Genomic DNA, 144,179 nt, shown 5'->3' on the forward strand with positions numbered 1-144,179 from the left:
AGTCATCAGTGAAATTGCCTGAGAGTGGGAACAGGATGTGCGTGTCATCAGCATAGTTCGTGTACGCTATGCCAAGGGAGTCAAGGATGTTAAAGAGTGGCTTGGTGAAGATATTGTAAAGGGTAGTGGCAATGCAGGACCCTTGGGGTACACCGCAGGTGATGGGTGAATGGCAGGCATTGGCAGTGTTTGAAAAGACTCTCATGACTATGCCTTCCAGGAAGGATCCATTCAGGCTGTAGTGTGTGGGGAGAAGTTGGCACGGGTAGTAAGATGTTGGTAGAGAATTTGATGGTTGATCAGGTCGAACGCTGCGGACAAATCTAGGAGTAGGAGCAGTGCACAGTTTCCTTCATCCCTGATCTCGTCAAGCTGATTTTTAAGATCGAGAAGTGCAGATTCTGTTCCATGTCCTGGGCAGAAGACAGATTGGTGCATCCCTGTTGTATTTTGTTGTCTTCCAGAAATGGCTGAACTGCAGGTAGGCTGCACGGTCTAAAAGTTATAGTAGAAAGGATGACAGTTGTAATTTGCCTATAGTTGTAAGGAATGGATGGGTCTGGTGAGGTTTTTTTCAGGAGGGGGAGGACTGAGGCTTCTTGAAGGCTGGCTGGCAGGGTGCTTTTGGAGATTGATACATTTATGAAGGCTGTGATAATTGGGTCTAGCACGTCAGCACAGTCTTTGACTAGGGATGCTGGGCAAATATCGCCTTTACGTTTAGAGGGTTTCGGGCTTTGAATTAGCTTTAAGACTTCACTTTCGGTGAGGTCCTTGAAGGTGAATTGTTTGGAGGAGGGAATTGGGTGGGAGGAATAGATTGATGTTTGTGGCTGCTGGGTCATTATTGAAGGTAGCTTGTTGTGAGAGTATTTTGTGTTTTAGGGTGTTGATTTTACATAGGATTGCTGCTTGAATGTCAGCACAACATGTAGGGTCTTTGGTGAGGGTGATGGGCCTTTGGTGAGGGTGATGGGTGGTGAAGTGGAAGATTTGATGCCCTGTATATGGTAAATATTTCTTTAATGTTGGAGGTGGCCATGCTAATTCTAGCATTGAAGGAATTTGATTTTGCTGTGATGGTGGCTGCCTTGTATTGTTTGGATATTTTACTGAACTAATTTTTCTGAGAATCAGAAGGGTCCTTCAGCCAAGTGAGCTGGGCTTGTCGTTTCAGAATGCGGAGTTCCATGAGTTCTGGTGTAAACCAGGAGTTGGAGTGTCTGACTATCTTGGATTGTGGAGGGTTAGGGGATTTAGGGGATTCACAGCTTTATGGAGGATAGTACTATATGTTGCCAGTAATGTGTTAGGGCTGGATGCAAATGGGGACTGGAGATCTGGGGTGTTAAGCAGGCCAAAGAAGTGGTCTCTGGTGAGTTTGAGAGAACTTCAGGTTACCGTGGGAGGTAGAGGGTTGGAAGTCGTTTTGACATTTAGGGCTGAGGTATAGAGAAGAAGATGATTTGATGATCGGACCAAGGACAGGGAGTAATGGCTCCGGTGGTGATCTTGCAATTGTGTCAGCGAGCCAGTCTAGAGTACGTCATTTGCAATGTGGGGGAGAGGTAATGCATTGACAGAATCCTAAGTGTTGCCAGCATCAGATAGGGAGGATGCCTGTGGATCGTTAGGGTCATGGAGGCCGGGTTGAGGTCCCCCAGTAGGATCATTTTATAGAAGGCTTTTAGGTTGTCTTGAAGAATATAGAGTCGGTTTTGCTCGAAGTTTTGTGGGAGGGCCCGGTGGGCGGTAAATGAGGTGGATGGTGATAGTGCATGTAGGAGATGCAGAGAATTTGAGTGATAGGAGGTCAGAAGGACCCTCAAGGGAAGACTTGCATCTCCTGATTGTAAGGGATTCTTTGGCTATAAGGGCGACACCTCCTCCTTTGTTGGAGGATCTGTCATTCTGAATGATGGTGCATCCCGGAGGTATAGCTAGTTAGAGGGCAGGGCCACCGACTTAGTGATTTTGCAATGCGCTGCTACCACAGCAACTTCAAAATTGGGCAGTTCTACAAGACATGTTCTACCTCCATACGTTGGCAAGGCACTCTTCTTTCTATATCCTGAGAAAGGGCAGCCTCTTTGCGTGTCTTGCAGCTACCATAGACTCTGCTTCGGACTTCTAGACTACTTCTTATTTTCCAGATAGTCTTTGGCATGCAGATATAAAACAACTTTGCTGAACAAGCACTCAGCTCCCTTGCCCAGCTTTATATGCACCTCGTCTTCAATATTTACCACCAAAGTGTTTGTGCCACTCTCCCAACTTTGGATATGATATGATATGATATGGCATTTGTAACACGCCTATACACAAGTGTTTCAAGGCGCGACGAGGCATGGAGGGGGGAAACAAGGGGAGGACAGACAACGATCCTACTAGGCCAGGTGTCATTCAGATTGCGCAAGTGCAGGGGTAGGGGGAAGGGAGAAGTGCAAGGGGAAGGGGAGGGGGGAAGTGCAGTACAAGTAAGAAGAAAAAAAAAAGGGTCAAGTGCAGGGTAAGTGCAGACAAGTGCTGGGAAGGGGCGGCTGTAGGGATACAGAGACAGTCCCGCAGTGCAGGGGTTGCCAGGGAGGCAGTGCAAGTGGAGAGTGGCTGGGCCCAGGACCAAGGTCGGTGAGAGTGGCCCAGTTGCAGATTCAGTGCAGTTTCAGTGAAGAATTAGCAGGGGAGTGGGAGAGAGAAAGCAGAAGCAAAGAGGAAGGTTTTGAGGTGCTTCCGAAACCGGAGATGGTTCTCCTCAAATTTCAGGGAGGCAGGAAGGCTGTTCCAGAGAGAGGCCCCTGCCGCGTAGAGAGATCTACCACCAGCTCGTTGCTTCGAGAAGCGGCTGACCCTGGGGGAGTTGGAGACGTATGAGCGAAGGGCTCGGGAAGGAAGATATTTAGGAAGAGAGAGTTGAAGATATTTAGGCCCCAGGCCCCAGAAGGCCTTGTGGACAATGCAGAGGGTTTTGAACTTTATCCTCGCAGCCATTGGGAGCCAGTGTAGAGATTTCAGTCCTGGAGAGATACGGTCCCTGGGCTTGAGGCCAAGGACAAGTCTCGCAGTTCTGTTCTGGATGAGTTGCAGAGGGCGGAGAGTGGAGGCAGGCAGATTAAGATAGAGGCTGTTACAGTAGTCCAGCTTTGAGAGAACCAGGGCTCGGGAGACAGTGAGCTTCTGGGGGAAGGAGAGGAAGGGAAGAATACCTCTGAGGAGGTGCAGCTGGTAGTGTGACTTCTTAGAGACGTCAGATATATGAGGAGAGAAGGAGAGTGTGGAGTCGAAGATGACCCCGAGGTTTTTTGCCTTGCAGGTAGGAGCAGGAAGAGGGCCAAGAGAGGCCGGCCAGAGAGCTGCAGGGAAGGAGGGAGTGGGTGTGCCGATGAGTAGAATCTCAGTCTTACTGGCATCAAGGCAGAGGTCATTGGCGGCACACATTCCTGCATAGCAGACAGACAGTCAGAGATGAGGGAAGGAGAGGAGGAGGCCGAGGGTAACCTGAAAATGAGCTGGGTATCGTCCGCATAGCACTGAAAGTTGGGGCAGAGAGCGGCGATGCGGTGGGCAAGGAGTGCCAGATACTGGTTGAACAGCCAGGGAGAGAGATTGGATCCCTGGGGGACAGCCACACCAGAGCTTGACCAGTGATACCCAGGTTATCACGGAGACGGTTGAGCAGGATGGCATGGTTGACAGTGTCAAAGTCAGAAGAGAGATCGAGCAGAATGAGAACACACAGAGTGTTGGAGTCGAGGTTCAAGAGCAAGTCCTCACGGATGTTCAGGAGAGCAGTTTCCGTGCTTCTGGCAGCTCTGAAGCCAGATTGATGGTCATGAAGACTACCAACAGATTCAGCATGGAGGTTAAGCTGGGAGATGGCCAATTTCTCCAGGAGCTTGCCCAGGATGAAGACTCTTGGGTAACCACACATTCATCAACTTCAAGAAGGCCAGTGTACAGTGCTTATATGCATGGGATTTGGCTTTCATATAGATCCCTCTATGGTCTTGGGTAATGCAGGATTAACGTCAGACTCGTAATGAGGCCCATTGTCTCCTCACACGTGGTGTAAGAGCAGAAACCAAGGCATATTCATTATGCTCAAGACAAAGATGGCAATGTACCTTCACTCCTTTCAAAGTTCTGAGGAAGAGAACAGTCAGCAAGGTCAACTACAAAGACGAGGCCTTGGTTTAGGGCCTAATTGTTTAGAGATGGTAGGCTAATTGCCAAAGTGGGCAGTTGTCTGACATTGTTCCCCGCACCTCGGTTTAGTTTTGCCAAGCTGAATGTCCAAGGTTGGAAGAGAGTGCCAACCAATCAGGATGGCCTATGGGTTCATGGATTATACATTGTTGCGGAAGCCAATCCACTGTTATTATTCTACTATTATCTGTATTATACGGAGTTAGCAGTATTTTACTATTTCCCAGGTAGGATGATATCATAGCTGATGTATATTAAGGTATAAAGCTTTTGTGTAACTGAAATGTATTCGAGAGTGTGTGAGCTACGATTTGTTATGCTTGCCAGATTTCCCTTCTGTATTGAATTGATAATAAAGTAGTGTTTTGCCATATTCTGTGAGTCTGTCCAATTATTTGGGAAATCACTTATTGTGGTAATCCCGTCTAGTACTTGATGCACTCCAGGTGTTACTGCACACTCACAAAACCACAATATTCTTCTTGTAAGGACTGAGAGCACGTTTGCTAATTTAGGTTGCTTCCTGAGCCCTAGGAGTTCACTTAAAGTGTTGATGGTTGTGTTTGACAAGTTCTTATTACTGTAGATAACATTAAAGATTAGCAGCGTCTACCCATGTTGTAGCCTGAGCAAAATATTTCTTTAACCGGTTGCAATTTACCCTGGTGAAATGCTGTAACGGACAATTTATTCCCCCAGAGACACATCGGGTAAAAGAGCTTTGGATGACTAAAGGTGGCTGAGGAAATATAGGCACATATTGATTGTTGAAGTCCTTCTAAAGTATGAGTCTCATAACAGAATTGGTCAAGTAGTATGGACCCTAAAGAGGCATTTTTTAATTCAGTTTAGTAATGACATTTTTGGCATTAAACCAGTAATTGTAGACAAACTGCTTGAAAATGCACACTGGCTTTTAAGTACCTGGGACGTGTTGATTTATGATGACAGGGTGGGATGGGATGAACCAGTTCAGGTACTATGTGAACAAGGTTGACCTTTATGTTGGGAGATAACTTTTTTGTAATACCACCCTCAAATCTTCACATATAATATTTGACAGTACTGAGATGAAGACGATGCAACTAAGAGTGATGAAAATTGCCCCCTTTTCACCACTCTGGTACTGGGATGAAAAAAATGTCTGTAAGGACCTGTGAAGGTCAGGCATGTTCCTGTAAATTCTTTAAGAGGGTTTTTTTTGGGGTGTCATCTTCTTCTGCCTCACGACCTATTTAATATTCGGTATGTGAGTGTCACGTGTGTGTGAAAACGTTCAGAGGAACCACTACCCCACCTCCGAGGTTGTGCATAGATGTGTTGCTTTCACACAAGAACTGTGCCACAAGTTTTTAGTTTGATTTAAATTTTTGATTTGTGATTCAAAAAGTTTTATCCAATCTCCCGAAGGAGAGCCCTTTTAGATGACATGTGTTTCGGCTCCTCAAGAGCCCTTTTCAAATCAGGGCATATATCAAATTCACTTCATATATACAAAAAAGCATGTACACACATTTTGTGTTGTGTAAAGACAGTGAATAGGAAGGGTTGGCGGGTTGGGTAAATAGGGTTCACAAAAAGGAAACAAATCACACAACATATTTGTAATAATATGTAAAGTAATCTCAGTTACCAATCTAAAATCAGTGATTTACCCAGTTAATTGTCGATTATTATCTGTTTATAAAATCTAGTTAGCTTGTTAAGCATCGATGGAACACCTAATACATTCTACCTCATAATGCCACAACCTTAGGATTACATCATCTGTGTAAGTAATTTTATTCAGTTCGGGTCTTGCCCCTTATTAGTAACTACAGCATCGGTTCATAAGTATCCACATTGCTAAAAAAAGTAATGCCATGTAATTGCAATATCCACATTGTCCAACTTCACTACTAGGCAAACAAAATAGTAATCAGTATTATTTGGTTGTATCTTACCATGTGTCAAATTAGTATTCATTCACTGTTAAGTAAAGGCTTGATTCATTACAGGTGCCGGGTTAGAATCCCACCTGTAATGTATTGATCATTGTCATGCATACTAATCTTTCAGATATGGGAATATATTGTTGATGCTTTGATACTGAAATTCCTATGTTTTCATTCTGTAGGTCATAGCATAATCCCACATTGCTCATTTCCACTTAAATCCTCAATCCCAAACACTGTTATAAATCAGGTTTTGTTGCAAATATGTCTCTATCAATGATTAGTAGTGTTTTACTAATGCATTAACTCTTAAATCGACATGCTGTACTGTCATACTTGAAAATCGTCCCAGAACTAATATTGGGCCGTCAGTTGCCTTAATCAACCCGGCGGCGCTGCAGGTAAAAATGTTGCCATTTGCTAACTTATTGCAAATGCTGGTTGTCAAATAATACTGCTGTGGAAAGATCGCATTATTTTATAATTTCTTAAAACGAGCCTTGCCTGAGTGATCGTCTCTCTAATTATTATGTGTCATATCATCTAACAAAGTTAGTCATCCTGCCCTGAAGTAAGGGCTTACCTCAAAAGTCTTAGCTTCAATCTCTGTGCGTCGGCTTCAAGGTTCTGAATGCCGCGGCGCTGCTACGTATTGTGTTTAAGCTGGTTGCTATGGTTCTGGAGGAAGTCCTTCCTCTGTTCCCACTCGTCAATGTTTGGGCGCCATCTTTTGGGCTAAGTAGTTACATAATGTTCTAATACACAGTTCTAATAAGCCATAGTCACGATTTTACAAATACACTTGAGGAATCTGCCTCTATATACGTTGATTATCACATTACTTTTTATAAATTGGCTGATTCCATATTTATACGCATATCGAATCAGAGAAATAGCCACTCATGCATATCCTAATTCCAAAACTTCCACTTTCCATCTTTAATTGATTGTAGCATATGGCTATGGCTTGCATATTATAAATGTTGAACCGTTAAAATACATTTACATGCGATAAATAGTTATACGCCTCAAAATAGCAATGTCTCGTGACCCTTAATAATTGCAGTCACTCACATGTGCGATTCTTTTCCTGCACATATATATATACTTGGTTTTGTTATAGATATCTCTAACATGAAATAGCAATTAATTCCTAAAATGCTTTTCCTATGGTTTCGTCCTTTCTTTCATTCGTTCTGGAATCATCCCCATATTAGTTTTTACCCACAAAGTAAATGTGTCTATATAAGATGCTTACACAGCATATATACAAATACATGCAAATTTGCATTCCTCATAAGTGTACTGTCATGTACTTGTTGCATGTCTGCCTAATTACGTTATTATGTCATTGCTGATCAATGTCAATTTCACAAAAGAACCATACATATTTGGGTATATTGGGTTAACAGCCATCCCATTATAAACATGTTCTCTCCTAATTGGAGATCCATGCCAATGCTTCGTATAATCTTGTATCCAATCTTACAGGAAATGCACCATCTCGTTGTCTTTATTGAGTCCATATTCTATTGTTCCGAAATTTACAAATCAATTGTGCTTCAGCTTGTCTCGATAATATCTCTTGATTCCCTCCTCTTCAACCAAGTTTAACCTTTTGTAGTCCTATGGATCACAGGTCTTGTTTGTTCTCCATTTGGTGGGTTTGCTGCCAATGTTGTACCAGTGGAAGTGACACATCCTGGCTCCCAATTGTTGAGATATGTTCCCGGATTTGTGTTCTTATTTCCCTTATAGTACTTGCAATGTACATGCACTTAAATATACAAATTATTGCATGTACTGTTTACTTTGATCAACAGTTTATGTCCTTCATTTTCATTTTTGTTCCTCTTGTGTCTTGAAATGACGTTGTACTCGCATGCGCATACTTACATAATGTAGATGTTCCACATTTCCGGAATCCTGACGCCTCCGTTTTTAGCCGCTTTTGTTATTTTATTGGGTATCTAAAGGGGTAGCGTTGGGCTCAAATTCATTTTCAGAGTCCTGGCCTTTCTATAGATTACCTTGGGCTGCTCTCAATGAACTTAGATAGGTGAGGATCTAATTTAAGAAGATGCCAATTTTTCCTCAAGATTTTTATCAACTCAAAATTGTTAGAACAGTATGTTGTCATGAATCTTACTTTTTCAATGTCTTTATCGTCTCTGTTATCTTTGGGCATAAGAGTTTGTTTCCTCATAGTTTTCAATGTTTTTTGACAGGCTGCATGAATACATTCAGTCTAGTATCCCCTTTGTTTCAATCTATTGTGTAATAAGTCACACTGCTTAGAAAATACATTTGAATCCTTACAATTCCTTCTTGCTCTGATAAACTCCCCTGTGGGTACATTCCATTTCACCAGTTTATGATGACAGCTTGTAGAGTGTACTGTTGAATTTCCCTCTGTCTCTTTGCAATAGGTTTGCATGGACAACATTCCTTCAGATACATGAATTGTTAAATCTAAGAAATTGATCCTGGACTTGCCAGTTTGTCCTGAAAACTCTATGCCCAATTAATTTTGGTTCATTCTTAATATGACGTTTTCCAGTTCCTCTGTGGTGCCATTCCAAATTAGGAGCACATTGACTATGTACCGGGCCCATAGCACTACTTTTGTCATAAATGCACCATCTTTGGAGACTTGCTCCTCCTCGTACATTCCCATAAAGAGATTCACAAGTGCGGTGGCATATTTGGTGCCCATGGCTACTCCTCTTTTTTGGCGATAGTACTTATTGTCAAAGACGAATATGTTGCATTCCAGTGTTGCCATAAGCATATCTTTCAGCATTTGTACATAATGATAATGGGAAGCAGAGTCTTCTCTCAATGCTGAATCACGTTTGATTATAGCATAAAGTGCATCTTTGTGCCAGGTGGCTTGGAGATATGTAGATTTCCAGTCAATCTTCTCAATGATTCTTATTTTATCCTTTGTATCTTTAATAAATGCTTTCAATTTGGGCACCCTAGGGCATAGAAAGTTGTCGCGGCCCGCTCCGAGACGAACACCATAAAAAGGTAAGTGGTGGTAAATCGAGAAAAGACAGAGGACTTGGCTAAGCAATTATTAGTCTCCCAAGCTGGCCAGGTTCCTCTTCCAGGACCCACGGAAAAGGGTGCGGAGAGGGTGCCCCACATTCAAGTCAATACACCACATTCAGTCCCTCTGGCCCCGTCCAAATTATTCTTAGGAGACCCCCAGCGATATGCTGTGTTTATGCATCAGTGCATACTGCATTTCTTATGTCGGCCCGGGCCTTCCCCTTAGATCAAACAAAGGTAGCCTTCGTCCTGTCCTATTTGGGGGCCACGCGGCCAATTGGTCAGTACCACTGGTTAATAGGGATGATACCATTCTGCACGACTTCAGAGCCTTTCAGCAAGAATTAGATAAGTTCTTAATTAGATAAGCCCATAACAACAAAGGGGCCGCCCTGGATGCCGAACTACTGGCCTTACGGCAGGGGTCACACGACTTGTTGGTTTATGTCAGAGCCTTCAACCGACTCCTGGCGGAAACAAACTGGTCCGAAGAAAAGAGAACCACCTTGTTATTTCGGGGCCTCAGGGGAGAATTGAAAGTTGTCCTGGCGCAGGTAGTCAACCCACCCGCACGTTGCACAGAATACATGGGGCCTCATTACACTGTAGGCAGTGGACCAAGGTGCAAAAATGAAAATTAAGGAGGGCATAAACTGTAGATCAAAGTACACAGCATTTGCGATAATTTGCATATGTAAAGCGCATATGCATTGGAAGTACTATAAGGGAAATAAGAACACGAATCCGGGAACATGTCTCAACAATTGGGAGTCAGGGTTTTTCACTTCCACTGGCACAACATTGGCAGCAAACCCACCAAATGGAGAACAAACCAGACCTGAGATTCATGGGACTACAGAAGGTTAAACTTGGGAGGCGAGGATGGAATCAAGAGACATTATTGAGACAAGCCGAAGCGTTATTGATTTGTAAATTCAGAACAATAGAATATGGGCTCAATAAAGACAATGAGTTGGTGCATTTCCTGTAATATTGCATACAAGAGTATATGAAGCATTGGTGTGGATCTCCAATTAGGGCAGAACATGTTTATAATGGGATGGCTGTTAACCACCATATACCCAAATATGAATGGTTCTTTTGTGAAATTGACATTGATCAGCAATGACATAATAACAGAATTAGGCAGACATGCAACAAGTACATGACAGTACACTTATGAAGAATGCACATTTGCATGTATTTGTATATATACTGTCTAAGCATCTTATATAGACACATTTACTTTGTGGGTAAAAACTAATATGGGGATGATTCCAGAACGAATGAAAGAAAGGACGAAACCATAGGAAAAGCATTTCAGGAATTAATTGCTATTTCATGTGAGAGATATCTAGAACGAAACCAGTGGTATTAATATGTGCAGGATTAGAATCGCACATGTGAGTAACTGCAATTATTAAGGGTCACAAGACATTTCTATTTTGAGGCGTATACCTATTTATTGCATGTAAATGTAGTTTACCGTTTCAACATTTATAATCTGCAAGCCATAGCCATATGCTACAATCAATTAAAGATGGGAAGTGGAAGTTTTGAATTAGGATATGCATTAGTGGCTATTTCTCTGACTCGACATGCGCATAAATATGGAATCAGCCAATTTATAAAAAGTAACGTGAAAATCCACGTATATAGAGGTAGATTCCTCAACTGAATTAGTAAAATCGCTACTATCGGCTTATTAGAACTGTTTATTCGAACATTATGTAACTACGTAGCCCAAAAGATGGCGCCCAAACATTGACGAGTGGGAACAGAGGAAGGACTTCATCCAGAACCATGGCAACCTGCTTAAACACAATACGTGGCAGCCGCCGCAGCATTCAGAATATTGAAGCTAAGACTTTTGAGGTAAGCCCTTACTTCAATGCAGGATGACTAACTTCGTTACATGATATGACAAATACTAATTAGAGAGATGATCGCTCGAGCAACGCTCATTTAAGAAATTATAAAATAACATGATCTGTCCAGAGCAGTATTATTTGGCAACCAGCGTTTGCAATTAGTTAGGAAATGGCAATATTTGTACCTGCAGCGCCGTCGGTTTGATCAAGACATCTGACGGCCCAATATTAGTTATGGGACGATTTTCTAGGATAGCATTACAGCATGTCGATTTAAGAGTTAGCGCATTAGTAAAACACTACTATTCGTAGATAGAGACATATTCGCAATGAAATCTGATTTATAACAGGGTTTGGGATTGAGGATTAAAGTAGAAATGAACAATATGGGATTATGCCATGACCTGCAGAATGAAAACATATGAATATCAGTATCAAAACATCAACAACCTATTCCCATATGTAAAAGGAATTATGAATGACTAATGGTATGTGAAAGTGTGGAGTGGATTCGAATGACTGAAAGATTAGCATGCATGACAATGATCAATACATTACAGGTGGGATTCTAACCCAGCACCTGTAATGAATCAAGACTTTACAAAACTACGAATGAATACTAATTTGACACATGGTAAGATACATCCAAATAATAATGATTATTGTTTTGTGTTTGCCTAGTAATGAAGTTGGACAATATGGATATTGCAATTACACGGCAATACTTTTATTAGCAATGTGGATACTTAGAAACCGACGCTATAGGTACTAATAAGGGGCAAGACCCGAACTGAATAAAATTGCTTACACAGATGATGTAATCCTAAGGTTATGGCATTATGAGGTAGAATGTATTAGGTGTTCCATCGATGCTTACCAAGCTAACTAGATTTTATAAACAGATAACAATCGACATTTAACTGAGTAAATCACTGATTTTAGATCGGTAACTGAGATTACTTTACATATTCTTACGAATATGTTTTGTGATTGGTTTCCTCTTTGTGAACCCTATTTGCCCAACCCGCCACCCCTCCCTATTCTCTGTCTTTACAAAACACAAAATGTCTGTACATGCTTATGTGTATATTTGAAGTGAATGTGATATATGTCCTGATTTGAAAAAGGCTCTTGAGGAGCTGAAACACGTGTCTTCTAAAAGGGCTCTCCTTTGGGAGATTGGATATAACTTTTTGAATCATAAATCAAAAATTGAAATCAAACTAAAAACTTGTGGCTCAGTTCTTGTGTGAAAGAAACAAATCCATGTTCCTGTAATTGTGGTCAGGCAGGACTAATAAGAGTTCCACACCTGCAGTCTGTGAAGGGGCTGCAAATGTATAAAAGGAGACCAGACCAGCAGGGCAGGGCGAACAGGTGAAGTAGCAGGAGACCTGTGAAAGGGGGCAGCCGTGGTGGCCCGATTGGAAGAACCAGGATGCTGGCAGAAGTTCCAGTGAACTTTTGGGACCCGATGTAAGTGGGCTTTGTATCCCCCGCGGGCCTGGGTTTCTCTAGATCAAAGCGCATGCAGCCAGGGCTGAGAAGGAGCCTGGATGCAGAGGATGCCCTCTGCATCTGAAGACCAGCATCAAAGACGCCGGTGTGAAGCAGGGAACACACTGCGAACAAGAGGAGTTTGCAACAGTAGGTTTTCCCGACCTCCGACTTCAGGAGCGGAAAGGAAGTCACGGGAAACCACCAAGTGAGAGCGGAGAAGACAAGCGAGTGTCGGAGAGGCGACCCTTCACCGAACAGACCACGAGTGAGTAACAGTCCAGAAGAATACATCGTTACCTGCTTATTGAATACCGAACTTAATGGAAATTCAGTATTTGAAAAACCAATGCATTTTGCATACTTAACTAAATGGAAACCAAGCATTGTGATAAAACCAACACACATTGAATATCAAATTAAATACCAATTTACCATTTAATGCAAACAACTATACATTCTATATTGAACTTAATTAAGCCACATAAGAGAACCTTGAACTCTGAGCTGCAAAGAGAACTTTAAAACATATGTGGCGCAAAGAATCAATCCAAACCTGGAACACTAATATATTAAAGGCTAACGGAAGCCAAAAAGTGAACATTAATAAATAAGTGAAGTGTGACAAAGGTACAGTTGGGCAAGGGGTGTATCATGCATGGTGGCAGAGCCTCAAGGGGAACAAGGAGAAGCCAGAGGAGTACAAGAATATACCCTAAGCCAAAAGCCCAATAGAGTAACCTGTGGGTGAAAGCTGAGGAGCCCACGGTCCTGGTTGCGCGACCTGTGATGGGTGGACTGTGTAGTCTGACAACTGCACCTAGACCAAGGGACCTTGAAAGGTAAAAGCTAAAGACTCCATGAAACAAGATAAATTAAACCACTGCAGAAGAGCTGGCGAGGCAAGCCAGAAAGAGGGTCAGGCTGACCTGGTGTTTGTTTAAGACTTCAAGAAAACAAAAGCAAGTATAATTCAAGATATTAAAGGCTTGGGAAAGGGAAACCCAAAGATTGGTGCCGAACGCTATCACTTTGAACTATTTTGTAACTTGTTTTGGGATTGGAGTCTCAAGACCCCTCTTATTTTGAACTGCATTACTTGAAACTTGGGGAACGGAAACCTCAAGGACTGGTGTTGAACTATATCACCTTCAAATGGAGAAAGGAAAACTTGGAGCTTTTTACTTGGAAAGGTCTTGTATTTGGAGACGGGGAGCTGAACGGAAGCTGTGAGCTGAAGACACTCCTAACATTGAGTCACTGTTTCTTTTGACTTTGACATCTCTACACATTGGTCAATTGTAGTTGTGAGGGCAAAGATAGGTTTTGGACACAGACAGATTTTTAAGTTGAACTCTTTGACTCAGATTTACCTTAGTTTCGTTCAGGTAGGAAAATTCCACCTTAGCATAGGGCAACCATCCTGACGTTTAAGTTAATACATGTCTTTTTGTTTGAACCTGAAGTCTGTTGTCTGTTTCGTACTTCATGATACGTCACACTTCTTTATTTGGAAGGGAATAATGCCACGTCTCTCCTGATGGGGTCACCACATCTCCCCGACAGCCTTCCCCTCCTATGTGATGCTCCCTCATAATATCACATCTAGGCAGGCTTGTCTCCAGCAGGGGGGCTAGACCCCCCAAGGGCCACCCATGCCCCCCCAGAAAGGAGGCCATGACAGTGGTGTTATACACCACTGAGACCCGAAGGAGCAGGGGTTTGGAGGGGGTGGATTTCACTCTAAACGTGCTGCAGCATCCTCAGAGACATCATTCTGAGAGGCAAAACTGCAGGAGGCCCAGCCAGGATTTGTTTACTAGCCCTAGACAATGACCTAGCACAAATGACCAGGAAGATGGAGGGTCATACACACCTCTAAGTATGGTAGCACACTTTTTCAAACAGGCTGCCTACAACTATTTTCTCAAACCTAAAATCACAATTTTGGTTTCTGTAATTTAAAGTATGTTTATTTTTTGTGGGAATATAGCAGCTTTTTATATAATGCTTAATAAAATGGTTAACTATATCAAACAATAAATGACAGGTAATGTTGCTTGAACACAGATTTCTGCAGAAGGTGCATTAACTGACTGGGGACCTTTAAACATTACATCAAAGTATATATTGTGCTACATTAACTACTTAATTATCAGCGAAAAGATAAGGTTAGTAGAAAGAAAAAGGTAACTCTGGAGGGGAGAGTGTCATAAAATCAAAAGCGGATAGATGCAAGGCTTTGAATTAAACATTACCACTACCGTTGCTCTGCACAACATTCAATGCCATAATTCTGTAGTGTGTGCATTACAGAATGGGGCAAACTATTAGCAAATGACTCTTGGAGCTGCCACCAAAAGTTGCAGTTCGATCTCAAATATTAGGCCTGTTCCCTCTGCACTGGAACACAAGCAACCACACACAGTGTTAGGCCAAGTGGTCTTGCAGGTCAGGAATGGCTTCTCACATTAATGACAGGGCCAAGGCTGATTTGCAAACAATGGTATGGCAGGCTGACCAAAGCAATGCTGGTGGTTATAATTAATTCAGAGGTTTTTGACTATTAGGTACAACCAGAAATCATGCAGGGGGATACAGATGGGATGGAGATAAAATGTGAAGAGGAACCCATCCTATGGTTGTGTTTGGTCATTTAACCACATGCCTAGCCATGGCTATGTTAATGCCTATGGCAATACCATTAACTACCTGCTCCTCGCCATCAAAACGTAACCTTTCTGGAGCTCTTTGTGTAAGCTCTATCACAAAATAACACCAAGCGCGCTGCTGAATAGGGCATGCCAGTATTATATCAAAGTATTCTTTTGAGTATTTAATTATTTAATTGCCTCTGTAAATGGGCTCCTGGTGTAATACAAATCTCTTAATTTGTGTCTTCAGCCAGATTTTTTAAGCAATATCTTTGTCAATGCCTCTGTTCCTTGCACTGAAGTCCGGTCTTAAACAAGCAATCACAAAGTCAACAGCTTTGGCCTACGGTATAGGTATCAGACAGACATTTGGCAGGCAATGCCTTCATATGACCAGATACTCACACCGTTTTCCAGCTGCTCCCATTTTATGGCCAGCTGGTACTTTTGTGGCAGTGCCTGGCAAATGTGTATCCATGCTTAATCAAAAGCCCAAGCTGTTGGTTTTGCCAATGCATGTTGGCTTCAGGTTTGAACTTGTATATGCCCAGATGTGGGTACCTGCTCTCTATGCCTTGGGAATCAAGGATGGCCTGTATGGACCAGTTTCAGATCTTCTCATGCTACTTACCAATGGGGCTCTGACCTAAATAGAATGTTTATTCGTCTGTGTAGAAGCCTAGTCCACTCTGCCAGAACGTTTCATGATTCTGTTATTCAGTACTGACTTGATAACCTCATTTGCATGCAAACAGAATACATCAAGGGCCCGATTCATAGAAAAGTGCACATTGATCCTGCAAAGTGCCGAGAACATTGTGTGTCCCTACGTGCAAAGTCTTCTATGAGCACTCTGCGTATTCACGGAATTTAGACCGCAATGTAACTTGCACATTCCTCAGCCACAAAGTCATGCACATGGGTAATACTACATGGATTTCCCACAACCAAGTCAGCATCATCCTGGTGACACTACGTAGGTTCCCCCAGAAATGTTACCAGCACCCCAAAAACATGCATACCATTTTCTGTAACTTCGGTAATTCTCTGGTCAATCTCCATGCGAACGCCCGTACACCGCTGATGTACCCTGCTACTCTGCATACGCGCACCCCTTACTGCGAACACCACCCCTAACTGCGAAGGGCACCCCAAATGTGTACAAGCACCCGTAACTTCCCGATCGGGCCTTACCTTTGCTCAGTCATTCTGATGCGATTGGGACCTTGCGCGTGCCTTCACGTGGCAGTGTGAAGGGGAGCTTTGCGTGCTGATTTCCAGATGTGAAGTTGCCTGGTCAAATCCATGAATGCGCTTGGTTTCGCGTAATACTGGTGTGCGATTTCCTTGTGTAGCTCGTCCCTAGACAGGCCCAGATTATTCCTCGTTCTTCCGCATTCTGCGTGGAAAATAGGAAATATGCATGTTCCACCCACTATTTAAAACTCTGCGCAGGCCCGAACCACGCTCTGGGTGGAGTCTCGCGCAGGGCGCTCGACTGCTCGCAGAATGGTGCCAGACATGCGAGAGTCCATGCAAAGTCCGGAAAAGACCTGCAATATTGATTTCATGAATCGACTGAGGTTTTTTTGCACGCAGAATGGTCCGCAATGTTAGTATTTTCCCAGCAAAGATTCTGTGTATCGGACCGAATGTGTATTGTGTGTTTTGTTTGGAAAATGATGTATGATGAAATCCTGGGTGCAGGGGTAATAGGCAGTGGTGAAAATGAAACATGACCACCTGCAAAATAACACGAGAGAAGAGCGTTTCCAATAATGTTGTGGGAAAAGTATAAAAGCTGTACATCTTTTAAAACTAAAAAATAATACTTAAATATTTCCTAAAGAATGCAATCAGAGGTGGATTTAACATTTGGACAAGGGGCAAATGCCCATGCCCCCCTGCTCTGTCTTTCTCTTCTAAAATACAAAGAGCCAGGGCTGCACAGACCCTCCCAGTGAGGGCTTAGCTTTTTAATGTGTCTCAGACGCAGATTATTTACAACAGGAATTTATTCGAGATGAGAAAAGGTAAAAGGCAGTTACCATTGCTGTGGCACTTTTTTCTTTAAACTATACAGGGTTTTAAAAAGCTACTTAAGTGTGATTGTTGAGTGATTGGAAATTAAGGGTATACAGAACACGACGTGTGAAACAATGACCTCGTCATGCATTTCAGTTCACTTTGTGCCTGTGTGAGATTATTTGTAAATTCTCATTAATTTCTATGCTGGTGGAGCTTGTAGGCTTTCATACAGGATGGGGAAAATAAAGTTACAATCATAGGGGGTCAAGCAGAGTCAAAGAAGTGTCACTAAATGCATCTATCGCCACTTTATAACAGCTGCAGGGTTTTGTATGATTTGGCAGGCAAAGTTGGAGATCAGAACAGACTTAACAAGGTCCCCCTGCCAAATCCAATTGGTTTTCCACTAGCACGTATTTTTACATTGTTGGGAAACCAATGGATTTCTTCGGGATCCACCTGACATTTACACCTAATAAAAGTGGGCAGAATACTAAGGAATCCATTGTGGATGGCTCCCACAATCATTCATTGTGGAAGTGATTTGCACTTTTCCAGACACACAGTGGAAAAGTGAAGAACAAAGGTGATTTGTGCCTGTGTTTTATACTCTTTACTTTTCCAGTGCTTGGTGGAAACAATTAAAATTAATGAATGGCCCTTTGGCAAAAAAGTGCAAACAGGAGTGGTCTCCCCTGTGCAATTTAGGATTCAAAACAAATCCCCTCTTACTGTTTTCATCAACACATTTCTACAATAATGAATACATTTTCAGGTTAGTTTATCATGTGACTTGTGCATTTTTTAAAGTAATCGTTATAACATTAAGTTATTGTTGGTATTCAAAACCAACCTTCAACACATATTTGTTCTAACTTGAGGCCGGAAGATGTGTGATCAAGTAAATTTCAGGATAGGCTCATATTCCCGCTTTGCCACTTAACCGAGGTGTGTGTTCATGGTCAAACTACTTAATTTCATTATGCCTTACCTGTTAAAATTACGTACCTCTAGAAGTGATTCAGTTTGAAATGTAAGCTATTCAAAAAGCCTCACTCAGAGTTTGATACATGTGCAGCACAGGCATTAGGACCCACCGAGTACACACACACACACAGACACACACACACATCTTTCACGTTATTTCTGACATTTTTTGTGTGTTAATTTCTAAATAACATCTAATTTTGAGTATTTCCTGTAAATTACTACATTTGAATTTCCTAGCATTCACCTATTGAGAATATCTGTGCCACGTTCCCTGCAGTACTGCGTGACTCTTCTTCACAGCCGCGGCAGGCTCCTGATCGTATCAGGCTTTGTGCAAAAATTGTAGTTCCTTCAAACTACACCTCCTAGCTATACCGAGCCTCCTAGGCACGTCTGCGGCGCATTAGCGCTGACACATTTGAGAGGCCGGTTATCATTGATTTGCCCAAGGTGTGAGCTGTGTGCCTCTCACTGGGCCTGAATAACACAGGTAGAGTTTTCATCCCTTTTCTCAATATGAATACCAAATGACAGATGTACAAAATCTCTGTTTAAGAGCTTGTGGTCCCTCCACAACATACAAATTAAAACAGGCAAGCATATTAGAGCGATACCTTGTCCCTCTGGACCAACCCATGCTTCCGGCCCTCCATAGTGAACCTAGTGTTTCCCCCAGTCGTCTCTGCAACCAAGTGGGAATCAGCACAAGTCTTACTTCCCCCACCAACACTTATACTGGCATACTGCCAACTCTTTCTGATTCTCTGCCGGTGTCTCGGGACCACACGGTCCAAGAAACCACTTCCCCTTTTAAACCATTAGGTAGTGCTGTCTCTCCTACAAACTCGTATATGCTCTCAGTCGCTCTTTGTTCAAACTCTCCAGATTTCATTGAAAGTCCTCCAACTCCCACTGACAGAAGGAATCCCACTATCACACTGCGTCCTTCTCCAACATCTAGTATTAGTGCGACAGAATCTACGCTAACCTTCTCAATGCTAAACGCACAATCGTTGCTGAAGCATTGAGTAGAGATAGCAGATTACCTTTCGGAATGTGGCCCAAGTACGATGGCCTTGACCGAAACATGGTTAAAGCCCGCCACCCTGTCCCTCCCTCCTGATTACCTGCTTTTTCGGACTGATTGCCTGGTCCACAAAGGCGTAGGGAGGTGTGGCACTTATGTGTAAAAAGCTTCTGGATTGTCACACCATTGCTCATACCAGCCAGGATGACTGTGAGTCTTTACTGGTCAAAATAAAGATTAACGCAAATATCTCTCTAAGTATCCTGCCCTCTACAGTCCACCTAGGGACATGCCTCTCTTTGAGGAAAAATGTCTTGAGCTACTTATTCATATCACCAAGGCTAAAACTCCGCTCATTATTATGGGTGATTTTAACATTGACACCCTTGACACCATCAGAAACTCTGAATCGGTAAAAAGATTCCGCGCACAATGCGGGGTCACACACTGGATTGGGTTGTTACCCGTCATACTCCCATCTCCATTGTTATAGTCACCCCTTGTGCATTGTCAGACCATTTCTTAGTGCAAGCAGTTGTGCACCTACTTGCCCCTGCTGCGCGGTTGGACTCAATACCAAGAGTCAAAAAATTCTCCTGGAACTTAAAAAATGTCACCCTTCTATATTCTCGGCATACCTATCATCCGGCCGTGACCCGCTCAAGTGTTTTTCTAACTCTTCCAAGTTGGTGGCACACCTTACGTCCACCACCAAAAGTGTTATTGCAGTCCTGGCCCCATGGAAGAAAAGACTAATTAAGCCTGAGACTCACAAAAATACATGGTTTAATGACGACATCATTTCAGTTAGGCGGATGAAGAGGGCTTGCGAAAGAGCCTGGTGTAATAACCCCGGCCACCTCAATCTTGCTCAGTATAAACAACCAGTGAAGGAATTAAAAAATACCATCATCTCTGCTAAATAAACCTACTTTAATAAAAGGATCTCCAATGCTCAGTCCAGTTCACGTGAATTGGTTTAAATCTTGACCGAATTTCAGGATACTGCTTCCCATAACCGGAATTCCATTAAAGACTATGCATGGAATCAGAAAATCCATGATGAAGTTTCAGCCAAGCTCTCAGCCCAGAAACATACCATCAGTCATATGCAAGGGCAATAACGCGGGCCCACGATCGCCCAAACTATCCATCAGGATCCTTCTCATGTGTCGAATGATCTCAATTAGTTTAACCTCACCCACTGTTCTGAGGGTCAAATTCTTAAGATTATCCTCACCATGAAACCTACATCCTGCCTTAGCGATAGCTGCCCCACTGACATCTATAAGGGCTTGCTTGAGTTGTTGGTTCCTTGGATGACAAAGCTGATCAATCTCTGATTCCATCATCCCTTGAGGAGGCGTGGATCACATACCTGCTAAAGAAGAGTAATGCTGAACCTCGAGTGGCCAAAAATTATCGGCCCGTTTCAAATGTCCCTTTTATTCTTAAAATCATGGACAAAGTAGCCTACACTCAGCTACATGGACACATTGAAGAGCAAAACATCTTGGGGACGCATCAATCAGGTTTTAGAACCCAGCGTGGGATGGAAACCGCTATGCCGCACATAAAATCTGCATTGGCCAAAATAGTGGATAGGGTTCATCCGGCCCTGCTGATACTCTTAGATCTCTCTGCGGCCTTCAACCTAGTGGATCACCGCCTCCTAGTTGTAAGGCTTAAGGACCTGGCACATTGCTCTGAATTAGCAAAACAATGGATCTTTTTGATTCTTTGACCCCACACCGCCCATGTGGCAGTGGGCAATGCAAGCTCATCTCCGGTTCTCTAAGTTTGAGGCATTCCACAGGGCTCATGTATCTCACCAACTCTGTTTAATATCTACATCAGGCCCCTGCTCGGCTTATTGGATGACCTGGGTGTACAGTATAATAATTATGCTGATGACACCCAGGTCTTCCTTGAGCTGAGTGGGAACTGCACGCATGATTCGGCAGCCATAAATAAAATCTACAATGCAGTTCAGGCCTGGATGGCTGACAACTCCCTTGTTCTGAACAATGAAAAAAGACTGATCTCCTGATTCTAGCATCCGGTTCTCGTGTTAAGAAGCTGTATCCCACCTTTGACAACTTTTGTATTGCCGGCAACAGCATCAATGTCTCCAAGAAGGTAAAAGTATTGGGGGTAATCCTTGATGAGGAACTGACTATGAAGCCACACGTCTCCAACATTCATTCCTCATGTGGCCTCATTAATCCTATCTGTCCATTCATCTCAGTCAAGAACTGCTCTCTTCTAGCCACAGCTTTAATCAACTCTAGACTGGACTATTGTAACAGCTTGTTGGCTGGCACATCACGTTCCAACATGCACTCATCCAACATGCACTCACTACAAACCGGCGCAGTTTGCACATGGCATGTCTAAACGAACCCATGTATCCATGTATCTGCAGGATGCAGGATGCAGAAATCTGCATTGGTTACTGGTAAAGAACAGGATTACTCACAAGATCCTCACACTGTCATTTAAATGCCAGTCTAATGCTTGCCCCAACTATTTGAAGGATCCCTTGAAGGTTCATACTTCAGGAAGACAGTTCTGATCCTCTGTCTACCCGACATTACATCATCCCAGATACAAACTGGCTCAGTTCAGGGGGGTATCCTTTGATATCCAGGTGCCCCTGCTTTCAAGCACACTACCCGGGCCGATACGGCCGGCTGACACACTTGGCCACTTCAAAAAATGAGTCAAACACCACTTCATCCTCTACCCGGGTTGAACCCGGGCTTTCCTGGTTCTCCTACTGGCTGGTGACATTTATGTTTGTCTTCGTCTTGGCATTCTGATGAATCCTTTAGTATTAGTTTGAGGCAGGGAAACCCCTCTCAGAAGATAGGGATAGTGAGGGTATCTTCCTGTTTGATAAATACACGTTTTTACCAACCAGAATGACACTCTTGTGTCAGCTTCCTTCTTCGACACCTTTACAGTAGTTGCAGAAATGGAAATTGTATTAAAAGCCCCATTGCTCTGTTAGAAGCACGAGCAAATGTCCAAAAGTAGAAGGCTTTCCTAAGTGTGTAAAATATGGGCAGGGAACCTTTTCAAATTAAACCAATTTCTTGAACTTGCTATTGAAAGTGATTCTGTTTCTACGAGCCAAATGAAAATCAAAGTAACTATAATTTCTCTTTCATTTATTCCCCACTTGAAAACTAAAATTTTTTTAAAAAATGCTCTGCTCCTGTGTTGTGAATAAAATCACTTTCTTAGTCCAGCAAATGTCTCTTGCTCAGCCCAGTAAAATAATTCACAAATATTTCTGAACAGTTTGATTGGAATTAGATGCCATTTTAATAATAAATAATAATAATAATAAATAATAATAATAATAATAATAATAAAAAAAATAAAATAAAATAAAAATAAAAAAATAATAAAACAAAATAAAATAAATAAAAAATAGATGCCATTTTAAATGGGAAATTCTGACTCTACACAGTCAATTGGATGAAGCATTGATTACTGTCCCCCATCAATTCAGCCCAAACATAGTTGAAAAAACCCATGACCGCTGCATGTTAATAATGATATGTGTTATTTCACATAATTTGATTTTACATTAGTAAATTGAAATAGCTACTGTAATCGTACAGTAGTCTATATTCTTGCAAAAGTATTGTTTGAGTGATTAAGAACGACAGATAATGTGATTTTCCAGAATTTAACCCGTAATGCAAAAAACGGTTGCTGGTGAGAGGTGATGTTTGCAAAGGTTACAAGTAAGTTAACAAGTAATAAAGGTCATCTGGCGTAAGGAGTGGGAAAAGGAACAGAGCATGTATTGATACCTGCTAGGAAAGCATGTGCAAAGGAGAGTACGTGTCTAGGGTAAAGACAGAAATAAAGTCAAGTGATTGGTAGAGGCATGGTACAAAGTCAGTAGAAAACACCTACTTTACATCTTTTAAGATATCTTAATTTGCAAAGTCCCCTTATGTAGTGAGACTTGGAGTACAGGTAATGCATTTGTCAGAGCAGCAATAACCCAGACTGTTACTGAACTTGGGTGGGGGGTTTTGCTGCAACTAGTCACACTGGAGTTTTGCAAAATAGCGCATGAATAAGAACTTAACCAACCATGGAGAAATTGAGTAGTTGGCTGGTTGTTCCTCCTCCCGCTCTGCCCCCAACAAACAAAGATTGTGTTAAAAGCAATTATTTCTCCAAAGGTTTGGCTGAACTGAAGTCATATACAGATTTTGCCTGATGCGACTGCTTACTGCCAGTGGGGCTTCAAAACCAGCACTAATAACGTATCCGACTAAACAGAGCACACATTACAATCAACATGTTTGAGTTCCATTTAATTTAGTCCTTTTTAGGGCTCAACCTATTCACCTAGCGCAAAATGCCACGCTTGGCTACGCACATCACGTTTTATGTATTTCATATCTAATGCACGTTTCTCTAAAATAGAGTAACAGGCTGATCCAGTTGTTTTAAAGATAACAAAAAAAACAGTAAAGTAGTACATTACTGATGAATAGCCTTATCTTGGAAAACATGTTAGTTTTGTCTTGTCAATTAACTAATCCAGCTTGGTTATGTCATTGTGGTTTAACCTGTCCCTCTGTTTAATGGTGAAATAAGAAAATACATTGAAAAAAGGAGAGCATTGGTGATGAGGCTCGATCCATGCACATTTGGCTTCTCTCTTCCCGTCTTGAGCATTGTGGCCACTGCAAGCAAGTACAGCAGCTTAGACACTTGCTCAATGGCAAGGAGACACATAATGGTGAAATGATAACTGTGTCTGGCACTGATGTATTGTCCTTGAATCAGAGATCATTTGGAGCATGTTTTCTCATGGATAAAATGGCTTTATGTCTAGTACAGTACAGAGCGACAGTACACACTGCTCCACAGACAATTAAACAGCAATGGCCTTTTTTGGGTGATTGCCTTGTTTGGACTCTCCGGCTAGCCATTGAATTCTGTTATAAACGGGATGAGGACTCTGGAGGCCACAGCTAAGTAGTTTTAGCTTCGTTAAAATTACATCCTTATGCTGATCCTAAGATTACATCTTAGGATCAGTTGTTATCAGGTTCATAGGAGATCAGGAAGAACCGACGGGAGCCCAACGACCGACGGGAGCCCAACGGCTCCCACCACCCAGGCTACGTACTTCCAACTGCCGGGGTGGAACCTTCATTCAACCCCAAACATGCCAGACACACTCAGGACATTCCATTCATGACATCACTCACCATGCATTCAGGTATCAGGGGACAACCAGGAAATCCGGACATGACAACTTCAACTGACAATTGTTGCTGTCTGTGTATGTTTTCATTACCCTTGAAATATCTGGTATTTACCTTTATGTGTGGGAACCTTGGGTCCCTATGAGTTACTGCAAATCAGGTCATGTATTCAGATAATAATCACTGCCTTTTCCCACCTGGCATTTTGATGCACAGATAAATCTGAGCTAGATATTGGGCCTCATTACGACCCAGGCGCTAATGGGTTAACGGCGCCGTAAAAGGCTTCGGCGCCGTAACCTATTGGCGCCTAATTATGAGGTCCCTTTGCGGGACCCAACCTTAACGGCTGGTAAAACCAGCCGTTAAAGTAGGGACCCGCAAAAGGACCTTGGTGCTAAGTACGGTGCCACAATTTGCGGCACCGTACTTAGCGCCTTCCCCATTCCCATTGAGCCCTATGGGGCAAAAATGGGAATGGGGAAGGGCCATGTCGGCATGGGGAATTACCGCCCGCCAACCTCGGAATGGGGTGGTAATTCCCCATTCCGCCATGGCAGACACCGGCATGGACCATGGTGCTAATAGCACCACGGTCCTCCGCCTGGGTCGTAATGAGGACCTTTGATTTCAGGAAAACTATTAGGTTGTGATTGTGAAGCTATTTCAGTGATTTTAAAGGTATGACCAATAGGCAAGCAGAGCATGTGATTTTTCCAGAAGTAACTCATGTCATACTGAGCACATGCCGTGACAGCAAGATAAAGCATGCAGATTTTCCATCCGGTATTTGGGAAATATCTTATGTGATAACCAATTTGTGATCGGGTTCTCCATAAAAAAAGCAGTATTTTGAAAACTATTTTTGCCTTGATAGACGAAGCCATAATGTAGTTGTTTGCAGTGCTGGCATTCCTAAGGTGCCAGGCTTTTATGCATCACTTCATGCCAGATAACTCACACACTAAAGCACCAAGATAATGGCTGTGATTACTATCCAATTCAAGAGCACTGATTTGTAATTCATTTTAAGGATAAACGGCTGAGTCAAGCTTTCAGTATTTAAACATCACACTGATATCTTGGAAAGTCCTAAATGTTCTCATCTTTTTTCAAGATGAGCTTTATTTCTTCAGCATAAAAGAACAAAATACTTATCCCAGTAGTGATAAAGTGGAACATTTAGGAGGCATTCAAACCAATATTATTAAACATCCTAAGTCTTGATGCCCCAGGGTTTAGTGTGCTATACAAATGTAATAATAAATAAATACATAAATATATAAATAAGTCAATCTTTAGAGGAAGAAACACGCCTTTGTTTTGTATTTATTTTGTTTCAGTCATTAATGAAGGCGTATGGATGCAATGATATGGTCAAATGGCTGAGCCTGACATGCTCCATGCCTTGGTGCCTGAACAGTGTAAGAAGAAATGCACACAGATGCATACTTACAAATGCATAGGCAGGGAGCTGTGGCGCAGTTATTTTGTAAAAAAGCCCCCAAGCTGTGCATATTGTTCTGATTATAATGAGGCTCGTGCCAGGGTTTGTCAAATTTGCAGTGACAGTCATCATTGTATAGCGCATTAGGGGCGGTATATTGCCCCCACTGCTGTCAGTGGCACATGATATACAGATATACAGAATTGTGGTCATTGAATGTACATTAGCAGAAAACTATATATCTCGGTGGACTTCTATAAGCTGGACTTTATCCGTGCACAGAAGACATTGCTGGTATATCATATCTTGAACATGGAATTGTCAGGATGAGTAACAATACTTTGAATCCGTCAGTATTGCCATGGAATTTAGGAAACATTGTGTATTATTTTGTATTTTATTATCTTGTATTAACTATACCATGGCCTTTTTTCATCATAACGTTGAATAAGACGCCAGCATGTGGAGCCTTATTAAGCAAATGTTGCATCGGAATTAGCATTTGGGAAGAAATGCCCTAGTGTAGTGGAGGATTATGTATATTTTTACACTAGGGCAATTACTTGTAGCAGTGAAAAGTTCCTGTAATGCTGCTTGTGTCAAAGTCTCAGAATGATTCCTAGGGACGTTAGTGGTGTGGATAAAGGGGACTGGGTACCTCCCCAAGATAGAAGATGATGTACCCAGGGACATTATGGAGAGGACCCGCGAGACATCCTCACTGGACCCCATCCCAAGACAAGGATAAGTCGTAAGTCGCCTGAAATATGAATATTACCCTACCCGCTGACACACGCCTCAGAGGTGAATGTCTTTGCGGGAGGGGAGTGACAGTGAGAGATACACATACATGTGGCTCCCGAGTTTGACTGACACCTCTAAAAGTCTGGAGAAAATAGCAGTTATTGTTGGTTGCAGGGTGAGTAGACCACTCAAGTAATGGTAAGTGACACACATGCCCTGGACAAGCAGCAGGGATTCAGGCAGGCACACAATGCACCACTTCCAGTTTCTGTCTCTTGGAGTTAGCATGTCAGACACGTGTCATCCTGTGAGGAGGAGCAGGGAATCCCTTTAGACAGCTTGTGTGAGGGTCATGCTGTCCAAGTGATGTAAGTGACACACATGCCTTGGACAAGGAGCAGGGATTCAGGCAGGCAGACAATGCACCACTTCCAGTTCTGTCTCTTGTAGTGCGCGAGACAAGTGCCATCAAATGGCACCTGTGAGGAGGAGCAGGGAATCCATTTAGGCAGATTGTGTGAGGGTCATGCCTGCATGATTTATTGGCGGGGACTAGTAGTGATACAGGGAGGTGGAAAATACACGGGCCGTGTCCATCTCTTGAAGTGAGTGGGCTGGACACATGCCGTCGAGTGATATCTGGCAGTAGAAGCAAGCGGGGCAGATAATACCCAGAGGCAGCTTGTGTGAGAGTCATGCGCGTGTGATTTCTGTCAGAGGATCTACAAGAGATTGCAGGATTTGTTTGACCCACCACAGTCATTGTGTATCTATTGAAGTGAGCGGAAGAGACGCGTGCCATCGGGTGACACCTCGGAGGAGGAGCAGAGAATGCTAGAGCGCAGCTAGTGCAAGAGTCATGCGCATGTGATTTCTTTTTGAGAAAGAAGTATCAGAGATTCAGAGGGGTCGGTGATACACCCGTCAGTGAGTGACTAAGACATTGGGACAACATATTGGCACCCAAACGAGCAATCGTCAGGGAGAGGCATTCTGTAGTGTTTATTTTCTTTGCTTCTAAAGCAAGTACTTGTGTCAACTGAGAATGGCAGAATTTAACTTGTCCAGTTAAAGGATCTCTTCCAATTTACGTTCCACACTCTCAGTGAAAGGTTGCTCTGCTGTACATGTAAGATTACATGTATATGCATATATGTATATGTAGTGCACTGCAACGTTGATCTTCCACCAAGACTGACCGATGAGGTTTCACTTTCAGTACCTACCACTATCTCAGGGTTGGAAGGTGGAGATCTTGTCCACTGAAGGTCAAAGAAAGAAGAACACAAGGTGCATTCGCACTGTGGTAGAAGACTGGAATTTAGGTCTCCCTTGCCACCACCAAATCCACTACTAGGCTAGACAATGATATTGATCAAAAGACAAAAATTACTATCAATCACAGTCAACACAGAAACGTTTGTTGCAGCTGGAAAGCGATTCATCAGTAATAGTATCTGTGGAGTCAATCTCTTCCTCTTCACTAAGGTAGTATTAGGAGCCCCACACACAACTTTATACAGTGTTTTTAACCCTTTAAGTGCCATGGGTATTTCTCCCCAGTGCCAGAGCCTTTTTTGGTGATTTTGGTATGTGGCCATTCAATGGCTTGTAACTTTTTTGTTACATGAGATATCTTGGCCAAATTTGGCTCCTTTTTTTCCCACATGTAGGCGGTCGTAACGACACCCAGGAATCCCAGGTTGCTGTAGGGGGGTGAGAGAAAATAAGGAAAAAGTGCAAAAATTTTGGGTTTTTTCAAGAAATGCCAATAAAATGATGTACAAAGAAGCCTGTGGTTTTTTCCTTGTAAGAGCTAGGAACAAATGGTTTGCTGTGCTGAGTTCCCCAATGTGGTGGCTTTCAGGAACAGGTTGAGTGGAAATGGAAAAAAATTATTTTTATGTGGTTATCAACCGTTATGTGAGAGGTAGGCGATTTTTGCCATTTTTGCCAATTGGACATGCTTGGACGGAATGGAAGAAAAGGGCAGGAAAGCCAAATTGGAGGACAGAAAGGCATATATTTCTGAAAAGTAGACGAAATTCCAAGTTTAGGAAAGGGTGATTTGCATAGGTCAGGCAACAACTAGGTAGGGGAAACTGCCATCAAATGGGGGAAAATCGGGAAAATGACTAAAAAAAAGGTATGTGTTGGACATGGTTGGCTTGGTACGGCAATGGCTTCTATGAATTTTGAGAAAAGCAATGCTCCGCTACATTCCCCCGACTCTTGCAGTTAGGAGAGCATACCATTTTTGTAGTGTTTTTACAAAACAAGCAATATCACAAGCCAAACACTGAGCCATGGTACACAGGAGTTTTATGCTCACGGCCTGACCAGACGCACTTAGCATGTGTAAATTGGGAAAACCAATGTGGTGAGGAACGGCAGCCATACATTTTTTGAAAGAGCACAGGCAGACCTTTTCAAGGGTAGGTGACTTGTGCAGGTTACAAAAGTGTATGGTGGCTAAAGTAGCGACTAAATGTAGGTCACATTTGGGAAAAGAAAGGGTTGTGAGACAAAGGGCACCAGCAAATGGGTCAAAACGTTATGAAAATCACACAAACACAACACATGGCCTACCGTCCCGCGTTCCCACAGGTGTCCCGATGAAAACAGTACCCCACATGTGTGGGTGCACCTACCTGGCCGCCAAGGGGAAAGCCTAAAACACAAGTAACCCCAAGTCTGTTTTCAGAGGGAAATCTCAGACATTCTGCCGACCGGCACAACGTACAGATATGGGCCTCGGGTGTCCAAGCCACCGAGGAAAACAGGGAACCCCATGCATTTGCGAAAAGAGGACACCCGTGGGAATCCACAGAGGTATGATTTGCGCACATCGTCCCAGATTTTTTTACCCAGACACCCCTGCAAAGTCCAAAATGTGGGGAAAAAAACGCTTTTTCCACACATTTCGCTCGACGCACCCATCGAAACACGCCCCCAACAACACATGGCCTACCGTCACGGGTTCCCACAGGTGTCCCGATGAAAACGGTACCTCACATGTGTGGGTGCACCTACCTGGCCGCCAAGGGGAAAGCCTAAAACACAAGTAACCCCAAGTCTGTTTTCAGAGGGAAATCTCAGACATTCTGCCGACCGGCACAACGTACAGATATGGGCCTCGGGTGTCCAAGCCACCGAGGAAAACAGGGAACCCCATGCATTTGCGAAAAGAGGACACCCGTGGGAATCCACAGAGGTATGATTTGCGCACATCGTCCCAGATTTTTTTACCCAGACACCCCTGCAAAGTCCAAAATGTGGGGAAAAAAACGCTTTTTCCGCACATTTCGCTCGACGCACCCATCGAAACACGCCCCCAACAACACATGGCCTACCGTCACGGGTTCCCACAGGTGTCCCGATGAAAACGGTACCTCACATGTGTGGGTGCACCTACCTGGACGCCAAGGGGAAAGCCTAAAACACAAGTAACCCCAAGTCTGTTTTCAGAGGGAAATCTCAGACATTCTGCCGACCGGCACAACGTACAGATATGGGCCTCGGGTGTCCAAGCCACCGAGGAAAACAGGGAACCCCATGCATTTTCGAAAAGAGGACACCCGTGGGAATCCGCAGAGGTATGATTTGCGCACATCGCCCCAGATTTTTTTACCCAGACACCCCTGCAAAGTCCGAAATGTGGGGAAAAAAACGCTTTTTCCGCACATTTCGCTCGACGCACCCATCGAAACACGCCCCCAACAACACATGGCCTACCGTCACGCGTTCCCACAGGTGTCCCAATGAAAACGGTACCTCACATGTGTGGGTGCACCTACCTGGCCGCCAAGGGGAAAGCCTAAAACACAAGTAACCCCAAGTCTGTTTTCAGAGGGAAATCTCAGACATTCTGCCGACCGGCACAACGTACAGATATGGGCCTCGGGTGTCCAAGCCACCGAGGAAAACAGGGAACCCCATGCATTTTCGAAAAGAGGACACCCGTGGGAATCCGCAGAGGTATGATTTGCGCACATCGCCCCAGATTTTTTTCCCCAGACACCCCTGCAAAGTCCGAAATGTGGGGAAAAAAACGCTTTTTCCGCACATTTCGCTCGACGCACCCATCGAAACACGCCCCCACCAACACATGGCCTACCGTCATGCGTTCCCACAGGTGTCCCGATGAAAACGGTACCTCACATGTGTGGGTGCACCTACCTGGCCACCAAGGGGAAAGCCTAAAACACAAGTAACCCCAATTCTGTTTTCAGAGGGAAATCTCAGACATTCTGCCGACCGGCACTACGTACAGATATGGGCCTCGGGTGTCCAAACCACCGAGGAAAACAGGGAACCCCATGCATTTTCGAAAAGAGGACACCCGTGGGAATCCGCAGAGGTATGATTTGCGCACATCGCCCCAGATTTTTTTACCCAGACACCCCTGCAAAGTCTGAAATGTGGGGAAAAAAACGCTTTTTCCGCACATTTCGCTTGACGCACCCATTGAAACACGCCCCCAACAACACATGGCCTACCGTCACACGTTCCCACAGGTGTCCCGGTGAAAACGGTACCTCACATGTGTGGGTGCACCTACCTGGCCGCCAAGGGGAAAGCCTAAAACACAAGTAACCCCAAGTCTGTTTTCAGAGGGAAATCTCAGACATTCTGCCGACCGGCACAGCTTACAGATATGGGCCTCGGGTGTCCAAGCCACCGAGGAAAACAGGGAACCCCATGCATTTCCGAAAAGAGGACACCCGTGGGAATCCGCAGAGGTATGATTTGCGCACATCGCCCCAGATTTTTTTTTCCCAGACACCCCTGCAAAGTCCGAAATGTGGGGGAAAAAACGCTTTTTCCGCACATTTCGCTCGACGCACCCATCGAAACACGCCCCTAACAACCATGGCCTACCGTCACGGGTTCCCGCAGGTGTCCCGATGAAAACGGTACCTCACATGTGTGGGTGCACCTACCTGGCCGCCAAGGGGAAAGCCTAAAACACAAGTAACCCCAAGTCTGTTTTCAGAGGGAAATCTCAGACATTCTGCCGAATGGCACAACGTGCAGATATGGGCCTCGGGTGTCCAAGCCACCGAGGAAAACAGGGAACCCCATGCATTTTCGAAAAGAGGACACCCGTGGGAATCCGCAGAGGTATGATTTGCGCACATCGCCCCAGATTTTTTCACCCAGACACCACTGCAAAGTCCGAAATGTGGGGAAAAAAACGCTTTTTCCGCACATTTCGCTCGACGCACCCATCGAAACACGCCCCCCACCAACACATGGCCTACCGTCACACGTTCCCACAGGTGTCCCGATGAAAACGGTACCTCACATGTGTGGGTGCACCTACCTGGCCGCCAAGGGGAAAGCCTAAAACACAAGTAACCCCAAGTCTGTTTTCAGAGGGAAATCTCAGACATTCTGCCGACCGGCACAGCTTACAGATATGGGCCTCGGGTGTCCAAGCCACCGAGGAAAACAGGGAACCCCATGCATTTTCGAAAAGAGGACACCCATGGGAATCCGCAGAGGTATGATTTGCGCACATCGCCCCAGATTTTTTTAACCAGACACTCCTGCAAAGTCCGAAATGTGGGGAAAAAAATGCTTTTTCCGCACATTTCGCTCGACGCACCCATCGAAACACGCCCCTAACAACACATGGCTTACTGTCACGGGTTCCCACAGGTGTCCCGATGAAAACGGTACCTCACATGTGTGGGTGCACCTACCTGGCCGCCAAGGGGAAAGCCTAAAACACAAGTAACCCCAAGTCTGTTTTCAGAGGGAAATCTCAGACATTCTGCCGACCGGCACAACGTACAGATATGGGCCTCGGGTGTCCAAGCCACCGAGGAAAACAGGGAACCCCATGCATTTTCGAAAAGAGGACACCCGTGGGAATCCGCAGAGGTATGATTTGCGCACATCGCCCCAGATTTTTTTACCCAGACACCCCTGCAAAGTCCGAAATGTGGGGAAAAAAACGCTTTTTCCGCACATTTCGCTCGACGCACCCATCGAAACACGCCCCCAACAACACATGGCCTACCGTCACGCGTTCCCACAGGTGTCCCCATGAAAACGGTACCTCACATGTGTGGGTGCACCTACCTGGCCGCCAAGGGGAAAGCCTAAAACACAAGTAACCCCAAGTATGTTTTCAGAGGGAAATCTCAGACATTCTGCCGACCGGCACAACGTACAGATATGGGCCTCGGGTGTCCAAGCCACCGAGGAAAACAGGGAACCCCATGCATTTTCGAAAAGAGGACACTCGTGGGAATCCGCAGAGGTATGATTTGCGCACATCGCCCCAGATTTTTTTACCCAGACACCCCTGCAAAGTCTGAAATGTGGGGAAAAAAACGCTTTTTACCCACATTTCGCTCGACGCACCCATCGAAACACGCCCCCAACAACACATGACCTACCGTCACGCGTTCCCACAGGTGTCCCGATGAAAACGGTACCTCACATGTGTGGGTGCACCTACCTGGCCGCCAAGGGGAAAGCCTAAAACACAAGTAACCCCAATTCTGTTTTCAGAGGGAAATCTCAGACATTCTGCCGACCGGCACAAAGTACAGATATGGGCCTCGGGTGTCCAAGCCACCGAGGAAAACAGGGAACCCCATGTATTTTCGAAAAGAGGACACCCGTGGGAATCCGCAGAGGTATGATTTGCGCACATCGCCCCAGATTTTTTTACCCAGACACCCCTGCAAAGTCCAAAATGTGGGGAAAAAAACGCTTTTTCCGCACATTTCGCTCGACGCATCCATCGAAACACGCCCCCAACAACACATGGCCTACCGTCACGCGTTCCCACAGGTGTCCCAATGAAAACGGTACCTCACATGTGTGGGTGCACCTACCTGGCCGCCAAGGGGAAAGCCTAAAACACAAGTAACCCCAAGTCTGTTTTCAGAGGGAAATCTCAGACATTCTGCCGACCGGCACAACGTACAGATATGGGCCTCGGGTGTCCAAGCCACCGACTAAAACAGGGAACCCCATGCATTTTCGAAAAGAGGACACCCGTGGGAATCCGCAGAGGTATGATTTGCGCACATCGCCCCAGATTTTTTTACCCAGACACCCCTGCAAAGTCCGAAATGTGGGGAAAAAAACGCTTTTTCCGCACATTTCGCTCGACGCACCCATCGAAACACGCCCCCCACCAACACATGGCCTACCGTCATGCGTTCCCACAGGTGTCCCGATGAAAACGGTACCTCTCATGTGTGGGTGCACCTACCTGGCCGCCAAGGGGAAAGCCTAAAACACAAGTAACCCCAATTCTGTTTTCAGAGGGAAATCTCAGACATTCTGCCGACCGGCACAACGTACAGATATGGGCCTCGGGTGTCCAAGCCACCGAGGAAAACAGGGAACCCCATGCATTTTCGAAAAGAGGACACCTGTGGGAATCCGCAGAGGTATGGTTTGCTCACATCGCCCCAGATTTTTTTACCTAGACACCCCTGCAAAGTCCAAAATGTAGGGAAAAAAACGCTTTTTCCGCACATTTCGCTCGACGCACCCATCGAAACACGCCCCCAACAACACATGGCCTACCATCACCCGTTCCCACACGTGTCCCGATGAAAACGGTACCTCACATGTGTGGGTGCACCTACCTGGCCGCCAAGGGGAAAGCCTAAAACACAAGTAACCCCAAGTCTGTTTTCAGAGCGAAATCTCAGACATTCTGCCGACCGGCACAACGTACAGATATGGGCCTCGGGTGTCCAAGCCACCGAGGAAAACAGGAAACCCCATGCATTTTCGAAAAGAGGACACCCGTGGGAATCCGCAGAGGTATGATTTGCGCACATCACCCCAGATATTTTTACCCAGACACCCCTGCAAAGTCCGAAATGTGGGGAAAAAAATGCATTTTCCGCACATTTCGCTCGACGCACCCATCGAAACATGCCCCAACAACACATGGCCTACCGTCACGTGTTTCCACAGGTGTCCCGATAAAAACGGTACCTCACATGTGTGGGTGCACCTACCTGGCCGCCAAGGGGAAAGCCTAAAACACAAGTAACCCCAAGTCTGTTTTCAGAGGGAAATCTCAGACATTCTGCCGAATGGCACAACGTGCAGATATGGGCCTCGGGTGTCCAAGCCACCGAGGAAAACAGGGAACCCCATGCATTTTCGAAAAGAGGACACCCGTGGGAATCCGCAGAGGTATGATTTGCGCACATCGCCCCAGATTTTTTCACCCAGACACCACTGCAAAGTCCGAAATGTGGGGAAAAAAACGCTTTTTCCGCACATTTCGCTCGACGCACCCATCGAAACACGCCCCCCACCAACACATGGCCTACCGTCACACGTTCCCACAGGTGTCCCGATGAAAACGGTACCTCACATGTGTGGGTGCACCTACCTGGCCGCCAAGGGGAAAGCCTAAAACACAAGTAACCCCAAGTCTGTTTTCAGAGGGAAATCTCAGACATTCTGCCGACCGGCACAGCTTACAGATATGGGCCTCGGGTGTCCAAGCCACCGAGGAAAACAGGGAACCCCATGCATTTTCGAAAAGAGGACACCCATGGGAATCCGCAGAGGTATGATTTGCGCACATCGCCCCAGATTTTTTTAACCAGACACTCCTGCAAAGTCCGAAATGTGGGGAAAAAAATGCTTTTTCCGCACATTTCGCTCGACGCACCCATCGAAACACGCCCCTAACAACACATGGCTTACTGTCACGGGTTCCCACAGGTGTCCCGATGAAAACGGTACCTAACATGTGTGGGTGCACCTACCTGGCCGCCAAGGGGAAAGCCTAAAACACAAGTAACCCCAAGTCTGTTTTCAGAGGGAAATCTCAGACATTCTGCCGACCGGCACAACGTACAGATATGGGCCTCGGGTGTCCAAGCCACCGAGGAAAACAGGGAACCCCATGCATTTTCGAAAAGAGGACACCCGTGGGAATCCGCAGAGGTATGATTTGCGCACATCGCCCCAGATTTTTTTACCCAGACACCCCTGCAAAGTCCGAAATGTGGGGAAAAAAACGCTTTTTCCGCACATTTCGCTCGACGCACCCATCGAAACACGCCCCCAACAACACATGGCCTACCGTCACGCGTTCCCACAGGTGTCCCCATGAAAACGGTACCTCACATGTGTGGGTGCACCTACCTGGCCGCCAAGGGGAAAGCCTAAAACACAAGTAACCCCAAGTATGTTTTCAGAGGGAAATCTCAGACATTCTGCCGACCGGCACAACGTACAGATATGGGCCTCGGGTGTCCAAGCCACCGAGGAAAACAGGGAACCCCATGCATTTTCGAAAAGAGGACACTCGTGGGAATCCGCAGAGGTATGATTTGCGCACATCGCCCCAGATTTTTTTACCCAGACACCCCTGCAAAGTCTGAAATGTGGGGAAAAAAACGCCTTTTCCCCACATTTCGCTCGACGCACCCATCGAAACACGCCCCCAACAACACATGACCTACCGTCACGCGTTCCCACAGGTGTCCCGATGAAAACGGTACCTCACATGTGTGGGTGCACCTACCTGGCCGCCAAGGGGAAAGCCTAAAACACAAGTAACCCCAATTCTGTTTTCAGAGGGAAATCTCAGACATTCTGCCGACCGGCACAAAGTACAGATATGGGCCTCGGGTGTCCAAGCCACCGAGGAATACAGGGAACCCCATGTATTTTCGAAAAGAGGACACCCGTGGGAATCCGCAGAGGTATGATTTGCGCACATCGCCCCAGATTTTTTTACCCAGACACCCCTGCAAAGTCCAAAATGTGGGGAAAAAAATGCTTTTTCCGCACATTTCGCTCGACGCATCCATCGAAACACGCCCCCAACAACACATGGCCTACCGTCACGCGTTCCCACAGGTGTCCCAATGAAAACGGTACCTCACATGTGTGGGTGCACCTACCTGGCCGCCAAGGGGAAAGCCTAAAACACAAGTAACCCCAAGTCTGTTTTCAGAGGGAAATCTCAGACATTCTGCCGACCGGCACAACGTACAGATATGGGCCTCGGGTGTCCAAGCCACCGACTAAAACAGGGAACCCCATGCATTTTCGAAAAGAGGACACCCGTGGGAATCCGCAGAGGTATGATTTGCGCACATCGCCCCAGATTTTTTTACCCAGACACCCCTGCAAAGTCCGAAATGTGGGGAAAAAAACGCTTTTTCCGCACATTTCGCTCGACGCACCCATCGAAACACGCCCCCCACCAACACATGGCCTACCGTCATGCGTTCCCACAGGTGTCCCGATGAAAACGGTACCTCTCATGTGTGGGTGCACCTACCTGGCCGCCAAGGGGAAAGCCTAAAACACAAGTAACCCCAATTCTGTTTTCAGAGGGAAATCTCAGACATTCTGCCGACCGGCACAACGTACAGATATGGGCCTCGGGTGTCCAAGCCACCGAGGAAAACAGGGAACCCCATGCATTTTCGAAAAGAGGACACCCGTGGGAATCCGCAGAGGTATGGTTTGCTCACATCGCCCCAGATTTTTTTACCTAGACACCCCTGCAAAGTCCAAAATGTAGGGAAAAAAACGCTTTTTCCGCACATTTCGCTCGACGCACCCATCGAAACACGCCCCCAACAACACATGGCCTACCATCACCCGTTCCCACACGTGTCCCGATGAAAACGGTACCTCACATGTGTGGGTGCACCTACCTGGCCGCCAAGGGGAAAGCCTAAAACACAAGTAACCCCAAGTCTGTTTTCAGAGCGAAATCTCAGACATTCTGCCGACCGGCACAACGTACAGATATGGGCCTCGGGTGTCCAAGCCACCGAGGAAAACAGGAAACCCCATGCATTTTCGAAAAGAGGACACCCGTGGGAATCCGCAGAGGTATGATTTGCGCACATCACCCCAGATATTTTTACCCAGACACCCCTGCAAAGTCCGAAATGTGGGGAAAAAAATGCATTTTCCGCACATTTCGCTCGACGCACCCATCGAAACACGCCCCAACAACACATGGCCTACCGTCACGTGTTTCCACAGGTGTCCCGATAAAAACGGTACCTCACATGTGTGGGTGCACTTACCTGGCCGCCAAGGGGAAAGCCTAAAACACAAGTAACCCCAAGTCTGCTTTTAGAGGGAAATCTCAGACATTCTGCCGACCGGCACAACATACAGATATGGGCCTCGGGTGTCCAAGCCACCGAGGAAAACAGGGAACCCCATGCATTTTCGAAAAGAGGACACCCGTGGGAATCCGCAGAGGTATGATTTGCGCGCATCGCCCCAGATTTTTTTACCCAGACCCCCCTGCAAAGTCCGAAATGTGGGGAAAAAAACGCTTTTTCCGCACATTTCGCTCGACGCACCCATCGAAACACGCCCCCAACAAAACATGGTCTACCGTCTCGCATTCCCACAGGTGTCCCGATGAAAACGGTACCTTACATGTGTGGGTGCACCTACCTTGCCGCCAAGGGGAAAGCCTAAAACACAAGTAACCCCAAGTCTGTTTTCAGAGGGAAATCTCAGACATTCTGCCGACCGGCACAACGTACAGATATGGGCCTCGGGTGTCCAAGCCACCGAGGAAAACAGGGAACCCCATGCATTTTCGAAAAGAGGACACCCGTGGGAATCCGCAGAGGTATGATTTGCGCACATCGCCCCAGATTTTTTTACCCAGACACCCCTGCAAAGTCCGAAATGTGGGGAAAAAAACGCTTTTTCTGCACATTTCGCTCGACACACCCATCGAAACACGCCCCCACAACGCATGGCCTACTGTCACGTGTTCCCACAGGTGTCCCGATGAAAACGGTACCTCACATGTGTGGGTGCACCTACCTGGCCGCCAAGGGGAAAGCCTAAAACACAAGTAACCACAAGTCTGTTTTCAGAGGGAAATCTCAGACATTCTGCTGACCGGCACAACGTACAGATATGGGCCTCGGGTGTCCAAGCCACCGAGGAAAACAGGGAACCCCATGCATTTTCGAAAAGAGGACACCCGTGGGAATCCGCAGAGGTATGATTTGCGCACATCGCCCCAGATTTTTTTACCCAGACACCCCTGCAAAGTCCGAAATGTGGGGAAATAAACGCTTTTTCCGCATATTTCGCTCGACGCACCCATCGAAACACGCCCCCAACAACACATGGCCTACCGTCACGGGTTCCCACAGGTGTCCCAATGAAAACGGTACCTCACATGTGTGGGTGCACGTACCTGGCCGCCAAGGGGAAAGCCTAAAACACAAGTAACCCCAAGTCTGTTTTCAGAGGGAAATCTCAGACATTCTGCCGACCGGCACAACGTACAGATATGGGCCTCGGGTGTCCAAGCCACCGAGGAAAACAGGGAACCCCATGCATTTTCGAAAAGAGGACACCCGTGGGAATCCGCAGAGGTATGATTTGCGCACATCGCCCCAGATTTTTTTATCCAGACACCCCTGCAAAGTCCGAAATGTGGGGAAAAAAAGGCTTTTTCCGCACATTTCGCTCGACGCACCCATCGAAACACGCCCCCAACAACACATGGCCTACCGTCTCGCGTTCCCACAGGTGTCCCGATGAAAACGGTACCTCACATGTGTGGGTGCACCTACCTGGCCGCCAAGGGGAAAGCCTAAAACACAAGTAACCACAAGTCTGTTTTCAGAGGGAAATCTCAGACATTCTGCTGACCGGCACAACGTACAGATATGGGCCTCGGGTGTCCAAGCCACCGAGGAAAACAGGGAACCCCATGCATTTTCGAAAAGAGGACACCCGTGGGAATCCGCAGAGGTATGATTTGCGCACATCGCCCCAGATTTTTTTACCCAGACACCCCTGCAAAGTCCGAAATGTGGGGAAATAAACGCTTTTTCCGCATATTTCGCTCGACGCACCCATCGAAACACGCCCCCAACAACACATGGCCTACCGTCACGGGTTCCCACAGGTGTCCCAATGAAAACGGTACCTCACATGTGTGGGTGCACGTACCTGGCCGCCAAGGGGAAAGCCTAAAACACAAGTAACCCCAAGTCTGTTTTCAGAGGGAAATCTCAGACATTCTGCCGACCGGCACAACGTACAGATATGGGCCTCGGGTGTCCAAGCCACCGAGGAAAACAGGGAACCCCATGCATTTTCGAAAAGAGGACACCCGTGGGAATCCGCAGAGGTATGATTTGCGCACATCGCCCCAGATTTTTTTATCCAGACACCCCTGCAAAGTCCGAAATGTGGGGAAAAAAAGGCTTTTTCCGCACATTTCGCTCGACGCACCCATCGAAACACGCCCCCAACAACACATGGCCTACCGTCTCGCGTTCCCACAGGTGTCCCGATGAAAACGGTACCTCACATGTGTGGGTGCACCTACCTGGCCGCCAAGGGGAAAGCCTAAAACACAAGTAACCCCAAGTCTGTTTTCAGAGGGAAATCTCAGACATTCTGCCGACCGGCACAACATACAGATATGGGCCTCGGGTGTCCAAGCCACCGAGGAAAACAGGGAACCCCATGCATTTTCGAAAAGAGGACACCTGTGGGAATCCGCAGAGGTATGATTTGCGCACATCGCCCCAGATTTTTTTACCCAGACACCCCTGCAAAGTCCGAAATGTGGGGAAAAAAACGCTTTTTCCGCACATTTCGCTCGACGCACCCATCGAAACACGCCCCCAACAACACATGGCCTACGTCACGCGTTCCCACAGGTGTCCCGATGAAAACGGTACCTCACATGTGTGGGTGCACCTACCTGGCCGCCAAGGGGAAAGCCTAAAACACAAGTAACCCCACGTCTGTTTTCAGAGGGAAATCTCAGACATTCTGCCGACCGGCACAACGTACAGATATGGGCCTCGGGTGTCCAAGCCACCGAGGAAAACAGGGAACCCCATGCATTTTCGAAAAGAGGACACCCGTGGGAATCCGCAGAGGTATGATTTGCGCACATCGCCCCAGATTTTTTTCCCCAGACACCCCTGCAAAGTCCGAAATGTGGGGAAAAAAACGCTTTTTCCGCACATTTCGCTCGACGCACCCATCGAAACACGCCCCCAACAAAACATGGTCTACCGTCTCGCATTCCCACAGGTGTCCCGATGAAAACGGTACCTTACATGTGTGGGTGCACCTACCTTGCCGCCAAGGGGAAAGCCTAAAACACAAGTAACCCCAAGTCTGTTTTCAGAGGGAAATCTCAGACATTCTGCCGACCGGCACAACGTACAGATATGGGCCTCGGGTGTCCAAGCCACCGAGGAAAACAGGGAACCCCATGCATTTTCGAAAAGAGGACACCCGTGGGAATCCGCAGAGGTATGATTTGCGCACATCGCCCTAGATTTTTTTACCCAGACACCCCTGCAAAGTCCGAAATGTGGGGAAAAAAACGCTTTTTCTGCACATTTCGCTCGACGCACCCATCGAAACACGCCCCCACAACGCATGGCCTACTGTCACGTGTTCCCACAGGTGTCCCGATGAAAACGGTACCTCACATGTGTGGGTGCACCTACCTGGCCGCCAAGGGGAAAGCCTAAAACACAAGTAACCACAAGTCTGTTTTCAGAGGGAAATCTCAGACATTCTGCTGACCGGCACAACGTACAGATATGGGCCTCGGGTGTCCAAGCCACCGAGGAAAACAGGGAACCCCATGCATTTTCGAAAAGAGGACACCCGTGGGAATCCGCAGAGGTATGATTTGCGCACATCGCCCCAGATTTTTTTACCCAGACACCCCTGCAAAGTCCGAAATGTGGGGAAATAAACGCTTTTTCCGCATATTTCGCTCGACGCACCCATCGAAACACGCCCCCAACAACACATGGCCTACCTTCACGGGTTCCCACAGGTGTCCCAATGAAAACGGTACCTCACATGTGTGGGTGCACGTACCTGGCCGCCAAGGGGAAAGCCTAAAACACAAGTAACCCCAAGTCTGTTTTCAGAGGGAAATCTCAGACATTCTGCCGACCGGCACAACGTACAGATATGGGCCTCGGGTGTCCAAGCCACCGAGGAAAACAGGGAACCCCATGCATTTTCGAAAAGAGGACACCCGTGGGAATCCGCAGAGGTATGATTTGCGCACATCGCCCCAGATTTTTTTATCCAGACACCCCTGCAAAGTCCGAAATGTGGGGAAAAAAAGGCTTTTTCCGCACATTTCGCTCGACGCACCCATCGAAACACGCCCCCAACAACACATGGCCTACCGTCTCGCGTTCCCACAGGTGTCCCGATGAAAACGGTACCTCACATGTGTGGGTGCACCTACCTGGCCGCCAAGGGGAAAGCCTAAAACACAAGTAACCCCAAGTCTGTTTTCAGAGGGAAATCTCAGACATTCTGCCGACCGGCACAACATACAGATATGGGCCTCGGGTGTCCAAGCCACCGAGGAAAACAGGGAACCCCATGCATTTTCGAAAAGAGGACACCTGTGGGAATCCGCAGAGGTATGATTTGCGCACATCGCCCCAGATTTTTTTACCCAGACACCCCTGCAAAGTCCGAAATGTGGGGAAAAAAATGCTTTTTCCGCACATTTCGCTCGACGCACCCATCGAAACACGCCCCCAACAACACATGGCCTACGTCACGCGTTCCCACAGGTGTCCCGATGAAAACGGTACCTCACATGTGTGGGTGCACCTACCTGGCCGCCAAGGGGAAAGCCTAAAACACAAGTAACCCCAAGTCTGTTTTCAGAGGGAAATCTCAGACATTCTGCCGACCGGCACAACGTACAGATATGGGCCTCGGGTGTCCAAGCCACCGAGGAAAACAGGGAACCCCATGCATTTTCGAAAAGAGGACACCCGTGGGAATCCGCAGAGGTATGATTTGCGCACATCGCCCCAGATTGTTTTACCCAGACACCCCTGCAAAGTCCAAAATGTGGGGAAAAAAACGCTTTTTCCGCACATTTCGCTCGACGCACCCATCGAAACACGCCCCCAACAACACATGGCCTACCGTCACGCGTTCCCACAGGTGTCCCGATGAAAACGGTACCTCACATGTGTGGGTGCACCTACCTGGCCGCCAAGGGGAAAGCCTAAAACACAAGTAACCCCAAGTCTGTTTTCAGAGGGAAATCTCAGACATTCTGCCGACCGGCACAACGTACAGATATGGGCCTCGGGTGTCCAAGCCACCGAGGAAAACAGGGAACCCCATGCATTTTCGAAAAGAGGACACCCGTGGGAATCCGCAGAGGTATGATTTGCGCACATCGCCCCAGATTTTTTTATCCAGACACCCCTGCAAAGTCCGAAATGTGGGGAAAAAAAGGCTTTTTCCGCACATTTCGCTCGACGCACCCATCGAAACACGCCCCCAACAACACATGGCCTACCGTCACGCGTTCCCACAGGTGTCCCGATGAAAACGGTACCTCACATGTGTGGGTGCACCTACCTGGCCGCCAAGGGGAAAGCCTAAAACACAAGTAACCCCAAGTCTGTTTTCAGAGGGAAATCTCAGACATTCTGCCGACCGGCACAACATACAGATATGGGCCTCGGGTGTCCAAGCCACCGAGGAAAACAGGGAACCCCATGCATTTTCGAAAAGAGGACACCTGTGGGAATCCGCAGAGGTATGATTTGCGCACATCGCCCCAGATTTTTTTACCCAGACACCCCTGCAAAGTCCGAAATGTGGGGAAAAAAACGCTTTTTCCGCACATTTCGCTCGACGGACCCATCGAAACACGCCCCCAACAACACATGGCCTACCGTCACGCGTTCCCACAGGTGTCCCGATGAAAACGGTACCTCACATGTGTGGGTGCACCTACCTGGCCGCCAAGGGGAAAGCCTAAAACACAAGTAACCCCAAGTCTGTTTTCAGAGGGAAATCTCAGACATTCTGCCGACCGGCACAGCTTACAGATATGGGCCTCGGGTGTCCAAGCCACCGAGGAAAACAGGGAACCCCATGCATTTTCGAAAAGAGGACACCCATGGGAATCCGCAGAGGTATGATTTGCGCACATCGCCCCAGATTTTTTTAACCAGACACTCCTGCAAAGTCCGAAATGTGGGGAAAAAAATGCTTTTTCCGCACATTTCGCTCGACGCACCCATCGAAACACGCCCCTAACAACACATGGCCTACTGTCACGGGTTCCCACAGGTGTCCCGATGAAAACGGTACCTCACATGTGTGGGTGCACCTACCTGGCCGCCAAGGGGAAAGCCTAAAACACAAGTAACCCCAAGTCTGTTTTCAGAGGGAAATCTCAGACATTCTGCCGACCGGCACAACGTACAGATATGGGCCTCGGGTGTCCAAGCCACCGAGGAAAACAGGGAACCCCATGCATTTTCGAAAAGAGGACACCCGTGGGAATCCGCAGAGGTATGATTTGCGCACATCGCCCCAGATTGTTTTACCCAGACACCCCTGCAAAGTCCGAAATGTGGGGAAAAAAACGCTTTTTCCGCACATTTCGCTCGACGCACCCATCGAAACACGCCCCCAACAACACATGGCCTACCGTCACGCGTTCCCACAGGTGTCCCCATGAAAACGGTACCTCACATGTGTGGGTGCACCTACCTGGCCGCCAAGGGGAAAGCCTAAAACACAAGTAACCCCAAGTATGTTTTCAGAGGGAAATCTCAGACATTCTGCCGACCGGCACAACGTACAGATATGGGCCTCGGGTGTCCAAGCCACCGAGGAAAACAGGGAACCCCATGCATTTTCGAAAAGAGGACACTCGTGGGAATCCGCAGAGGTATGATTTGCGCACATCGCCCCAGATTTTTTTACCCAGACACCCCTGCAAAGTCTGAAATGTGGGGAAAAAAACGCTTTTTCCCCACATTTTGCTCGACGCACCCATCGAAACACGCCCCCAACAACACATGGCCTACCGTCACGCGTTCCCACAGGTGTCCCGATGAAAACGGTACCTCACATGTGTGTGTGCACCTACCTGGCCGCCAAGGGGAAAGCCTAAAACACAAGTAACCCCAAGTCTGTTTTCAGAGGGAAATCTCAGACATTCTGCCGACCGGCACAAAGTACAGATATGGGCCTCGGGTGTCCAAGCCACCGAGGAAAACAGGGAACCCCATGTATTTTCGAAAAGAGGACACCCGTGGTTATCCGCAGAGGTATGATTTGCGCACATCGCCCCAGATTTTTTTACCCAGACACCCCTGCAAAGTCCAAAATGTGGGGAAAAAACGCTTTTTCCGCACATTTCGCTCGACGCACCCATCGAAACACGCCCCCAACAACACATGGCCTACCGTCACGCGTTCCCACAGGTGTCCCAATGAAAACGGTACCTCACATGTGTGGGTGCACCTACCTGGCCGCCAAGGGGAAAGCCTAAAACACAAGTAACCCCAAGTCTGTTTTCAGAGGGAAATCTCAGACATTCTGCCGACCGGCACAACGTACAGATATGGGCCTCGGGTGTCCAAGCAACCGACTAAAACAGGGAACCCCATGCATTTTGGAAAAGAGGACACCCGTGGGAATCCGCAGAGGTATGATTTGCGCACATCGCCCCAGATTTTTTTACCCAGACACCCCTGCAAAGTCCGAAATGTGGGGAAAAAAACGCTTTTTCCGCACATTTCGCTCGACGCACCCATCGAAACACGCCCCCAACAACACATGGCCTACCGTCACGCGTTCCCACAGGTGTCCCAATGAAAACGGTACCTCACATGTGTGGGTGCACCTACCTGGCCGCCAAGGGGAAAGCCTAAAACACAAGTAACCCCAAGTCTGTTTTCAGAGGGAAATCTCAGACATTCTGCCGACCGGCACAACGTACAGATATGGGCCTCGGGTGTCCAAGCCACCGAGGAAAACAGGGAACCCCATGCATTTTCGAAAAGAGGACACCCGTGGGAATCCGCAGAGGTATGATTTGCGCACATCGCCCCAGATTTTTTTCCCCAGACACCCCTGCAAAGTCCGAAATGTGGGGAAAAAAACGCTTTTTCCGCACATTTCGCTCGACGCACCCATCGAAACACGCCCCCACCAACACATGGCCTACCGTCATGCGTTCCCACAGGTGTCCCGATGAAAACGGTACCTCACATGTGTGGGTGCACCTACCTGGCCACCAAGGGGAAAGCCTAAAACACAAGTAACCCCAATTCTGTTTTCAGAGGGAAATCTCAGACATTCTGCCGACCGGCACTACGTACAGATATGGGCCTCGGGTGTCCAAACCACCGAGGAAAACAGGGAACCCCATGCATTTTCGAAAAGAGGACACCCGTGGGAATCCGCAGAGGTATGATTTGCGCACATCGCCCCAGATTTTTTTACCCAGACACCCCTGCAAAGTCTGAAATGTGGGGAAAAAAACGCTTTTTCCGCACATTTCGCTTGACGCACCCATTGAAACACGCCCCCAACAACACATGGCCTACCGTCACACGTTCCCACAGGTGTCCCGGTGAAAACGGTACCTCACATGTGTGGGTGCACCTACCTGGCCGCCAAGGGGAAAGCCTAAAACACAAGTAACCCCAAGTCTGTTTTCAGAGGGAAATCTCAGACATTCTGCCGACCGGCACAGCTTACAGATATGGGCCTCGGGTGTCCAAGCCACCGAGGAAAACAGGGAACCCCATGCATTTCCGAAAAGAGGACACCCGTGGGAATCCGCAGAGGTATGATTTGCGCACATCGCCCCAGATTTTTTTTTCCCAGACACCCCTGCAAAGTCCGAAATGTGGGGGAAAAAACGCTTTTTCCGCACATTTCGCTCGACGCACCCATCGAAACACGCCCCTAACAACCATGGCCTACCGTCACGGGTTCCCGCAGGTGTCCCGATGAAAACGGTACCTCACATGTGTGGGTGCACCTACCTGGCCGCCAAGGGGAAAGCCTAAAACACAAGTAACCCCAAGTCTGTTTTCAGAGGGAAATCTCAGACATTCTGCCGAATGGCACAACGTGCAGATATGGGCCTCGGGTGTCCAAGCCACCGAGGAAAACAGGGAACCCCATGCATTTTCGAAAAGAGGACACCCGTGGGAATCCGCAGAGGTATGATTTGCGCACATCGCCCCAGATTTTTTCACCCAGACACCACTGCAAAGTCCGAAATGTGGGGAAAAAAACGCTTTTTCCGCACATTTCGCTCGACGCACCCATCGAAACACGCCCCCCACCAACACATGGCCTACCGTCACACGTTCCCACAGGTGTCCCGATGAAAACGGTACCTCACATGTGTGGGTGCACCTACCTGGCCGCCAAGGGGAAAGCCTAAAACACAAGTAACCCCAAGTCTGTTTTCAGAGGGAAATCTCAGACATTCTGCCGACCGGCACAGCTTACAGATATGGGCCTCGGGTGTCCAAGCCACCGAGGAAAACAGGGAACCCCATGCATTTTCGAAAAGAGGACACCCATGGGAATCCGCAGAGGTATGATTTGCGCACATCGCCCCAGATTTTTTTAACCAGACACTCCTGCAAAGTCCGAAATGTGGGGAAAAAAATGCTTTTTCCGCACATTTCGCTCGACGCACCCATCGAAACACGCCCCTAACAACACATGGCTTACTGTCACGGGTTCCCACAGGTGTCCCGATGAAAACGGTACCTCACATGTGTGGGTGCACCTACCTGGCCGCCAAGGGGAAAGCCTAAAACACAAGTAACCCCAAGTCTGTTTTCAGAGGGAAATCTCAGACATTCTGCCGACCGGCACAACGTACAGATATGGGCCTCGGGTGTCCAAGCCACCGAGGAAAACAGGGAACCCCATGCATTTTCGAAAAGAGGACACCCGTGGGAATCCGCAGAGGTATGATTTGCGCACATCGCCCCAGATTTTTTTACCCAGACACCCCTGCAAAGTCCGAAATGTGGGGAAAAAAACGCTTTTTCCGCACATTTCGCTCGACGCACCCATCGAAACACGCCCCCAACAACACATGGCCTACCGTCACGCGTTCCCACAGGTGTCCCCATGAAAACGGTACCTCACATGTGTGGGTGCACCTACCTGGCCGCCAAGGGGAAAGCCTAAAACACAAGTAACCCCAAGTATGTTTTCAGAGGGAAATCTCAGACATTCTGCCGACCGGCACAACGTACAGATATGGGCCTCGGGTGTCCAAGCCACCGAGGAAAACAGGGAACCCCATGCATTTTCGAAAAGAGGACACTCGTGGGAATCCGCAGAGGTATGATTTGCGCACATCGCCCCAGATTTTTTTACCCAGACACCCCTGCAAAGTCTGAAATGTGGGGAAAAAAACGCTTTTTCCCCACATTTCGCTCGACGCACCCATCGAAACACGCCCCCAACAACACATGACCTACCGTCACGCGTTCCCACAGGTGTCCCGATGAAAACGGTACCTCACATGTGTGGGTGCACCTACCTGGCCGCCAAGGGGAAAGCCTAAAACACAAGTAACCCCAATTCTGTTTTCAGAGGGAAATCTCAGACATTCTGCCGACCGGCACAAAGTACAGATATGGGCCTCGGGTGTCCAAGCCACCGAGGAAAACAGGGAACCCCATGTATTTTCGAAAAGAGGACACCCGTGGGAATCCGCAGAGGTATGATTTGCGCACATCGCCCCAGATTTTTTTACCCAGACACCCCTGCAAAGTCCAAAATGTGGGGAAAAAAACGCTTTTTCCGCACATTTCGCTCGACGCATCCATCGAAACACGCCCCCAACAACACATGGCCTACCGTCACGCGTTCCCACAGGTGTCCCAATGAAAACGGTACCTCACATGTGTGGGTGCACCTACCTGGCCGCCAAGGGGAAAGCCTAAAACACAAGTAACCCCAAGTCTGTTTTCAGAGGGAAATCTCAGACATTCTGCCGACCGGCACAACGTACAGATATGGGCCTCGGGTGTCCAAGCCACCGACTAAAACAGGGAACCCCATGCATTTTCGAAAAGAGGACACCCGTGGGAATCCGCAGAGGTATGATTTGCGCACATCGCCCCAGATTTTTTTACCCAGACACCCCTGCAAAGTCCGAAATGTGGGGAAAAAAACGCTTTTTCCGCACATTTCGCTCGACGCACCCATCGAAACACGCCCCCCACCAACACATGGCCTACCGTCATGCGTTCCCACAGGTGTCCCGATGAAAACGGTACCTCTCATGTGTGGGTGCACCTACCTGGCCGCCAAGGGGAAAGCCTAAAACACAAGTAACCCCAATTCTGTTTTCAGAGGGAAATCTCAGACATTCTGCCGACCGGCACAACGTACAGATATGGGCCTCGGGTGTCCAAGCCACCGAGGAAAACAGGGAACCCCATGCATTTTCGAAAAGAGGACACCTGTGGGAATCCGCAGAGGTATGGTTTGCTCACATCGCCCCAGATTTTTTTACCTAGACACCCCTGCAAAGTCCAAAATGTAGGGAAAAAAACGCTTTTTCCGCACATTTCGCTCGACGCACCCATCGAAACACGCCCCCAACAACACATGGCCTACCATCACCCGTTCCCACACGTGTCCCGATGAAAACGGTACCTCACATGTGTGGGTGCACCTACCTGGCCGCCAAGGGGAAAGCCTAAAACACAAGTAACCCCAAGTCTGTTTTCAGAGCGAAATCTCAGACATTCTGCCGACCGGCACAACGTACAGATATGGGCCTCGGGTGTCCAAGCCACCGAGGAAAACAGGAAACCCCATGCATTTTCGAAAAGAGGACACCCGTGGGAATCCGCAGAGGTATGATTTGCGCACATCACCCCAGATATTTTTACCCAGACACCCCTGCAAAGTCCGAAATGTGGGGAAAAAAATGCATTTTCCGCACATTTCGCTCGACGCACCCATCGAAACATGCCCCAACAACACATGGCCTACCGTCACGTGTTTCCACAGGTGTCCCGATAAAAACGGTACCTCACATGTGTGGGTGCACCTACCTGGCCGCCAAGGGGAAAGCCTAAAACACAAGTAACCCCAAGTCTGTTTTCAGAGGGAAATCTCAGACATTCTGCCAAATGGCACAACGTGCAGATATGGGCCTCGGGTGTCCAAGCCACCGAGGAAAACAGGGAACCCCATGCATTTTCGAAAAGAGGACACCCGTGGGAATCCGCAGAGGTATGATTTGCGCACATCGCCCCAGATTTTTTCACCCAGACACCACTGCAAAGTCCGAAATGTGGGGAAAAAAACGCTTTTTCCGCACATTTCGCTCGACGCACCCATCGAAACACGCCCCCCACCAACACATGGCCTACCGTCACACGTTCCCACAGGTGTCCCGATGAAAACGGTACCTCACATGTGTGGGTGCACCTACCTGGCCGCCAAGGGGAAAGCCTAAAACACAAGTAACCCCAAGTCTGTTTTCAGAGGGAAATCTCAGACATTCTGCCGACCGGCACAGCTTACAGATATGGGCCTCGGGTGTCCAAGCCACCGAGGAAAACAGGGAACCCCATGCATTTTCGAAAAGAGGACACCCATGGGAATCCGCAGAGGTATGATTTGCGCACATCGCCCCAGATTTTTTTAACCAGACACTCCTGCAAAGTCCGAAATGTGGGGAAAAAAATGCTTTTTCCGCACATTTCGCTCGACGCACCCATCGAAACACGCCCCTAACAACACATGGCTTACTGTCACGGGTTCCCACAGGTGTCCCGATGAAAACGGTACCTAACATGTGTGGGTGCACCTACCTGGCCGCCAAGGGGAAAGCCTAAAACACAAGTAACCCCAAGTCTGTTTTCAGAGGGAAATCTCAGACATTCTGCCGACCGGCACAACGTACAGATATGGGCCTCGGGTGTCCAAGCCACCGAGGAAAACAGGGAACCCCATGCATTTTCGAAAAGAGGACACCCGTGGGAATCCGCAGAGGTATGATTTGCGCACATCGCCCCAGATTTTTTTACCCAGACACCCCTGCAAAGTCCGAAATGTGGGGAAAAAAACGCTTTTTCCGCACATTTCGCTCGACGCACCCATCGAAACACGCCCCCAACAACACATGGCCTACCGTCACGCGTTCCCACAGGTGTCCCCATGAAAACGGTACCTCACATGTGTGGGTGCACCTACCTGGCCGCCAAGGGGAAAGCCTAAAACACAAGTAACCCCAAGTATGTTTTCAGAGGGAAATCTCAGACATTCTGCCGACCGGCACAACGTACAGATATGGGCCTCGGGTGTCCAAGCCACCGAGGAAAACAGGGAACCCCATGCATTTTCGAAAAGAGGACACTCGTGGGAATCCGCAGAGGTATGATTTGCGCACATCGCCCCAGATTTTTTTACCCAGACACCCCTGCAAAGTCTGAAATGTGGGGAAAAAAACGCCTTTTCCCCACATTTCGCTCGACGCACCCATCGAAACACGCCCCCAACAACACATGACCTACCGTCACGCGTTCCCACAGGTGTCCCGATGAAAACGGTACCTCACATGTGTGGGTGCACCTACCTGGCCGCCAAGGGGAAAGCCTAAAACACAAGTAACCCCAATTCTGTTTTCAGAGGGAAATCTCAGACATTCTGCCGACCGGCACAAAGTACAGATATGGGCCTCGGGTGTCCAAGCCACCGAGGAATACAGGGAACCCCATGTATTTTCGAAAAGAGGACACCCGTGGGAATCCGCAGAGGTATGATTTGCGCACATCGCCCCAGATTTTTTTACCCAGACACCCCTGCAAAGTCCAAAATGTGGGGAAAAAAATGCTTTTTCCGCACATTTCGCTCGACGCATCCATCGAAACACGCCCCCAACAACACATGGCCTACCGTCACGCGTTCCCACAGGTGTCCCAATGAAAACGGTACCTCACATGTGTGGGTGCACCTACCTGGCCGCCAAGGGGAAAGCCTAAAACACAAGTAACCCCAAGTCTGTTTTCAGAGGGAAATCTCAGACATTCTGCCGACCGGCACAACGTACAGATATGGGCCTCGGGTGTCCAAGCCACCGACTAAAACAGGGAACCCCATGCATTTTCGAAAAGAGGACACCCGTGGGAATCCGCAGAGGTATGATTTGCGCACATCGCCCCAGATTTTTTTACCCAGACACCCCTGCAAAGTCCGAAATGTGGGGAAAAAAACGCTTTTTCCGCACATTTCGCTCGACGCACCCATCGAAACACGCCCCCCACCAACACATGGCCTACCGTCATGCGTTCCCACAGGTGTCCCGATGAAAACGGTACCTCTCATGTGTGGGTGCACCTACCTGGCCGCCAAGGGGAAAGCCTAAAACACAAGTAACCCCAATTCTGTTTTCAGAGGGAAATCTCAGACATTCTGCCGACCGGCACAACGTACAGATATGGGCCTCGGGTGTCCAAGCCACCGAGGAAAACAGGGAACCCCATGCATTTTCGAAAAGAGGACACCCGTGGGAATCCGCAGAGGTATGGTTTGCTCACATCGCCCCAGATTTTTTTACCTAGACACCCCTGCAAAGTCCAAAATGTAGGGAAAAAAACGCTTTTTCCGCACATTTCGCTCGACGCACCCATCGAAACACGCCCCCAACAACACATGGCCTACCATCACCCGTTCCCACACGTGTCCCGATGAAAACGGTACCTCACATGTGTGGGTGCACCTACCTGGCCGCCAAGGGGAAAGCCTAAAACACAAGTAACCCCAAGTCTGTTTTCAGAGCGAAATCTCAGACATTCTGCCGACCGGCACAACGTACAGATATGGGCCTCGGGTGTCCAAGCCACCGAGGAAAACAGGAAACCCCATGCATTTTCGAAAAGAGGACACCCGTGGGAATCCGCAGAGGTATGATTTGCGCACATCACCCCAGATATTTTTACCCAGACACCCCTGCAAAGTCCGAAATGTGGGGAAAAAAATGCATTTTCCGCACATTTCGCTCGACGCACCCATCGAAACACGCCCCAACAACACATGGCCTACCGTCACGTGTTTCCACAGGTGTCCCGATAAAAACGGTACCTCACATGTGTGGGTGCACTTACCTGGCCGCCAAGGGGAAAGCCTAAAACACAAGTAACCCCAAGTCTGCTTTTAGAGGGAAATCTCAGACATTCTGCCGACCGGCACAACATACAGATATGGGCCTCGGGTGTCCAAGCCACCGAGGAAAACAGGGAACCCCATGCATTTTCGAAAAGAGGACACCCGTGGGAATCCGCAGAGGTATGATTTGCGCGCATCGCCCCAGATTTTTTTACCCAGACCCCCCTGCAAAGTCCGAAATGTGGGGAAAAAAACGCTTTTTCCGCACATTTCGCTCGACGCACCCATCGAAACACGCCCCCAACAAAACATGGTCTACCGTCTCGCATTCCCACAGGTGTCCCGATGAAAACGGTACCTTACATGTGTGGGTGCACCTACCTTGCCGCCAAGGGGAAAGCCTAAAACACAAGTAACCCCAAGTCTGTTTTCAGAGGGAAATCTCAGACATTCTGCCGACCGGCACAACGTACAGATATGGGCCTCGGGTGTCCAAGCCACCGAGGAAAACAGGGAACCCCATGCATTTTCGAAAAGAGGACACCCGTGGGAATCCGCAGAGGTATGATTTGCGCACATCGCCCCAGATTTTTTTACCCAGACACCCCTGCAAAGTCCGAAATGTGGGGAAAAAAACGCTTTTTCTGCACATTTCGCTCGACACACCCATCGAAACACGCCCCCACAACGCATGGCCTACTGTCACGTGTTCCCACAGGTGTCCCGATGAAAACGGTACCTCACATGTGTGGGTGCACCTACCTGGCCGCCAAGGGGAAAGCCTAAAACACAAGTAACCACAAGTCTGTTTTCAGAGGGAAATCTCAGACATTCTGCTGACCGGCACAACGTACAGATATGGGCCTCGGGTGTCCAAGCCACCGAGGAAAACAGGGAACCCCATGCATTTTCGAAAAGAGGACACCCGTGGGAATCCGCAGAGGTATGATTTGCGCACATCGCCCCAGATTTTTTTACCCAGACACCCCTGCAAAGTCCGAAATGTGGGGAAATAAACGCTTTTTCCGCATATTTCGCTCGACGCACCCATCGAAACACGCCCCCAACAACACATGGCCTACCGTCACGGGTTCCCACAGGTGTCCCAATGAAAACGGTACCTCACATGTGTGGGTGCACGTACCTGGCCGCCAAGGGGAAAGCCTAAAACACAAGTAACCCCAAGTCTGTTTTCAGAGGGAAATCTCAGACATTCTGCCGACCGGCACAACGTACAGATATGGGCCTCGGGTGTCCAAGCCACCGAGGAAAACAGGGAACCCCATGCATTTTCGAAAAGAGGACACCCGTGGGAATCCGCAGAGGTATGATTTGCGCACATCGCCCCAGATTTTTTTATCCAGACACCCCTGCAAAGTCCGAAATGTGGGGAAAAAAAGGCTTTTTCCGCACATTTCGCTCGACGCACCCATCGAAACACGCCCCCAACAACACATGGCCTACCGTCTCGCGTTCCCACAGGTGTCCCGATGAAAACGGTACCTCACATGTGTGGGTGCACCTACCTGGCCGCCAAGGGGAAAGCCTAAAACACAAGTAACCACAAGTCTGTTTTCAGAGGGAAATCTCAGACATTCTGCTGACCGGCACAACGTACAGATATGGGCCTCGGGTGTCCAAGCCACCGAGGAAAACAGGGAACCCCATGCATTTTCGAAAAGAGGACACCCGTGGGAATCCGCAGAGGTATGATTTGCGCACATCGCCCCAGATTTTTTTACCCAGACACCCCTGCAAAGTCCGAAATGTGGGGAAATAAACGCTTTTTCCGCATATTTCGCTCGACGCACCCATCGAAACACGCCCCCAACAACACATGGCCTACCGTCACGGGTTCCCACAGGTGTCCCAATGAAAACGGTACCTCACATGTGTGGGTGCACGTACCTGGCCGCCAAGGGGAAAGCCTAAAACACAAGTAACCCCAAGTCTGTTTTCAGAGGGAAATCTCAGACATTCTGCCGACCGGCACAACGTACAGATATGGGCCTCGGGTGTCCAAGCCACCGAGGAAAACAGGGAACCCCATGCATTTTCGAAAAGAGGACACCCGTGGGAATCCGCAGAGGTATGATTTGCGCACATCGCCCCAGATTTTTTTATCCAGACACCCCTGCAAAGTCCGAAATGTGGGGAAAAAAAGGCTTTTTCCGCACATTTCGCTCGACGCACCCATCGAAACACGCCCCCAACAACACATGGCCTACCGTCTCGCGTTCCCACAGGTGTCCCGATGAAAACGGTACCTCACATGTGTGGGTGCACCTACCTGGCCGCCAAGGGGAAAGCCTAAAACACAAGTAACCCCAAGTCTGTTTTCAGAGGGAAATCTCAGACATTCTGCCGACCGGCACAACATACAGATATGGGCCTCGGGTGTCCAAGCCACCGAGGAAAACAGGGAACCCCATGCATTTTCGAAAAGAGGACACCTGTGGGAATCCGCAGAGGTATGATTTGCGCACATCGCCCCAGATTTTTTTACCCAGACACCCCTGCAAAGTCCGAAATGTGGGGAAAAAAACGCTTTTTCCGCACATTTCGCTCGACGCACCCATCGAAACACGCCCCCAACAACACATGGCCTACGTCACGCGTTCCCACAGGTGTCCCGATGAAAACGGTACCTCACATGTGTGGGTGCACCTACCTGGCCGCCAAGGGGAAAGCCTAAAACACAAGTAACCCCACGTCTGTTTTCAGAGGGAAATCTCAGACATTCTGCCGACCGGCACAACGTACAGATATGGGCCTCGGGTGTCCAAGCCACCGAGGAAAACAGGGAACCCCATGCATTTTCGAAAAGAGGACACCCGTGGGAATCCGCAGAGGTATGATTTGCGCACATCGCCCCAGATTTTTTTCCCCAGACACCCCTGCAAAGTCCGAAATGTGGGGAAAAAAACGCTTTTTCCGCACATTTCGCTCGACGCACCCATCGAAACACGCCCCCAACAAAACATGGTCTACCGTCTCGCATTCCCACAGGTGTCCCGATGAAAACGGTACCTTACATGTGTGGGTGCACCTACCTTGCCGCCAAGGGGAAAGCCTAAAACACAAGTAACCCCAAGTCTGTTTTCAGAGGGAAATCTCAGACATTCTGCCGACCGGCACAACGTACAGATATGGGCCTCGGGTGTCCAAGCCACCGAGGAAAACAGGGAACCCCATGCATTTTCGAAAAGAGGACACCCGTGGGAATCCGCAGAGGTATGATTTGCGCACATCGCCCTAGATTTTTTTACCCAGACACCCCTGCAAAGTCCGAAATGTGGGGAAAAAAACGCTTTTTCTGCACATTTCGCTCGACGCACCCATCGAAACACGCCCCCACAACGCATGGCCTACTGTCACGTGTTCCCACAGGTGTCCCGATGAAAACGGTACCTCACATGTGTGGGTGCACCTACCTGGCCGCCAAGGGGAAAGCCTAAAACACAAGTAACCACAAGTCTGTTTTCAGAGGGAAATCTCAGACATTCTGCTGACCGGCACAACGTACAGATATGGGCCTCGGGTGTCCAAGCCACCGAGGAAAACAGGGAACCCCATGCATTTTCGAAAAGAGGACACCCGTGGGAATCCGCAGAGGTATGATTTGCGCACATCGCCCCAGATTTTTTTACCCAGACACCCCTGCAAAGTCCGAAATGTGGGGAAATAAACGCTTTTTCCGCATATTTCGCTCGACGCACCCATCGAAACACGCCCCCAACAACACATGGCCTACCTTCACGGGTTCCCACAGGTGTCCCAATGAAAACGGTACCTCACATGTGTGGGTGCACGTACCTGGCCGCCAAGGGGAAAGCCTAAAACACAAGTAACCCCAAGTCTGTTTTCAGAGGGAAATCTCAGACATTCTGCCGACCGGCACAACGTACAGATATGGGCCTCGGGTGTCCAAGCCACCGAGGAAAACAGGGAACCCCATGCATTTTCGAAAAGAGGACACCCGTGGGAATCCGCAGAGGTATGATTTGCGCACATCGCCCCAGATTTTTTTATCCAGACACCCCTGCAAAGTCCGAAATGTGGGGAAAAAAAGGCTTTTTCCGCACATTTCGCTCGACGCACCCATCGAAACACGCCCCCAACAACACATGGCCTACCGTCTCGCGTTCCCACAGGTGTCCCGATGAAAACGGTACCTCACATGTGTGGGTGCACCTACCTGGCCGCCAAGGGGAAAGCCTAAAACACAAGTAACCCCAAGTCTGTTTTCAGAGGGAAATCTCAGACATTCTGCCGACCGGCACAACATACAGATATGGGCCTCGGGTGTCCAAGCCACCGAGGAAAACAGGGAACCCCATGCATTTTCGAAAAGAGGACACCTGTGGGAATCCGCAGAGGTATGATTTGCGCACATCGCCCCAGATTTTTTTACCCAGACACCCCTGCAAAGTCCGAAATGTGGGGAAAAAAATGCTTTTTCCGCACATTTCGCTCGACGCACCCATCGAAACACGCCCCCAACAACACATGGCCTACGTCACGCGTTCCCACAGGTGTCCCGATGAAAACGGTACCTCACATGTGTGGGTGCACCTACCTGGCCGCCAAGGGGAAAGCCTAAAACACAAGTAACCCCAAGTCTGTTTTCAGAGGGAAATCTCAGACATTCTGCCGACCGGCACAACGTACAGATATGGGCCTCGGGTGTCCAAGCCACCGAGGAAAACAGGGAACCCCATGCATTTTCGAAAAGAGGACACCCGTGGGAATCCGCAGAGGTATGATTTGCGCACATCGCCCCAGATTGTTTTACCCAGACACCCCTGCAAAGTCCAAAATGTGGGGAAAAAAACGCTTTTTCCGCACATTTCGCTCGACGCACCCATCGAAACACGCCCCCAACAACACATGGCCTACCGTCACGCGTTCCCACAGGTGTCCCGATGAAAACGGTACCTCACATGTGTGGGTGCACCTACCTGGCCGCCAAGGGGAAAGCCTAAAACACAAGTAACCCCAAGTCTGTTTTCAGAGGGAAATCTCAGACATTCTGCCGACCGGCACAACGTACAGATATGGGCCTCGGGTGTCCAAGCCACCGAGGAAAACAGGGAACCCCATGCATTTTCGAAAAGAGGACACCCGTGGGAATCCGCAGAGGTATGATTTGCGCACATCGCCCCAGATTTTTTTATCCAGACACCCCTGCAAAGTCCGAAATGTGGGGAAAAAAAGGCTTTTTCCGCACATTTCGCTCGACGCACCCATCGAAACACGCCCCCAACAACACATGGCCTACCGTCACGCGTTCCCACAGGTGTCCCGATGAAAACGGTACCTCACATGTGTGGGTGCACCTACCTGGCCGCCAAGGGGAAAGCCTAAAACACAAGTAACCCCAAGTCTGTTTTCAGAGGGAAATCTCAGACATTCTGCCGACCGGCACAACATACAGATATGGGCCTCGGGTGTCCAAGCCACCGAGGAAAACAGGGAACCCCATGCATTTTCGAAAAGAGGACACCTGTGGGAATCCGCAGAGGTATGATTTGCGCACATCGCCCCAGATTTTTTTACCCAGACACCCCTGCAAAGTCCGAAATGTGGGGAAAAAAACGCTTTTTCCGCACATTTCGCTCGACGGACCCATCGAAACACGCCCCCAACAACACATGGCCTACCGTCACGCGTTCCCACAGGTGTCCCGATGAAAACGGTACCTCACATGTGTGGGTGCACCTACCTGGCCGCCAAGGGGAAAGCCTAAAACACAAGTAACCCCAAGTCTGTTTTCAGAGGGAAATCTCAGACATTCTGCCGACCGGCACAGCTTACAGATATGGGCCTCGGGTGTCCAAGCCACCGAGGAAAACAGGGAACCCCATGCATTTTCGAAAAGAGGACACCCATGGGAATCCGCAGAGGTATGATTTGCGCACATCGCCCCAGATTTTTTTAACCAGACACTCCTGCAAAGTCCGAAATGTGGGGAAAAAAATGCTTTTTCCGCACATTTCGCTCGACGCACCCATCGAAACACGCCCCTAACAACACATGGCCTACTGTCACGGGTTCCCACAGGTGTCCCGATGAAAACGGTACCTCACATGTGTGGGTGCACCTACCTGGCCGCCAAGGGGAAAGCCTAAAACACAAGTAACCCCAAGTCTGTTTTCAGAGGGAAATCTCAGACATTCTGCCGACCGGCACAACGTACAGATATGGGCCTCGGGTGTCCAAGCCACCGAGGAAAACAGGGAACCCCATGCATTTTCGAAAAGAGGACACCCGTGGGAATCCGCAGAGGTATGATTTGCGCACATCGCCCCAGATTGTTTTACCCAGACACCCCTGCAAAGTCCGAAATGTGGGGAAAAAAACGCTTTTTCCGCACATTTCGCTCGACGCACCCATCGAAACACGCCCCCAACAACACATGGCCTACCGTCACGCGTTCCCACAGGTGTCCCCATGAAAACGGTACCTCACATGTGTGGGTGCACCTACCTGGCCGCCAAGGGGAAAGCCTAAAACACAAGTAACCCCAAGTATGTTTTCAGAGGGAAATCTCAGACATTCTGCCGACCGGCACAACGTACAGATATGGGCCTCGGGTGTCCAAGCCACCGAGGAAAACAGGGAACCCCATGCATTTTCGAAAAGAGGACACTCGTGGGAATCCGCAGAGGTATGATTTGCGCACATCGCCCCAGATTTTTTTACCCAGACACCCCTGCAAAGTCTGAAATGTGGGGAAAAAAACGCTTTTTCCCCACATTTTGCTCGACGCACCCATCGAAACACGCCCCCAACAACACATGGCCTACCGTCACGCGTTCCCACAGGTGTCCCGATGAAAACGGTACCTCACATGTGTGTGTGCACCTACCTGGCCGCCAAGGGGAAAGCCTAAAACACAAGTAACCCCAAGTCTGTTTTCAGAGGGAAATCTCAGACATTCTGCCGACCGGCACAAAGTACAGATATGGGCCTCGGGTGTCCAAGCCACCGAGGAAAACAGGGAACCCCATGTATTTTCGAAAAGAGGACACCCGTGGTTATCCGCAGAGGTATGATTTGCGCACATCGCCCCAGATTTTTTTACCCAGACACCCCTGCAAAGTCCAAAATGTGGGGAAAAAACGCTTTTTCCGCACATTTCGCTCGACGCACCCATCGAAACACGCCCCCAACAACACATGGCCTACCGTCACGCGTTCCCACAGGTGTCCCAATGAAAACGGTACCTCACATGTGTGGGTGCACCTACCTGGCCGCCAAGGGGAAAGCCTAAAACACAAGTAACCCCAAGTCTGTTTTCAGAGGGAAATCTCAGACATTCTGCCGACCGGCACAACGTACAGATATGGGCCTCGGGTGTCCAAGCAACCGACTAAAACAGGGAACCCCATGCATTTTGGAAAAGAGGACACCCGTGGGAATCCGCAGAGGTATGATTTGCGCACATCGCCCCAGATTTTTTTACCCAGACACCCCTGCAAAGTCCGAAATGTGGGGGAAAAAACGCTTTTTCCGCACATTTCGCTCGACGCACCCATCGAAACACGCCTCCCACCAACACATGGCCTACCGTCATGCGTTCCCACAGGTGTCCCGATGAAAACGGTACCTCTCATGTGTGGGTGCACCTACCTGGCCGCCAAGGGGAAAGCCTAAAACACAAGTAACCCCAATTCTGTTTTCAGAGGGAAATCTCAGACATTCTGCCGACCGGCACAACGTACAGATATGGGCCTCGGGTGTCCAAGCCACCGAGGAAAACAGGGAACCCCATGCATTTTCGAAAAGAGGACACCCGTGGGAATCCGCAGAGGTATGGTTTGCTCACATCGCCCCAGATTTTTTTACCTAGACACCCCTGCAAAGTCCAAAATGTAGGGAAAATAACGCTTTTTCCGCACATTTCGCTCGACGCACCCATCGAAACACGCCCCCAACAACACATGGCCTACCATCACCCGTTCCTAGACGTGTCCCGATGAAAACGGTACCTCACATGTGTGGGTGCACCTACCTGGCCGCCAAGGGGAAAGCCTAAAACACAAGTAACCCCAAGTCTGTTTTCAGAGCGAAATCTCAGACATTCTGCCGACCGGCACAACGTACAGATATGGGCCTCGGGTGTCCAAGCCACCGAGGAAAACAGGAAACCCCATGCATTTTCGAAAAGAGGACACCCGTGGGAATCCGCAGAGGTATGATTTGCGCACATCACCCCAGATATTTTTACCCAGACACCCCTGCAAAGTCCGAAATGTGGGGAAAAAAATGCATTTTCCGCACATTTCGCTCGACGCACCCATCGAAACACGCCCCAACAACACATGGCCTACCGTCACGTGTTTCCACAGGTGTCCCGATAAAAACAGTACCTCACATGTGTGGGTGCACTTACCTGGCCGCCAAGGGGAAAGCCTAAAACACAAGTAACCCCAAGTCTGCTTTTAGAGGGAAATCTCAGACATTCTGCCGACCGGCACAACATACAGATATGGGCCTCGGGTGTCCAAGCCACCGAGGAAAACAGGGAACCCCATGCATTTTCGAAAAGAGGACACCCGTGGGAATCCGCAGAGGTATGATTTGCGCACATCGCCCCAGATTTTTTTATCCAGACACCCCTGCAAAGTCCGAAATGTGGGGAAAAAAAGGCTTTTTCCGCACATTTCGCTCGACGCACCCATCGAAACACGCCCCCAACAACACATGGCCTACCGTCTCGCGTTCCCACAGGTGTCCCGATGAAAACGGTACCTCACATGTGTGGGTGCACCTACCTGGCCGCCAAGGGGAAAGCCTAAAACACAAGTAACCCCAAGTCTGTTTTCAGAGGGAAATCTCAGACATTCTGCCGACCGGCACAACATACAGATATGGGCCTCGGGTGTCCAAGCCACCGAGGAAAACAGGGAACCCCATGCATTTTCGAAAAGAGGACACCTGTGGGAATCCGCAGAGGTATGATTTGCGCACATCGCCCCAGATTTTTTTACCCAGACACCCCTGCAAAGTCCGAAATGTGGGGAAAAAAACGCTTTTTCCGCACATTTCGCTCGACGCACCCATCGAAACACGCCCCCAACAACACATGGCCTACGTCACGCGTTCCCACAGGTGTCCCGATGAAAACGGTACCTCACATGTGTGGGTGCACCTACCTGGCCGCCAAGGGGAAAGCCTAAAACACAAGTAACCCCACGTCTGTTTTCAGAGGGAAATCTCAGACATTCTGCCGACCGGCACAACGTACAGATATGGGCCTCGGGTGTCCAAGCCACCGAGGAAAACAGGGAACCCCATGCATTTTCGAAAAGAGGACACCCGTGGGAATCCGCAGAGGTATGATTTGCGCACATCGCCCCAGATTTTTTTCCCCAGATACCCCTGCAAAGTCCGAAATGTGGGGAAAAAAACGCTTTTTCCGCACATTTCGCTGACGCACCCATCGAAACACGCCCCCAACAAAACATGGTCTACCGTCTCGCATTCCCACAGGTGTCCCGATGAAAACGGTACCTTACATGTGTGGGTGCACCTACCTTGCCGCCAAGGGGAAAGCCTAAAACACAAGTAACCCCAAGTCTGTTTTCAGAGGGAAATCTCAGACATTCTGCCGACCGGCACAACGTACAGATATGGGCCTCGGGTGTCCAAGCCACCGAGGAAAACAGGGAACCCCATGCATTTTCGAAAAGAGGACACCCGTGGGAATCCGCAGAGGTATGATTTGCGCACATCGCCCCAGATTTTTTTACCCAGACACCCCTGCAAAGTCCGAAATGTGGGGAAAAAAACGCTTTTTCTGCACATTTCGCTCGACGCACCCATCGAAACACGCCCCCACAATGCATGGCCTACTGTCACGTGTTCCCACAGGTGTCCCGATGAAAACGGTACCTCACATGTGTGGGTGCACCTACCTGGCCGCCAAGGGGAAAGCCTAAAACACAAGTAACCACAAGTCTGTTTTCAGAGGGAAATCTCAGACATTCTGCTGACCGGCACAACGTACAGATATGGGCCTCGGGTGTCCAAGCCACCGAGGAAAACAGGGAACCCCATGCATTTTCGAAAAGAGGACACCCGTGGGAATCCGCAGAGGTATGATTTGCGCACATCGCCCCAGATTTTTTTACCCAGACACCCCTGCAAAGTCCGAAATGTGGGGAAATAAACGCTTTTTCCGCATATTTCGCTCGACGCACCCATCGAAACACGCCCCCAACAACACATGGCCTACCGTCACGGGTTCCCACAGGTGTCCCAATGAAAACGGTACCTCACATGTGTGGGTGCACGTACCTGGCCGCCAAGGGGAAAGCCTAAAACACAAGTAACCCCAAGTCTGTTTTCAGAGGGAAATCTCAGACATTCTGCCGACCGGCACAACGTACAGATATGGGCCTCGGGTGTCCAAGCCACCGAGGAAAACAGGGAACCCCATGCATTTTCGAAAAGAGGACACCCGTGGGAATCCGCAGAGGTATGATTTGCGCACATCGCCCCAGATTTTTTTATCCAGACACCCCTGCAAAGTCCGAAATGTGGGGAAAAAAAGGCTTTTTCCGCACATTTCGCTCGACGCACCCATCGAAACACGCCCCCAACAACACATGGCCTACCGTCTCGCGTTCCCACAGGTGTCCCGATGAAAACGGTACCTCACATGTGTGGGTGCACCTACCTGGCCGCCAAGGGGAAAGCCTAAAACACAAGTAACCCCAAGTCTGTTTTCAGAGGGAAATCTCAGACATTCTGCCGACCGGCACAACATACAGATATGGGCCTCGGGTGTCCAAGCCACCGAGGAAAACAGGGAACCCCATGCATTTTCGAAAAGAGGACACCTGTGGGAATCCGCAGAGGTATGATTTGCGCACATCGCCCCAGATTTTTTTACCCAGACACCCCTGCAAAGTCCGAAATGTGGGGAAAAAAACGCTTTTTCCGCACATTTCGCTCGACGCACCCATCGAAACACGCCCCCAACAACACATGGCCTACGTCACGCGTTCCCACAGGTGTCCCGATGAAAACGGTACCTCACATGTGTGGGTGCACCTACCTGGCCGCCAAGGGGAAAGCCTAAAACACAAGTAACCCCACGTCTGTTTTCAGAGGGAAATCTCAGACATTCTGCCGACCGGCACAACGTACAGATATGGGCCTCGGGTGTCCAAGCCACCGAGGAAAACAGGGAACCCCATGCATTTTCGAAAAGAGGACACCCGTGGGAATCCGCAGAGGTATGATTTGCGCACATCGCCCCAGATTTTTTTCCCCAGACACCCCTGCAAAGTCCGAAATGTGGGGAAAAAAACGCTTTTTCCGCACATTTCGCTCGACGCACCCATCGAAACACGCCCCCAACAAAACATGGTCTACCGTCTCGCATTCCCACAGGTGTCCCGATGAAAACGGTACCTTACATGTGTGGGTGCACCTACCTTGCCGCCAAGGGGAAAGCCTAAAACACAAGTAACCCCAAGTCTGTTTTCAGAGGGAAATCTCAGACATTCTGCCGACCGGCACAACGTACAGATATGGGCCTCGGGTGTCCAAGCCACCGAGGAAAACAGGGAACCCCATGCATTTTCGAAAAGAGGACACCCGTGGGAATCCGCAGAGGTATGATTTGCGCACATCGCCCCAGATTTTTTTACCCAGACACCCCTGCAAAGTCCGAAATGTGGGGAAAAAAACGCTTTTTCTGCACATTTCGCTCGACGCACCCATCGAAACACGCCCCCACAACGCATGGCCTACTGTCACGTGTTCCCACAGGTGTCCCGATGAAAACGGTACCTCACATGTGTGGGTGCACCTACCTGGCCGCCAAGGGGAAAGCCTAAAACACAAGTAACCACAAGTCTGTTTTCAGAGGGAAATCTCAGACATTCTGCTGACCGGCACAACGTACAGATATGGGCCTCGGGTGTCCAAGCCACCGAGGAAAACAGGGAACCCCATGCATTTTCGAAAAGAGGACACCCGTGGGAATCCGCAGAGGTATGATTTGCGCACATCGCCCCAGATTTTTTTACCCAGACACCCCTGCAAAGTCCGAAATGTGGGGAAATAAACGCTTTTTCCGCATATTTCGCTCGACGCACCCATCGAAACACGCCCCCAACAACACATGGCCTACCGTCACGGGTTCCCACAGGTGTCCCAATGAAAACGGTACCTCACATGTGTGGGTGCACGTACCTGGCCGCCAAGGGGAAAGCCTAAAACACAAGTAACCCCAAGTCTGTTTTCAGAGGGAAATCTCAGACATTCTGCCGACCGGCACAACGTACAGATATGGGCCTCGGGTGTCCAAGCCACCGAGGAAAACAGGGAACCCCATGCATTTTCGAAAAGAGGACACCCGTGGGAATCCGCAGAGGTATGATTTGCGCACATCGCCCCAGATTTTTTTATCCAGACACCCCTGCAAAGTCCGAAATGTGGGGAAAAAAAGGCTTTTTCCGCACATTTCGCTCGACGCACCCATCGAAACACGCCCCCAACAACACATGGCCTACCGTCTCGCGTTCCCACAGGTGTCCCGATGAAAACGGTACCTCACATGTGTGGGTGCACCTACCTGGCCGCCAAGGGGAAAGCCTAAAACACAAGTAACCCCAAGTCTGTTTTCAGAGGGAAATCTCAGACATTCTGCCGACCGGCACAACATACAGATATGGGCCTCGGGTGTCCAAGCCACCGAGGAAAACAGGGAACCCCATGCATTTTCGAAAAGAGGACACCTGTGGGAATCCGCAGAGGTATGATTTGCGCACATCGCCCCAGATTTTTTTACCCAGACACCCCTGCAAAGTCCGAAATGTGGGGAAAAAAATGCTTTTTCCGCACATTTCGCTCGACGCACCCATCGAAACACGCCCCCAACAACACATGGCCTACGTCACGCGTTCCCACAGGTGTCCCGATGAAAACGGTACCTCACATGTGTGGGTGCACCTACCTGGCCGCCAAGGGGAAAGCCTAAAACACAAGTAACCCCAAGTCTGTTTTCAGAGGGAAATCTCAGACATTCTGCCGACCGGCACAACGTACAGATATGGGCCTCGGGTGTCCAAGCCACCGAGGAAAACAGGGAACCCCATGCATTTTCGAAAAGAGGACACCCGTGGGAATCCGCAGAGGTATGATTTGCGCACATCGCCCCAGATTTTTTTCCCCAGACACCCCTGCAAAGTCCGAAATGTGGGGAAAAAAACGCTTTTTCCGCACATTTCGCTCGACGCACCCATCGAAACACGCCCCCAACAACACATGGCCTACCGTCACGCGTTCCCACAGGTGTCCCGATGAAAACAGTACCTCACATGTGTGGGTGCACCTACCTGGCCGCCAAGGGGAAAGCCTAAAACACAAGTAACCACAAGTCTGTTTTCAGAGGGAAATCTCAGACATTCTGCCGACCGGCACAACGTACAGATATGGGCCTCGGGTGTCCAAGCCACCGAGGAAAACAGGGAACCCCATGCATTTTCGAAAAGAGGACACCCGTGGGAATCCGCAGAGGTATGATTTGCGCACATCGCCCCAGATTTTTATACCCAGACACCCCTGCAAAGTCCGAAATGTGGGGAAAAAAACGCTTTTTCCGCATATTTCGCTCGACGCACCCATCGAAACACGCCCCCAACAACACATGGCCTACCGTCATGGGTTCCCACAGGTGTCCCAATGAAAACGGTACCTCACATGTGTGGGTGCACATACCTGGCCGCCAAGGGGAAAGCCTAAAACACAAGTAACCCCAAGTCTGTTTTCAGAGGGAAATCTCAGACATTCTGCCGACCGGCACAACGTACAGATATGGGCCTCGGGTGTCCAAGCCACCGAGGAAAACAGGGAACCCCATGCATTTTCGAAAAGAGGACACCCGTGGGAATCCGCAGAGGTATGATTTGCGCACATCGCCCCAGATTGTTTTACCCAGACACCCCTGCAAAGTCCAAAATGTGGGGAAAAAAACGCTTTTTCCGCACATTTCGCTCGACGCACCTATCGAAACACGCCCCCAACAACACATGGCCTACCGTCACGCGTTCCCACAGGTGTCCCGATGAAAACGGTACCTCACATGTGTGGGTGCACCTACCTGGCCGCCAAGGGGAAAGCCTAAAACACAAGTAACCCCAAGTCTGTTTTCAGAGGGAAATCTCAGACATTCTGCCGACCGGCACAACGTACAGATATGGGCCTCGGGTGTCCAAGCCACCGAGGAAAACAGGGAACCCCATGCATTTTCGAAAAGAGGACACCCGTGGGAATCCGCAGAGGTATGATTTGCGCACATCGCCCCAGATTTTTTTATCCAGACACCCCTGCAAAGTCCGAAATGTGGGGAAAAAAAGGCTTTTTCCGCACATTTCGCTCGACGCACCCATCGAAACACGCCCCCAACAACACATGGCCTACCGTCACGTGTTCCCACAGGTGTCCCGATGAAAACGGTACCTCACATGTGTGGGTGCACCTACCTGGCCGCCAAGGGGAAAGCCTAAAACACAAGTAACCCCAAGTCTGTTTTCAGAGGGAAATCTCAGACATTCTGCCGACCGGCACAACATACAGATATGGGCCTCGGGTGTCCAAGCCACCGAGGAAAACAGGGAACCCCATGCATTTTCGAAAAGAGGACACCTGTGGGAATCCGCAGAGGTATGATTTGCGCACATCGCCCCAGATTTTTTTACCCAGACACCCCTGCAAAGTCCGAAATGTGGGGAAAAAAACGCTTTTTCCGCACATTTCGCTCGACGGACCCATCGAAACACGCCCCCAACAACACATGGCCTACCGTCACGCGTTCCCACAGGTGTCCCGATGAAAACGGTACCTCACATGTGTGGGTGCACCTACCTGGCCGCCAAGGGGAAAGCCTAAAACACAAGTAACCCCAAGTCTGTTTTCAGAGGGAAATCTCAGACATTCTGCCGACCGGCACAGCATACAGATATGGGCCTCGGGTGTCCAAGCCACCGAGGAAAACAGGGAACCCCATGCATTTTCGAAAAGAGGACACCCATGGGAATCCGCAGAGGTATGATTTGCGCACATCGCCCCAGATTTTTTTAACCAGACACTCCTGCAAAGTCCGAAATGTGGGGAAAAAAATGCTTTTTCCGCACATTTCGCTCGACGCACCCATCGAAACACGCCCCTAACAACACATGGCCTACTGTCACGGGTTCCCACAGGTGTCCCGATGAAAACGGTACCTCACATGTGTGGGTGCACCTACCTGGCCGCCAAGGGGAAAGCCTAAAACACAAGTAACCCCAAGTCTGTTTTCAGAGGGAAATCTCAGACATTCTGCCGACCGGCACAACGTACAGATATGGGCCTCGGGTGTCCAAGCCACCGAGGAAAACAGGGAACCCCATGCATTTTCGAAAAGAGGACACCCGTGGGAATCCGCAGAGGTATGATTTGCGCACATCGCCCCAGATTGTTTTACCCAGACACCCCTGCAAAGTCCGAAATGTGGGGAAAAAAACGCTTTTTCCGCACATTTCGCTCGACGCACCCATCGAAACACGCCCCCAACAACACATGGCCTACCGTCACGCGTTCCCACAGGTGTCCCCATGAAAACGGTACCTCACATGTGTGGGTGCACCTACCTGGCCGCCAAGGGGAAAGCCTAAAACACAAGTAACCCCAAGTATGTTTTCAGAGGGAAATCTCAGACATTCTGCCGACCGGCACAACGTACAGATATGGGCCTCGGGTGTCCAAGCCACCGAGGAAAACAGGGAACCCCATGCATTTTCGAAAAGAGGACACTCGTGGGAATCCGCAGAGGTATGATTTGCGCACATCGCCCCAGATTTTTTTACCCAGACACCCCTGCAAAGTCTGAAATGTGGGGAAAAAAACGCTTTTTCCCCACATTTTGCTCGACGCACCCATCGAAACACGCCCCCAACAACACATGGCCTACCGTCACGCGTTCCCACAGGTGTCCCGATGAAAACGGTACCTCACATGTGTGTGTGCACCTACCTGGCCGCCAAGGGGAAAGCCTAAAACACAAGTAACCCCAAGTCTGTTTTCAGAGGGAAATCTCAGACATTCTGCCGACCGGCACAAAGTACAGATATGGGCCTCGGGTGTCCAAGCCACCGAGGAAAACAGGGAACCCCATGTATTTTCGAAAAGAGGACACCCGTGGGAATCCGCAGAGGTATGATTTGCGCACATCGCCCCAGATTTTTTTACCCAGACACCCCTGCAAAGTCCAAAATGTGGGGAAAAAAACGCTTTTTCCGCACATTTCGCTCGACGCACCCATCGAAACACGCCCCCAACAACACATGGCCTAGCGTCACGCGTTCCCACAGGTGTCCCAATGAAAACGGTACCTCACATGTGTGGGTGCACCTACCTGGCCGCCAAGGGGAAAGCCTAAAACACAAGTAACCCCAAGTCTGTTTTCAGAGGGAAATCTCAGACATTCTGCCGACCGGCACAACGTACAGATATGGGCCTCGGGTGTCCAAGCCACCGAGGAAAACAGGGAACCCCATGCATTTTCGAAAAGAGGACACCCGTGGGAATCCGCAGAGGTATGGTTTGCTCACATCGCCCCAGATTTTTTTACCTAGACACCCCTGCAAAGTCCAAAATGTAGGGAAAATAACGCTTTTTCCGCACATTTCGCTCGACGCACCCATCGAAACACGCCCCCAACAACACATGGCCTACCATCACCCGTTCCTACACGTGTCCCGATGAAAACGGTACCTCACATGTGTGGGTGCACCTACCTGGCCGCCAAGGGGAAAGCCTAAAACACAAGTAACCCCAAGTTTGTTTTCAGAGCGAAATCTCAGACATTCTGCCGACCGGCACAACGTACAGATATGGGCCTCGGGTGTCCAAGCCACCGAGGAAAACAGGAAACCCCATGCATTTTCGAAAAGAGGACACCCGTGGGAATCCGCAGAGGTATGATTTGCGCACATCACCCCAGATATTTTTACCCAGACACCCCTGCAAAGTCCGAAATGTGGGGAAAAAAATGCATTTTCCGCACATTTCGCTCGACGCACCCATCGAAACACGCCCCAACAACACATGGCCTACCGTCACGTGTTTCCACAGGTGTCCCGATAAAAACGGTACCTCACATGTGTGGGTGCACTTACCTGGCCGCCAAGGGGAAAGCCTAAAACACAAGTAACCCCAAGTCTGCTTTTAGAGGGAAATCTCAGACATTCTGCCGACCGGCACAACATACAGATATGGGCCTCGGGTGTCCAAGCCACCGAGGAAAACAGGGAACCCCATGCATTTTCGAAAAGAGGACACCCGTGGGAATCCGCAGAGGTATGATTTGCGCGCATCGCCCCAGATTTTTTTACCCAGACACCCCTGCAAAGTCCGAAATGTGGGGAAAAAAACGCTTTTTCCGCACATTTCGCTCGACGCACCCATCGAAACACGCCCCCAACAAAACATGGTCTACCGTCTCGCATTCCCACAGGTGTCCCGATGAAAACGGTACCTTACATGTGTGGGTGCACCTACCTTGCCGCCAAGGGGAAAGCCTAAAACACAAGTAACCCCAAGTCTGTTTTCAGAGGGAAATCTCAGACATTCTGCCGACCGGCACAACGTACAGATATGGGCCTCGGGTGTCCAAGCCACCGAGGAAAACAGGGAACCCCATGCATTTTCGAAAAGAGGACACCCGTGGGAATCCGCAGAGGTATGATTTGCGCACATCGCCCCAGATTTTTTTACCCAGACACCCCTGCAAAGTCCGAAATGTGGGGAAAAAAACGATTTTTCTGCACATTTCGCTCGACGCACCCATCGAAACACGCCCCCACAACACATGGCCTACTGTCACGTGTTCCCACAGGTGTCCCGATGAAAACGGTACCTCACATGTGTGGGTGCACCTACCTGGCCGCCAAGGGGAAAGCCTAAAACACAAGTAACCACAAGTCTGTTTTCAGAGGGAAATCTCAGACATTCTGCTGACCGGCACAACGTACAGATATGGGCCTCGGGTGTCCAAGCCACCGAGGAAAACAGGGAACCCCATGCATTTTCGAAAAGAGGACACCCGTGGGAATCCGCAGAGGTATGATTTGCGCACATCGCCCCAGATTTTTTTACCCAGACACCCCTGCAAAGTCCGAAATGTGGGGAAATAAACGCTTTTTCCGCATATTTCGCTCGACGCACCCATCGAAACACGCCCCCAACAACACATGGCCTACCGTCACGGGTTCCCACAGGTGTCCCAATGAAAACGGTACCTCACATGTGTGGGTGCACGTACCTGGCCGCCAAGGGGAAAGCCTAAAACACAAGTAACCCCAAGTCTGTTTTCAGAGGGAAATCTCAGACATTCTGCCGACCGGCACAACGTACAGATATGGGCCTCGGGTGTCCAAGCCACCGAGAAAAACAGGGAACCCCATGCATTTTCGAAAAGAGGACACCCGTGGGAATCCGCAGAGTTATGATTTGCGCACATCGCCCCAGATTGTTTTACCCAGACACCCCTGCAAAGTCCGAAATGTGGGGAAAAAAACGCTTTTTCCTCACATTTCGCTCGACGCACCCATCGAAACACGCCCCCAACAACACATGGCCTACCGTCACGCGTTCCCACAGGTGTCCCGATGAAAACGGTACCTCACATGTGTGGGTGCACCTACCTGGCCGCCAAGGGGAAAGCCTAAAACACAAGTAACCCCAAGTCTGTTTTCAGAGGGAAATCTCAGACATTCTGCCGACCGGCACAAAGTACAGATATGGGCCTCGGGTGTCCAAGCCACCGAGGAAAACAGGGAACCCCATGCATTTTCGAAAAGAGGACACCCGTGGGAATCCGCAGAGGTATGATATGCGCACATCGCCCCAGATTTTTTTATCCAGACACCCCTGCAAAGTCCGAAATGTGGGGAAAAAAAGGCTTTTTCCGCACATTTCGCTCGACGCACCCATCGAAACACGCCCCCAACAACACATGGCCTACCGTCTCGCGTTCCCACAGGTGTCCCGATGAAAACGGTACCTCACATGTGTGGGTGCACCTACCTGGCCGCCAAGGGGAAAGCCTAAAACACAAGTAACCCCAAGTCTGTTTTCAGAGGGAAATCTCAGACATTCTGCCGACATACAGATATGGGCCTCGGGTGTCCAAGCCACCGAGGAAAACAGAGAACCCCATGCATTTTCGAAAAGAGGACACCTGTGGGAATCCGCAGAGGTATGATTTGCGCACATCGCCCCAGATTTTTTTACCCAGACACCCCTGCAAAGTCCGAAATGTGGGGAAAAAAACGCTTTTTCCGCACATTTCGCTCGAGGCACCCATCGAAACACGCCCCCAACAACACATGGCCTACGTCACGCGTTCCCACAGGTGTCCCGATGAAAACGGTACCTCACATGTGTGGGTGCACCTACCTGGCCGCCAAGGGGAAAGCCTAAAACACAAGTAACCCCAAGTCTGTTTTCAGAGGGAAATCTCAGACATTCTGCCGACCGGCACAACGTACAGATATGGGCCTCGGGTGTCCAAGCCACCGAGGAAAACAGGGAACCCCATGCATTTTCGAAAAGAGGACACCCGTGGGAATCCGCAGAGGTATGATTTGCGCACCTCGCCCCAGATTTTTTTCCCCAGACACCCCTGCAAAGTCCGAAATGTGGGGAAAAAAACGCTTTTTCCGCACATTTCGCTCGACGCACCCATCGAAACACGCCCCCAACAACACATGGCCTACCGTCACGCGTTCCCACAGGTGTCCCGATGAAAACAGTACCTCACATGTGTGGGTGCACCTACCTGGCCGCCAAGGGGAAAGCCTAAAACACAAGTAACCACAAGTCTGTTTTCAGAGGGAAATCTCAGACATTCTGCCGACCGGCACAACGTACAGATATGGGCCTCGGGTGTCCAAGCCACCGAGGAAAACAGGGAACCCCATGCATTTTCGAAAAGAGGACACCCGTGGGAATCCGCAGAGGTATGATTTGCGCACATCGCCCCAGATTTTTTTACCCAGACACCCCTGCAAAGTCCGAAATGTGGGGAAAAAAACGCTTTTTCCGCATATTTCGCTCGACGCACCCATCGAAACACGCCCCCAACAACACATGGCCTACCGTCACGGGTTCCCACAGGTGTCCCAATGAAAACGGTACCTCACATGTGTGGGTGCACGTACCTGGCCGCCAAGGGGAAAGCCTAAAACACAAGTAACCCCAAGTCTGTTTTCAGAGGGAAATCTCAGACATTCTGCCGACCGGCACAACGTACAGATATGGGCCTCGGGTGTCCAAGCCACCGAGGAAAACAGGGAACCCCATGCATTTTCGAAAAGAGGACACCCGTGGGAATCCGCAGAGGTAGGATTTGCGCACATCGCCCCAGATTGTTTTACCCAGACACCCCTGCAAAGTCCAAAATGTGGGGAAAAAAACGCTTTTTCCGCACATTTCGCTCGACGCACCCATCGAAACACGCCCCCAACAACACATGGCCTACCGTCACGCGTTCCCACAGGTGTCCCGATGAAAACCGTACCTCACATGTGTGGGTGCACCTACCTGGCCGCCAAGGGGAAAGCCTAAAACACAAGTAACCCCAAGTCTGTTTTCAGAGGGAAATCTCAGACATTCTGCCGACCGGCACAACGTACAGATATGGGCCTCGGGTGTCCAAGCCACCGAGGAAAACAGGGAACCCCATGCATTTTCGAAAAGAGGACACCCGTGGGAATCCGCAGAGGTATGATTTGCGCACATCGCCCCAGATTTTTTTATCCAGACACCCCTGCAAAGTCCGAAATGTGGGGAAAAAAAGGCTTTTTCCGCACATTTCGCTCGACGCACCCATCGAAACACGCCCCCAACAACACATGGCCTACCGTCACGCGTTCCCACAGGTGTCCCGATGAAAACGGTACCTCACATGTGTGGGTGCACCTACCTGGCCGCCAAGGGGAAAGCCTAAAACACAAGTAACCCCAAGTCTGTTTTCAGAGGGAAATCTCAGACATTCTGCCGACCGGCACAACATACAGATATGGGCCTCGGGTGTCCAAGCCACCGAGGAAAACAGGGAACCCCATGCATTTTCGAAAAGAGGACACCTGTGGGAATCCGCAGAGGTATGATTTGCGCACATCGCCCCAGATTTTTTTACCCAGACACCCCTGCAAAGTCCGAAATGTGGGGAAAAAAACGCTTTTTCCGCACATTTCGCTCGACGCACCCATCGAAACACGCCCCCAACAACACATGGCCTACCGTCACGCGTTCCCACAGGTGTCCCGATGAAAACGGTACCTCACATGTGTGGGTGCACCTACCTGGCCGCCAAGGGGAAAGCCTAAAACACAAGTAACCCCAAGTCTGTTTTCAGAGGGAAATCTCAGACATTCTGCCGACCGGCACAACATACAGATATGGGCCTCGGGTGTCCAAGCCACCGAGGAAAACAGGGAACCCCATGCATTTTCGAAAAGATGACACCTGTGGGAATCTGCAGAGGTATGATTTGCGCACATCGCCCCAGATTTTTTTACCCAGACACCCCTGCAAAGTCCGAAATGTGGGGGAAAAAATGCTTTTTCCGCACATTTCGCTCGACGCACCCATCGAAACACGCCCCCAACAACACATGGCCTACCGTCACGTGTTCCCACAGTTGTCCCGATGAAAACGGTACCTCACATGTGTGGGTGCACCTACCTGGCCACCAAGGGGAAAGCCTAAAACACAAGTAACCCCAAGTCTGTTTTCAGAGGGAAATCTCAGACATTCTGCCGACCGGCACAACGTACAGATATGGGCCTCGGGTGTCCAAGCCACCGAGGAAAACAGGGAACCCCATGCATTTTCGAAAAGAGGTCACCCGTGGGAATCCGCAGAGGTATGATTTGCGCACATCGCCCCAGATTTCTTTACCCAGACACCCCTGCAAAGTCCGAAATGTGGGGAAAAAAACGCTTTTTCCGCACATTTCGCTAGACGCACCCAACGAAACACGACCCCAACAACACATGGCCTACCGTCACGCGTTCCCACAGGTGTCCCGATGAAAACGGTACCTCACATGTGTGGGTGCACCTACCTGGCCGCCAAGGGGAAAGCCTAAAACACAAGTAACCCCAAGTCTGTTTTCAGAGGGAAATCTCAGACATTCTGCCGACCGGCACAACGTACAGATATGGGCCTCGGGTGTCCAAGCCACCGAGGAAAACAGGGAACCCCATGCATTTTCGAAAAGAGGACACCCGTGGGAATCCGCAGAGGTATGATTTGCGCACATCGCCCCAGATTTTTTTACCCAGACACCCCTGCAAATTCCGAAATGTGGGGAAAAAAACGCTTTTTCCGCACATTTCGCTCGACGCACCCATCGAAACACGCCCCCAACAACACATGGCTTACCGGCACGCGTTCCCACAGGTGTCCCGATGAAAACGGTACCTCACATGTGTGGGTGCACCTACCTGGCCGCCAAGGGGAAAGCCTAAAACACAAGTAACCCCAAGTCTGTTTTCAGAGGGAAATCTCAGACATTCTGCCGACCGGCACAACGTACAGATATGGGCCTCGGGTGTCCAAGCCACCGAGGAAAACAGGGAACCCCATGCATTTTCGAAAAGAGGACACCCGTGGGAATCCGCAGAGGTATGATTTGCGCACATCGCCCCAGATTTTTTTACCCAGACACCCCTGCAAAGTCCGAAATGTGGGGAAAAAAACGCTTTTTCCGCACATTTCGCTCGACGCACCCATCGAAACACGCCCCCAACAACACATGGCTTACCGTCACGCGTTCCCACAGGTGTCCCGATGAAAACGGTACCTCACATGTGTGGGTGCACCTACCTGGCCACCAAGGGGAAAGCCTAAAACACAAGTAACCCCAAGTCTGTTTTCAGAGAGAAATCTCAGACATTCTGCCGACCGGCACAACGTACAGATATGGGCCTCGGGTGTCCAAGCCACCGAGGAAAACAGGGAACCCCATGCATTTTCGAAAAGAGGACACCCGTGGGAATCCGCAGAGGTATGATTTTCGCACATCGCCCCAGATTTTTTTACCCAGACACCCCTGCAAAATCCGAAATGTGGGGAAAAAAACGCTTTTTCCGCACATTTCGCTCGACGCGCCCATTGAAACACGCCCCCAACAACACATGGCCTACTGTCACGCATTCCCACAGGTGTCCCGATGAAAACGGTACCTCACATGTGTGGGTGCACCTACCTGGCCGCCAAGGGGAAAGCCTAAAACACAAGTAACCCCAAGTCTGTTTTCAGAGGGAAATCTCAGACATTCTGCCGACCGGCACAACGTACAGATATGGGCCTCGGGTGTCCACATATGAAAAGAAAGGTTCAGTATAAAGCTGTCCCTCCCTCTTGTGCGCAGGCCTTGTGTCACTTCTAACACTGGTGCAGATGTGGAATAAATGCTGCACTGAGCCTCACTTATCCCTTTGTATTAAACAGTCTTATACAAAGTTCAATTTCACATATATATCACATTTAGCACTACATATTGTTCATTATAAGGGGTGCACTGTTCCTAATCCTTTAGAGTGCACACGTGCAGTGTGGGGTTAGTGAAAGGAGTGTGCGTGGTATGCAAAGGATGCATTCTAACACATTTCACATAGTAATTCTGTGTGGGTATGCCGGTACAACCACTTTCAGTACACCCAAGGGGTAGCTTTATCCTCAAACATTGTTTTCTATTTGATTATTCCCCGCTTATGAGTATAAGAGCCCCCAGTAACAAAAATTAGGGGTCAACCCTTGTTTTTTCAATCTTTTGAGTGTGGCCAAAAATAACACACGTCACATGACGGACAGCCCCGGCTCAGTGCTAACCTGATTCTAATGTTTGCAATGGACCTCTTGCCCTACTCCTTTCTAGAAAACCCTGTATTCCGATGCCTTGTGAGAATAGCCAATCACCCCAAAAAAAGTTTTGACTGCTGTTTTCTTCCTCCCCTGAGGTGGTGCTGGAATTGATACGAGTATGGTTAAAGTGGGGTGAGACTACAGCAAGTTTGTGTGTGACAAAATGCCCTTTTCCCCTAGACATGGAGACCAGTCGTTAAAGCATTGACTCATGGGCATTACAGCGCCCTGGTAGGCATTTCCTTCCTTTATCTTCCAAGAAGGGTCTCAGAGTAATCCAAGGGTAAGCAGGTTTATGCGGCTCAGAAGTAGGCAAAATAGTGCATATCCATAGGGGAGTTGCCATCCCAGAGAAACTGAAGGCGGTGCATGCAAGAGATTCCGGGCAGAAGCCATAGAGGAGTCGCCATCCAGGAGAAACTGAAGGTGGTGCATGCAAGAGATTTCGGGTGTAAGCCATAGGGGTGTTGCCATCCGGGAGAAACTGAAGGCGGTGCATGCAAGAGATTTTGGGTGTAAGGCATAGGGGTGTTGCCATCCGGGAGAAACTGAAGGTGGTGCATGCAAGAGATTTCGGGCAGAAGCTATAGGGGAGTTGCCATCCGGGAGAAGGTGGTGCATGCAAGAGATTTCAGGCAGAAGCCATAGGGGAGTTGCCATCCGGGAGAAGGTGGTGCATGCAAAAGATTTCAGGCAGAAGCCATATGGGAGTTGCCATTCAGGAGAAACTGAAGTCGGTGCATGCAAGAGATTTCAGGTAAGAGCCATAAGGGAGTTGCCATCCGGGAGAAACTATAGGCGGTGCATGCAAGAGATTTCAGGTAGAAGCCATAGGAGCGTTGCCATCCGGGTGAAACTGAAGTCGGTGCATGCAAGAGATTTGGGGCAGAAGCCATAGGGGAGTTGCCATCCAGGAGAAGGTGAAGGTGGTGCATGCACAGTCGGTAAGATTCTGAAGTTAACATTTATGTTTTTGTACAATGGATAACATTTTCCTGCTGCCATATGAATTGGCAAGGCAGTGCATGCCCGCCCCCTTGCATTGAACTTTTCCTCCCCCTCTGGGCACACGCTTAATTAGCAATGGTTACTCTCTGAAAGAAACGGAGGCCATAGTCCAGACGATCATTTCACAATTCATCCAAGATTACAACACCAGAAATGCAGAGCGGCAACCTCAGGTGTGCCACAAGCTACCACTGCACAACCTATGTTCTCTCTGGCCATCCATTTGAACTGTTCTCGGCTCACGTTGGACGGGCTACGTGCACGGTGCAATGCTGTCACAGATTGCTCTAGATTAGGCATTATGACGCACCGACAGTGGCAGCTGCTGTGTTATGTCTGCTCTGATCTACAACCTGTGGAGAAAGGGAAGACATACATCTTCTGAACCTAATTACCTTGAAATTGTCCAACGTGGCAAGGGTCCATGACTTGGCAGGTGATGCAGATGTGGCACAGCTGGTGAAGGGCCTGTCTTCAACCTTTCATGATGATCCAAAGTAGTTACATTTTAAGGTTCCAGTGACTACCTGCTGGCTTCCTTTATGGACTCATGTTTCAAGATATAAAGTGGCCGCTTTTCATCCAGGTGCGTTGGTGGAGAAGTACTCTCAGGAATCATCAGATGGATGAGACACTGTTCAAATATGCAAGGAGGCTCTCACACAGCAGTTGAAACTTCAGTTGGAGAAAGAGTGCCGGCAGCTGAAAGAACATCAACCAGCCCAAATGTTTCCATCTACTTTGGGAATATAATATTCAAGATGGATGCCATTAGTGGCATAGCTGACACCTGCTGAAAGCTTTTGTGAGCAATGTGGGCACAGCCTATTGGGAGGAGATGCTCTGGGACAACCTCCTCAGCGAATCAGTCATCTTGGATGTAGATGGCTCATAAACAGGTGCAGGCAGCGGTCATCAGCTGCACAGATGCTTGATGCCTATCTAATGGATAGTTCACCTGTGGGATAACCCATGGTACAGCAAGGGTGTGTCTGGGCAGTGGTACTTGTGTGAGTTGCTATTGAATTGTCCAGCTTCCCCTTAAAAATTGTGCAGTTCCTGGGCCATTGTCTCTAACTAGAAGAGAAGCCTTCTAGTGCAACATGTTGAATATTTGACCCAATAAAAATGAATAGTCACTTGATTGCAGAAGACTATGGAATGACATCTCCCCTTGACTAACATACCAGCTCAGCTGATGGCTATGGTTTGTTACCTGGAACATGACAGAGAATGGAAAATGGAGCAAAGTTATTTCTTGGTGCCTGTATTTAGGCAAACTGATAACTGCAGTATACCAGATGCTGATTAGCACATAATATTGCTGATTGTTCCAGTACTGTTGTTGAATCCTATTAGCAAGCACCACTTGTCAAACCTTCATGGCCCCCTCCCACAGAGCAGTGCCACCCCTACTTCTTCTCGGGTGCTCCTGCAGAGTGCTGCAACATGCTAAAGTTCAAGAGGTCTCTTCCCAAGATCAGCCACCCCCTAATGATGTCAGGCTCTCCTAAATCCCAAAGAGTGCTGCCACCCCTTTAAGTTCTCTCACTTTCCTACACACTGATGCCACTCCTTGAGGTACAGTCTTTCTCGGAGGGCTCACGCACCCCTTACAGTTCGTGGGCTCTTCCGCAGAACAGAGCCACCCGCTAAAGCCTCTCCCACTGACCTCTGCTGCTCTTTTTTGTAAGGAGTCTTCCTTTGAGACCAGTCCCTCTCCCATGACTGTCACATTCTCATGACTCCCCCTGCACAGCGACCTACAGAATGGAAGGATGGCACAACTGCTTATGCAGCTCCATTTTAGCCAACATTGCAAGCACTGTGCAATGCAAGAAATGGCTGTCTGGATAACTCATCACCCGGTCTTGGGAAATTTTGACCAAATGCCTCATCTAATTTGCATCTGTGTTTGTCACTCCCAAAACTCCTCAATTATGATTCTTCTTGATATCTCAGATGCTTTCGACATCATTGACCATCCTATACACATTTCCACCCTCTCATCATTGTTTTTTTTATGGGTTCTTTCTTTCAATACTTTTAGTCTCCTCTATCTGATCCTTCTTTTCGATATCATTGGCTGATAAACTGTGTGGCGGATCAGAAGAAGGACACAGACTCTGATAAGACATTTCACTATCTTCTTTATTAACAAAAGGAAAATCATGCCTATCACTCCATACACTATAAGGCGTCCCTACCTAACAAAACGAAGGTGCTTGTCAGTCATCAGTGAAGGTTTTTAACCACTGTCCAAACTAAACTCAACTAGCCCTCGCACTAAGACAACAACTAAAGACAAGAGAATGACTCCCTTCTCCTGGATGGTTGCTTTCCACAAACTTTATTCAATTCTCTTGGGTTTTGCTGATATGAGTATGATTGTTCCCTCCTCTGGTCTTTAGGGTCTCTTGGACTTGACTGGGATGAGTAATATTGTTCCGACAATGATTATCATGTACTCGTCTGTATTTTACTTCACTGGGTTGATTCCCATTCACTAATGAATATTGTATTTCACTGGGACAAGCAGGATTGGTCCCATAATGATTATCATTCATTCACTGCTCGAGTATGATTGTTCAAGTAATGATATTCGGCCCCCCTCCTGGGTCAGCCGTTTTCCATTTTAACGTGTGTATAGGGATAACGTCATCCGGCTTGTATTCCCTCAGGTTTGGTGCTCCCTTCTTGTTATTGTTGAGGATGGTTGTGTGCATCCCTACAGTTAAGGGGTGTACCAGTCACTTTTATTCGCTAAAACTAGGCAAATACTCCCAAAAAATAAAAAGAGGGAGCATAAATACTCCCAACAAAAAATAGGAAACAGCCACGTAGGACCTAATGCTCCTGCTTTCACCCACCCAGCTCCATGGATAGGTTTGGAACAGAAGTTCAGATAGTACCACAGGTAGAAACTACAATTCTTCCTGCCTTACTGGAAAAAGTAAACATGTATCTTTAAATGTGTATGAATTACCAGGGGCAAAGGAATTATTATTACAAAAACATTTATGTTTTCCAGTTAAAACATGTTTGCTCGCTTATAAAATACTCTTATTGGTATTTGGAGTAAAATCTTTAGTCCCGAAAAAATCATTTTACTCCCAAATTTAAAAAAATAAGGAGTAGAATACTCCCAATACAATATTTTATCTGGAGCACTGATCTTGCGGTATCTTTTATATCATTTGGTTCCACATCTTCTGCGGTGAAGGGGTGTCAGCATTGTTTAGAGGACCTAGGGTCCACCACAAGCTCATTGTCATATCATATCATTGTGGTCATGTATTCCATTTCTGAATCCCTCTCTCTCAGCATTTCAGGATGTCTCGCGTTTGATCTTTCTCCTTTCTCCTGTTTACTTTCAAGACGCAGCACATCTAACCCGATTTCTCATTCCTTTCTGAATGCAGGACGGTGCGCACTGTGACAAATTGAGGGATTCTGTCACTTCCCCAGTGGGAGACTTTCCTTGGGAGGCTAGGGTGGTGAGCCCCATAGGTAATACCCTCCCTAGGCGTGGGAACAGGCAATGTGAATAATCCTATGTAGCCCTCATTAAACCCCTGCCTGAAGTCTCCTCCCAGAGGGTCAAGGAAAGGCAGACACTCCCTGGTGGTACTGTGTGGCCGGATCACCTGAGAGGAGAAAAGTCTCAGGGAGTTGAGAGAAATCAGTGGGGTAAGACACAGTATTTATCTTCATCTAAGGAAGAGATATTACAACTACCAAAGTATGTAATCACTTGTTGCCACAATAATCTAACTGTGCCACACGTTGAATGCCTTAATGTGGGTACAATCAGCCGAGACTCCTCCGGTAGAAAAATGAATAAAACCCAGTCTCAAGCCCATATATCTAAATGCTTCCCTAACTTAAATTGGGGAAATAGAAGGAAATCTATGAATAATAATCACCAAAACCCTCTTTTCAAAACGAACTGATGACTGATTTGTATCATATTCCTTCAATGAATGTTGTAGAAAATGACGAGGAAGAGTGATGCAGAGGAACACTACTGCGCGAGCAGCCTCCTAATTAGTGTAAATGTCCTGCACCTGAGGGGGACTGAGTAGCTTAAAAGTCCCCTCAGGTGCAGGTATCAGGAGGAAAAGAAGGAGAAGTAATAAAGCAGCAGAAGAGGAAGAAGCAATGAGCGGCTGCATCTGAGAGGAATTCAGAGGAGAGAGAAGACCCCGGGACCACGGAATCACCTGAAGCCATGACAGATCCTGAGAGAGTCTTTGCCTTGGACTCTCCTTGTTGCAAAGGTTGCGCAGTGGGAAGCGTAGCGAGGGACGCTGGCCCAAAAGAAATGTGTTGTGCAGAGTTTGCACAGCGGGAAGCAGCTGAAGTGACTGAAGTGTGTCCTCTTTGGTGATACCAGGTGGCACGGTTGCACCTGGATCTCTACAGAGCAGAAGAGGCTCCTTTCCTCTCTGGCATGAGCGGAGGAGGACCAAAGGGGGCTGTCCACCTGACCCTGAGTAGCTACGAGTACCGAAGACCTGTGAACACAGAGCGGAGTGTAATCGAGTGACTTATCCAGTGAATTCACAGCTTGCAAGTGACTTTGGTGAGCTCCAACACTGTCTGCGTGTTCACGGAAGGCCGCTTCAAAGCAGCAGTAACAGTAATTTTCAATACAGAAATATACAAAACCAACAAAAGTCATAACTATTGAAACAAAGTGACTGTGTAAATAAGCACGAAGATTGTGGAAAGGCCAAAGAACCCCTAAGGAAGCTGGAAAAGCTCAAAAAAGAACCACATGCGAAGCGTGAGGACAGCGTGGACCATGCTTGGTAGCGATGCACACCCACCATGCTTGTTAGGGGAAAGGGGCCCAGAAGGGCAAGTGCAGATTGTGGGGGGAGGGGCGCAGGAAGACAGGGTGCTGGGATATACCGGGTGAGGAGGGCCTGGTGCCCTGTGGAGCTCAGAAGGGACCAGGCAGCCAGTCAATGAGACACTCTCTGCATGGAATAGCATCTGATTGGCAGAGAATTGGAGATAGATGGCCGAAGGACTCTAAGAGGGAGGTATTTAGGGAAAGAGTTGGATGTAGTGGGGTCCCTGGCCCCAGCAAGCCTTGTGGATGATACTGAGGGCCTTGAACTTGATCCTCACAGGCACCAGGAGCCAGTGGAGATATTTTGAGCTTGAGAGATGTGGTCCCTGGGCTTGAGGCCAAGGATACGTCTCACAGTCCTATTCTTAATTAGTTGAAGGGGGCGAATGGATCGAAGGGAGGATTTAGGCAGATTTAGGAATAGGTTGCAGTAGTCCATCATGGAGAGGACCATAGCTCTGGAGACAGTGACCTTCTGCATGTCTGCTGCTCCAATTTTCGGCTTAAATTCTTCAACTATTGTGTGTTCATTACAAACAGGGCTCACAATTAGGATTGGATAAGCAGGAATTACAAGCAGTGTCTGACTATCCATCAGTAAACATTCACCAGGAGCTACCACTAGGGAACAAGGAGCTAGTTTATAGTGTTACATTAGTTGGCCTGCAGAGCCAAAAGTAGCTCTTGGTAACTCTTGGTTTTAGGCTCACCAGTGTCTTCTACATTTGATTTGATTTGGGTCACATACTTGAAATAATCAGACTGACATTTAAGGTTTTAATATAAATCACGTATATTGATGGTAAGAAATACAAAAATCAAAGCAAAATAGAAATGTTAAAGCTTATCTAGTGACATTACTTCACAAACAGTAATTAATTAGAAATAGATTATTTAACAATTACATCTCAAGTGACATACTATTCCATTTATTGTACAATGAAAACAGTTTCTAAAGAATGTGCAAAAGCTTGTAACAGGTGCTGTTAAACATTGTGAAGAGAGCCACGCATCATTTGAATCTTGAAGACAACCTTTCAACAATTTCAAGTTTGGGAGGGCAAACCTCTTTTGCAATGTTCTGTGACATAGACTGAGCCCTAAAAACACAATCTGGATCAATTCCATGTGTTTGCATGGCCAGCACATTCAATGTCAGATCTTTCACAAATTCAAAATCCATCTGCTGGAAGATTGGCTTTGCCACCTATTCTTTGCTTCTTTTGGTAAACTCCTTGTTGTAAGGAGGCATCACAAAAATTCCTGCAATTTTTGCTTGTTCCCTTCCAATGTTCTCGTTGTGTGCAAGTACAACCAGTCTTGTTATGGCCTCCATACTGTATATGGGCACATATTATAGAACACCTCCAAATCTCCAGTGAGGCAAAACCCAGAGAGTCCCCTAATGTCTCTTTAAAGGGTTTTGTTGTACACAATCTTCTTAACTGCTGTGTGAGAATGGGAGCCTGGAACCAACCACCTTTTCTGATGCTTCTGCTCCTTGCTCTATAGTCCATGTGTACATATGTGGAAATGTTTGTTTTCTTTCCAAGAGTGTATGTTAGACCAATGGTGCATCAATGAACGGCATTTTTCAAGCAGTATATCTACAGATCCATCACAAATTTTTGAGCTCCACCAAAGATTGTTGCCGAAAGACTGTGACCAATGTAAAAGGTTTTCTGTAGCCTATCTTTCAAGCTGCTTTAATTTCTGTAGCATGCCTGTCAGTGGCTATCAGGTCTATTTGCATTTGTCTGGATTGCAGAAGTTGAATGTATTTATTGAAACCATATTTTTCCATGGCAATAGAAGATGTACATTCAGATACTTGCACGATGACTGAACTCACCATTTTTTTGGTTTCCATGGGCCTCATTACACGGTAGGCAGTAAGGGTTGACCGGTACCGGTATTTTACCGGTACCGGTAAATCCTTACCGCCTTACTACGAGGTCCCTTTGCGGGTTGGGGAATTTAACGCCTGCTTTTTGCAGGTGTTAAAAACCAACCCGCAAAGGGACCAGTGGAGCTAATTACGGTACCGCAATTTGCGGTACCGTAATTAGCGCCTTCCCCATTCCCATAGAGCCCTATGGGGCAAAAATGGGAATGGGGAAGGGCAATGGTGGAAGGGGGAATTACTGCCCCGCCAACCTTGGAATGGGGCGGTAATTCCCCTTTCCACCAAGGCGGTGCCGGTATTTTACCAGCATGAACCATGGCGCTAATAGCGCCATGCTTCACCGCCTTCCGTGTAATGAGGCCCCATGTCTTGGAACTGGTAAGTGCAGTATTTAGCAGAAAAACCTGCACTGTCACACTGTCCATCACCAGCAAACCAGAGCCTTTTGCCACAGAGAGCATTGTCCATTGAGATCTGTTTGAGTGTCCATACCTGGCTAATAGCGGGGAACAAGAAATCCTTCTGATGTTTGCAGTACTGAGTTTTTAAAAGGAACTTGAGTCCCACAAATTTATAAAAACTAGAAATTGTACTGTACGTTGATCCGCTAAACAACAAAGCAGAGGAACAAAGTACATTTCCAACAGGCACTTTTCCAACTATAGGTTGATCAGACCATGAAAATGAGTTATTGTGGTGTACAAGGTACCCTTCATCTTCAGGTTGGTGACTTTGACTACACGAGTAAACTTCACCAATGGCTCCCTACAAATTCCCCTATTGAATTTATGATCACATTTAATCATTTTCATAATCTCAATCAGGCAGCAGTCCAATACAATGGCCCTCATTACGACCCTGGCGGAATCCGCGGTGCTAAATGCACCGCGGAGCATGGCGGAAAGCCGCCGATAGCGCCATGGGGGTTGGCGGATTTACCACCCCATGCCGACCTTGGCGGAGCGGTAAATCCCCAATCCCCATTTTACCCTTCCCCATTCCCATTCTTGCCCCATAGGGTATAATGGGAGTGGGGAAGGAGTTAATTACGCCGCCGTAAAGTACGGCGGCGTAATTAACAACGAGGTCCCTTAGCGCCATGGTTTTCTCCGCCCGGTAAAACCAGGCGGAGAAAACCTCCATGGCGCTAAGGGAACTCGTAGTACGGCGGACGGGTCCGCCGCGATTAGCGCTGGCGGAAACCCACTCCGCCAGGGTCCTAATGAGGGCCAATGTATTTTGGTTCCTTTATTAGCCAATCGTCCAAATGTATAGTGGTTTGCGAACCCATGGTGGTGGATAGGTCCTCAACACTATGAAGAGTGAAGTGCACATCACAACCACAATCCTCAATCAGTAGCAAAGATGCTTCAGTTATTTCTGTGTGTGATATTTCCGATTTGTCCACATGCATTGGGGAAACAGGGAAAATTGTCTGTTCCATAGAAAGCATTTTTAGAGGGTGTAGATTGTGGGAGCAGTTCTTTAAGCATTTCTGAAACATCTCCTGTGTGGTCTGTTTCTTCTGGGTGACATTATGTGCTGTAACAATGATCCAAGGTTACTTTCCATGGGTCACTGCTGTCATACAATTCAAATTCCGTCCACTGAACATCTGCATCACAACACTGAATCTTGCGAGGACCATGCTGAACCTCAAAATGTAGCGGCTCACAAGTGACAACGTTACGGGAAGCAACATCATTAATATGCATAGTGGTCTGAGTCTTTATACTCCTCTTCTTCCGAGGCCTCTAATAGAAGAGAGAAAAAACATGTTTACTTTATAGCACACATACAGAATATATGAATTACGACATGAACAAATTAATAACAGATAAACAACTTATTTTTTTAAAACCTTTCTGTGTATGTACCCATGTTTTCCGAATTTTCCTTGAAACAGTCAAATTGGATTTGCTGACCACTAGACCAAGCAGAAAAACAGCATTTTGAAATTGTATAGACCTTGAAATGTGCTCTTCGACTTAAAGAATCATATATACATATATGCATATATAACACAATGTCACTATGGAAACCATTAAAACATATTAAATATTACATTACAGTTAAAATGGATAAGTGATATTTAACAATATCTTATGTATATCTCTTGTCCACGTGTCTCTTCAATTTTCGTCCGCTCCAGTAGTGTATTTGATGTACATAACAAATTCAAAGAACAATGATTAAATTGTTAAACAATTTAATGTTAAAATATTTGGTCTCACATTTTAAGAAAGTTGATTTAATGATTGTCTACCTTATAATATCAGTTAAACTATGTAAGATGATACAGTTAATCGTTTCATTAAAATGTTTAAATTATTAGTGCCATAAAGTGAAACACTGTGTACATGTTACATTTTAAAAAGACATATTTGAAAACCGTACCTGGTAACCTTCAGAGATGTTGCAGGGAGTTGGTGTGAGATCATCCTGCAAAATGTATTGATTAAATTGTGGTCCCTTTAATGCGTTCTAATGTTATTTTGTTTCACTGATTCAATTTTTCGCTAAGCAGCTAAAGTTTATGAAAAAAAAACATACACCATTGTGATAGAGCAGATAGAGATAGGCTAGACACTATACAATTTATTTGAACAGTTTTATTAATGAACTCCTTTTACTTTCATAACAGTAGTGTTTAACAGTCTTTGCAACGTCTGGGTCTTAACTTCGGCTGCCCGGCTTCCTTTGCCTTGATATCTTAACCATCAGTTCTGTAGATCAGAGGGAAGAGTCTCTATGCTTTGGTTGGACAATCCTTGGCCTTTTACATTTTTTGCCAAGAACATATGACTTGTCTTCTCGTAATCTCCCCAGTTGCCTTTAACTAGGCTTGTCAAACAATGTTTCGTGCAAGGACTTCACATCCTAAAATATCCGATTGTTCCTTTAAGGGCCTCTCTTTCACCCAATATAGATTATAAGAAATTCAGTATAAACGTTCTTTCCTTTTGCTGGGCTCCATCAATCACTCTCTCCGTTTTCCATATGGACGCTTTGTCTCTGTAATTCCAGGCACTCTGACATTCGATACATAAGCCTCTCACCTTGTTAGATGGCTTCCGGGCTCCTTGTCAGGTTATCAGTTTACAGCATTCCTTTGCGGACTTCTACGTCTTCACAGGCTCTGTGCCCCTTTCGTACGAGGATCGCCGCGGCTCCAGTGAGCCTCTTGGAGGCTCGGCTCCTCGTTCCCAGGCAAGCTCCGCCCCCGCAAAGGTGGGGGCTCCAATCAGCGCGTCACTCCACAGCCGCTCCCTTCCAGCTGATCTGAATGCTCGATGCTGGCTCGAATTTGGCAGGAGCTGAAGCGAAGCGGGCGCCGTATTCCCCTTCCTCACAGCTGACCTGTCAACTCCAACAGCTGTGCATTACCAGTCTCTGCTTCGGAGCTTGGCCCAGAGCTTCTTCAGGCCTTCAGACATTATGCTGCCCTTATTTTAGATCAGTTGTCAGCTGATTGACGTTAACTGTCATTAGACCCTTGAAAGTTAGCAGCTTCCTGGTTTCTCCACACTGACACTGCACTTCCCCGTATCACTTCTCCCCTTCTCTTAAACTTTATACAATATTCTTCACGAGGCGTTCAACCGGAACGTATCTCGTCTTAACACGGAACAGGATTACTTAGTAGGCCCATTCATAAACTGGCTCTTCTTCCGACAGGGCCTTTTCTTCCTCGCCCTTCTCCATCGCCTACCAAAAACAAAACAAAACAATCACATCCAAAAGTCCAGTATTAAAGCAAAGCACCTTTACTCCCAGCTCATTCTTTCTCCCATTGGGGCACTTGCTTGTCTGTCAAAGCGGAAGGCCCTCCCTCCAAGACCCTTTTATGACATCAGACCTGCAGCTCACTCTTCCTGGCATCATACAGATTTTACGGTGTTTCACTATTCAATTGACTCTGAGGTGCCTCAGCTTCCTCTGGCTCATCAGCCTCAGATTACTCTGGCCCATCACATATCCTCCCCCTTAAGCCCTTACGTTTGGGAAGGGCATGTATTCTAGATAGAAAGTCCACTTGTGCCATTTTCCTGCCTGGTTGATGAACAGTCTGGACTGAATATGGTTGCAATGACAAGAACCATCTTAACACTCAGGGATTTATTTCCTTATTTCGTGACAACCACACCAACGGAGCATGATCCGTAACCAATGTAAATTTCCTACCTAAGAGGTAGTATTTAAGGGAGTCGATTGCCCACTTCACTGCCAAACACTCCTTTTCTATCGTTGCATAACCCATTTCATGCGGCAACAGCTTCCTGCTAATAAATAGAATGGGTCTCTCCTCCTCTCCCTTGTTTTGAAAGAGAATATCTCCTAGCCCGGACCCGGAAGCATCCGTGTGCAGATAGAAGGGCATTGAAAAATCAGGGCAATGAAGGATAGCCCGGTCCGACAGTGCGGCCTTGAGGGCGATAAACGCTCCTTCTGTTTGAGCATTTCTCCACTTGGACTTCTGTGGAGCACTTGACTTCAACAGGTTTGTTAGTGGAGTTGCAATAGTCGAAAAGTGTGGAATAAATTGACGGTAATAGCCCACAAAACCAAGGAAAGCCCTAATTTGTCTGGTAGTTGCTGGGAACTGTAACTGACGTATGGCCTCTAGCTTTTCCTGTTGTGGTCTGATAGTCCCTTGGCCAACATAATACCCCAGATATCTTGTATATGGGTTTGCCAAGTTAGTCTTTTTGGGGTATATGTGTAAACCGGCCTTTTCCAAGGTTTGAAATATTGCGGCTAAATGCTTCATGTGGTCCAACCAGCTTTGGCTAAACACCACAATATCGTCCAAGTATGCCCCAACATAGCCCTCATGGCCTTTTATTAGATAATTCATTATTCTCTGGAAAGTGGCCAGAGGACCATGAAGACCAAAGGGTAGGACCGTAAATTGGTACAATCCACCTGGAGACGCGAAAGCAGTTTTCTCTTTATCTGGAGGAAACAAGGGCAGTTGCCAATACCCTTTCGTTAGGTCAATTGTTGTTAGGAATTTAGCCTTACCCAGTCTTTCCAAAACTTCATCAATCCTAGGCATAGGGTATGCATGAAATTTTGACACCTCGTTCAGCTTTCTGAAGTCCATGCAAAAGCGAATGCCTCCGTCGGGCTTTGGTACCATCACCAGAGGCGAACACCAGTCACTATGCAATTGTTCAATTACGCCCAAACAAAGCAACTCTTGTATCTCCTCCTCCACAGCTTGTAGCCTGGACTCTGGAATTCTGAACGGCCGCACCCTCACTTTCACTCCAGGGTTGGTTTGTATGTGATTCCAGGTCAACAAAGTCTTCCCCGGTATTGAAGAAAATATGCTTGCATACTGCTCCAGCAGTCTAGAGAGCTCCAGCTTCTGTGACAGACTTAAACCTGGATTAATGTTTGGGCTTCTTTCCCTATTGGTGTCTCTGCTGTTCGGTAGGTATTCAGCCGATCCTTCTTCCAGATTAATCATGGCCGCCACTGTCACATCAGGTTCCATCCACTTCTTCAACAAATTTACATGATATGTCTGAAGAGGAATCTTATTCTCAGGTTGGCGAACTCTATAGGTTACTGGTCCCAATACTTCCTCAATTGTATAAGGCCCTTTCCATGATGCCAACATTGTATTCTCTGTCATGGGAAGAAGTACAAGGACCCACTCTCCTACTTGAAAAATTTGCATTCGTGAATTTTGGTTGTAGTATTGTTCTTGTTTACTGAGAGCTTGTTGGAGGTGCAACTGCGCGATTGATTGAAGCTTCTCCACTCTTGACTTTAGCTGAGAAGCGTACTCGGTCAATGTAATTTCAGGATTTGGCTGTTCCTCCCAGCTTTCTTTTAGAATGTCCAAGAGGGTTCTTACTGGTCTTCCGAATAACAGTTCGAATGGGACAAACCCTGTAGAGGATTGGGGAGTATTCCTCGATGTCATCAGGATCCACGGCAATACCCTATCCCAATTTCGCTCTTCATTATCATTTGCTTAATAGTCTGGTTGTATCTCTCAACCAGCCCATCCGTTTGAGGATGATAAATGGCAGTCCTGAGATGAAAGATATGTAGGGTTTCACATACCTGTTTTAGCACAGCAGACATGAAGTTGGTCCCTCTGTCTGTGACTATCTCCTTAGGTATACCCATTCTTGAGATAAAAGGAACTAAGGCGTCACACATTTGCTGGGCAATCGTCGATCGCAAGGGAAAAGCTTCGGGATAGCTTGTTGCATAGTCTACAATCACTAGCAGGTACTTATGTCCTCTACTTGAGGGATCCAAAGGTCCTACTATATCCATTCCGATTAGTTGGAAAGGTTCTAATATCAAGGGCATTGAATAGAGAGGAGCCTTGGTGATCATCGCTCTATTCTATTTTTGGCATTCAGCACAGCGTTGACAAAAACAGGCCACTTGTCCGTACACACCTGGCCAATAGAACCTTGCAAGGATCTTTTGCGTGGTCTTTTCAACGCCAAGGTGTCCCTCCCCTACTTGCAAATGGACCACCTCAAGGACAGGATGGCAATACGTGCTAGGTACCAATAGTTGTCGGACTGTTTCTTTGTCCGGACCAACAGTCATTTGATAATATAACCCGTTGTCTTTGATAAAGTAGGGGGTCTTCCCCGTGGGGTTATTGGTCACCGATGCTCTTGCATATTTCAACAGGGGGTCAAGTTCCTGGGCCATGCGGAAACTATCTCCTCCTTCATCTATTCTCCAGTCCACAGCCATGGGACACATATTCTGCTCGAGCCATGCGTGTTTCTCCAATCTCTTTGCATTCTTACTTTTTCTCTCCTTATTGGTCTGTGAACGGAGCTCTTTACCCCAGAAGGGAGCTTCTTTTAGACATTGGTCTTCCACCTTCTGAATAAATCGAGGAAGATTAGGAACATCAGAGCCAATCAATAGTGGTTCAGGCAGTGTTGGCATTACAGCCGCTCTTACTTTCATTTGCTCTCCTGCTACCTTTATCTTGATATTTCAGAGGGGGTACACTTTAACGTCACCATGTACACATCCGATGGGAATTCTTTCTCTCCATTCCTTCATACCACCTACCAGCTCTGGATTCACAGCCGTTTGCAAGCTCCCTGTATCCAGCATCGCTCTGGTCGGGCGACCCTCCACCTCAGCTTCACAGATGTACGGGTATGTGACCTTGGAGGTTGGGGAGGCACCAGTCTGGTTGACTTCCTTTGCCGCTTCAAAAGCTCCTACATCCATTAGCTCTGACTTGACTTTTCATGGACACAATCTTGCCACGTCACCACAGTCTCCACACTCAAAACACTGTGGGCCTCGGGCACTGAGGCTAGGGGGACGGGTCACCTGTGAGGTCCCTGCTCCTTCACTGTTAGGGCGAAACCTTGCTCTTTCCCATTCTGGTCTCCTTATCATCGAGTTAGGCCAACGTGGAGGAACTGTTCGGCTCCCTACAGCCGCAGGGCTTCCTCCGGCTTTGGGAATGACGGGGTATGACATCAACTTTGCCTGGCCGGCCTTTTGATTTGCCGAGGTGATATTAACAGCTTCGACCAAGGTGGGTCTATGGTGTTGTCTGACCCACCTTTGCATGGGCAAGGGTAAAGTGTCCACAAACTTTCCCAAAATTACATTCTCAGCCATCTCGTGGGTTGTTGCGGAGCTCTTTGCAGCCACTTTTCCGCTAACTCCTTTATTCTGTAGATGAGTTGCCTGGGGGTTTCCTCTGACATAAGTTTAGTGTCTCTAAACTTGATCCTGTAGGCTTCTTCGTCGTGGCGCAACCGTTCCAGCACTACCCGCTTCATATCCTGATAGCTGGTGTCTCCCGCCGGGTTAGCTGCCTGATAGGCGCTTTGCATCTCACCGGTCATGAGTGGTGCGATGTAGTGGCACCACCTCTCCGCTGGCCATTGTGCATTCCTGGCGACCCTTTCAAGGTTGACGAAGAAGTGGGCAGGATCCTCTCCGGTGGTAAACTTCTGAAAGACTGAGGTTGGTACTGGGGTGTGGCTCCTCATGTTTGTGACTTTTAATAGTTGTGCCTGCTGGTGCTGCAGGGCCTGCTGGAAGGCTTGCCTGTCAGCTTGGGCCTGCTTGCTTTGAAGCTGTAAGGCTTATTGGAGTAGCTGTTGGCTCTCACTTAGGGTTTTTATCAATTCCTCCATCGTGTTCCGCTCTCTCCCACCGCTGCCACCAAATGTGATAGAGCAGATAGAGATAGGCTAGACACTATACGATTTATTTTAACTGTTTCATTAATTAACTCCTTTTACTTTCATAACAGTAGTGTTTAACAGTCTTTGCAACTTCTGGGTCTTAAGTTCGGCTGCCCAGCTTCCTTTGCCTTGATATCTTAACTATCAGTTCTGTAGATCAGAGGCAAGAGTCTCTATGCTTCCGTTGGACAATCCTTGGCCTTTTACGTGTTTTGCCAAGAACATATGACTTGTCGTCTGGTAATCTCCCCTGTTGCCTTTAACTAGGCTTGTCAAACAATGTTTCGTGCGAGGACTTCACGTCCTAAAGTATCCGACTGTTCCCTTAAGGGCCTCTCTTTCACCCAATATAGATTATGAGAAATTCAGTATAAACGTTCTTTCCTTTTGCTGGGCTCCATCAATCACTCTCTCCGTTTTCCATATGGACGCTTTGTCTCTTTAATTCCAGGCACTCTGACATGCGATACATAAGCCTCTCACCTCGTTAGATGGCTTCCGGGCTCCTTGTCAGGTTATCAGTTTACAGCATTCCTTCACGGACTTCTACGTCTTCACAGGCTCTGTGCCCCTTTCGTACGAGGATCGCCGCGGCTCCGGTGATCCTCTTGGAGGCTTGGCTCCTCGTTCCAGGGCAAGACCCCCCCCCCGCAAAGGTGGGGGATCCGATCAGCGCGTCACTCCTCAGCCTCTCCCTTCCAGCTGATCTGAGCTCTCGATGCTGGCTCATCTTCGGCAGGAGCTGAAGCGAAGCGGGCGCCATATTCCCCCTCCTCACAGCTGACCTGTCAACTCCAACAGCTGTGCATTACCAGTCTCTGCATCGGGGCTTGGGCCAGAGCTGCTTCAGGCCTCCAGACGTTATGCTGCCCTTATTTTCTATCGGGTTGTCAGCTGATCGATGCTAGCTGTCATTAGACCCTTGACAGTTAGCAGCTTCCTGGTTTCTCCACACTGACACTGTACTTCCCCGTATCACTTCTCCCCTTCTCTTTACCTTTATACAATATTCTTCACGAGGCATTCAACCGGAATGTACCTCGACGTAACACGGAACAGGATTACTTAGTAGGCCCATTCATAAACTGGCTCTTCTTCCGACATGGCCTTTTCTTCCTCGCCCTTCTCCATCGCCTACCAAAAACAATACAAAACAATCACATCCAAATGTCCAGTATTAAAGCAAAGCACCTTTACTCCCAGCTCATTCTTTCTCCCATTGGGCACTTGCTTGTCTGTCAAAACGGAAGGCCCTCCGTTTAAGACCCCTTCATGACATCAGACCTGCAGCTCACTCTTCCTGGCATCATACGGATTTTACGGTGTTTCACTATTCAATTGACTCTGATGTGCCTCAGCTTCCTCTGGCTCATCAGCCTCAGCTTCCTCTGGCCCATCACAACCATTCGTATAGTGAAAGGGTCTATGTTATTCAGTGACAAAGTAACTTTTTCTGAAGGTTTACCTCCATTGTTGCATGTGTTTCTGCAATAAATACACCAGGGCTGTTGATCTAATGCTTTACAATTTGCTAACAGTATTGCAAATTCAAAAAATATCTTATCTTAAATGTAAAAAAGATATTGTTAATTAATAACTATTCGTATAGTTCAATAAATGATCACTTCTCATTCCTCATCCTCCAGACCAGTTGTAGTAGAATAATAGTACGTTGTTGAAGTTTCAGGCTTCATCTATGTAACAGTAATTATAATAAGGAAGATGCAACATCAGCAAACAAAAAAATGACATGGTCGATATTGACAATGAAGCCTACAATGCAGTTTGTATCGGAAGCTAATATTATTCATAATAATAATCAATACGTTTTAAGTTGAACTTGAACAAATACATATTTTGCATAGCCGCATCTGAAGGAATATTCTAAAACAATTACTTGAAAGGTGAGTGAGGTTGCTGTTGACTCCGGAATAGTGGTCGATGTAGCATTACGGTCATTTAATTGATGTATATATTCACACCCTTGTTCAATAGAAAATGGACATTAGTTTTACAATTTAGACCACATCACAAAAGATAAAAGAAAGATTTGTGTGCAAGTTCATTGACATCAACATTAGGATGTTGGACGTGTCTGTGGTTTCCTCCATGGTAACGGTCTGTAATTCCATCAGTGTGGTCTACTTAAAGACAGACATGGCAGTTTAAAAAGAATTACCTATTTTTAAAGGACACGATGTGAGTGTGTGTTTGGCAAGGTTCCCATTGCACTGAACTATTTGTGTATCACTAAAGTAGAGATACACAAAGTAATATAAAGTTCAAATTGTACAAACCACAGTACATTGTGTAATGAAGGAAACTTGTGTAGTAAAATATCAATGGAAATATACCCCGAAAACCATGCATTACGTTACATGTTCACAGACTATTTCAATATATTGAGTGGTCATTTATAAGGCCTACTAAACAGGAACATTTAGAAAATGGTAAAATACATTTAAAAGTTCAGTGTCCACTACTTGCAACTGCATTGGGAAGTAATTTCTGGGCAAGTCTGGGGTAACGCTTTTTAGTGTACTGTGATTGTTGTACATATCTTTTGAGAAGTGCATGCTGCAGACACAGAATTTTTGGCCCCTCACATCATCCAAGACATCTTTGGCTCTCCTTTCAATTTCGGAAACTGGAAATCTGCAGCTCAAAAGCCATGTTCTTATTACATTTAAATAGTTTGGAAATCCATGCAGGATTGTACTCTGACTTTTAGCATGGCTGTTATTAGTGCAACCCAAAATGATACAAGAAAGCATTGTTGAATTATCCCTTTGATCTGTTAAATATGAATAAATATTACTTTTAAAAAAGTATCACAGTGAGTAAATCAAACATCACATTCCTTTGATAACTAAAAAAAAATACTGTATATATAAATAATGGCACCAGAAGCAAACATGCATTGAAAACATGTAATACGAAAGATTACATTTGAAAAAAATCAATACTCTGTAATGTTATGTGCTAATTACAGAGCTAATGCGTAGTGCGGTTGATGATGGTGTAGACGTTTTGAATAAAATAAAATGAGAATCGGGTGCACATTGAGTATAAAGCAATAGAAAGTGGCCTAGCAGAGAACGTTCACACTACAGAAACAATCGTAAAAGTTGACTAACCGTTACATTACAGAAGTGGCTGTGAATGTGAATGTCTGAGATGTTCGTTCACAACCACCAGGCCTCTATCAAAATGTTTGACCTTCTCAATCCCGTCAATGCAGCCCCCTTTTGAGCACATGCTCACAGGTGCAAACCTGCCATTGATAGTGGAGGGAGATGGATGTGGATGAGGCAATCGCAATGGCCCTGGAACACAGTCAAAGGACACAGACATATGTTGATTGCAGGGACAGGGTCTTCAAAGGGGAGTCTAGAGACACCGGGTCTGGGGTGGCCATGTGGAAAAGGGTGCCCATGAGAAAGAACCCTTTGTGGTGTACATGGTATTCTGCACCTTGAGCATTCCCATCCTCCCAGCCCCATTGTGAGCGCACTCCCACAGGTGCGAACAGTCATTGATAGTGGAGGGGGGTGGATGTGGCGAGGCAAACACAATAAGCCCGGAACACAGTCAAAGAACACACACATATGTTGATTGCAGGTATGAGGTCTTCAAAGAGATGGTTCGAGACACCGGGTGTGGGGTGGAAATGTGGATAAGGGTGTCCATTCAAAAGAACCCTTTGTGGTGTACATGGTATTCAGCACTTTGAGCGTTCCGATCCTCCCAGCCCCCTTGAGAGCACACAACTACAGGTGTGAACTGTCATTGATAGTGGTGGGGGATGGATGTGGATGAGGTGAGCGCAATAGGCCCGGACCACAGTCAAATGTTGATTGCAGGGCAGGGTCTTCAAAGGGGAGTCTGGAGACACCAGGTCTGGGGTGACCATGTGGATAAGGGTGCCCATGCGAAAGAACCATTTGTGCTGTGCATGGTATTCAGCATCTTGAGCATTCCCATCCTCCCAGCCCCCTTGTGAGTGCACGCATACAAGAGCGAACAGTCATTGATAGTGGAGGGGGGATGGTAGTGGATGAGGGAAGCACGATAGGCCAGTAAACCTGTTAACGCACACCAATCATTTATGATACTCTTGGATGTTTGGACATATTACGGGCTTACAAATAATTTCTAACACCTCTTCAGATTAACCATTTTTTTCTTTTTTTTGTTTAGTTTGTTAAAGTGAATATAAATGACACTACAAATTATACAGCTGTGGTTGAGGTACTGTCTGTATAAATCCACAGTATTGTCTGGGGTCACTGAGGAATGCATCACGAATGGCTCTAACCACACAGGCATGAATTACTCGTTGAATGCAAAATCCCAGTCTTCTATGAATCCACCATGTAAAAATATGACACAAGTCTGTACTACCTGTGTAAGAGATACAGAACTACCTTACTGGAATGAATCCAATAATTGTCTGTTTTGTTTGTTTGCAATACCTTGCAAAATGTAAGGCATTCTCATGCTTTAAAAAGTACATTTCCGTGCAAAGTACTGACAGTACTTGTGATTTCAAGTAGGGATCAATTAGAAATGTGAATGCACAATGCAGCAAAAACAGTTTAGGAAATAATTATTCGGATGATAAATCTAAAGATGAACACTTTGGTTTGAGATTAGAATGGATCATTTATAAAATTTGCAGAAAAAATTCTTTCGTCAGTGATCCATCAAAGTTATATTGATGAACTGGAACAACATATTATGTTAGCCATCTCGGTTGTCAAACACGCAACATATATAGAGTGAACTTAATTGTTACTCAGATTACGAGGGTGAACTGTAGCTCGAAGTTCCGACATAAGGACCATCATCATTCGCAACAAGGATCTTGTAAGGCAGATGGCCTTGAATTCACGAAGCTCGATAATGCATAGCAGTGGTGTGTCTTCTTCGGCAATGTAAGGCGAGCAGCCTGATTTTTTCTACAACAGCAGTTCTCCACCAGAGTAGGCATAAGCTTGCAACGACTGCAGGTACACCGGGTGGAAATGTGTTCCATGTGACTGGGTTCAGGCTCCGTTGATTGAACTTCATGACTTTCATCTGATTCCACATCGTTTCAACTTTTCTCTCTTTCAAGGATATCCCACTTCTAAATATTCAGGCTGATACAGGTAGGGCTGAATTGTTGCCACAGTTCCCGAATAGTGAAGAAGCATAGAATAAACAGTGAGGTAAATAAAAACGTGTTAGTTTGTATACAGTAAAAAAAAGAGGTTTCCCATTAACACTGTATGTTAAAGAAAGACAAGCAAAGAAACAGCCATGTAACAAAAACACACTGTGAAAAGAAGCGATAAATAGGCTCAAACTTTAAAAGTTTGCAAGGACACATGTTTAAATAATGGCTTTGTAAAGACATTTGTCCATAATATAAGAAATGAAAAGTGACTACTCAGTTAATTCATTTTAGGCTGTATAAGTACCGGTTCTCAGTGTGTCAAACTTGGCAGACAGCTGAATGTCAGGGAATCTCAAAATTAAATACACTGACACGAAGGAAAAAGAAACTCCAACACTGTGATCAGAAAGGGTTTGTTTACGCTTGTCGAGGAACGAGGCGTCTTGGCATTTCCATGGAGACACGTCAATAGATTGTGCACAAAAGACGTTGACATGAGACGTGCATTGGCATTCTGAAATGGGGCGTGAGTATCTAGTGATGCCATCGTTAGGGGAGGGTGATCTGAATTAGTGCCGCAAGGGCACATGAACTTAGGGTGATGGACAACAGATAAAATTAGCACAAGATGGCGGTACCCGACCTGTCATTTTCGCATGTGTTAATGTGAGAAAAACGTGGGTAAATTGCCTTGGAATTCTTTTTAAGAACGATCAATGTATGCTCTAAATCACATGCCTGATCAATTGGGCCAATAACATTTCTGACCGAACTACCCCTTTAAAGCAAACAAAAAACCCCAGAGTTAATAGCCACCGACTATCACTAGACGGCCAGTCAGCAGGGAGCTGAAACACTAACTGGCCACTGAAAAGCTATACATTCTTCTTGGTCAGCAAGGGGTTGATGTGGAGGAACTGGTGTTAAAAGAAAATTAGGTGATGGTCAGTGGGCATTTAGTGTTTCAGCTCCCTGCTGGTTGACCATCTTGTGTTAAGTGGCAGTTATTAAACCCAAGCTGTATTTGTCTCCATTAGTGCTGGAGTGGTCATTGAGCAGACCGGCTTTAGCCCTCCTCCCCCAGAAATGTTGGGTTATGTTGACTGACCTACAGAGCCGGGACAGGAGCAGACATAGATCGTAAAGAGCTTGGGGCTGCACTGTTAACAAAGGCCTAGCAAGTATTATTGTAAAGCGTTTCATTGTTGGCACCTGAATTCATATGCATAGATTTTTAGGAAATTGAACTTTGTGATGTGGGGTTACTACTTGCATGTCAGGGGAGTGATTGGGGAAGGGTAGGGGGACAGAGAGATAGCTCATTCTCGCAGCAGTGAGTGTTTCAGACACAGGGAGAGTTAACTGCTTGTAATATTCAAGCTCTAATAGAATAGTCTCAGAATATGTAAGAAGTGGGATGCATCCACATAAGTCAGATAGCCCCTCTCCCGCAGTCTCTAAAGTTAACGCCCTTTCAAAATGTACGGGTACCCCAGTCTGTTTTCCGATCTGAGCATGGGGGGGGGAGCGACAACCATCATTTTGAAATGGGCCCTACACTTCTTCAGCCGGGCCTGCACCATGCATACATTACATACATGAAACATTACATACATACACACCTATACATGCCTTACAAATCTTACAAACACACAGAAGCATACACTGTCGAATGCATTCACAAACGATACAAACACGTTTTAAACTTAACCATCCCTCTATTGTGCTTTAACTTCACACTACTCTGCTTCTGGTCTTCGGTCTGTGCCCAGGGTGGAAGAATGTCAGAGGTGCTATTTTCCCGTTGGTCAGTGCATGGGAGGGCTCTAGGTTGCATAACAACCAACAGAGCAAGCTTCCCGAAAGTGAAAGCAAGGCGCAAGCTCTGTGTGGAAAGAAAAATAAAAGAAGAATATGACTTTTTCAAATAATTCTTTTTTTTAAAGATAGCCCAGACTTCGGCTCGCACTTTAGGTTTCCTTGGGGGGTCGTGTATGGGCAACATGGGGCCCCCCACACTGTGGGGGCTACAGACACCCCTGTTACACCAGTGTTTGAAGAAGATAAATGTGAGACCGTTTTTACTCCACGAGGAGTTACAACTTACTACTACTTTTGATATCTTACTGAAGCGAGAGACATTTATATCATCAGGTACACGTCTTTAAGAACCTTATTGGAACTTTGTGTCAAACAGTATTTCCTTGTTTCTTTTGAACTGTGGAGAAAAGCCTTGTTCAGATCTCTGCAAGAGAAACTCGCTCATGTTATAAAGATGAGACATTGATCATATTGTGAATCAGCTCATATGTTAGATATTATTGTTAAATTGAATTGCCATATATTTCCTTTTTGCTTTATTGGCTGTACAAGTGTGAGGGACAGATATCCTTTAGTTACAGTGTTTCCTTTTTTTTAATTTTAGGCAGGGAAATCCTCGTTAGGGTAGGGATAGTGAGGCGTTTATCCAACCTTTCTATTTAATAAAATTGCTAAAGATTAAATCTTTTTAACAGGTTGTCTGCCTCACATTTGTGACCCCTCACAGCAAGCATGACCTCACTGGGAGTGATCCTCCCACCCCTTTGGGATAAGGACTCTTGTTCCAATAAGGAGCTCCCTTTTCAAATCACTGCACCATCCAATAAAGTTAAACTTGGTGCGAGGGAACAGGAAGAATCTATATACATGTGTTATTGTGTTGCTTCAGACAGAAACCAATGCTTATCAGAGAGTGTGACAAAGAAGACCCATGATATAGAACAAGTAGGTACTTCTGCAAAGAGACCCAAAGTAGTCAAAATAAGTATAACTCAGACACTGAGAAAGGACTCCTGTTTTGCAGAGGAACTCCCTAAATTACTCACTCTTGGACCATCAAAAACACCAAGGTTTCAGAAGGGCCAAAATGAGTAAGCCACTAAATGTTACTGTGGCATAAGACCCAAGATTCAATCTGAAGAAATGCATTGTAATAATATAGTGAAGAAGAAAAGTGAACAAGTGATTCAGATCACTCAACTGTAAGATGCCGGCTCAACACAGACTATAATCCTCTGCTGGGGAGGGCACTGCCATGTGACATAAAAAGAGAAAAAGGAACATTCACAGAGTTTAGAGAAGCCCGGGAGTTTCAAACCAGCAGTGTTGTGGAAGCAGAACGAAACCAGGAGGTCCTGGGTGCTGCAGAGGCAACCAGCTTTTGTGCGAGGAAAGCACACAGAGAGCTGGAAGAAGGAGAGACCAGGGGGAAGAAACCCCAAAGAAGTGAGCCAGTCATGAGTGGTGGTGTGAACAAGGAGTTGTGGACTGTGCAGTCTGGTAACAACAGAGCGGATGCCGAGAAGCTGAGTCGGAGAGAAGGTAGGAGCTGTCCTGGCAGCAAGAGAAGGAATCCCTGTCCTACAATCAGGCCTGGTGATGCCAACCCCAGCAGAGAAGGTAACAGGGATGGCGAGAGAACCGGGAGGGAGCATGAATATAGCGACTACCTGAATCATACTCATCCCAGTAATATTGTTGTAAGAAAGTCAAGTACCAATTATTACTGGCACATCACACTCGTCCCAGTAACAATGAGAAATGGATTTCAGAAGTGAGTCGCTAGTGGCACGATTATACTCTTCTCAGTGATATTGATATGAGAAGGTCAAGTGGGGGTCATCACTGACAGAATCCTGTTTGTATCAGGAAGAGAACCAACTAAGGTTGAATGGTGTGACAAAACTCAAGAGAGTTCTAGAAACTAATATATCGATTCACCCTCACATCCTACTCGTCCCAGTGAGAGAGTGAAAAGTCAAAAGACTGTGAATCATTACTGGGGTTATCCTACTTGTCCCAGTAAGAGAACAAGGGACCGTAAGAGTGCGAATTAGCCTTGATTTGATAGCACATATCCCAGCCAGAAAGCAAAAACAAAAGACTAACCAAGAGCATCATATTCATCCCTGTGAGGGGCCAAATAGCAAGAGGAACACTGAGAATGGGAACAAGAAGTTTGGTTCTATTTCTCAGAAGAGAAAGCTGATACTAGAGATGGAGATGGAGAGACTTTCAAAGACCTTGGAGAAGGGTGTGAACTCCAGAAAAGAAGACATCACACAACTAAGGAAAATGGGAGCCAGGGAGTTGGACAAGTATCCTAAGTGCACTGAATGACTTAATACAATGGATTGCCAAGAACTATCTTAAGATTCTGTATACAGGCCGAGGAAACCATTGCAGGGCAAGGTAGTCACTCTGCTGGGCTTTAGTTGTTTTGTCTTATTGGAAGGGTCAGCATAGTTTATTGTTGTACTGAGGTCAGACTTTGCTTTTGGATATCACACATTGACGATGAGCACCCTAGTTCTTTTTGTTAGGCAGTGAAATCCAAAGATTAGGGACAGTGAGGCTTTTTACTTATCATTTAAATAAGAGATCAGTAATTATAATAAATAATAATAATAATATTATAGATTTGTAGAAATGACAAGATCTGGTCTGTCTCCGCATTCTGACATTTCACAGCACTCACTTCCCTTCTGCATTGGTCTCCCTGCCCATTTGAAATTAACAGGTTTTCTCTGTCTTCCAATCTTTCCCCACTTCGCTTGTGACATAGTTGTTTGACTTATCAAGCCTACTCCTCTCTCCATTTCTGTATCAGGCAGCTTCTCTTCTTTCCTCCATATGCTCTTCTTCATCCCAGTTAACTGGGCTTTATTCTATTAAAGAACCATTTAGACTTCCTAGGTGACAGTAAAACATAGTGATCTTTTCTTCATACCAATCTTTATAAGGTATGCTCAAAGAGGTATTATTTGGATTCATTTTAGGGAGTTCCTCTCAGGAACGGGAGTCCTCGTCCCCAAAGAGGATGTCTCTCCCAGTGAGATCCCACTTGCCTCGACCTCTAGAGAGGGTGTTGTGGAGCGGGCCCACCTCCCTATCCTCACAGAGGGGGGCTTGGGGAGAAAGGGACAATTCCTGCCATTCGTCACAACTGTCTGCTCTCTTTCCTTTGCGTTACGGTTTTCCTCAATGGACCGTTCTTGGTCCCCTTCGTTTTTCACTGCGCACCTCATCTTTTGCTTCTAGTGTCAGTTCTTTGTGTTTCCTACTACGTCTACACTGTTGATATCTGGATTGTTTTCTCTTTTGTCTTCTTTCTCTGATTCTCTTCTTACTACTCTCAAGGCCTGTTTGCTGGCTGTCCAGTCATGGTTGTATTCTCATTTCATTTTCTCACTGCAATGCCTCCAAAACCAAGATTTCGTCTTCTCTGCCTCCCCATCCCATCTCTTGTCCCCGCTCTTACATTCCTTTTGTCCTGTCTGCTGAAACCTGGGAGTCATTTTTGACTCCGCCCTTTTCTTTTTCACCTCATAGTTCTAATCATTCTCGTTCCTGCTGTCTTCAACTCTATATTATTCATGAAGCCTGCCCATATCTTTCCTTCAATGATACAGCACGTCGTATATCGGCTCTGATACTATCACATTCGCAATTCTTGTTCTGCTCGGCTAACTGGCCCTTCGGTCTATCAACTTACTCCCTTGCCCTCCATGTTTAGCTGCAGTTTTATGGTCAGGTCTACTATAGGCATGAAAACCAGGGACTGCCGGGTTTTACTTGCCTAAAGTACGTCCCATCCCTAAAACCATCAAAATTGCACGGGGAGGACTGCCTGTCCTCACGTGTAAAGCTAATCCCTGCTCTCCATGCAATTTCCCTTATCTTTAAAATGGCCGCCAGTACACATTAAGGTGGTTGGCTAAACATTGTTGCTGTATTGTGCATGGAAAAAGCTATTTGTTTATACTCATTTTCATTTTGAAAAGGAATCAGAAAATGCTAGTTGAGCAGAAGTAATGACTGACAGGCGCTCAACTAAAATCATATTTAGCGGCTTTCACAAATAACAGAGTACAAATATTTGATTTGAATAGGTTTGAGGACCTATAAACCTGCTATCAGCTTGCCTGTATAATCTTTAAGTTTACGACCTGTATTTTTGTTGTTCATTTTTTCTTTGCTACATGAATTCATCATTAATAATATCATGTGCTCTGTCGCAAGAGCGCGTGTATTGATTGTGCAATGGACGCTTTTTATCCCAGAAGGGTTACTCTCATGCCCAAAGAGAGGAAGAACCACCAAACATATTGATTTATCTGTATAAATAATCCCCTGACGCCATAGTAATTAGCATGAGCCATTCAGCTCAACCTACCTAGCGCGCCTCTCTCTCTCTCTCTCTCTCTCTCTCTCTCTCTCTCTCTCTCTCTCTCTCTCTCTCTCTCTCTCTCTCTCTCTCTCTCTCTCTCTCTCTCTCTCTCTCTCTCTCTCTCTCTCTCTCTCTCTCTCTCTCTCTCTCTCTCTCTCTCTCTCTCTCTCTCTCTCTCTCTCTCTCTCTCTCTCTCTCTCTCTCTCTCTCTCTCTCTCTCTCTCTCTCTCTCTCTCTCTCTCTCTCTCTCTCTCTCTCTCTCTCTCTCTCTCTCTCTCTCTCTCTCTCTCTCTCTCTCTCTCGAAACCTAAAATGTTGCCTTCTAAATTAATGGGATGTGTAGCAATAAGGGGGTGTATCAATGAAATATATTTTGCCCATGTGCGATTTGTTTTTTACTGTTAGTGAATACGATGTAGTGTGAGTTTGGCCGGATTGTCTGCCCATAAAGCTGGCATCGGGTGATCTTGTTTGTGGGTCGGCCGACACTTACACTTTCTTTCCACCTAACCTAAGTTATGCCTAGGTCTGCACGTGGCATGTGTGAATTCTGTTTTCTGGCCAATGTCGCTACCAGATGTTGCACTAGTGTACTCACGAATGCCTGATTGATTACCAATGTGCCCCTCTGATGGCTTGAAGGGAAGAGGGAACACGTCCTATCAGAGCCATCTCTGTCCTTCCTCCTCCTGAAGGTGATTTAAATATTGGTGATAATAACACTGATTATTACAATGCTGAGAAGCTGAAGGAATCTGGCGCCAAGCACTATATAATAAAATGTTATTGGTATTATTCTCGTATTCCAGTCTGAATGGAGTGCAAGAACTCTCCTTCAGGCATCTTAGATATAAGAGCATTGCAGCTCTACTGAGGTCTGTCACTACTTCCACTGCTTTTCAATAAGTTGGCCATGGACTTAATTGCATTGGCACGTCCAGCGGTAGAGACCAGTGTTGGTGTTGGAGGAGGTTAAGGGCTCTTAAGTCCATTGTACTACTTTTTGACCAGCAGATGGAGTCTCACGGGAGGAGGGGAGGGAGGGGGGCATTGTCCTTCTCAGTCCTATCCTACCTCTTCCGCTGGGCACTTTGCTAGCTTGAAAGCCAAAATACAGCCTTTAATAACACCAGGCTATAAAAACCATTTCATATACCCAAGAAGAACTCAATGTTCAGCTTTTTAATTGGATTTGCAAGATGAACACGTGCATTAGTGGCCATGGCAGTCAGGTTCGTATCCCTGCGCCGCGCATTAGCGTGGTCCCGATCGCCAATGACCTCATCCGGATGCGCCATAGGCCGCTCTAATGGCAGCGAGATAATGCAGTTTGCCCAGAAAGGTTCCTGGAAGCAGTCACATGAATGCCAATATTTGGACTAAACCTTTTAGTGGAATTCTCAATAGGTCGATGACTGATGTGGTGTGCAGTGCATGTTGCAAAATGCACTTCTGCTTTACAGCTCTTGTCTCGGGTTTATTACTCCCCAAATACACATTGGCAGAGCATAATCATCCCTCAACGTTCCAAAGGAGGATTTCTTGCTTACATGAACCCTCTGCCTCGCTTGTCTCTGAATGTACCATCTAATATCGCCTTGGTCTTCCTATTAATTCCCCCATCAGTTTATTGGATGCTTTGTTACTTCCCCGGCAAGACTCCCTTAGGATCCCCCACTGGGCGTGGCTCAGTGCAGCTTCCAGTGGTACCCAGTGTTAATAATCATGGGAGAAATTTGCATACAATGATTCTGAATATATGCACATTTGTTCTCATGAATATTAATAAGGGAGATCCTGAAAACCTGTCACGGTTCCGGCCCTCAAGGACCAGAGTAGGACACCCGTGACTTAATAACATGGGACGTTGCCACTTTGCCCTTTCCAGCATTGGACGTGGCTCTGGATGTGTTGTTCCAGAGCTTTTGTGCCATTCATACATGGCAACACTATGCATTCCATTTGAGAGATACTAATCCGTGCCTGGTTTTAACTTTGCATGGATGGGCCTATTGTCCAGGGTTCGTCATTAGGCAAACCAGGACTACAAGTCCCAAACTGCGTGAAAGTGAAAACCAGAACTTGTATAGACATCTGTCAGTATTGTGGGTTGAGGTTTGGAATAACCCAGGCACATTAATCAGGAAAGTCAGTACACAATGAAGAGGGTACTAGAAGGAAATGTCAAATGCAAGAAATACCTTTGCACTTTCTCAGAGTCCTTTATGTTCCTTCTATACATCATTTTAAACATTATTTGTGTAGATTATTTGCGCTTATAACAAAATCATATATTTTTTTATATAGCACCGATGATATATTTTTCCTGCTTCCAAGCACTGTACCACTACCCACAATAAATAAGCAACATTTTTCGACCTCGTAAATATGAAGGTGGTGTCTGTCTGCCCAGGTAAGATTTGAACCCGTGAATGCAGACAAGGTAACCACATGGAACATTTTAACTCGCTTATCAGTCCTACTATCAGTTTGCCCATTCTATATCCAAATTGAATGCAGTGAAATTATTATGGCTTTGTAACTTTATTTGAAACCTCAGAAAGGGTAGAGACTAAAGTTTTTTAAAACCTGCATGTGTGTCATGCATTTACAAATAAAATAATTGGGATCATTTTAGAAAAAGTGAAAATTGCGCGCTGTAGAGCAGCACGGTTAGCACGTACGCACATTTGGGCTCCCAGCAGGAAATGTTAGTCTTTGAAAAAACGGGGTGCAAAAGTGAAGAGTAAAAGCAAGCATTAGTCACCTTTGCTATTTACTTTGTACATCCTTTCTTTAAAAAGCTATATGCCACCTACAAATAGCACTTAAAAAGCATTCTTTAAAAAAAAAAAATATATATATATATATTTTGATTTTGTAACGCGCACAGAACAGACTCAACCATATAAAGGTGCAGTTGTTATATATAGAGGAGCCACCAAGTGCATTGAATTGAGAAAAGCCTATTTTATGCATGATAAGAATTTCTAAGAGCCCTAAAAGAAATATAGAAACGCCTCTCCCTTATTTAAAAAGGAAGGTCGATTGGGCTCAGCGGAAGAGGTACAGTGATTCAAGCGCTCTGATCTCTCGGTGAAGACTGTTCCAAAATCTTGGGCCAAAGACAGCAAATCTTCTATCTCCCTTTGAAACAATTGAATACTTTGGGGGGGTGAGGGAGCTAGGGGGAGGGTGGCGGTTTACAACAACTGATCCCCTGACCGTTGCCTCCTTGTAGGGTGATAACGGCTGATTTTATCCCTCAAAGAGGCCGGGGCCAGTCCGTTCCGACATTTAAAAATCAGACAGTCCACCTTAAATATAATTCTATCCTCCATGGCCAACTAGTGGAGTGTTCAACGAGTGGCCAAAACATGAGCACACCGGCCAAAACGACAGACCAATCTTACAGCGGTGTTATGGGCTTTTTGAAACCTATACATCTGTTTTGCCGGAATACCCACCAGGAGGCTGTTGCAGTAGTCTAAATGTGCATACACCAAGGTACCAACCACAATCGCAAGGTCCTCACCTGGGGTGAACGGTTGCACCTGCCTCAGAAGCCACAGCAAGTAAAAGATTGCCTGCACCGTGGCGCTGACCTGGCCCTCGCTTCCCAGGATATCCTGCCAAATGCAGCTCAGGATTTTTGATCTTAGTAGCGAACATCAGCTCTTCTCCAAGAAAGCTGGGGACAGATCAACACTTTACTGCAGTGAGTAGCACCAGCTCAGTCTTAGTTGGATTGAGCTAGATCTGATTATCCAACCTCCACTTGCTCATATCGTCAAGGCATATTTTAACCCTGAGGAACGTTTCTTCAACTTTTCCAGTTTTAATGAACACATGAATTTCATCAACATAGAAACGGACATTCACCACATGACTCCTATCCATTAAGGGCCGCAAATATAAATTAAAAAGCAAATGCGACAGCGACGAGCCTTGTGGAACACCACACTCAAGGTATAGAATCTCAAATAAATCCACCAAGCTTTACCTGCTGTTGACGGTTGCTTGGAGACATTACCTATACTTCTCAAGCACCTGAGCAGGATGTGATGGCCAACTGTGCCAATGGCCACGCAATGGTCAAGTATCACCAACAGTGACAGCTCACCACCATCCACAACGCTTAACAGATCATATTGTATGGCCAACAGGGACGTCTAAGTCTCAAACTTGGGCCGAAAGCTGGATTGAAAGGGGCCCAACAATGCCTTATTTTCTACATAGTTCTACAGTTGGTGGGTAACCACCTTCTCAAGAAAGTTCTCAGGCGACAGAAGACCTGCTTCTGGTAGATAGTGCTGCAAGCTAGAAGGGTCCAAGTTTGGTTTCTTTAGGAGCGGTGTAACAATAGCTTTCCTAAGTTTCAAGAGCACTCCACCCTGTTCAAGTGATTTATTTATAAAAATAAGTCATAAATGGAGAAATATCCAATGCCATCCACCTCGCTGCATATCCTGCTCATGTGTAGGTTTAAGGGTTGCAATTAATGAGGAAACTCAGTCCTCAGACACTGGACTAAATTTAAATGCGACGGCACACTCAGAGTTCTCCACTGACATGGAACTAGGCAACATCGTCTGTCCAAGGATACTCTACCGTTCTGGAGATTTAGTAAGATTTTATTCTGAATAGTTTTAATTTTCTCCTTGAGAAACATGCTGAATATATTGGCTTGTGATAAAGAAGGGACAATCGATGAGACAGTACAACTCGGGTGACACAAATACTGAGGACAGCTCTCTCGAGTGTTTTTTCACTGCACCAATCTTCTTCTGGAGAATCTCAGTCTTGATGTTAACAATAGCTTGTTTATAGTCTCCCAAGGCTGATTTAGCCCTAAGGGCTTCACCTACTGTTCTAAACTCCCTCCATTTCCAATCTGTTGTTCTTAACTGTTTAGATAAGGGAACTAGCTTTTGCATTAACCATGGTTTTGATAATCTCTTCTGCTTAACTTTCAAAGGTGTGATTCTCGAACAGATCTCATGCATAATCGTGGCACCGGAAGTGAATAAATCATCACATGCTAATGATGGATCAATAGTGGCCCATGCACGCCCCACCTCAAAACCTGAGATAGTATCCATGTCCTTGAATTTGCAAGCTACCGACAAAGGCCTAACTTTAGTGGGAGATTTTCCGCCATGAGGTAAATTTAATGCAATATGTCGGGCAAAATGATCTGACCATTAGGTGGATACTGTGTCAGTCAGGGTTACACTGTTTCCTCTCGCCAACAAGAGATCTAAACAGTGACTATTAATATGCGATGGAAAAGTGGCTAGAGATGTCAACCCATGGTTGTCTCTAATCTCCCAGAATTCCTTGGAACCTGACTTCGAGTAATTTTCTAGCCAAAAGTCACCCAGGTAAACTTCTCTGCATTTGCTCCCTGTCAGGGTTAGAAATAAGTCCAACTGTTCCAGCGTGCTAATGGCGATATGCCCCTCGGTGGCTGGGCCCTTAACTTGGGCCTTTAACTTGGGTGACAGGCCGTTACCCACACGGTGGCCCTGCCACCTCGGGGCATATAGCCTCAGTATAACTTTTACTAAGAACATGGGTGACAACCCAACAGTCGGCAGACCTACCTGTGACCTATCATCCCAGTTAAGTGTCACCAAATGAGAGAGTTGCAATGAGGATCTGTAAATTACCGCCACCAGAGCCGGTCTTAGGGCAGGGCATGGCAGGCCGGGCGACCGCCCAGGGGTGCCATATTCCCCCAGGGCGCCATTAGCCCCCAGGGCACCAGCTCGGGGAAGCCTTTCAAGCGCTACCCCGAGCTGGCATGGTTGGGGAAGTGTCATTTTGAAATTAAATTTGCTTGCGGGAGCGGGAGCATTTAACAACAATAGGGTGCTGGTACCCTATTGAGATAATGACCACCCTGCTCCTGCGCAGGAGTGGGGCGATAATCATCTTAATTGTGTGCTGCAGCACCCTACTGTTGTTAAATGCTCTGGCTCCCGTGAGCGCATTTAACTTTAAAATTACATTTCTCCCACCACAAAAATAAACTTTTGGTGCCTGCACCCCCCACCCCCAATTGACCTGGGGTGCAACGGGAAAAGGGAGGTTGGGGGGGTGCCAATTTGTTCTTTTTCTGCCAGGTGTGCTGCTGCCACTAAGGCTGGCACTGACCGCCACTATACCACCCCCCAGGGGCGTTGCTAGGGGGGGGCTAAGGGGGCTATAGCCCCTGATCTTTTGGTTGTAGCCCCGGATAGAATCTCAGGAGCTACAGCCAAAAGACTAGCTAGCCCCCAGTCCCAACAGTTCCGACATCAGCATAGCCCCGGGTCTTTTCCAGACCTAGCAACTCCCCTGCCACCCCCTCTCCGACCCACCTGATCTACTGACTGTAACAGACTGTGAACATGTAAATGCGACCTGCAAATAACGCTTTGCAGACAGCCTTTACAATGAATTACAATGGAATACGCCTACCTTTACAATTAAATTAAGAATCTTGGTGCACTACTGTTGTAAATTGTATTCGTTATTTTCCTAAATGTGTAGTAATGACAAATTAAAGCTTATTCTGGTGCTCCAGGTTCAGCTCTTGCTACTCAAAAAAAGAGCTAATAACATGTCAATTATATAACCTCAGAAACCACTGAGGAAAAGACCTGGTCACTCTCTGCGAGGAACTAACCTCTTCAATAGTATTCACAAAAAGAACATTCTTTTGTTTACATCAAGTCAAAAAATAATGATTTTACTGTTCAAGAAGAAATACAGTATATGTTTTATACATCAAACAAATCATGTATTGAGTTCATTCACATAACAATGTTGAACTTAGATCATAACACATCAAATAAAGTGAATTGTGTCATCCACGATAGATGGTGTTCACATTTTTGTAAAGTGGGTTTATACAGAGGAATTATCTCCAAGATTTTAAGGGAATACATATAATACAGTAACATCTTTGTATTGATCATTCTTAATGCCACTTCATCTGTCTAGCTAGATGAGATGGATGCAATCAATACTTCACACAATGTTTTTGGGGGTTCAAGGACCGCTTCTTCAGGTGCAGCTGTTACTGCTAATTTAAACTGTTGAGAAAACGACAGACAGAAAGTATGTCACTACTAAGTACTATTCAGAATGAAACCTCATGAATAACTCTATGGTAACACATCGTTTCACCAACCTTGCCGGACAATTTAACTCAATTCCAAAGTAGGGATGTTGGGTGTAAGTGTAACTTAGATGCTCTGTAATCTGTAAAAGGATTAAACAAATAATAATAATAATAATAATAATTCATAATGATGTCCTTTATGTCTAATCCTTAAAGAAGTACTCATGATAGTGTTTAAGATTATATCAAATTTGTAATGGAGATGAAAGAAAGAGAGAACAAATTAATGCCTACTTATACTGTATCCAAAAACTCCAAATGATCACACTTGTGTCAACTTAATATATCCAGCAGGCGAATCTGAAATTAGTGTGAAAACTACTTCAGAAAAAATGTCATGTCGGCCAATATTTATAGCTTACTGTCAAACAATTTGACAATAGCTTGCAGCACTCAGTGTCCATAAATCGATTACTCAGAGCTATTGCTAACTTCAAACTTCATTCAAACGTCACGCTGTGCGGAACCAGGAAATGGCTGATAATTCAGCCTGCCGTCCCGCATTGCGCTGTGAGATTAGTGATCAATTCAGTCACGTAATGTAACTGTAGGAAAGTTATATCGATTACTTGCCACCGTGAGAATGAAAGCTATTGCTTACCTTCACTGAATAGTTTGCTCTATGCGGAAACTGGAACACGGCTAATGATTCAGGCTCCCGTCCCGGATAGGCCGTTAAATATGAAAATGCTTCTGGGTTTGGTTACATGTTTGTAATCCGGTCACGTGATTTAGTCATGTGAAAATGTTGCGAAAAGACTAGTGCGTAATGGATAGAATAGGAGTTGCAACTAAATTTAATGTTGGAGTTGCTAGCCAAAAGCATGTCTGGACAGACATATAATTATAACTTTTATGTTAAGTCAGATGAATTCCAATAGGCAATATTTTAATATTGGTGGCTGAATGAACAGCTTGCAATCTTCCCAGTCAAATCAGGTCAGCTGCTGTGTATATCGTATAAACACATGATGGTGATGCCGATCACATAATAAAAAATATGAACAAAAGTGTTGTAACTCCGTAAACGTCTATTAAAGCATCACAGATGATCTAATCCTGCTTGAAAGTGTAAATTATATCCTATAAAGATGTAATGATGACTAGAACAGCAGTCTATCTGCCTCCATTTCAAGTATTGTTTAACTGATGTCATGCAGTTACATGTTTTCATTGCATATCAATTAAATTGAATAGCAATGTTTACAGAATTGAACTATGTCTCATTTTCAATTCATTTTAGAGCTATCACTCATGGTGTTCTTGGATGTAAAACTTGAAGGATTGCTGAAATGGCAGTCTCCATTCTCCAATCAATAGTGTAATGTTCTAGTATTGTCACATGCCAAAACCTAAAATAAATTTACCATTAAGTTCATGAGTGTTCAATCTGCTGTAGCTTAATTTACAGGATGGAAAATTGGGAATTCAATCAAAATAATATGTTTTACACAAAACTCAGTGTGTGCATTCAGAAGAGATATCACTAGTAATCCACTTCACTTCAAAATACTGACAAAAACAAATTAATTAAATAAAACAAGTCAGATCAAATTCATTATTCATCCCTTTGTGTTCCAATGAATACAGTCCCTCAATCCATTCAACTTCTTTCTGCCTGAGTAAAATACTAATGTCACCCCCTCTTGTTGGACAGGTAACCTGTTCCAATATGATAAGTTTCATCTGAGCTATTGAGTGTTTAAATGTTTGAAAGTGTTGTGCCACTGGCGAATGTGTCGAACATACGCGGTTGTTGAACTTATGTTCAGTCCATCTGATTTTTACTTTTCTGGACTTGAGGCCTACATAGAATATACCACATGGGCATCTAATCGCATAGATTACATTACTGGAATCACAGGGGCTAGTGTGTCTCCTGGGTATCTTTCTGCAGGTATACCGATGATTAATACTTGGTCCTTTGATGATATTATTACAATGTTGACAATTGTTACATGGTAATGTGCCCTTAAATATTCTTTGTTCCGTTGAAGTCTAATGGTAGTCTGCTCGTACTAAATGGTCTTCAATACATTTACTTTTCCTGTATGCGAATGTTGGACTATTGGTAAATAACTGAGCAAGGATAGGATCCATCTTAAGTATTTCCGAGTTCTTTTTGATGATCTTTTTAATTGTGTAGCTCTATTCTGAGAAGGTGGTGATGTAAACCAGTGGTTCTGATTCAACTTTTTCAGAGGGCTCCAAGATTTGAGATCTCACAACTGCCAAAGCTTTAGATAGAGCTGTATTCAGTTGTGTACTAGAATATCCTCTTTTTGAAAATTCGTCTTTCAAATTGTTGGCTTGCTTGTCAAATTCTGAACCTTCAGAAATGATTTGCTTGTAGCGTAAAGATTGGCTAAAAGGAATGCTTTCAATCGTCTTTCTTGGGTGAAAACTGGATGGCATCAATATGCTGTTTCTGTCGGTGGGTTTATTGTAGATAGTAGTTTACAAAGTATTTGCTTTAGCATAAACTTCTACATCCAAAAATGGGATCCGACATTTGCTCGTCTGAGTTGTAAATTTCATTCTAGGTGCCAATGAGTTCATAAATTCAAAGAACATTAATAGATCTTGCTGAGTGCCTCTCCACACTCCAAACACATCATCTATGTATCGATGGAAGCTTCTTAAATGGTCCTGGTATTCCGGTCTGTTCAGCACTAAAGTTTGTATTAAATATGCAATATATGCATTAGCATATCCCGGTGCCATGGCTGCCCCCATGGTTGTTCCAGATATTTGGATAAAATATCTATCTTCAAACTGGAAAAAGTTGTTCAGAACTATTTTCGAAAGGCTCAGGATACAAAACCTGTTGGCGCTGCAATCTTGTGATGACCGGAGCAACCACTCCATTCCTTCTAAGCCTGCCTCATGTGTTATGTTTGTGTATAGACTACAAACATCCATAGTAAACATGATGTCAGTTGAGCTGACAAATTCCAGATCTATAATTTTCAAAAGAAAATCCGTAGTATCCTTCAAATAAGTTGATGTACATTGAACCAATAGTTGAATAGCTTTGTCTATGTACTGTGCAAGTGGTTCAAGAAGACTATCTGAAGCTGCTACTATTGATCTTACGGGTGGATCCAATAGATGTTTGTGTACTTTAGGTAATATGTATACTACTGGCATCACAGGATGACGTTTATTGAGAAAAGATTTTGTTTTTTCAGAAATCCAGTCGTTGGATACAGCTTCATCCAAGAATGTGTTAATAAGTGATCTTACTCTTTCTGTTGTATCAAAGAATACTTCCAGGTATGTGTCAAAATCTTGTAATTGTCGTTCCACCTTTGGTCAGATTCACCTGCTGGAGATATCAAGTTGACACGAGTGTGATCATTTGGACTTTTTGGATACAGTATAAGTAGGCATTTATTTGTTCTCTCTTTCCTTTATCTCCATTACAAATGCAATATAATCTTAAACACTATAATGAGTAACTTCTTTAGGGATTAGACATAAAGGACATCATTTTGAAAAAAAAAGTTGTATTATTTTTTTATCCTTTTACAGATTACGAAGGATCTAATTTACAGTTACACCCAACATCCCTACTTTGGAATCGAGTTCAATTGTCCAACAAGGTTGGTGAAACGATACATTTCCCTAAAGTTATTCATGAGTTTTCATTCTGAATAGTACTTAGTAGTGACATAATTTATGTCTGTTGTTTTCTCAACAGTTGAAATTAGCAGTAACAGCTGCACCTGAAGAAGCGGTCCTTGAACTCCAAACACGTTGTGTGAAGTATTGATTCCATCCATCTCATCTAGCTAGACCGATGAAGTGGCATTAAGAATGATCAATATAAATATGTTACTGTATTATATGTATTACCTTCAAATTTTTGGAGAAAATTCCACTGTACAAAAAACACGTTTTACAAAAGTGTGGACACCATCTATCGTGGATGACACAATTCACTTTATTTGATGTGTTATGATCTAAGTTCAACATTGTTATGTGAATTAACTCAATACATGATTTGTTTGATGTATAAAACATATACTCTATTTATTCTTGAACAATAAAATCATTCTTTTTTGACTTGATGTAAACAAAATAATGTTCTTTTTGTGAACACTATTGAAGAGGGTAATTCCTCGCAGAGAGTGACCAGATATTTTCCTCAGTGGTTTCTGAGGTTATATAATTGACATATGTCTGCCTTTAGTCATGGGAATGCAATCTTTTTACACCAACATGAAAATCCCATGCAAGCATAAAAAAGTGTGTCCCGTGAAATCATAGGGGGGGATGAGGTGGTGTTAATTCCATTTTTTTTTTAATTCTCCACCTCCAAATGGCAGCAGAATTCCCTGGATCTTAAAAGAAATGGGTAAATGACTCACGCATACTTTTATGCTTTACTTTTACACTCCAGGGTAAAATATGACCCCCACTAAGCTTTATTTTTAGTGAAGACCATCCTTGGTTTCTAAACCAACTAAATGCAATGGGTGAAGCCAAATTGGCGCCCACTGCATGTTTGACCTCATCAATGCAATATTGGGAAGGATTCCCTGCAGAGAGCCGGATCCGGTGTGGGAATTCCCCTGTGAGTTTCTCTGCTCCATGCAGGGAATCCACATGAACCGCCATTTTGATGCAGACAGAGAGGTGTGGATTTTGCTAATTCTTTTGCATGTGTAAATGGCAGGTGCTTGCCATAGTAATCTGTTGTAGTGGCAAAGGCCATTATCAACCGCCATTGGGTGCACATGTACTGACGGCAGTGATCCAAGAGGATTATACACGTAGGGCAGCAACAGGGCCAACGCGTCTCTCTTGGAGGCGGGGCTAAACAAAGCAACTCAGGTTCGAATCCTGTTCCTACGATTACAGACTGGTCTCCAGTATTAAGGGCAGAAACGCAGGTCCCTGCAATTGCTTTATACTTGAAAGTCTCATGCGTGCATGAAGTCAATTGCTCACATAGGCTTGAGGAGGAAAGCCCAGGAGTTTAGCTCCTCTCTGCACCCTTCCTTCACATTATGTGGGCAAAGAAATGGGCAGCTGGAGCACAGAGAGAGAGAAATGAGACCCAGTCTCTTACTTTACTCTGGTGTTTATGACCCTGTTTTCCAACATGCAGTGTATCCAGTTTCTCACTTCACTGTGGTTCTGGGTATTCAGTTTCCCAACATGCAACATTTTATTTTACACATTGTTTCTCAGTTCACTGTGAGGATTTTGACTGTTCAATAGGGTTCCTATGGTTTCACTTTCTGTACATGCAGTGTATACGGTCCCTCACTTCACAGTGGTACTTGGGTTTATCTTTCTCTACATCCAGTGTACGCAGTCCATCACTTCACTATGGTACTTGGGTTTCACTTTCTCTACGTGCAGTGTATCCAGTCCCTCAGTTCACTGTGTTACTCAGGGGGTTTTCTGTTTCTCAACATGCAGTGAATGCGGTCCCTCACTTCACTGTGGTACTTGGGTTTCACTTTCTCTACATGCATTGTATCCAGTTCCTCACTTGATGGTGGTACTTGGGGCTTTTCAGTTTCTCTACATACAGTGTATGCAGTCCCCCACTTCACTGTGGTACTTGGGTTTCACTTTATCTACATCCAGTGGCTGCAGTCCCTGACTTCACTGTGGTACTAATGGGGGTTTTCAGTTTCTCAACATGCAGTGTATGCAGTCCCTCACTTCACTGTGGTACTTGGGTTTCACTTTCTCTGCATGCAGTGTATCCAGTCCCTCACTTCACTGTGGTACTTAGGGGGTTTTCAGTTTCTCAACATGCAGTGTATGCAGTCCCTCACTTCACTGTGGTACTTGGGTTTCACTTTCTCTACATGCAGTGTATGCAGTCCCTCACTTCACTGTGGTACTAGGGTTTCACTTTATCTACATGCAGTGTATGCAGTCCCTCAATTAACTGTGGTACTTGGTTTTCACTTTCCCTACATGCAGTGTATACAGTCCCTCGCTTCCCTGTGGTATGTGGGTTTCACTTTCTCTACATGAAATATATCCAGCCCCTCACTTCACTGTGTACTCAGTTTTTTTTTTCTATTTATCACATGCAGTGTATCCAGTCTCTGACTTCACTGTGGTACTCAGGGGGTTTTCAGTGTCTCAACATGCAGTGTATGCAGACCCTTACCTCACAGTGGAACTTGGGGTTCACTTTCTGTACATGCAGTGTATACAGTCCCTCACTTCACTGTGGTTCTTGGGTTTCACGTTCTCTACATGCAGTCTATACAGTCCCTCACTAAACTGTGGTATGTGGGTTTTACTGTCTCTACGTTGAGTGCATACAGTCCCTCACTTTACTGTGGTACTCAGGGGGTTTTCAGTTTCTCATCATACAGTGTATGCAGTCCCTCTCTTCACTGTGGTACTTGGGTTTCACTTTCTCTACATGCAGTGCATGCACTCCCTCACTTCACTGTGGTACTTGGGTTTCACGTTATCTACATCCAGTGTCTGCAGTCCCTGACTTCACTGTGGTACTAAGGGGGTTTTCAGTTTCTCAACATGCAGTCTATGCAGTCCCTCCCTTCACTGTGGTACTTGGTTTTCACTTTCTCTACATGCAGTGTATGCAGTCCCTCACTTCACTGTGGTACTTGGGTTTCACTTTCTCTACATGCAGTGTATGGAGTCCCTCACTTCACTGTGGTACTTGGGTTTCACTTTCTTTGAATCCAGTGTATGCAGTCCCTCACTTCACGGTGGTTCTTGGGTTTCACTTTCCCTACATGCAGTGCATAGAGTCCTTCAGTTCCCTGTGGTACATAGGTTTCACTTTCTGTACATGCAGTGTACTCAGTCCCTCATTTCAATGTGGTACTCAGGGGGGTTTTAGTTTCTCAACATGCGGTGTATGCAGTTCCTCACTTCTCTGTGGTACTTGGGTTTCACTTTCTCTACATCCAGTGTATGCAGTTCCTAACTTCTCTGTGGTACTTGGGTTTCACTTTCTCTACATCCAGTGTATGCAGTTCCTCACTTCTCTGTGGTACTTGGGTTTCACTTTCTCTACATCCAGTGTATGCAGTTCCTCACTTCCCTGTGGTATGCTGGTTTCACTTTCTCTACCTGCAGTGTATCCAGTCCCTGACTTCACTGTGGTACTTGGGTTTCACTTTCTCTACATGCAGTGTATAGAGTCCCTCACTTCCCTGTGGTACTTGGGTTTCACTTTCTCTACATGCAGTATATCCAGTCCCTCATTTCACTGTGGTATGTGGATTTCACTTTCTCTACATGCAGTGTATACAGTCCCTCACTTCCCTGTGGTATGTGGGTTTCACTTTCTCTACATGCAGTGTATACAGTCCCTCACTTCCCTGTGGTATGTGGGTTTCACTTTCTCTACATGCAGTATATCCAGTCCCTCATTTCACTGTGGTATGTGGATTTCACTTTCTCTACATGCAGTGTATACAGTCCCTCACTTCCCTGTAGTATGTGGGTTTCACTTTCTCTACATGCAGTGTATCCAGTCTCTGACTTCACTGTGGTACTCAGGGGGTTTTCCGTTTCTCCACATGCAGTGTATGCAGTCCCTCACCTCACAGTGGAACTTGGGTTTCACTTTCTGTACATGCAGTGTATACAGTCCCTCACTTCATTGTGGTACTTGGGTTACACTGTTACGCTCACCTGATATCCACGGGGACGCTACCCAGATGTGGGGACTCTCGTATCCTCTCAGCCGCTCCCAGGTATGATCAGCGGAGAAGTTCTGCCTGGAATACAGGTGGGCAATGGTCAAGACTGGGCAACTGGGGTAAGAGCCTCCCAACACCCTGTATGCCTGCAGCCCCTCCCCGGACCTTTCCTCACCTTATTATGGGTTTTAGGTCTCATTAGGTAGGTCTTATTACTGTTATACTTGTATGCCTTTCTTTGGTTTAAGTAATGTCTTTTCTCTTTCCTAGGGTGCGCGGAAGTTCACTGTGGAACGTTGGCTGAATGGGACTCGCCGGTAGGTGATGGTGCTTCGAGAGCGCCTTGATGCGGTAAGTAGGCGCTATGCGCAGCGCTATGATGCCTTGTCTTTCCTAACCTGTTGTCTTTTGTTCCCGTAGATTGTGGTGCTCACCCGGAGCAAGAAGTCCCAAGGCGTTGCTGGTCGATGGGCGACTCGTGAGGTAAGCTTCCGGCACGATTGTAAAATGTCTAATGTCCTTTTTCTCTCTTTTTTGCAGATCCGTCGGTCCGGGAGGCTCACTGATCCTTGAATGCTGTTTGTAGGAGCGGAGGGCAGCTAGCGATGGAATCACAGGTAAGCTGCTGCTATTAACGATGTCCTTTTGTTTTTCAGATGCTGTTCTTCCGAGGTTCGCAGGTACAGCTGAACACGATGAGCGGCACGTTGCAGGATTGCAAAGTAACGCGAAGCATGTCCTTCAAGTCGGGTGTGGTTTAAATAGCTTCACAAAAGTTGTCCAGCTAAAGTAGTTCCTAGGCTACCACACCCAAAACACTATACAGCATAGCTTGGTTCCAGGGGAACCAAGCTATGTGGGTGCCTCCATGTTGGCTGGCACTGGAAATAAAGTAGTCCCAAAACACAAGTCCTCACGAAGTATGAGCCTGGCACCAACGGCGCCAGGACTGGCCCCAAGAGGGCTTCAGCAAAGGATGCCTGAGTTTGTTTGAGACCCGATCCAAGGCCCCTCCTGGCCCATGGGGTGGCCAGGGTTTATTTTTTTATATGGGTTGTGACAGTCACATTCTCTACATGCAGTCTATACAGCCATTCACTAAACTGTGGTATGTGGGTTTCACTGCTTCTACATTGAGTGCATGCAGTCCCTCACTTCACTGTGGTACTTGGGTTTCACTTTCTCTACATGCAGTCTATGCAGTCCCTCACTTCACTGTGTTACTTGGGTTTTACTTTATCTACATCCGGTGTCTGCAGTCCCTGACTTCACTGTGGTACTAAGGGGTGTTTTCAGTTTCTCAACATGCAGTGTATTCAGTCCCTCACTTCACTGTGGTACTTGAGTTTCACATTCTCTACATGCAGTCTATATAGTCCCTCACTAAACTGTGGTACATGGGTTTCACCTGTCTCTACATTGAGTGTATCAGTCCCTCACTTTACTATGGTACTCAGGGGGTTTTCACTTTCTCAAAATTCAATGTATGCAGTCCCTCACTTCACTGTGGTACTTGGGTTTCACTTTCTCTACATGCAGTGTATGGAGTCCCTCACTTCACTGTGGTACTTGGGTTTCGCTTTCTTTGAATCCAGTGTATGCAGTCCCTCACTTCACTGTGGTTCTTGGGTTTCACTTTCTCTACATGCAGTGCATAGAGTCCCTCAGTTCCCTGTGATACATAGGTTTCACTTTCTGTACATGCAGTGTACTCAGTCCCTCATTTCAATGTGGTACTCAGGGGGGTTTTAGTTTCTCAACATGCGGTGTATGCAGTTCCTCACTTCTCTGTGGTACTTGGGTTTCACTTTCTCTACATCCAGTGTATGCAGTTCCTCACTTCTCTGTGGTACTTGGGTTTCACTTTCTCTACATGCAGTGTACACAGTACCTCACTTCCCTGTGGTATGCTGGTTTCACTTTCTCTACCTGCAGTGTATCCAGTCCCTGACTTCACTGTGGTGCTTGGGTTTCACTTTCTCTACATGCAGTGTATAGAGTCCCTCACTTCCCTCTGGTACTTGGGTTTCACTTTCTCTACATGCAGTATATCCAGTCCCCCATTTCACTGTGGTATGTGGATTTCACTTTCTCTACATGCAGTGTATACAGTTCCTCACTTCCCTGTGGTATGTGGGTTTCACTTTCTCTACATGCAGTGTATACAGTCCCTCACTTCCCTGTGGTATGCTGGTTTCACTTTCTCTACCTGCAGTGTATCAGTCCCTGACTTCACTGTGGTACTTGGGTTTCACTTTCTCTACATGCAGTGTATACAGTCCCTCACTTCCCTGTGGTACTTGGGTTTCACTTTCTCTACATGCAGTGTATACAGTCCCTCACTTCCCTGTGGTATGTGGGTTTCACCTTCTCTACATGCAGTGTATACAGTCCCTCACTTCCCTGTGGTACTTGGGTTTCACTTTCTCTACATGCAGTGTATACAGTCCCTCACTTCCCTGTGGTATGTGGGTTTCACTTTCCCTACATGCAGTGTATACAGACCCTCACTTCCCTGTGGTATGTGGGTTTCACTTTCTCTACATGCAGTCCCTCACTTCCCTGTGGTACTTGGGTTTCACTTTCTCTACATGCAGTGAATACAGTCCCTCACTTCCCTGTGGTATGTGGGTTTCACTTTCCCTACATGCAGTGTATACAGACCCTCACTTCCCTGTGGTATGTGGGTTTCACTTTCTCTACATGCAGTGTATACAGTCCCTCACTTCCCTGTGGTATGTGGGTTTCACTTTCTCTCTACATGCAGTGCATACAGTCCCTCATTTCACTGTGGTATGTGGGTTTCACTTTCTCTACATGCAGTGTATACAGTCCCTCACTTCCCTTTGGAATGTGGGTTTCACTTTCTCTACATGCAGTGTATACAGTCCCTCACTTCCCTGTGGTATGTGGGTTTCACTTTCTCTACATGCAGTTTATGGGTTTCACTTTCTCTACATGCAGTGTGTCCAGTCCCTCACTACAATGTGGTATTCAGGGTTTTTTCAGTTTCCAACATGCAGTTTATGCAGTTCTTCACTCCACTCTGGTACTTGGGTTTCAGTTTCTCTACATGCATTATATCCAGTTCATATTTTCACTGTGGGATATGGGATTCAGTTTCCCAACATGCATTGTATCCAGTCTCGCACTTCACTGTGGGACTTGGGATTCAGTTTCCCAACATGCAACATTTATTTTTACATATTGGTACCCGGTGCGCCATTTTCTCACTTACCTGCTCACCCCGATTGGTTGGATTTCTAAGCCTTACCTGACTGGTAATCCCTCATCTGATGTCCGATCTCACGCCTATCTCAGCTGCATCTCCTCTACTGCGTACTATGTGTAGTCCCTTCTCCCCTTTCCATGGTGGCTATTTTCTTTGTTTTTCTTTTTTTTCTTATTTCAATGGTCTCCATGGAAAGGGATAAGGGACTACATATCTTAACTTTCTCTTTCTTTTTTTTCAATGGTCGCCATGTAAAGCGTGGAGGGACTACTTATAGTCCCTCCTGTGCATTACATTGAGACCATTTTTTTTTCTTTCGGTTGCGAAACACCAACGGCGTCTCTCAACTGAAAAAGAGAACTATTAGTACTCCGGTCTTACGAGCCGCAGTACAAATAGCAATAAGCCCCTCGCCAGGGGGCATTACCATGTCCAGTAATTCCTCAGGGCCTTCATTAAGTTCCTTGCTGCGATCGTGCCTGTGACTATGGGCCCTGGAGCATTACCTGACACAGTAATTGCCGTATTGCCTAATTGTTTGTCAGTTCACTGTGAGGATTGTGATTCAGTTTCCAATATGCAGTGTATTCAGTCAGGCCTAGTACCATAGTTGCTTGTTTTGTTCCTCCCCTCCCTTTCTGCACCCCTCTCCCTCATCTTTTGTTTTTCTCTGGCTCTACTAGAAATGTTGTCATGCCTAGTACGGTAGTCGCCTGTCTGTTTCCATTTCCTTCCCACTCTCCTCCTCCCTTCCTTATCTATTTCTTAGCTCTTGCACTATCTGAAATGTCGTCAGGCCGAGAACGATAGTTAATTTCACATCCTTACTGTTCATGGCCGGTAAGAATGTCATTGTATTTTCCCTTGTTCTCTCCCTTGCCTTGAAGCGCTTTGAAACACATTGTGTATAGGCGCTATATAAATAAACTATCATATCATATCATATTATATTCAGTCTCACACTTCAATGTGGCAATTGGGATTTAGTTTCCAAACATTAAGTGGATCCAGTCCTTCACTTAATTGTGGGACAAGGATTCCTTTTCTGAAGATATAACATTTCTTTTTACACATGTTTCTCAGTTCACAATTTGGCTCGTGACATCTTTCACAACCTACAGCGTATCAAATCCTTTACTTCAATATAGGACTTGGGATGCAGTGTGCCAACATTCAGTGTATTCATTACCTCACTTCACTGCGGACCTTAGGGTTTTTTTCATTTTCTCAACATGCAGTGTATGCAGTCCTTCACTGTGGTACTTGGGTTTCGGTTTCTCTACATGCAGTGCATCCATTCTCTTGCTATACAGTGATAATGGGGTTTAAGTTTCTGAACATACCGTCTATACATTCCCTCACTTCACTGTGGTACTTAGGGTTTTTTCAGTTTCTCAACATGCAATGCATGCAGTCCCTCAATTATCTGTGGTACTTGAGTTGCAGTTCCTCTACATGCAGTGTATTTATTCCTTTGCTTCACTGTGGGGTGGGTTGTAGTTTGCCAACCTGCAGTGTGTGCAGACCCTCACTTCACTGTGGCACTTGAATTTCACTTTCTGTACATGCAGTGTATTCAGTCCCTCACTTCCCTGTGGAACTTGTTTTTCAGTTTCCCAACATGTATTATATCTAGTCTCACACTTCACTATGGGACTTGGAATTCAGTTTGCGAAACATGCATTGGGTCTCATTACGACCCAGGCGGTAAGGGGTTAACGGCGCTGTAAAAGGTGGCGGCGCCGTTAACCCCTTACCGCCTAATTACGAGGTCCCTTTGCAGGTCCCTACCTTAACGGTTGGTTTTTATCAGCCGTTAAGGATTGGACCCTGTAAGGATATTTGGCGTGTAACAGCACAGAGTACAGCACTACTGCACAGCTAGCATTTTATTTTTTTTTCTTCTGAAATTAAACACAAGTTAAAAAGAAAACAAGCATATATAAAACAGCATTCAATATTTAATACATTTTCTCTCTGCACACCAACCATGAGCTTCCATTATATATATTTATTTATTTATTTATTTATTTACTTATTTTATATTATATATTTTTACATATATTACAGTGTTTATGTGCCATTATAACAATCAACTTTTTAACTTCTCTGTCACTGCCTGCTGATTGTACCCATTTATTTTCTCTTTTTGTGTTCAAGGGACATAGAGGCCGATTCATGGAATAATTAGCGCGGCGCAAGTGGGCAAAAACGTGCGAATCGCAGTGGAATAGCGAAAATCGCAGTGAACGTGCGAAAATCGCACGAAAAGCAGCGCACGTCGATTCATGGAAGGCCGTGCGCGAGAAAACCAGCGGATGTGCGAAAAAAAAGTGCGCGGCGCACGTTGGCGCACGTTGGCGCACGTTGGCGCACAGGCCATCTAACAGCGTGCGCCAGGTCACAGCGAAAATCGCACAGGCCACAGCGAAATTCGCACATAGCGCGGCGCACGCAATAAAAGTAGGCGGAACACGGGCGTAACACTCGGAATGGGGAACAACTTGCCAAAACGTGGGCGTCACGGGGGAAGTACAGGGCACAAGTGCGCGGAACGCCCACACGCTCGCCTACAACACGTATTCATGGAATAGAATAGGGCAAAAAAGCGCACGCTCAAACCAGCGCACAGGCACAAACACGACCGCCACAAGAAAGGAGGCGGTAGCGTCTCTGCGGCTGTAAGAAATGTGCGCCAAAAGGTGCGCCAACAAATAGCACCTATATACTGCCATGATGAATGTCCCATACTGTGGCCCTCCAGGAAAAATGACGTGCAAAGGGGTACCCACAAACACGGACACCCGCTGACAAAAAATAGGTGTGCATGTATACCGGGGTGCGCGGGAAGTGTCACACGCGATTTGCAGGGTACGTGCATCACAGGGGTTCGCGTGAAGTTATTCACACGATCGGGCCTGGGGGAGCGGGCTACGTGTATTACAGGGGTTCGCGTGAAGTTCCTCACGCGATCGGGCCTGGGGGAGCGGGCTACGTGTATTACAGGGGTTCGCGTGAAGTTCCTCACGCGATCGGGCCTGGGGGAGCGGGCTACGTGTATTACAGGGGTTCGCGTGAAGTTCCTCACGCGATCGGGCCTGGGGGAGCGTGCTACGTGTATTTCAGGGGTTCGCGTGAAGTTTCACACGCGAATAGCCTGGGCGCGTGAATTTGAGGGGTGCGCGGGAAGTTCCACACGCGATCGGGCCTGGGGGAGCGGGCTACGTGTATTACAGGGGTTCGCGTGAAGTTCCTCACGCGATCGGGCCTGGGGGAGCGGGCTACGTGTATTTCAGGGGTTCGCGTGAAGTTTCACACGCGAATAGCCTGGGCGCGTGAATTTGAGGGGTGCGCGGGAAGTTCCACACGCGATCGGGCCTGGGGGAGCGGGCTACGTGTATTACAGGGGTTCGCGTGAAGTTCCTCACGCGATCGGGCCTGGGGGAGCGGGCTACGTGTATTTCAGGGGTTCGCGTGAAGTTTCACACGCGAATAGCCTGGGCGCGTGAATTTGAGGGGTGCGCGGGAAGTTCCTCACGCGATCGGGCCTGGGGGAGCGGGCTATGTGTATTACAGGGGTTCGCGGGAAGTTCCACACGCGAATAGCCTGGGCGCGTGTATTTCAGGGGTTCGCGGGAAGTTCCACACGCGAATAGCCTGGGCGCGTGTATTTCAGGGGTGCGCGGGAAGTTCCACACGCGAATAGGCTGGGCGCGTGTATTACAGGGGTGCGCGGGAAGTTCCACACGCGAATAGGCTGGGCGCGTGTATTTCAGGGGTTCGCGGGAAGTTCCACACGCGAATAGCCTGGGCGCGTGAATTTGAGGGGTGCGCGGGAAGTTCCACACGCGAATAGCCTGGGCGCGTGTATTTCAGGGGTGCGCGGGGAGTTCCACACGCGAATAGCCTGGGCCCGTGTATTTCAGGGGTGCGCGGGAAGTTCCACACGCGATCGGGCCTGGGGGAGCGGGCTACGTGTATTACAGGGGTTCGCGGGAAGTTCCACACGCGAATAGCCTGGGCGCGTGTATTTCAGGGGTTCGCGGGAAGTTACACACGCGAATAGCCTGGGCGCGTGTATTTCAGGGGTGCGCGGGAAGTTCCACACGCGATCGGGCCTGGGGGAGCGGGCTACGTGTATTACAGGGGTTCGCGGGAAGTTCCACACGCGAATAGCCTGGGCGCGTGTATTTCAGGGGTTCGCGGGAAGTTCCACACGCGAATAGCCTGGGCGCGTGTATTTCAGGGGTGCGCGGGAAGTTCCACACGCGAATAGCCTGGGCGCGTGTATTTCAGGGGTTCGCGGGAAGTTCCACACGCGAATAGCCTGGGCGCGTGTATTTCAGGGGTGCGCGGGAAGTTCCACACGCGAATAGCCTGGGCGCGTGTATTTCAGGGGTTCGCGGGAAGTTCCACACGCGAATAGCCTGGGCGCGTGTATTTCAGGGGTGCGCGGGAAGTTCCACACGCGAATAGGCTGGGCGCGTGTATTACAGGGGTGCGCGGGAAGTTCCACACGCGAATAGGCTGGGCGCGTGTATTTCAGGGGTTCGCGGGAAGTTCCACACGCGAATAGCCTGGGCGCGTGTATTTCAGGGGTGCGCGGGGAGTTCCACACGCGAATAGCCTGGGCCCGTGTATTTCAGGGGTGCGCGGGAAGTTCCACACGCGAATAGCCTGGGCGCGTGTATTTCAGGGGTGCGCGGGAAGTTTTACACGCGAATAGCCTGGGCGCGTGAATTTGAGGGGTGCGCGGGAAGTTCCTCACGCGATCGGGCCTGGGGGAGCGGGCTACGTGTATTACAGGGGTTCGCGGGAAGTTCCACACGCGAATAGCCTGGGCGCGTGTATTTCAGGGGTTCGCGGGAAGTTCCACACGCGAATAGCCTGGGCGCGTGTATTTCAGGGGTGCGCGGGAAGTTCCACACGCGAATAGACTGGGCGCGTGTATTTCAGGGGTGCGCGGGAAGTTCCACACGCGAATAGGCTGGGCGCGTGTATTTCAGGGGTTCGCGGGAAGTTCCACACGCGAATAGCCTGGGCGCGTGAATTTGAGGGGTGCGCGGGAAGTTCCACACGCGAATAGCCTGGGCGCGTGTATTTCAGGGGTGCGCGGGGAGTTCCACACGCGAATAGCCTGGGCCCGTGTATTTCAGGGGTGCGCGGGAAGTTCCACACGCGAATAGCCTGGGCGCGTGTATTTCAGGGGTGCGCGGGAAGTTTTACACGCGAATAGCCTGGGCGCGTGTATTTCAGGGGTGCGCGGGAAGTTTTACACGCGAATAGCCTGGGCGCGTGTATTTCAGGGGTGCGCGGGAAGTTTTACACGCGAATAGCCTGGGCGCGTGTATTTCAGGGGTGCGCGGGAAGTTTTACACGCGATTTCTGCACGGTACGTGTATTTCAGGGGTGCCGGGGAGTCCCACATGTGATTTGACAGTGTGGGTCCTCCCAGGTGTACCCTGTACACCCTCCACGGCCCCTGCAGGCAGCCCACACCACAGGGGACTACCCTGCATCCCTGGTCATGTCCCGCAGGCAGCCCACCCAACATGGGCATGCCCCCCAGCAAAGGCACATGTCTCCTTGAACACCAACACATGTCCCCTTGCACCCCCACCCCCCAGCACTGTGGGGCACCTGCCAGTAGGCCCCCACCCATGTCCAACTCATGTCTCCCACCACCCCCACCCCCCAGCACTGTGGGGCACCTGCCAGTAGGCCCCCACCCATGTCCAACTCATGTCTCCCACCACCCCCACCCCCCAGCACTGTGGGGCACCTGCCAGTAGGCCCCCACCCATGTCCAACTCATGTCTCCCACCACCCCCACCCCCCAGCACTGTGGGGCACCTCCCAGCAGGCCCCCACCCATGTCCAACTCATGTCTCCCACCACCCCCACCCCCCAGCCACCAGGGTCACCCTCCACCAGGGCCCCACTCATGTCTCCCACCACCCCCACCCCCCAGCACTGTGGGGCACCTGCCAGTAGGCCCCCACCCATGTCCAACTCATGTCTCCCACCACCCCCACCCCCCAGCACTGTGGGGCACCTGCCAGTAGGCCCCCACCCATGTCCAACTCATGTCTCCCACCACCCCCACCCCCCAGCCACCAGGGTCACCCTCCACCAGGGCCCCACTCATGTCTCCCACCACCCCCACCCCCCAGCACTGTGGGGCACCTGCCAGTAGGCCCCCACCCATGTCCAACTCATGTCTCCCACCACCCCCACCCCCCAGCACTGTGGGGCACCTGCCAGCAGGCCCCCACCCATGTCCAACTCATGTCTCCCACCACCCCCACACCCCAGCACTGTGGGGCACCTGCCAGCAGGCCCCCACCCATGTCCAACTCATGTCTCCCACCACCCCCACCCCCCAGCCACCAGGGTCACCCTCCACCAGGGCCCCACTCATGTCTCCCACCACCCCCACCCCCCAGCAGTGCAGGGTCACCCTCCACCAGGGCCCCACTCATGTCTCCCACCACCCCCACCCCGCAGCACTGTGGGGCACCTGCCAGCAGGCCCCCACCCATGTCCAACTCATGTCTCCCACCACCCCCACCCCCCAGCCACCAGGGTCACCCTCCACCAGGGCCCCACTCATGTCTCCCACCACCCCCACCCCCCAGCACTGTGGGGCACCTGCCAGCAGGCCCCCACCCATGTCCAACTCATGTCTCCCACCACCCCCACCCCCCAGCACTGTGGGGCACCTGCCAGCAGTCCCCCACCCATGTCCAACTCATGTCTCCCACCACCCCCACCCCCCAGCCACCAGGGTCACCCTCCACCAGGGCCCCACTCATGTCTCCCACCACCCCCACCCCCCAGCACTGTGGGGCACCTGCCAGCAGGCCCCCACCCATGTCCAACTCATGTCTCCCACCACCCCCACCCCCCAGCACTGTGGGGCACCTGCCAGCAGTCCCCCACCCATGTCCAACTCATGTCTCCCACCACCCCCACCCCCCAGCACTGTGGGGCACCTGCCAGCAGGCCCCCACCCATGTCCAACTCATGTCTCCCACCACCCCCACACCCCAGCAGTGCAGGGTCACCCTCCACCAGGCCCCCACTCATGTCTACCACCACCCCCACCCCCCAGCCACCAGGGTCACCCTCCACCAGGCCCCCACTCATGTCCCCTATCACCCCCACCCCCCAGCCACCAGGGTCACCCTCCACCAGGCCCCCACTCATGTCTCCCATCACCCCCACACCCCAGCAGTGCAGGGTCACCCTCCACCAGGCCCCCACTCATGTCTCCCACCACCCCCACCCCCCAGCAGTGCAGGCTCAACCTCCACCAGGCCCCCACTCATGTCCCCCTGCACCCCCACCCCCCTGCCACCATGTGCAGCCCCCACCAGGTCCTCACAATCCCCAATCATGTGCGTAATGGTCATCCTCCACAGCCAAAAAGACCTACCAAGTAACCCATTCACCCACATGGAAATGGAAATCACATGTTACACCCCCAATGTACATGAAGCAAATGAACCCATGTCCGTCACACACATATTTTCAAATAGAATGGGAAAACACACAACATGACATGCATGAAACCAATGAGATGAAACCACACAGTGAACAATGGAAAAAAAAATGTATTGAAAAAAATACAAATGCCAAAGAAAGAAAACTAACTACAATGTAAATGTGAAAAAAGAAGCTGCATGTCCGCATAAAAACACAAAACTAGAAAATCAAATCAAAAAAATTATGTCCAAAGTGAAATGTAAAAACTCTCCATGCAACAAAGAACTATGTACAAAAATAACAAGGGTCCATCATCACAACTGAACTAAGGAAACCTCCTAAAAAACCTACCTAAATATCAACTATATACAAAAAGTGGAGCAGTGTCCGTCGACTCCAAATAATAATAAGAACGAAAGGAAACCTAAAACTAAAGAACTATATACAAAGGCGGCGGGCAAGTCCAGCGGCTCACTCTGTGGTGTTCCGGGCCAGGGCATCATCGAACTCCTGTTCGATGTCCCGGAGGCGGTCCAGTTCCATGGCCCCGAGGGTCCGCAGGGACGACGCCGTGTCCTCCTCCAACCCCCTGCGGATTGCCTCGAGGCACTCGGCCCGCCTCAGGGCCCTCCGCATGGAGTTCTCCGCCCTGACCATTGTGAGCCGCGCCTCTTCCGCCCGCCGCCGCTCCGCACCTATGGCGTGGCCCAACCGCTGCCACACGGAAGACACTCTCTGTCCTGGGTCCTCCTGCCCTCCGGCCGATGCCTGCCCCTCCGATGTCGAAGGCCCCGAGCCTTCATGGCTCCCACCATCTTGCTGCTGCTGCTGCTCTGCCTCTGCCCGTGCACTGCCTCCTGCTGCCTGCACATCCTCCGCCGGCTGGGGTGCACCTGTTGATGTGGCCACCCCTGCTGGACGTCCGACTCCCGACTGTGGCAGGGATGCCTCCTCCACCAGCCTGGCCGCACTGTCAGAGGCAGCTCCACAGGGCACCCAGGTGACTGATGGGTGGGAAGATGGCACAGAGGACGACTGGCGCGTAGGGGGTCCAGTTGAGGAGGGGGTCGGAGCAAGCCCCATCAGACAGCGGAATCCGGCCTGGGTGACCTGTCCCAGCAGGCTGACGTGGTCAACGAGCCATTCGAGATGACGTGCAGTCTCTCCATGAAAAGACTGCAGGTCACCTCGCATGGCCCGTTGACGCAACGCCACGCCAGCCAGGACAGGCTCAACCCGGTCCTGGATGGCCACGTCCGCAGGCAGAGGAAGGCCAGTTGACGTCAGCTCATCCCCTGCCTGAAAACGGGTCTGGACGTAGGCATCCCTGCTGGTGCAAGATGATGCAGGGACAGGATCGGGGACAGGATTGCACACAGGCACCTCCGCGGCCGCCTGTGCTGCCTCCTGTCCCTGGTCCTGGACTGCACCACTAGCACCAGTGGGATCCCCACCTCCAGACCCCGTCTCTGGTGCTTGCGCGGCCCCCTCCTCCACCAAACCCCCCACCAACCTGGATGACTCTGTGCCATCTTCCCCTGTTGGGCCCTGTGGGGTCCCAGCTGCCCCTTCTGCTGCCGAGGAGTCCAACTGCAACCTCCGCCTCTTGGACCTCCCCCCGGCAGCTGCGGCCTGGGACGCGGCACCGGACTCCTCACTCCCCGACGAGATGACAACACGGGAGGGGAGCCGGGCCTTGCGTCTCCGGCTGGCGGTCGGATCCCCGCCGCTGTGCTCCACAGCACCTTCTCCGCCCTCTTCATCAGTTGACGCTGCAGACAGGGAGAAACAAAACACAGGCATCAGGGCACTGTACAATGGACACATACACGCATGACAGTTGCACATGAGTGGCATTGGCAAACCTCAGACATGTCATCACAATCCCCAACACACATGTCATTGCAACTGGCACACATGAGCCATACCACAGCCATATCGCAAATGCCACCACCATCCCTACACATACAACAGCATCAGCAGCCAAAGGGGAGCCATACATCACATGCAACACAGGAAGTGCACCACACATGTACACACACCACCACACTTGCATGCATGTCTACACCTCTGCCAAGTGTCGCACTGTTCAGACGGGCATCCATGTCACATCTGCCAATCAGGCTTCCACATACCGCTGTCACATGCATCCATGTAGCATCACTGTTGCACCTTTGACAAATACACACACATGCACATGTACACAGTGCTCATACATGCAGCCGAAAACAACATACATGCCTGACATCACGGACATGTCTACTTACATACACATTCATCCAAACATGTGTGCACGCACAACTGCATTTGCCATGCAAGCCCACACACACAAGCACCATCCATGTCTCACACATTACAGCCCTCGCATGTGTCAGCCCCACGGCCCTGTACACCCCCACCCATACTCCACCCCATACAAACAGATGTGCAACCGGCACAATGGGGAATGATCACCACACGCCCTGCTCACAACCAGGATGCATGTACACTCACCGCTCGACTCCAGACGGCTCTGCTTCTCTAGGACCTGGACGTGGAGCGCTGGGGATATGCGTTCCAGGACCCCCATCTGTTCTTCCGACAAGTGGCCCCGGCGCCCCTTGGCATCCGCTGCCTTCAAGAGGCGCCGGGCCTTGTTCAGGGTCCTGGACCTGAAGTCCTCCCAGCGCTTCCTGACATGTTGTAAGTCCCGGACTGCCACCCCCTCCGCGTTGATGGCAGTCACGATGTCTGTCCAGATCCGAGTCCGTCCTTCCTTGTCGGCGCGGGAACTTCCAAAGAGGGCATCATACTGCCCCAGGACTTGCTCCACCAGGACACCAACTTCGGTGGCACTGAAGCTGGTGCCGCTCTGCCTCTCTGGCCGGGGGTTGTCAGTGGTCACAGATGGTGTTAGCCCCGACATGACAACCCCAGAGGCAGGAGTGGGTGGGCAACTGGGTCCTGGGGCTGGGCTGTGGAGCGATGGAATTCCAGTCGGGAGTCTTCTGTTCCAGCAGGGGTGGTCACAGCAACAGCACCCCTGGCTGATGTGCAGGCAGCAAATGGCAGTGCACGTGGGCAGCAGGCAGTCAGGCAGCAGCAGATAGCAGGTGGGAGCGTGCTCGGGGCTCTGGGGGGCAGTAATTCGGCCTTCTGGGCAGGAGCGTGGTCTCCCGTGTGCTCACGCGTGGCCAGCTTGGTACGGAGTGAATTGGCACGTGAAAATCCTGCACGTCAGCGTGAAAACCGAGGAAAGGCCCTTAGCGCGTAAGCGCGTCAGCACGCATACGCGATTCCATTGGACCAAAGGCCCTCAGCGCGTAAGCGCGTCTGTGACGTGACCCGCACGGGTGTTTCCCACACAGCACGTGATGACAGAGCACACGTGGAAAGACTGCACGTCAGAGTCTCATCGCGTGTAATTGGACAAAAGTGCGTGTACACGCGATTGGCCTATGTACGTGTATATGAGGTGTGCGCGGACACTTACACACGCAAGTACGTCAGCGCACCTGTATCCCGGTGTACGGCCATTTCCACCAATCACACGCAATGAGACTCTGACGTGCAGTCTTTCCACGTGTGCTCTGTCATCACGTGCTGTGTGGGAAACACCCGTGCGGGTCACGTCACAGACGCGCTTACGCGCTGAGGGCCTTTGGTCCAATGGAATCGCGTATGCGTGCTGACGCGCTTATGCGCTAAGGGCCTTTCCTCGGTTTTCACGCTGACGTGCAGGATTTTCACGTGCCAATTCACTCCGTACCAAGCTGGCCACGCGTGAGCACACGGGAGACCACGCTCCTGCCCAGAAGGCCGAATTACTGCCCCCCAGAGCCCCGAGCACGCTCCCACCTGCTATCTGCTGCTGCCTGACTGCCTTCTGCCCACGTGCACTGCCATTTGCTGCCTGCACATCAGCCAGGGGTGCTGTTGCTGTGACCACCCCTGCTGGAACAGAAGACTCCCGACTGGAATTCCATCGCTCCACAGCCCAGCCCCAGGACCCAGTTGCCCACCCACTCCTGCCTCTGGGGTTGTCATGTCGGGGCTAACACCATCTGTGACCACTGACAACCCCCGGCCAGAGAGGCAGAGGGGCACCAGCTTCAGTGCCACCGAAGTTGGTGTCCTGGTGGAGCAAGTCCTGGGGCAGTATGATGCCCTCTTTGGAAGTTCCCGCGCCGACAAGGAAGGACGGACTCGGATCTGGACAGACATCGTGACTGCCATCAACGCGGAGGGGGTGGCAGTCCGGGACTTACAACATGTCAGGAAGCGCTGGGAGGACTTCAGGTCCAGGACCCTGAACAAGGCCCGGCGCCTCTTGAAGGCAGCGGATGCCAAGGGGCGCCGGGGCCACTTGTCGGAAGAACAGATGGGGGTCCTGGAACGCATATCCCCAGCGCTCCACGTCCAGGTCCTAGAGAAGCAGAGCCGTCTGGAGTCGAGCGGTGAGTGTACATGCATCCTGGTTGTGAGCAGGGCGTGTGGTGATCATTCCCCATTGTGCCGGTTGCACATCTGTTTGTATGGGGTGGAGTATGGGTGGGGGTGTACAGGGCCGTGGGGCTGACACATGCGAGGGCTGTAATGTGTGAGACATGGATGGTGCTTGTGTGTGTGGGCTTGCATGGCAAATGCAGTTGTGCGTGCACACATGTTTGGATGAATGTGTATGTAAGTAGACATGTCCGTGATGTCAGGCATGTATGTTGTTTTCGGCTGCATGTATGAGCACTGTGTACATGTGCATGTGTGTGTATTTGTCAAAGGTGCAACAGTGATGCTACATGGATGCATGTGACAGCGGTATGTGGAAGCCTGATTGGCAGATGTGACATGGATGCCCGTCTGAACAGTGCGACACTTGGCAGAGGTGTAGACATGCATGCAAGTGTGGTGGTGTGTGTACATGTGTGGTGCACTTCCTGTGTTGCATGTGATGTATGGCTCCCCTTTGGCTGCTGATGCTGTTGTATGTGTAGGGATGGTGGTGGCAGTTGCGATATGGCTGTGGTATGGCTCATGTGTGCCAGTTGCAATGACATGTGTGTTGGGGATTGTGATGACATGTCTGAGGTTTGCCAATGCCACTCATGTGCAACTGTCATGCGTGTATGTGTCCATTGTACAGTGCCCTGATGCCTGTGTTTTGTTTCTCCCTGTCTGCAGCGTCAACTGATGAAGAGGGCGGAGAAGGTGCTGTGGAGCACAGCGGCGGGGATCCGACCGCCAGCCGGAGACGCAAGGCCCGGCTCCCCTCCCGTGTTGTCATCTCGTCGGGGAGTGAGGAGTCCGGTGCCGCGTCCCAGGCCGCAGCTGCCGGGGGGAGGTCCAAGAGGCGGAGGTTGCAGTTGGACTCCTCGGCAGCAGAAGGGGCAGCTGGGACCCCACAGGGCCCAACAGGGGAAGATGGCACAGAGTCATCCAGGTTGGTGGGGGGTTTGGTGGAGGAGGGGGCCGCGCAAGCACCAGAGACGGGGTCTGGAGGTGGGGATCCCACTGGTGCTAGTGGTGCAGTCCAGGACCAGGGACAGGAGGCAGCACAGGCGGCCGCGGAGGTGCCTGTGTGCAATCCTGTCCCCGATCCTGTCCCTGCATCATCTTGCACCAGCAGGGATGCCTACGTCCAGACCCGTTTTCAGGCAGGGGATGAGCTGACGTCAACTGGCCTTCCTCTGCCTGCGGACGTGGCTATCCAGGTCCGGGTTGAGCCTGTCCTGGCTGGTGTGGCGTTGCGTCAACGGGCCATGCGAGGTGACCTGCAGTCTTTTCATGGAGAGACTGCACGTCATCTCGAATGGCTCGTTGACCACGTCAGCCTGCTGGGACAGGTCACCCAGACCGGATTCCTCCGTCTGATGGGGCTTGTTCCGACCCCCTCCTCAACTGGACCCCCTACGCGCCAGTCGTCCTCTGTGCCATCTTCCCACCCATCAGTCACCTGGGTGCCCTGTGGAGCTGCCTCTGACAGTGCGGCCAGGCTGGTGGAGGAGGCATCCCTGCCACAGTCGGGAGTCGGACGTCCAGCAGGGGTGGCCACATCAACAACTGCACCCCAGCCGGCGGAGGATGTGCAGGCAGCAGGAGGCAGTGCACGGGCAGAGGCAGAGCAGCAGCAGCAGCAAGATGGTGGGAGCCATGAAGGCTCGGGGCCTTCGACATCGGAGGGGCAGGCATCGGCCGGAGGGCAGGAGGACCCAGGACAGAGAGTGTCTTCCGTGTGGCAGCGGTTGGGCCACGCCATAGGTGCGGAGCGGCGGCGGGCGGAAGAGGCGCGGCTCACAATGGTCAGGGCGGAGAACTCCATGCGGAGGGCCCTGAGGCGGGCCGAGTGCCTCGAGGCAATCCGCAGGGGGTTGGAGGAGGACACGGCGTCGTCCCTGCGGACCCTCGGGGCCATGGAACTGGACCGCCTCCGGGACATCGAACAGGAGTTCGATGATGCCCTGGCCCGGAACACCACAGAGTGAGCCGCTGGACTTGCCCGCCGCCTTTGTATATAGTTCTTTAGTTTTAGGTTTCCTTTTTTTTTTCTTATGATTTGGAGTCGACGGACACTGCTCCACTTTTTGTATATAGTTGATATTTAGGTAGGTTTTTTAGGAGGTTTCCTTAGTTCTGTTGTGATGATGGACCCTTGTTATTTTTGTACATAGTTCTTTGTTGCACGGAGAGTTTTGACATTTCACTTTGGACAAGATTTTTTGGATTAGATTTTCTAGTTTTGTGTTTTTATGCGGACATGCAGCTTCTTTTTTCACATTTACATTGTAGTTAGTTTTCTTTCTTTAGCATTCATATTTTTTTCTAATACATTTTTTTTTTCATTGTTCACTGTGTGGTTTCATCTCATTGGTTTCATGCATGTCATGTTGTGTGTTTTCCCATTCAATTGGAAAATATGTGTGTGACGGACATGGGTTCATTTGCTTCATGAACATTGGGGGTGTAACATGTGATTTCCATTTCCATGTGGGTGAATGGGTTACTTGGTAGGGCTTTTTGGCTGTGGAGGCTGACCATTACGCACATTGTGAGGACCTGGTGGGGGCTGCACATGGTGGCAGGGGGGTGGGGGTGGTGGGAGACATGAGTGGGGGCCTGGTGAAGGGTGACCCTGGTGGCTGGGGGGTGGGGGTGGTGGGAGACATGAGTGGGGGCCTGGTGGAGGCTGCCCCTGCACTGCTGGGGGGTGGGGGTGGTGGGAGACATGAGTGGGGGCCTGGTGGAGGGTGCCCCTGGTGGCGGGGGGGTGGGGGTGATAGGGGACATGAGTGGGGGCCTGGTGGAGGCTGCCCCTGCACTGCTGGGGGGTGGGGGTGGTGGGAGACATGAGTGGGGGCCTGGTGGAGGCTGCCCCTGCACTGCTGGGGGGTGGGGGTGGTGGGAGACATGAGTGGGGGCCTGGTGGAGGGTGCCCCTGGTGGCGGGGGGGTGGGGGTGATAGGGGACATGAGTGGGGGCCTGGTGGAGGCTGCCCCTGCACTGCTGGGGGGTGGGGGTGGTGGGAGACATGAGTGGGGGCCTGGTGGAGGGTGCCCCTGCACTGCTGGGGGGTGGGGGTGGTGGGAGACATGAGTGGGGGCCTGGTGGAGGGTGCCCCTGGTGGCTGGGGGGTGGGGGTGGTGGGAGACATGAGTGGGGGCCTGGTGGAGGGTGCCCCTGCACTGCTGGGGGGTGGGGGTGGTGGGAGACATGAGTGGGGGCCTGGTGGAGGGTGCCCCTGGTGGCGGGGGGTGGGGGTGATAGGGGACATGAGTGGGGGCCTGGTGGAGGCTGCCCCTGCACTGCTGGGGGGTGGGGGTGGTGGGAGACATGAGTGGGGGCCTGGTGGAGGCTGCCCCTGCACTGCTGGGGGGTGGGGGTGGTGGGAGACATGAGTGGGGGCCTGGTGGAGGCTGCCCCTGCACTGCTGGGGGGTGGGGGTGGTGGGAGACATGAGTGGGGGTCTGGTGGAGGCTGCCCCTGCACTGCTGGGGGGTGGGGGTGGTGGGAGACATGAGTGGGGGCCTGGTGGAGGGTGCCCCTGCACTGCTGGGGGGTGGGGGTGGTGGGAGACATGAGTGGGGGCCTGGTGGAGGGTGCCCCTGGTGGCTGGGGGGTGGGGGTGGTGGGAGACATGAGTGGGGGCCTGGTGGAGGGTGCCCCTGCACTGCTGGGGGGTGGGGGTGGTGGGAGACATGAGTGGGGGCCTGGTGGAGGCTGCCCCTGCACTGCTGGGGGGTGGGGGTGGTGGGAGACATGAGTGGGGGCCTGGTGGAGGCTGCCCCTGCACTGCTGGGGGGTGGGGGTGCAGGGGGACATGAGCAGGTGTGCAGGGTAGTCCCCTGTTTTGTGGGCTGCCTGCAGGGGCTGTGGAGGGTGTACAGGGAACACCTGTGAGGACCCACCCAGCCTAATTGCGTGTGATAATTCCCGCACACCCCTGTAATACACGTACCAAGCCAAATCGCGTGTGATAATTCCCACGCACCCCTGTAATACACGTACCTGGCCAAATCGCATGTGAAACTTCCCGCGTACCCCTGTAATACACGTACCCTGGCCAATCGCGTGTTGAACTTCCCGCGTACCCCTGTAATACACGTACCCTGGCCAATCGCGTGTTAAACTTCCCGCGTACCCCTGTAATACACGTACCCTGGCTAATCGCGTGTATAACTTCACGCGTACCCCTGTAATACACGTACCCTGGCCAATCGCGTGTTAAACTTCCCGCGTACCCCTGTAATACATGTACCCTGGCCAATCGCGTGTTAAACTTCCCGCGTACCCCTGTAATACACGTACCCTGGCTAATCGCGTGTTAAACTTCCCGCGTACCCCTGTAATACACTTACCCTGGCTAATCGCGTGTATGACTTCACGTGTACCCCTGTAATACACTTACACTGGCTAATCGCGTGTTAAACTTCCCGCGTACCCCTGTGATACACGTACCCTGGCCAATCGCGTGTTAAACTTCCCGCGTACCCCTGTAATACACGTACCCTGGCCAATCGCGTGTTAAACTTCCCGCGTACCCCTGTAATACACGTACCCTGGCTAATCGCGTGTATGACTTCACGTGTACCCCTGTAATACACTTACCCTGGCTAATCGCGTGTTAAACTTCCCGCGTACCCCTGTAATACACGTACCCTGGCCAATCGCGTGTTAAACTTCCCGCGTACCCCTGTAATACACATACCCTGGCCAATCGCGTGTTAAACTTCCCGCGTACCCCTGTAATACACGTACCCTGGCTAATCGCGTGTATGACTTCACGTGTACCCCTGTAATACACTTACCCTGGCTAATCGCGTGTATGACTTCACGTGTACCCCTGATATGCACGTTACCCGCTTTGCGTTCCTTGTTTGGCTGCCCTGTAAACTGGTCCAGGGTTAGCGCAGCCCTTTGCGATGATTTAGCGATTTTGCTGCCTTTTCCTTGCGCGAGGGCGTTCTTGGGGGCGTTACTGGCGCTGCTGCAGGGTCGCTGCGATACTCTGCGCCACGGCTGGTTTGGGAGCATGAAATCCATGAATACGCTGTGCGCGGAAATCGGTTTTAGCGCACGTGCCTGGCGCAGTCAATCGCACGCGGACACTCTGCGCCAGCCGCTTGCGACACTTTTCTGCGAAATTCTATGAATTACCCTGTTTATCTGTTTCTACATGCTCAAGCTGCCTGATCTCATGTCTGGGATGGCATGGTTTGATTTGATTTACATGGACGAACTGCTCTATTGCCGTTTAACCTTCATTTTTCAAAATTTTATAAACTACAGGAGAGACCTTATCTATAATTCGAAATGGCCCCTGCCAGGCTGCTAGAAATTTAGAATGTTTCTGTTTACTTTTTCCAAAATGAAACTTGTACACCTGATCCCCAACACTGTATTCTCTCACTGATGTCCTTTTATCATTGTATGTTTTAGCACTGTCAGCAGCCCTTTCCAGATTTCTCTGCACAAAAGCAAATGCATGTTGCAAATGCTTCCTCAGTTCATCAATGTACTCATGAACTGTGGATGCACTCACAAGTGTCTGCTCATGTGTTCTGTATAGTAGGTGTTGTGGTAACACCATTTTCCTACCTGTCAAGACCTCATGGGGGATAGCACCTGTTGCTTTTGCAGGAGTTGATCTGATTGCCATCAAAACCAACGGTAAACGTAAATCCCAGCTGGAACCTGCTTCTGCCACGAATTTCTTTAAAATGTCCACAACAGACCTATTGCTTCGTTCAACTCCACCTGAAGAGGCCGCCCGATATGCAATATGTAGTTTTCTTTTCAATTTGCCATACCTTACTCATTAGGAAACTTGTGAAATGACTTCCTCTGTCTGACTCAATTCTTTGCGGCAACCCAAACCTTGAGAACACATGGTTCACCAGCAATGTGCCTGCTGTTTGCGCACTACAATCTGGTGCAGGAATGCATTCAATCCACTTTGACATCAAACATACCACACTTAAAATATAACGGTTTCCTCTGCTCAACCTTTTTAAAGGCCCTACATAGTCTATTTGCAAATCTGACCATGGAAGAGTTAGGCCTCTTTTCATTAATGGGGCTCTATGCATTGGTGAAGCAGGTTTAAATTGGGCGCATACTAGACATCCTCTAGTATATAATTCCACATCTTGGGACATATGTGGCCAGTAAGCATAATCTTTTAGTATTTCTAATGTCTTTTGTGAACCTCTATGGCCTGCAGTTATGGCATCATGTGCATGGTGTAGCATTAGTCCTCTGAATGAAAGGGGTACCACCCACTGTATTTGCCCTGTTATGGACTCTCTAATCATGAGCCCATCCTGTAATCTAATTCGTGTTTTGTTCTTTAATAGCACCCTCAACTCTTCTTTTCCCATACAATAATTTTCTGTTAAAGGATTTTGTTCAGGATCTATCAAATGATTATAATAGATTCCCAAAATTCGATCATTCTTTTGTGCCTCAATCAAATCTTGGTCTGGCGTGTCATGACTCCACTGCACCACCGGTTGATCTACCTCCTTTGGTGCTCTAGAACGTGTGACTGCATCAATTTGTATTTCACCCATTAAATAATCAATAGGTAGCAATTCTCCCATCACAGCCCCAATCTTAGCCAGATGGTCTGCCTTATCATTTCCCTCCTTATCTTCTCCTGGTGTTTTTAAATGCCCACAAATTTTTCTCCAGTATTTTGTTAAATTATTCTCTGACACCAATTTGTCTATGGCTTGTATCATTTTTCCATGTTTAAGTGGCTTTTTGTTGTATGTAACCATGCCTCTTGCTTTCCAACCAGGTATCCGTGCATAGTCAGAATCAGTCACCAGGACAATTTCACTGAACTTTTTATCAACTGCAGTAGCAATTGCTTTATAAACGGCTGCCAATTCCGCCACCTGACTGCTCCTATCTCCAATCCTCATCCCTATACTGGGGACGCCTTCACATTCTAACCGGACATTTCCCGTTCCTGCCACTAATTGTTTATTACTGTCATTTTCAATGTGAAAAGCACAACCATCCACATATACAGTTGGCAAATCCTTGCATGTTTTTTCATCAAAAGCTTTGTGTGGTGATTGTTCAAATTCCTGCAAACTAGTTTCCACTTCCATTTCATTTGGTATTTGTTCAGCTGCGCAGTCATGTAAGTCAGCTAACCCTTGAGCAATTGGGCTCTTTTTATTTTGTCCATATCTCACTTCTACAGGAAAACCTTGTAATGCCAGCGTCCATGAAGTGATTCTGGACTGCGCTAGATTACCTGATCTAATTCTTTTACTCTCTAAAAATTGCAAAGGTTGATGATTTGTTTCAATAATCACCTTTTCTCCCTGAACAATGGGGCAGAAATGTTGTAGCACCCACACAGTGGTTAATAGGGCCTTTTCACATTCATTAAATTTCATTTGAACTTGGAAAAATGCCTTACTTGCATATGCAATGGTTTTGTGATTCAAATCGTGTTTTTGTGATAACACTGCTGACATACAATGTTCAGAAAAACCTATTTCTATAAAGAAATCCCTGTCCTTTATGGGATATGCTAAACATGGTGCCTTTACAAGACATTCCTTTAATTTAGCCACTGCATCAGACTGCTCTTTTTCCCATTTCCAGGGAGTATTCAGTTTAAGCAGTTTAGTCAATGGTTGAGTGATTTCTGCATAATTTTCAATGAACTTTCTGTTATAGCCTGTCATCCCTAATAAACTGTTTACTCCTTTCACATTTTTAGGATCTTTTAATCTTTGCATGGCCTCTATTTTCTTCTTTTGTGGATTTAGCCCATGTTCAGTCACTTCATGCCCTAGAAAGTTCACTTTTTTCTTGCACCATTGTGCTTTTTGTAAAGATACTTTGGCGCCTGCTTTCTGCAATTGGCCTAGCACATGTCTTATTTCATCAAAATGGCTTTTCAGGCCTTCATTTGTTATCAGGACATCGTCCACGTAAACTATTGTTCCTCTTTCCGCTGCATCCGGCATGGCCTTTCTCAAAAATATGCCAAATTCACTCCCACTATTGATGTACCCGAACGGAACTCTAAGCCAGGCGTATTGAGTCCTGTCAAATGTAAAGGAAAATAGATTCTGTATCTCCTCTGCCAATGGCACGCACCAATATCCAGAGGTGAGATCTAATGTGGTAAATACTTTTGAACCATGTACCTGAGCTAGGCCCTGATCAATGAATGGCAGTGGCCATCTAGATACTGGTACTCTTTTATTTAACTCTCTCAAGTCTGCACATAGCCGCCATTGACCATTTGGCTTTAACACACCTAAATAGGTGTATTGGATGTGCTATGAATGGGCCTGATGATTCCCCGCGATTCCAAATTTTTAATAATCTCTGCCAATGATTCTAAACATGCCAGCGGTAGTCTATACTGGCGTACAAACACTGGACTTCTGCTACACCCTTCTGGTAGTGTGGCCACATGTAAATCAGTTAAACCACAATCATAAGCATCTTTTGCAAATACATCCTTAAACTCCATAAATATCTCCCTCAGATTGTCCCTATCCTCATTGCTGTCACACGCATCTGCTAAGGAGATCTGCTCTTCTACCATTTTGGAAAATTCTGGAAAATCTTCTGGTAAGGGAATCTCGGCGCTTTCCTCTAACTGTGTGGCTGTGTCTTTTTGTAAAGCTGCCACTTTTAAATATTTTGGCATATCAGCTTCCACTTCAATGGGCTGATTTTCTGTTTCATTTTCATTTAAATTACATATTATGCAATCCTCTTGATGGCAGCACACTGTCTCATTTGAATCATAAGGATACACAGAATTAATTGTAAATATTCCTTTGGGCTGAGAGTCCAGGTGTTCTGGCAACTCACCCTTGGCATCTACATACTTTTCAGGGATATTTCCAATCACCATGTTATTTAAATCTGCCGTATAATGTGATTTTTGTATGGCCATTCCTAATGGGGAGTTTTCCTCTAAATGAATATCCTGACAACCTTAATTATTTACCATAATTCTTACAGATCCTTCACCAATATCTACCAATGGAATGTATTCATAATCCAGGCCTTGCTGTTTTATGGATTCATTCAGGCATACAAATGCATCAGAGTCTTTCATCTGCTGTCCATTTTTGCATTTCAGTGTTATTGCAAACTGTTTTGTAAATGCAGGAATAATAGTACCTTTCCTCATTTGTAATTCGATTGCATAAGGAACCAGTTGTGCACAATGATAAGCCCTTCTTTTGTCTTCAAATTCAGGTGCCGGACCACCTAGGCGTGACCATATTTTTTGATTAAGGAAATCTAACACCATACACATTCTGTGCATGATGTCATTGCCCATGTAAAATTCATTTTGTGCTCCACTCACTATCCATACATTATGGTAAATTGTTTTCTGCCCAATGCTAATTTTAAGCATGCATCTGCCTGCAATTCGGTTTTCAAAGTCTGGACTGTCCAACCCAGAAACATATTGGTTTTTAATTCTAAATTTTGGGATTTCTTCCCTCTCCATTATTTTTTGCAATAATTTCTCATTAATGAAACTCCTTTCATGTCCAAGAGCTAAAGTGGCTTTTATTGCTTTAAAATAGTAATTTATACCAACATGAACCCTTGGTTGCTCATCTTCCATGTGTATTTCTGCCAGAGTGGTAATGTGTTTTTCTGAATCTGTTTTAGGAGCAATATTCTGTTTGCATGTTTTCTCTTTTAAATAAAAACGTAATGTGTGCTCATCTATGGCGGTCTGCCAATTTTACCTTGGGTCCAAATATATTTGTACAGGTAGTTTTTCATTGTCGCTCTGCATTTTGTCTTGACACATTAATATAACAGTGACACTAGGTATGCAACTATTCTGGAGATATACCTCCACAGCATCATTTGTTTTGGCAACGGTGTGACATTCATTCATGTTGCTGTTTTGTGATTTTAGTTTGTTAGGCTTCAATGGTTTTTTGGTTAAGGACCACAGCACTCCATTCACCCCATCTAGGAGAGGAGACAATCTTTTCAGGCAATCTCTCCCCATCAGAAATGGAATTTCACAAATAGATGTGATCAATACTTCTTGTTTCATTCTGTGCTTTCCTATTTTTATGTCAACCTCAGTTACACCTATGATGGGCACCTCCTCCCCATTAAAGTTATGCACTGGACCTTGATTTTCCTTCACTGTGATCTGACTCTGTGGGGGTCTCTCTTCATTGATACTCTTTA

General features: G+C 47.9%; 1 long non-coding RNA gene across 1 annotated transcript; it reads left to right on the forward strand.

Annotated features, from left to right (window-relative positions):
- The first annotated feature begins 11,623 nt into the window (after nucleotides 1–11,623).
- Nucleotides 11,624–115,203, forward strand: LOC138526979 (uncharacterized). Its single transcript, XR_011283794.1, has 4 exons — nucleotides 11,624–11,699; nucleotides 114,308–114,392; nucleotides 114,651–114,721; nucleotides 114,820–115,203. It is a non-coding gene; the product is annotated as an uncharacterized lncRNA (long non-coding RNA).
- The last annotated feature ends 28,976 nt before the right edge of the window (nucleotides 115,204–144,179 follow it).

Source organism: Ambystoma mexicanum, chromosome 14 (genome assembly GCF_040938575.1).
Source record: "Ambystoma mexicanum isolate Mex_15411 chromosome 14, UKY_AmexF1_1, whole genome shotgun sequence".
Lineage (NCBI taxonomy): Eukaryota > Metazoa > Chordata > Amphibia > Caudata > Ambystomatidae > Ambystoma > Ambystoma mexicanum.